The following is a 144,179-nucleotide window of genomic DNA, read 5'->3' as shown; positions in this document are numbered from 1 at the left end:
CCTTGGGTGCTGTGTGTGTCGAGTTTGCACATTCTCTCTGTGAGCATGTGGGTTTCCTCTGGGTGCTCTGGTTTTCTCCCATGTCTCAAAGATGTGCAGGTTGGTAGGTTAATTGGCATAAATTACTACTAGTTTGTAGGTGAATGGCAGAATCTGGGGGGATCTGATACGAAAGTGGGGAGAATATATAAAATAATGTGATTAATGTCAGATTTGTAAATGGGTGGTTGATGGTTGGTGTGGATAAACTGGACTGGGAGGCCTATTTCTTCGCTGTATCTCTCTATGACTCTTACCAGTTAATGACCAGAACATATTCTGTTAAACTAAGGCAATTGCTTATTCTGGGTAGTGTATTAAATGCAAGAAAATAACATCATTCAGATAATTAGTTTTTACAGGGTATTTTCCTTCTGTATTGTTTTCCATTTTCCCTAATGGATATGTGCATTCATACACCAGACATGACAGATGCATTTCCTTGAATCAGCTGATTATATGATGTGGCAGTTGACATTTTGCAGGAGTCCATTAGTTCTGGTCAATAGAACCATCAACAAATAGAAAAAGATTAAGAACAATGTAAAAGAAATGCGCCGATCCAATATTAGACTTTGTCTCCCAACTAATTACAACAATCCCTATTTATGATGCTGTGTTAATCCCATCCTTCCAAACAAATACATTTCCATCTACACAGTCATTCAAATACTTAGCTTACTGTTTTTTTCTCAATTGGATCATTTATTTTTATTTAATCAGAGGAAGCATTTAAGTCCATACTTTTAATCTGTTTGCCCATTATGGAGTGGAATTTAACAATGGGAGGCAATGGAACTGATTGACAGGTTTTAGTTTTCATTGGTAACTGCACAACCCGAATCACTACTTCAGTATAGCAACACTAAGACCACTTTGCACTACAATGGACTTTTTTTTTGTCTGGATTGTGTTTTTTCTTGAATAACTTTGTATAATATATGTTTGATTTTTCTTGTGAATATTGTGTCTCGGTGATGCTGCTGCAAGTAAGTTTTTCATTGCACCTGTTGCATATATGGACTTGTGCATGTGACAATAAACTTGACCTTGACTCTGACTATAGGAAAGCAGAGTTTTCCAGAATGCACTGCAGAGGTACCCCACACACAAGCTGTGTCCCCTTTGAACACATTCACCTTGTGGTATCCAGTCTTCATACACAAATTTAGGTACTGAATCTCTTTGGGCTACGGATCCATGGGTTGAAAGACATTTGTGCTTGATCTTGATAATTTCAGCTGTTTGCACAAGAAGCAAAGTGATAAAGACGTACAGGTAGGTTAATTTGGGTTTAAAATGGGCTGCGCGGACTCGTTGGGCCGGAAGGTCCTGTTACCACGCTGTAAATAAAATTTAAAAAAAATTAAATTTGTTTTATCAGTGGTATTGCCTGAGAGGTAAACACTGGCTAAGTTAGCGGGTGTAGCACCTTTGGTTGTCAGTAGCAGCTTTTACATCCATTTGAGAGAGCATGGAGATCACAAAAGTGTCATCTCTCCACCAAGATGTGATGGTTTGGTAACTACGGTGGAATGTCCTGAGGTTGTAAAAGGTGCTGCATAAATGTCAGATCTTTCTTTCTTTCTTCAAGTTCAAGTTCAAGCTCACCATCATGGGCGTGCATGCCCTGGGTGTAAATGGCCATGACAATAAACTTGAACTTGTAGAAAGTAAGAAAAATCTGACATTTATACGGCACCTTTTTGCAGCAGTAGCACAGTACATTACAAACATGACGAACATAAATTACATAAACATAAATTAACATAAATTTTACATAACTTACACAACAAAATAAATAAGACTAAACATAATTAGTGCAAGTTGAGGGAAATACAGTCTGAGGTAGTGTTAGGGTTTGTCAGGCTGATTCAAGAACCTGATGGCAGTGGGGAAGAAGCTGTTGTTGAACCTTGAGGTGTGGGTCTTCAGGCTCCTGTACCTCCTGCCTGATGGCAGTAATGAGAAGAGGGCATGGCCCAGATGGTGGGGGTCCTTAATGATGGATGTCACTTTCCTGAGACATCGCCTCTTGTACATGTCCTCGATGGTGGGGATACCTGTACTTGTGATGGAGCTGGCTGAGCCCACCACTCCCTGTAACCTCTTGCATTCCTGTGCATTGGAGTTCTTGGCTGTTCACTTGATTATTTGTTTGCATTCCATGGGCTACTCCGCAATGCTCCGTGCCTTGTCTAAACAACATGGTTTATGATTTTGTTTGCAGTTTGCTTGTAATGTGCCTTCTTGGCTCATGGACCTGCTTTCAATATGTTTAATGAATTGTAGTACAGCAATGGCTGTGCAATTAAAGGGGACACTGCAATGTATTATGAACTAACTGAAGCTAACTTTACAACAAGCATGGCTTCAGCAGCAAGAGATCTGGGAGAAACAGAAACATCTTTGAATGTTCATTCCGTGAAATTTATATGAAAACAGCAAAAGGAAATGACCAGAAATGCAATTTGGCTTACAGCTGCATTTCAGAATTAAATCTATCGGATTTATCTACATATTACTGTAACAATATGGTGTTTAAGAGGCATAAATCTCTGATGGAGAAATGGGTAAAAACAGTTCAAGATGCAATGAGGCAAGCCTGATTATTTGCATTGGAGAGACTGAGAAGAATGCCGGCTGGATTAAGAGATAGTGAACCCTGGATCATGTTCGAACCAGCTACTGGATTATCCATGGTGTGTGCTCATTTACTGTTTCATAGTTAACTGGATTAAGGGACTTACCAAAACCTAGCGACCCGACTGGAGACTGATGAGTGCTGACTGTATGTGTTGGGTTTAGTCAGGTTGAATGTATATTCTAATAAAGCATCCAAATTGGGAGTGAGACATGTCATGTCATATTGTTCCGGCTTAGTGCTGTATTCAGGTCAGGGCTGGACGATTTAGGATTACTGCACGTGTTCTCTGTTCTTGATCAATAGCAATGTCTGTCTGTGCAAGTCTTTTCATTTGTTTTTCTGCAAATATCTCCATGTTCACCTCAAGGTTCAACAATGGCTTCTTCCCCACCATCATCAGGTTCTTGAACCGACTCGAAGAAGCTTAACACTACCTCAGACTATATTTTTTTCTCTCTCAATCTTGCACAAGTGTCGTAATGTGTATTTTGTTGTTTATTTTGCACATGTGTATGTATAATTTATGTTAATTTAGGTTTGTGTTAACTTATGTTTGTCCTAGGTTTGTAATGTACTGTGCTGCTGCTGCAAAAAGGTAATTTTCATGACATTGATACCCTGTATATATATGGCGATGACAACAATAAACATGAACTTGAACTTGAACATTGGCTTGGATTGGGCATGGAGAACATTAAGTCCTTGTGTCTGGGTCATGCTCAGAGTGGCTGTGGTCTGGTTGGTATCATGTGTTTTAATTTTATACCTGGGCACATCTCTTCAGACACATTTCAAATGTTATTCATCCAATAAAGGCTAACAAATAGAACATCAGCTTTCAGAGCACATTATTTAAGTTTACTCTTTGAATTCACTGGTTCAATCAATAACATAGACAAAGTTGCAAGCCTTCATTTCGAATTGTTTCTCCTCATCACTGGAGCAGAACTTCGAAACTGCCATGAATGCAAGGAAAGAGTTTTGTTAATCACACCCTACATCTCCTGAAGGATTACCGAGAGACAGAAGACCCACAATGATTAGACCCCAGGTGGCACTCATCTCTTTAATCTCAGACTTCATACCGCAACCAAACCACAATTCTGTTTAATTCTTTACACAATACGTTACCGTGCCTTAGGGTGATTTTGAATTATATCTTTGTAGGATCCATTGCCCTATTGAGCACTTTTAAAATAACATATTTATGTCTTTTTAGCAAAACTTTACTTCAAATGTCAAAGATGTATTACCTTGTCATGCAAAGTAAATCTAGTGAAAATCTAGGATTGTTGACTACACTGATTGAAAATTTAAAAAACGGGTATTAATACATAGATCCATAGAAAATTTACAATTCAGGGAAAGGCCATTCAGCCCATTGAGGGGTGTGTAACAGAGGTGGGTAAATGGCGGTAATTTACAGATCAGCCATAGTCTAAATAAAAGGTGAAAGAGGAGCTAAATGATCTCCTCTTGTTCGTGTTTGAAAGTGAACAGTTCCAATATAAAAGGTGGCTATCGATATGTAGGTAGAAGGATACTGATAAATCAACAGATAGCTAAGTATAGAGGCAACTAGACAGATTGATATTGACAAATATTATCTTATCTTATCTTAAAGATAGATATTGATAAAGAGGGACAGACAGAGGAAGAGAGAATGTCAAATTTAGATGGGCATGGCCAGCAAAGTTTAAGCTCCAAGTAAGAATATGTTGATCAATGCACAAAAAGTGCTGGAGGAACTCAGCACGTCAGGCAGCATCTATGGAGGGAAATAAGTAGTTGACGTTTCGGGCCAAGACCCTTCATCAGGACTGGAAAGGAAGAGGGCAGAAGCCAGAATAAGAAGGTGGGGGGGAGGGGGAGGAGCACACCCAGGCAGGTGATAGGTGAGTTCAGGTGGTAGGCTAGTCCAGGTGAGAGGAGGAAGGTAGGTGGGGGGGGGGAACGGGGGGAAGATGTAATAAGCTGAAGGGTGATGGGTAGAAGAGGCAAAGGACTGAAGAAGAAGATATTGATTATTTCTGTAAATGTGGTATCCCTTTTTGGGATAATCTTTGGGACTAAAATCTATACATTGATTCATTTCAGCACTTGGTTCCACTGATTTTTAAAATTCCTAATGTAGCGGTTGCTACCGCGGAATGAACACAAGACACTAATCGTAGAGTTTCAGAACAGAACTGGTTTATTTTCCCGCCTTGCGCAGGCCTTCTAAGAGAACCTGTTCCCGCCCACTCAAAACGGCAATGACGTATACGCCACGTCATCAAACCTTTCCCGCGCGCGGGTTCTCCCTGTCACTCGGGGAAGACCAAGGCCCACCGCCATCTTGGGCCTCGCCGCTTCAACGACGCGCGACCCGACCGCTGAGCCGGTTCACTTGCTCGGGTGGTGAGTCGCTATACAACACCCCCCCAACCGGCGATACGGTCCCCAAGGTCCATGGGCTGTGTTAGCTGCTGTTTAGGAGGTCGGCCTCTGCGTCGCAGTACTGGAACCTTGACTGGTTGTTGTAGATCTAAATGGGCCGGTTTGAGGCGGTCTGTCGTGAAGACCTGCTCCTTGCCCCCAATGTCCAAAATAAAGCTGGACCCATTATTCCTGATGACTCGGAATGGCCCCTCATATGGTCGTTGCATCGGTGCCCAAGGTGTGCCCCTGCGAATGAAAACAAACCTACAGTCTCGTAGTTCTTTGGGCTTACAGGACGGGGCTTGACCATGCCATGAAGTGGGAATTGGGGCCAAGTTGCTGAGCCTCTCGCGCAGTCTTTGCAGGACTGCCGTGGGTTGTTCCACTTGGTCCCTAAGGGAGGGTATGAAATCCCCGGGATGACCAGGGGTGCTCCGTACACGAGGTCAGCTGACGAAGCGTGGAGGTCTTCTTTGGGGGCAGTGCGTATGTCGAGCAGGACCCAAGGTAGTTCGTCGACCCATTTAGGACCCTGCAGGCGGGCCATCAGGGCGGATTTCAGATGGATGTGGAAATGTTCTACTAACCCGTTTGATTGAGGGTGGTAGGCCGTGGTGGTGTGCAGCTGCGTCCCCAGCATGTTTGCTAATGCAGACCAGAGGCCGGAGGTAAATTGAGTGCCTCTGTCTGAAGTGATGTGGGCTGGAACACCAAAACGTGAGATCCAAGTTGTGAGCAGCACTCGGGCACAGGAATCAGTCGTGATGTCAGATAGAGGGGTTGCCTCTGGCCACCTCGTGAAGTGGTCAACGACGGTAAGCAGGTACCGGGCCCCTCTTGAAACTGGCAGAGGGCCTACGAGGTCGATGTGGATGTGGTCGAACCTTCTACGGGTAGGCTCGAACTGCTGTGGCGGGACCTTGGTGTGTCGTTGGATTTTCAATGTCTGGCAGTGCTGACAAGTCCTGGCCCACTCCCTGACCTGTTTGCGCAGGCCATGCCAGATGAACTTGCTGGCGATCAGCCGGACAGTTGATCGGATGGACGGGTGTGCCAAACCACGTATCGAATCGAAAACGCGTTTCTGCCAGGCTGCAGGAACTATAGGGCGGGGTTGACCTGTTGCGATGTCGCAAAGGAGGGTCTGCTGACCCGGACCAACTAAGAAATCTTGGAGCTGCAGGCCCGAGATTGCGGTTTTGTAGCTGGGCAGTTCGTCGTCGGCTGGCTGTGCGTCAGCCAGGGCCTTGTAGTCGATACTCAGGGACAGGCTGTGGATGGTTGGTCTGGAAAGTGCATCAGCAACGACATTGTCCTTCCCAGAGACATGTTGGACATCTGTTGTGAATTCGGAAATGTAGGACAAATGTCTCTGCTGACGAGCTGACCAGGGATCAGATGCTTTGGAGAAGGCAAAGGACAAAGGCTTATGGTCAGTGAAAGCGGTGAAAGGCCTGCCTTCCAAAAAGTACAGGAAATGCCGGACTGCCAGGTACAGCGCTAGAAGTTCCCGATCAAAAGCGCTGTATTTCAGTTCGGGTGGTCTAAGGTGCCTGCTGAAAAATGCCAAAGGTTGCCAACGGCCTTCGATTAGTTGTTCCAGTACCCCACCAACCGCAGTGTTGGATGTGTCCACCGTGAGGGCGGCTGGGACGTCTGTCCTAGGGTGTACAAGCATCATGGCGTTTGCCAGGGCGTCCTTGGCCTTAACGAAGGCAGCCGCAGCCTTGTCGTTCCAGGCGATGTCCTTGCCCTTACCAGCCATCAACGAGAACAAAGGGCGCAGGATACGGGCTGCTACAGGGATGAACCGATGGTAAAAGTTGACCATCCCCAGGAATTCCTGTAGGCCTTTGACCGTGTTGGGGCGGGCAAAATGGCGGATAGCATCCACCTTGGCAGGTAGGGGTGTTGCTCTGTTGCTGGTGATTCTGTGGCCGAGGAAATCAATAGATTCAAGCCCGAATTGGCACTTGGCTGGGTTGACCGTGAGGCCGAAATCACGGAGACTGGAATACAGTTGGCGGAGGTGGGAAAGGTGTTCTTGGCGGTTACGGCTGGTGATTAGTATGTCATCTAAGTAAGTGAACACGAAGTCCAGGTCTCGGCCTACCACGTCCATCAGCCGCTGGAACATCTGCGCGGCGTTCTTAAGGCTGAACGGCATTCGAAGGAACTCGAAGAGGCCAAATGGGGTGATAATCGCAGTTTTGGGGATGTCATCCGGGTGGACCGGGATTTGGTGGTATCCCCGAACAAGGTCCACCTTGGAGAAGATGCGGGCCCCATATAGGTTGGCTGCGAAGTCTTGGATCTGAGGGATGTGGTAGCGGTCTGGGGTGGTGGTGTCATTCAGCCTGCGATAGTCGCTGCAGGGCCTCCACCCGCCAGTGGCTTTGGGGACCATGTGCAGGGGGGAGGCCCAGGGGCTGTCTGACCTGCGAACAATCACCAGCTCCTCCATGCAACGGAACTCTTCCTTTGCCAGGCGGAGCTTGTCTGGAGGTAGTCGTCATGCTCGGGCATGAAGTGGTGGCCCTGTGGTAATGATGTGGTGTTGCACCCCGTGTTTGGGCATAGAATTCGTAAACTGAGGTGCCAAAACTGATGGGAATTGGGCTAGGAGCTTCGTGAACTTGTTGCCGGACAGGAAGATGGAGTCCAAGCGCGGGGCTGGCAGGCTGGTTTCTCCCAGGGGGTAGGTCTGGAAGGTTCTGGAGTGGACTAGCCGTTTCCCCCGCAGGTCGACTAACAGGTTGTGGGCCCGAAGGAAATCGGCTCCTAGGAGTGGTCGGGTGACGGTGGCAAGGGTGAAAGTCTAGGTGAAACGGCTGCCGCCGAATTGTAACTGAAGTGTACGGGTACCGAAAGTCCATATCGTTGTGTCGTTTGCGGCATTGAGTACCGGACCTTGTTGCCTGTTACGAGTGTCACGGCCGGTCGGGGGCAAAATACTGACCTCTGCTCCAGTATCGACGAGGAAACGCCACCCGGACTGCTTGTCCCGAATGAATAGGAGGCTTTGTCGGTGGCCAGCCGCCGTAGCTGTTGGTGGCAGCTGGCGCTGGCGCTTCCTTGACTTGCAGGGTGGGCGGCATCGACGGGCCTCCGCGCCCCACCTCTGATGATAGAAACACAGTTGGTTGCCATTGTCGTCGTCTGTGTTTCTGGGGTGTGGTCGCCCGGTTGCTGGGCCTGGTTTAGATGGGCATTGGGCTCGCGGCCTGGTGATTTGGCTGACGGATGAACCGTGCTCGCATTTGGCCTTCCACAGGACGTCTGCCGGGCAGCCACCTCACGCAAGTTGCTGAAATCAGCGTTGGCCAACAGCAGGTGAATGTCATCGGGTAGTTGTTCGAGGAAGGCCTGTTCGAACATTAGGCAGGGCTTGTGTCCCTCGGCCAATGCCAACATCTCATTCATTAGGGCGGATGGGGATCTGTCCCCCAGGCCATCGAGATGAAGCAGGCAGGTGGCGCGCTCACGATGAGAGAGGCCGAAGGTCCGAATCAGAAGGTCTTTGAAAGGCGGGTACTTATTCTCCTCCGGAGGAGACTGGATGAAGTCATTAACCTGGGCGGCTGTCTCCTGGTCCAGAGAGCTGACCGCATGGTAGTACTTTGTGGAGTCGGAGGTGATCCGCCGAAGGTGGAATTGTGCTTCGGCCTGGTGAAACCAGACGCTGGGACGAAAAGTCCAAAGGGTGGGCAGCTTGAGTGTCACTGCATTGGATGCTGTGTTGTCGTCCATTGTGCAGGTCAAAAATTCGTTTGAACCGTCGGGGTCACCAATGTAGCGGTTGCTACCGCAGAATGAACACAAGACACTAGTCGTAGAGTTTCAGAACAGAACTGGTTTATTTTCCCACCTTGCGCGGGCCTTTTAAGAGAGCATGTTCCCGCCCACTCAAAACGGCAATGACGTATACGCCACGTCATCAAACCTTTCCTGCGCGCGGGTTCTCCCTGTCGCTCAGGGAAGACGAAGGCCCACCGCCATCTTGGGCCTCGCTGCTTCAACGACGCGCGACCCGACCGCCGAGCCGGTTTGTTTGCTCGGACGGTGAGTCGCTACACTAACATAATTATCTTTCCTGTAAAAGTCAGTGGAATCATGATGCATTTCCTTTGGCGATCAGTTGGTTTTATTATGCCAGGAGTTGCAGTGAATGATCACCCATTCAGGCCAATTGCTCTCACAGAATCTGAAACCCAAATAACTTTTTTCTGTGATTGTTGACAACTGAATTATCGGAGGTTTCCTGGCAGTTATTTGGAAACTTCACCTCGCTGTTATAAGACTCTTGAACAGACCTCTTGTACGATAAAGATGAACTCTTGATCTCTCAGTCTACCTTTCGTGGCCCTTGCACTTTATTTGTCAACCTGCACTGCACTTTCTCTGTAACCGTAACACTATGTTCTGCACTCTGTTATTTGTTTTCCTTTTGTACTACCTCGATGTACTTATGTTTGGAATGATCTGTCTGGATAGCACGTAAAACAAAGCTATCTCAGTACATGTGATAATAATAAACCAATTACCAATTATTCTGTGATGTCATCCTAACCTTAGAGTGCCCCACCTCATACTCCACATATAAAGCATAGTCATTGATACAATGGAGAAAGGTTTGTGCACATCGAGCTCCCTCAAACAACACCGTGACAGGAAGAAGATAATCTGTTCCCTGAGAGATGGCCTCAAAGTCCTTAAATATTTTGATCCAGCTGGTCTAACTTTGATAAGCTTACAGTCTTGCCATCTTTGTTCAACTCTATCAAACCGGCTAAAGTTTGATGATCCCATAGTATGCTGATAATATAGCTATCATGGAGGAAAATATTAAATGACATAAACTGATGTTGATTGTTAAAATGCATTTCTTTAATATTTGTTACTGCAAACTAACAAAAACTGAAAACTTTTATAACTTAGGAGCTCCCATTCTGATGTGCTGGGCAAAATCACTCAAACTGTGCTTGGTGTACTCTTGTATTGAGTCCGTGGACTAAATCACCGTACTGAGAATCTGTCATCTTCTACCAGAATGAGCTCGTCTAAAGGGATAATATTTCAATAACATACTGGCCTGATCATAAAATAACTCAATGGAAATGTGTTACAGCCTGAGGCAGCACAGCCAGATAGTCAGCAGGCAGATGATTTCAATGATTTCAGCTCTTTTTCCCATGGATGCTTTTCACTCAGATTTCCCCTCAAGTCCTGCTTGTATATTTTTTAGCCAAGTAAACTGCGGAACCCAAACACAAATAAAAACTAATCATGGTGTATTAGTGTAAAATTGGAAGAAGGTGTCAGCAGTAACATATCACGGGATGACGAGACAGCCACAATCAATTGACCTTTGCAAGCTCATCTCCCCCATCCATACTGGCTGCCGAGCATCCTGGTTGCTAAGAAACGGGAGGTCATGGGCTTTCTGGTCCAGAACTCACAGCGCAGTCAGAAGAGATTTGATCTTCTGAAAGAAAACAGATGCTCCAAGTGAATAACATGTCGTGAAATCTCATTCCTTCAGACAAACCTTAGACTAAGGGCTACTGATCAAAGGGAGCAGATCAGCACCACAGAAAGGGCTCAAAACATATTTTGGTTCAATGAGGTTTAATGGTATAAAGGCCAGCAACATCAGCTGTGTCATGAACCGTCAGCAGTACAACAAACTGTATTTTTATATTGTCCTTTCCTTGGTAAAATATGCCTGGGTGGATTTTGACACTGAATCATGCAAGGTATTAAAAGCTTGATCGAGGGAATGTGCCCAGAAATTGAATGTAGTCCCCTGCAAAAAGTTTGTGAAATTGGCTGAAAGTACATTAAAAGCAGTGCTATGGTGTTTTGCACATGGGAGCTGTATGTTGAGCTTGCTGTTGCTAGTCACTGATTCACTGATCACTGGGAGGTGAGTCAGAGCTTAAAGGAAATCCCCTCTTGGCAGCTGTATAAAATGCAGTCATGGTGTTTGGGGAAAGTGCAGGGTGGGGAGACACAGAGGTCTGTTGAGGCCCCGCCCTATGAGATAGCTTGCACTGGTCCTGGGCTGTGAGTAACTCTCCACCTGTGTGAGGTGTGTAATGATTTAGAGGACAAAGATTACAGCGTGTGGCTCTGATGAGAGTTGCATACAATGGGAAATTTCCATGCTTATCTGATGCTATGTGCCTGTGATGCTGCTGCAAGTAAGTTTTTCATAGCTCCTGTGCATACATGTGCTTGTGCATATGACAATAAACTCAACTTTGACTTTGACTTCGATCCTCAACATTGAACACTGGCAAATGTTGTGTGCAAGTCATTGATGCTACAGTGTTGCTTCTATAATTGCCATCTCCCTGTCAAGTTCTCCTTGGTGAGCTCAAAGATTCCCTGTTCAGTGAAGGCTGTTGGTTGCTCAAAAGCTCCAATGCATGCTGTCAATGGAGGATATATGCAACATGTATCTAATGCTTGGAAACATCAGCTGAACTATGGCGGATCATATGTGGAAATGCTCAATCAATTCTCCAATTAGAACAATTCCACCCAGAAATGATCGCTGGCATGGTCCAACTTTGGGAAAATCGCCACTATGCACCAAAACTAGAAAATGCTGGAAACACTCAGCAGGTAAGGCAGCATCTGTGGAGAGAGAAACAGAGATAAAGTTTCAAGTAAAAGATCCTTTTTCAGAAATGTAGAAGTGAAAAAACAAGTTAGTTTTAAGTTGATGCGTGATTTGTGTATAGAAAACATGCACCCATTCATCCAATTTCTAGACTGTAGAGTTATAAGGAGTGTCTTAGAGAAGGAAAGAGAGATAACGAGGCAGGGGATTTAGGGAGAGAAATTCAGTGCAAAATAAAAGCACGGTAAAATTATCTGATTCATTCCAAGGCTCCTGTCGATCTCGACTTGAAATCCAAGTCATGCTGCCATACTTGAAGATATATTGAACCCTGCAGGTTAACAAAGCTCCAGCCAATAGGCTGGAACCAAAGGATTATACAAAGCAACAATGACAACCCTTCCAATGTTGTACAAGTGGTTGGAGGCTACCCCTCGTTCAGTCTGCATGGACAAACCCAATGAAATCAACTGGGAAGCTCTGAGTTTTATTAAAAAAAACCTGAGGTTAAGGAAAAGGAAGCAAAAGTGATTAAGAATAACTTTAATTCCCATAACTTTTCCCACTGCCTGCATCCTACCTTATGGAGGAAGTGAATGGACCATTTGAATTGAACCCCTCCACTTCGCATTCCCCATCTCTCTGATGAAGCAAATTCTTTGAAGTACATTTTACATTTAGTTCTGCCTCTTTGAAAGTGTCATGACTTCAGCTACATTGGCTACAAAAGTACCAAAGGTGCAGCTAAATGGCTGGAACCTCAAGGCAATTCCTCCGTGTAGGGGAACCCCACCTAGAAGGGCCCTGCTGTTGAACTCCACTCGACGGCACTGATGCAGGACGGCCAGCACAGTGGTGCAGCCAGTAGAGCTGCTGCATTATAGCTCCAGTGACCTGGGTTAAATCCTGACCTCTGGAGGCCAGGGTTCAATCCTGACTTCCCGTGTGGAGTCTGCATGTCCTCTCTGTGACCACATGGCATTCTCCTGGATGGTCCAGTTTCCTCCCACATCCCAAAGATGCACGGGTTGGCGGGATGACTGGCAGCTATGAATTGCCACTAAATTGTAGTTGAGTGGTAGAATCCTGGGGGGATGGGGGATGTGGGAGTTGATTGGAATGTGGGGAGGATAAAATGGGATCGATGTAGGATTCGTGTAAATGGGTGCTTGATGGTCGGCACAGATTTGGTGGACTGTAGAATTCCATGAACCCAGTGACTTACTGAAAATTGAACAGCAGAAGGCCAATGATTCCAAGTTCAAGGTGTCCACTGTCATGCAAGATAAAAAAAGTCGTTGGCAGGATTGTAAGCCTTTTTACTGCTGCCTTCTTTCTTACTTTAAGAACAAGGACTTGCGTGGGAAGACCATACCAGTTTAGTTGTGGACTTCCTTCGCTTTCAGTATTTAGTCACTTTCATCAATAAATCAATTGTGATTTAAAATATTTTCTCCTCTGTTTTTTGCCTGACTTTCACAGATGAATACACATGAGTGCACATGCACACATATGTGAACATGCATACATCTTTGAACACATACATTTGTGAAGATTTGTGCATTTCTGACCAAATGTATATGATTATTTTTGTACACGTGCATATATGAGAAAAAGGAATGTATGTGTAAATGTATGTGAATGTGCAAATATATATACCCATGCATATATATATATATATATATATATATATATGTGTAAACACACACATATGAGAATGTGTATAAAAATGAACTTGAACTTGTGTGCAAACATACACAAATATATATATGTGACCGTGCATGTATGTTTTAAGAGATATACATGTATATAAATTAAGGTCTACCTTCTATATTTGTGTCTTTGGTTACACCCAAAATTCACGTCCAGCCAGAGACAGAAGTGTAAAGGTCTTCCGGTCAATGAAAACCAATGATGAACGACATCTTGCAGAATGCTAAATATTTTAATTATGCATGGTATTGGCATTCCTGCAATGTTTCCTTACTATTTTTCAACAGGGCAGCTGTTTGACTGGGGAAGGCTTCACAGCTGTGGTGTGACTGGGCACCTGGTCCATTCACTCATTTGGTTCAGCAGGGACTGGAACTTTGATTGAGTTTTCTACAGACCAAGCTCAGAGCTGCACTCCATCACTGCATCCCTTCCAGCTCAGAAACCTTCATTCTTTGTTTGCATTTTGGTTTTTTTTGTGTGTGAGGTCTAGAACAAGCAGAGTTTGCTGAATTCTCAGGTTGTAGAGAATATACAGAAAGTGAATGGGCATGTTGTGCCGTGTCCATTTGTGTAGGTAAGGCCTACGAGAGAAGATTGATTTCTAAAATCAACATAATGATTAAGTGAATTTTTTCCCCAGGACTCTTCACTACAGTGTTTACATGCATCCCTGTGCAAGGGCTGGACTTGTAGCAACGCACAAATCAGGTCTAATTTATCAGGCACAAAGATGACAGGTTATCATCTAATCCCCGGAGAGCAATATTCATCAAGAAGAAATCTTAAGTAATTACAACAATTAATTGACTTGAAACAGTTTTAGGTTGAGAGGGTTTACATAATTCATTCTCCAGACAGAAAAATGAGGTGACTGTGTCACAGCACCTTATTGTGGGAAAAAAAAGCCTTAATATGCTGATGTTGTACTTAAACATGTTGCCTTTGTTTAGCTTGAATCTGGTGTCTGCTGCATAAAAAAGTATTCTTTTTTAACAAGTGCACATACAGACGCACAGACGCAAACACATACACACACACACACACACTCGCGCACAAATACACACACACACATGCACAAATGCACATACCCACCCATCCACATACCCACACATGTCCACACACATAAACATACATACACATGCACACATACTCATACGACCACAAAAACACATATCACACAAACCACATTTACCTAAACTCCCACGTACACACACAAACACACGCATGGACACACACACACACTCACACACACACACACACACACACACACACACACACACACACACACACACACACACACACACACACACACACACACACACACACACACACACAGAATACAGAGGAGATTTGAGGATGCTGCCAAGAAAAAGTTGTGGAAAATTTCAGCTATCAGGAAAACTAGGATTGTTTTCCTTAGAACAGTGAAGGCTGAGGGGAGAGTAGAATGAGATATAGAATTATATGGGGCTAGAAAGAGTCAAGGAAAACTGCATTTCACCCATAAGGGTTGGTGATGTGGAACTGAAGGGTGGAGGAGGTAGAAACCCACAACATTTAAAACGTCCTTTAATATGTACTCAAAGAGCTGTGACCTGCAGGGCTATAAACCTAGCGATGGAAGGAGGGACAAAGTTGGGCAACCCTTTGCTGACCAGCACAGAGGTGGTGGGCCAAATGGCCTTTTTCTAAATTTTGTCTAATAATCTTGTAAACAAAATTCACGAATTCTGTGATGCTATAAATCATATGTATAGACACATGCACACACATAGACATGTACACACAGACACACAAGCATGCACACAGACACATGCAAACACAAGCATGCACACAGACACATACAAACACAAGCATGCACACACTGATACGTACATACAAACCTACAAGCAAACACACACATACACACAACCAGACACATACACATGCACATATACGTGCTAGTGCAAACACACTCTTTGTGTGCAGACTAAAAGATGCATCCTGTCTCACTAAAACATAGAGTTTTCTAAAAATCAATGAGGAATGAGAAATTGAAATCACCAGAATTTGGTCTACTCCTTTCCTACTAATACTGACTGAATAAATCAAATAATTGCAGATATGTTGGATTTTCTTGAATCCGGTGCAGAAATGTTGTTGCAGACCTCACAGGGCTCTAGTAATTTTATACAAATTTACCCTGTTGGCATTGCTTGCTGTTAATATTAAAGAGCAAGCAGATACAATTGCTCTTTCAATCATAAAACTGCAATAAAGAGATTCTGTGCAAAATAATGGCTTAGTATAATTTCTTCTGCATTGGAAGAGAGCTGCTGGAGCAGAAATCTCTATTCTTAAGTCATTTCACAGTCTAGTAGTATGTTCACTGCAGTGTTAGATAAAGACCAAGGCAGATTAATCCGCAAAATTTTGATCCAATAAACAGACACAACTGTGGACTTGTTCGCTTTGCCATTTTGCTGCTTGTCATTTGATTAAAGATGAGGAATATCAACCCATGTCGATAATAATTTTAGTGCATTTTTGTATAATATTTCTGGGCCAATCTGTTGACACATTTCAGAAGTAAATCCCTGCAATCTCCCTGTTTCCACTGTCTTGACTTTCATTTTTTATTCAAGGAAGAAGAGTGTGTCTTCATCTACATTTCCCAATAATGTTTTAGTGTGTTTGCTAATGTATCTTTCATTAACCATCAGCTACTATAAAAAACACAATCTGTCTCACAAAGTGGACATTATTATCGTATTAAATCATTTCACAATATACCTGTATGACTCCACATGATGGTTTGGCCTGAACGAGCTAAAATGCCCCAGGGCAAACTCTTGGTGCAGTAATGAGATATGAGTTCTGCTTGTGATGAATATGATATTACTCGTGTCAGTGACTCTGGCCTGCACAGGAATATTTCTTCCTACAGGTTCTGAAAGGAACTCAGGCAAAGCACTATTAACCCAGTAAATGAAGCTCTAAAGATCACAGAGTGTGTCCATTAGAAGACAAGAATGTGACTAATCCAATTTTTCTTGGGTATAGTTGATGGTTCTGCAACATCTGGGGATGGCAGTCTCTGCATTTCAGATGCAGTAGTGTTATTCTTGCCGAAGACAGCAATTATTGCTCCATTTATTTCATTCCTGACCTCCACCGCGATGATTAAAATAATGTCTCTGGCAGCAGATGAGGAAAGCGAAACAAACCACACAGATTCTATTGTTTGAGGTCATTGAGTTGTTGAGGCAGTGGGATGGGGTTCGGACAGACTCACCAAGATTTACAAACCAGTGGCTTAATTTCATGTGACTGCCAAACCTTTCTGGGCTTATTGAAGGAGGAATCATTTTCAAGGTGGAATGTTTTAAGGGGTACACATTATAATTTTAAAGCCTGTGTAATATTGTTTTTACAATGATATGCTGACTGGTAAAGTCTTGGGTTATATGAAAATACTCTTTTTGACATTTATATGCATCTTGAAGAACATCTAGTAGCATAGACATTTATCCATTATTAATACACCGCTGTAATAAATGTGGTCCATTTATGAGATTTCAGAAGAGATTTTCCTATCTACAAATGCCTGGAAAATTGAAAGCTATTTTATGCTGAGTGGAAAAAAATGGAGACAAAAGCACTCAATTAACTAAAATTAAATGCAAAGTATATAGGACCATTTCTTAAAGTCAAGAGGCTAATGTACATAGGTTAGGTAAGTATAAGCCATTGAAGAAAAGTTGAAAAGGGTTAGCTATTTAAATAATGAACGGTTTTTGTAATTGTGCTTGGCATCACCAGATATTTTATTACATTTGCAAAGATAGCTCTGTAGATATGCAAGGACAGATGGGCAAATGCTAGCTAATGAAGGGTTATGCAATTAAGGCATTAAGATAAAGTCACAAAACATCAATGCAAATTATCAGAGGATTTGTAAGACATTCATAACCCCAGAAAATGCAGCAAGTCTGCACAGCATGACTGAACAGGAGCTGATCTGAGAGTACCAAGGGTTGGAGAAATAGCTGTCTAGGTCAGAGGGGAGATCAAAGAAAGGCATGGGTATACTGAGGCTATAGAAAACAAGAGATTTAGCATCAGAGTTTGAAAGATTGGGATCCAAAATCTACAAGCTCCTGGAGGTAAATGAATTGCAAAGCCAGGAAATCATTGCTGGAGAGGGTGGATAGAAATTTGAACTCTACTCTGTAAAGTAATGGAATGCTTACAATTTGAAGTAGATATGTGAAATTATTTAATGAACAGCCTTTGAAAAAGTGGTCATAAAAACAGGAAGTGCCAGAAGTAGTCAGCAGATCTGGAAGCATCTGTGGAGAAGAAAACAGAGTTAATGTTTTTGACCAATGTTTTCATCAGGATTGCAAAAACAAAATGTTTTGAATTTTATTCTCTCTTCTTGTACAAATCATTTTCAATTTAAAATGAGAATCTCAAATACTTATTGACACTGTTCACTAAATGAGCTTTCCAGGACAGCATTTCTTATGGTATCTGATTTGTTATTTAATAGTTGTGGACATGAAGCATAAGCTTTGCAATATCAGTTATTCTTCCAAATAGCTGCAATGTCTATTGGTTGCTCAAAGATCTGTAGGCCATGGAGCTCCTGTAGGATAGGGTCACCTGATTAGATAACCATGAGATACAGAGATTTCAAATCAGAAAACAGTGGAAAATGGAAAATAAGCCAATGATTAGCATAGGTTCATGGGTACAATGGGGTGTCTAGGAGTTAGATTAGCTCCTTCATGTTCTTATTCAATCACATGTCATGAATTCGGTTTGCACCACAGACATCAATGTCAATATTTTAAGAGGCAATTGTTCTAAGTGTGCCATTTCTGAAATTTGTTTAACACTACCTGTGTATATAGCACTAGGCCACTCTTACAGGGGCATTATCAGCCAAATTTTGACACCAGGCTGCTTGAAGAATTATTAAGATCTTTTGCCTGACATGAATCTATCGGTTACAGTTTTAGGCTTTTGATTAATCCCAAACCACAGCGCCTTTCTGGGACGAATAACTTTGGATTCCCATGGTAGGGAAATGCTTCCTGAACAGCCTTGTTCTAATTTTGAAGTTTTACCCCCAATTCTGTTCGCCCCCAATCAGAAGAAATGGTTTTCTTTTTGTCTACTCTGTTTTTTTCTTCAATCACCTTAAGTATTTCAATTAGATAACCCTTTCATTTTATTTATTGAAAGAATACAAACCTGTGCTCATAATTAACCCATTTAGCCCAAAGGCAATAAATCCTTCCTGATGCTGTGTCCAAAGCCTAAAGCAGCTGTCCAGAGCTCTGAAAGATGATCCAAAACTTTATACATTTGTAAGATACCTTCCAGCCATTTTTTCCAGCCCTTCTGAGATAAGGGACAACATTCTGATAGCTGTGGAAGTTATTTGCTGCACATGCTGATTGACTTTCTCTGATTCTGTGTACAGAATCCCTGTATTTCTGCTCCATCACAGTGCTTCATGTCCAATTTAGCAAATAGCCTGATTTATCTCTCTTAGGTCCAAAGAGGGTGACATCACACTTTTCCCAATTGAACTCTGCCTGCCACAGTTTTGACCAGTCATCATATGTAAGAGGCCAACCTTGCACCTTTTGTGATGACAGTAAATTGGTCAGGAGCTTGATATTAATGTACTGTGGCCCTTTGAATGCCACCTACACTGAGAACCATAGGAGAAACCTAATGATAAAATAATGGATAATGGAACAATAAACCCGTGTACTCTTAATCCAAACTTCTCAAATAATTGTAAAATTTAACTTTTTCTTTGGTGATGTCCACCCAGTATCAAGGACATCTTCAGGAAGGCAGTGCCTCAAGAAGGCAGCATCCATCACTAAGGACCCTCACCATCCGGGACATGCCCTTTTCTCGTTACTACCATCGGGGAGGAGGTATAGGAGCCTGAAGACCCACACTCAGTGATTCAGGAATAGATTCTTCCCTTCTGCCATTAGATTTCTGAACGGTCCATGAACCCATCAACACGACCTCACTATTCTTTTTTGTTGCACTATTTATTTATTTTTATGATTTATAGTAATTTTACGTCTTGCACTGTACTGCTCCCACAAAACAACATATTTCAAGTCATCCAAGTCTGTGATAATTAATCTGATTCTGGTTCTGATTCTGAACACAATAGCTTGGAAATTGGATTGCTTTCCATTCACCGTTCGATCACATTGACGCGTACTACAGAATGCAATGGAATAGCCCGCATGGAAACTTTGGATGGTGCCTATGCATGAAGGGCTAGTGGTATCAATCACAGTGCAATGCACATTTGATATCTCTGCTGTCACATTGGACTGTAGAGGTTTGAGAAAGGAACAGCACAAGACATGGGCTGGAAGGCAGACTCTGATGAGAGGTAAAGGGCCTGACCATGTGGATCTTAAAGGGATATACCTTACTTGCATCTTTGGCAGTCTGTTACAATGAATCAGATCTGATGGAACAATGGCCCTCATTATTCTGATGAAATCTTCCATAATTTTTAAGGAACTGGGCCCATTAGCATTTAGCCTGTACCCTGAGCGTCCAGCTCTGCCTTGTCCATCTCCGACAGGGCACTGGAGAAGCAGGGTGCCAGATCCCATGCCTACCCAGCACCCTTACGTCAGTTCACCCCAAGCCATCCAGCTTGGGTCCAGTTGAGAACTGCCACTCTAAGAGCTCCAGCCATGAATGAAAAGTCTGCTGGCTAGTTCAAAGTTCACTGTTGGCCCACGACTTCCAAAGTAGCACATGGTTAGTGTGTGCAGTTACGCAAAAGTCACTGTGCATGCACAAAATGTCTTGCAAGACTTGCGGTGATAAAACTAATTGCCAGGTGATGTGGGATAAGCAGGCACTACATCCCTACACAGTATCACATTAACAAATGCTTCAATATCGAGTCTAGTGACTTTGTACTAACAGAGGTTCTGCAGATAAATCACACATTTTTAAAAATGTAACTCAATCTCATGTACCCAAACCTTCATTTCTCCTACAGATACCAACCCTAAACTGCGGAAAGCCCACTATAAGGCCCTTGCACCTTATTGTCACCCTGCACTGCACTTTCTCTGTAACTGTAACACTATATACTGCATTCTGTTATTGCTTTTCCCTTTGTACTACCTCGATGACCTAATGATTTGAAATGATACGTATGGATGGCATGCGAAACAAAGTTTTTCTCTTAATCTCAGTACATGTGATAATAATAAGCCAACTACTAATTATACTCTGAGTAAATTTTATATCAACCAGCTTTACAATTAGAAAAGGACTGTTTATATATATAGTATATCTGAGATAAACAAATAGATCTAACTTACAGGTTCTGGTGTAGAAACACTCCAATATTCTTTGGATTTGTGTTTCCCTGGAAAATTTCAACCTTGTAATATCCTGACCTTCAAATGGTTAAAATCATAGTTGATTGAGGTAATTTGTTGCTTCCTCACACTGCCTGCCCACCCACCATCAGCCCTGCCAGCAATATGCTAATGTATCACATTAAACAACTTTGGCTCCCTGATGGAGATTTCCTGCTATTGACCAGACTTTGATCTAATGTGAATGAGCACCTAAGCAGCAGCAGCAGTGAGTGGTTTGCTGATTAGGGCACCTCTGAACAGTCACTGACAACCTTGAAGCTGTGCAGTTTTACAAGGGCATTGAATTGACATGGAGCAGCTTGATAAACCAAAAAAAAACCATGCATGGCACTATCGGTTACCAGTCAGTCTGTGAATTCATGAAACAGGCTGTGCAAAGCAGGGGATATGAAATATTCTCAGCAAAACAAAAGAAAGTTATTGCAGCTCGGCAACATACGGTGAAATATAATCTGTTCGTATTAATGTAATGGAATCTTAAACCAGAATTTACACAGATTTGAATTTAACACGAGACATTTCATTTTCCAGTAAGTGCATTGATTCAGGGCATAGTACCACTAAGGTTTATGGCATTGATGAGGCCATTCAGCCCATCATGTCCATGCCAACCAAGAATTAGTTACTGAGAGTCATCCCACTTGTCAGTTCTTGGTCCATATTTCTTCAGGTTACTGCATACCAAATGCTTATCCAGTTACTGCTTAAATGTAATGAATGTTTCTGCCTCCACCAAACTTTCTTTAGAGTTACAGAGTTATACAGTAGGGAAACAGGCCATTTGGCCCACCGAGTCTGTGTTGACCATCTATTTACTCTAATCCTATTTTATTCTTCCCATCTCCATCAACCCCTCCCAGATTCTACCTCTCAGCTACACACTAGAGAGGATTTACAATGGCCAATTAACCTACCAACCAGCATGCCTTTGGGACGTGGGAAGAAACTGGAGCAGCTGGGGGAAGTGCATGCAGTCACAGGGAGAACGTGCAAACTCCACATGGACAGCACCAGAGGTCAGGATTGAACCCGGGTCACTGGAGCTGTGAGGCAGTAGCTCTACTAGCCCCACCACTGTTCCACTGTCAGGCAGTGAATTCCAGACCATTGTCACTCCACAAGTGAAAAAAAGACTAAGCTTCCTTGCAAGCCTTGTATAGATTATGTGAGATCTTTGCAATTTAGTTAAAGACCTCAGACTACCTGCTGGAAGAACTCAGCAGGTTGAGCAGCATCTGTAGGGGGAAAGGAATCGTCAACATTTTGGGTCGAAACCTTTTGATCTGAAATGTCAACAATTCTTTTCTTCCCACAGATGCCGCTCAGTCTGCTGAGTTCCTCCAGCAGATTTGTTGCTCCATATTCCACAAGGGGTGGGTTTGGAAGGTGTTGATGGAGCAGCCTTGGTGAGCACTTGCATGGCATCTTGTAGATGGTACAGACTGCAACAACTGTACATTGGTGGTGCCGGGGTGAATTTTTAGGGTGCTGGATGGGATGATGATCAAATGAACTATTTCATCCTGGAGACTGTTGAGCTTCTTGAAAGTTTCCGGAGCTGCATTGATTCAGGCAACTCGAGAATATTCCATCACATTTCTGACTACCGCCTTGTAGGTGGTGAAAAGGCTTTTCAGTATTAGAAGGTAAGTCACTCACCACAAGGAACCCAGCCTCTAAACTGCTCACATTACCATGGTATTCATACGGCCAGTCCAATGGTTTTGTGTTCACTGGGGACTCACAGGTTGTTGACAGAAATGCCATTATATGTCAAAGGTAGGTTGTTAGACAAAGTGTCTTTAGAACTCTGTTAACTCTGCTTCTCTTCCCACAGATGCCACCTGACCTGCTAAGCACTTTGAGCATTTTCTGTTTTTATTTTAGGTGATTAGGTTCTCTCTTGGCTGAGGTAATCATGGCCTGACACTTCTGTGGCATGATTGTTGGAATGCACCCTCCCACATCTGAAGAAAGAGATAAGATGACCAGAAAATAACTACAGTTGCTGGCAGGGACTCTGCTGTGCAAAGGGAACTATGGTTGAAAACTCTGATCATTTTGCCACTCTGTGTGAATCCTTACTGATCATTCTACCAGCTGGTTCTTCAGAAGCGACCCAACAACAATGTGGAAGAAAGCACACCAAGGTGACCAGGAAATGCTCCACCAGTAAACATTTGCACACCCACCGTCGGTAACACTGGGATTTTCCTTTGCAGGGTCTGGATGAGCAAAGAAATCGGGTCAACATCTGTAGCAGCTGTTCCAAGACCATGAAGTCTAGAGCTGAAACATCAGAAGACAGTGACAACCTGTATCCCTGTATTAGCAAGTGGCAATCTTCATCCATAGAGTCATAGAGCAACTGTAACATCCACGTCAGCCCAACTTGTCCATGCCGACCACAGCATTTTTCCTTCCAGTCCCAGTTGCCCGCATATGGCCCATAGCCCTCCGATCCCCTCCCATCCATGTACCTATCCGATTGCCTCTTAAATTTTGCAATTTTACCTGCCTTGACCACTTCCTCAGGCAGCTCAGCCAGGTACTCACTACGCTCTGTGTGAAGAAACTACCTCTGAGGTCTCTTTTAAATTTCTCCCCTCTTATCGTGTATTTGTGCCCTCTAGTTATGGACTCCCCAACCCTGGGGAAAAGACTGTGACCATCCACCTTATCTATACCACTCATGATTTTATAAACTTCTATTAGTTCACCCCTCATTCTCCTATGCTCCAAGGAATAAAGATCCATCGTGGCCAACCTCTCCCTATAACAGGCCCTTCAATCCAGGCAGCAGCCTCATAAGTGTCTTCTGCACCCTCTCCAGCTTGACAATATCTGTCCTATAACAGGGTGCCCAAAACTGTACACCAAGTGTGGTGCACTACTCCAACACCAGTAAGATTTTAAAACAAGAAGTCACTCCAATCACTCATCTACTAAACTTATCCAGGAAATTCTGCTTTTAAAATCTTCTGTGGAGCTTTGGGAAGGAGAACATTTTTTCCAGTGAGGTGAAAGTTTGGGGTCACAGCACGGAATTTCGAGGCCAGTGTTTTGTCTATCTCACACAATCTGGGACATCGTCTCAGTTCACTCTTTATCATGAAGTAAGCAATGGTTTGTGTCCCACACTGATATGTCTGTCCTTGGCCTCCTCCATTGCCAGAGTGAAGCCATGTGTAAACTAGAAGAACAGCACCTCAGACTCCACCTGGGTGGTCTAAAACCCGACGGCATGAACACTGAATTCTCCAATTTCAGGTAACCTGCTTCCCTTCGTTCCCTTTTCTCTCTTCTTTTCTCCCTCTTCCTGACCAGCCTAGTTCCTCTTACCCACACCCAACCCCACCCCTACAGCTCCTGATCACCCTGTTTCTTTCCCCTCCTACACCTACTCCATCTGTCTCCATCACCCACATGCTCCTCCCACTGGGTCCCCTCCCCCACTGTTCCCACCTGCCCCCCCCCCCCCCCCCCCATCTTCCTTATTTGGTTCCATGCTCCACCTTCCTTCTTATCGGATTCCATCATTTGCGGCCCTTCGTTACCTCCATCTATTGCCACCCAGCCTCTGCTGCTATCTCCACCCTTTCCTCTTCCATCAGCCTATCACTCCCCTCCCCCCCCCCCCCCCCACCCCCAACCCAACACCTGGATCCACCTATTGCCAGCTCTTGCTCCACTCCTTCCCCTCACCTCTTTATACTGGATATCTCCCCTCTATCCTTTAGTCAATACCCAAAAAGTTGACTGTCCATTTCCCTCCACAGACCCCGCTGAGTTCCTCTGGCAGTTTGTTTTTTGCTCTGAAATATTTTAGCCATTTTCCTGGAGGGAAAGGTTTCCTTAAACTATTTGATATGAATTTAATGAGGAATTAACCCAATGAGGAGTCTCACATTTTTTTTCAGCAGTGGCAATATGGAATATGTTCAGTAGGTGAGGCAAAGAATTACTTTTCACCAGTAACGGACCATGACTGAGCCTGTTTATTTTACGTTTTGTTGCACGGTCTGCTTCTGTCCTTAACCCGGCCTAGTTGTTGATTAATCCATGTCAAAGAGCTGAAATAAGTTGACAGTGTCTGCCCTTGTTATCAACACCACATTTGACCTATTGTGAGAGCAGGAGCCCGAATAAGACTGAAGTCTATGGGCGTCAAGAGGTAAGCACTCTAATGATAGGAGTTATACCTTCCTCAAAGGAAGATGGTTATAGTTGTTGGAGGTCAATCACTGCAGCCTCAGAACAGTTTATTGGGTTCAACCAGCTGCTTCAGTGATCTTCCATCATAAGTTTCGAACTGGGGATGTCCACTGATGATTGTCCAATGTTCAGTTCTTTTCACAGTTCCTCAGCAAATGAAACAGGCCATGACTGCATGTGACAAGATCTACACTACATTCAGGCACAGGCTGATAAATTGCAAGTAGCATTTGTGCCACAAAGTGCCAGGCAATGACCACCTCCAACAAGAGAGTCGCATCAGCCACACTTGTCATTCAGTGACATTAGCATTGCTAAGTCCCCCACCATGCCACAGTTGTATAAAACTCTGGTTAGGCTGCAGTTGGAGTATTGTGTGCAATTCTGGTCACCCCATTACAGGAAGGATGCAGAGGCTTTGGAAAGGGTGCAGAAGATGTTTTCCAGCATGCTGCCTGGATTAGAGGGTATGACATATAAGGAGAGGTTGTTTTCTTTGGAACATCAGAGGCAGAGGGGAAACCTGATAGAAGTTTACAAAATTATGAGAGACATAGATATGGTAGACAGTCAGAATATTTTTCTCAGGATAGAAATGTCAAGTACTATAGGACATGCATTTAAGGTGAGAGGAGGAAAGTTTAAAGGAGATGTGTGGGTCAAGTATTTTATACAGAGAGTGGTGGGAACCTGGAATAGGCTGCCGGGGGATGAGTGGTAGAAGCAGATACGATAATGACGTTTAAGAGGCTTTTAGAAAGACACGTGGATATGTAGGGAATGGAGGGATATGGATCATGTGCAGGCAGAAGAAATTTAATTTAATCTGGCCTTGTGTTTAGCACAGACATGGTGGGCTGAAAGGCCTGTTTCTGTGCTGTACTGTACTGTTCTATGTTCTGTGTCCTATGTTCTATCAACATTGATCAGAAACTCAACTGGACTGGCCAGATAAACATTGTGGCTACAAGACCAGGTAAGAGGTTGGAAATCCTGCAGTGAATGACTCACCTCCTGACACTCCAAATCCTCCATATCATCCTTAAGTGTGATAGAATACTCTCCACTTGCCTGTTTGAGTGTGACTCCAACATACTCAAGTAGCTCGATGCTATCCAGGACAGAGCAGGTTGTTTGACTGGCACCCCATCTACTGTCTGAAACATTCTCTTCCTCCTTTAACAGTGCAGTGTGGCTACAAAATGGACTGCATTTATTTACTTAGACTACTCTGACAGGATCTCTCAAACCTGCAACCTCAACCATCAAGAAGGAGAAGGGCAGCGGGCGCACGGGAACACCACCACTTACAGGTTCCCCTTCAAGCCTCACATCATCTCGACTTGGAAACGTATCAACGGTATTGTCGGGTGCTTAATAGGTCTTGGGCTATCCCCTATAATTAGGACTGAGCAATGCTTGGAGACGCAAGACACTGCCGGTATTGGAATCTGGAGCAACAACCAAGATGCTGGAGGAACTCAACGGGTCAGGCAGCATCTGTGGAGCGAAATGGACAGTCAATGTTTTGGATCGAGACCCTTCATCTGGACAGAAAGGTAGCGGGGAGATAACAAGTATAAAGAGGTGAGGGGAAGGGGTGGAGCAAGAGCTGGCAGGCGATAGGTGGATCCAGGTGAGGAGGGGTGATGGGCAGATGGTGGAGATGAGAGTGGAAACAGCAACAGAGGCTGAGAGGTGATAGGTGGAGGTGACAAAGAGCTGCAGATGATGGAATCTGATTGGAGAGGAAGGTGGAGCATGGTCAGATCAACCGTACCAACTTCTTCAGGCTACCTGCTCCACCTTCTGACAGGACCTGTTGTCTGCAGTGCCTAGTTCCCTGTCACACCAGTTCTCAGAGTGTGATGCACCCCTTCAAGTAGCTACAGCCTTTGGATGCTGGACTAGAAATATACTTCCCTCTCCTCCAGCGATATTAGAAGCCGTCTAGATTGGAATTTCCACTCCATACGAGGAAACTGATCTAGCTGCCTTCTGTAAGGTTGACCCCTGATATACCTTTGACGGTGTTAACCAACAACAGATTGGAGTTCAGATCACTATATCCTCGCAGAGGTAATAAGAGTCCATGTGGATTTAACTATAGGTAGAGAGGCAGAGAGAAGATTAAACTGTTAAAGAAAGGTTATTTGCTGAAATATTAATGGAAACGGTTTGAAATGTGAGAACTTATTGGACAAAACATTCCATATTGTGGAGCATTTATACAATTGTAAGGAAGCACTTGGGACTATTTTGAACTGTTCAGGTGCTCCATTTCACTTGGTTGGGAATAATCTTGGATGTAATTGGCCATAAATGCAGGGAGGACCTAGATAAATCATAACGATGAAGTGGATGTGACTGTGAGGAAATTCATGTCAAGGTATAGAATGTAACCTCTGCTCCCTTACTTTTGGACAGCAGACACTGCCGTTAGTTCAGCTATTGCTAATTATACTTGCACTGAGCCTTTGATATATTACTGCACCCCACTGTCTTGCCCAGTTACTACCATTGCCATGTCATTACTCCTATCCTCCTTCCTCTCCCAGACATTTAGATCTTTCCTTTGATCTCCACTCCACCCATCTCCCTCCCTTTGTTCTTAATTTATTACAAAGACAGAGAGCAGAATCGATGAAGTCTGCGTCATCATGAATTCCTGCCTCTGTACCTGCTTAATACTGTTAAATCTCTAGGATTTTCCAGAACTATTGGAAGACCACCCAGCTGAGGTACCGAGGAATAAGTTCTTCCTGTCTTGTACTCATTACAGTCAATGAAATGGATTTTCAGAAATGGAGTTCAAGACACTTCGGACATTAAAGCAGGTGCAAAGTGTCTTGAACTCCAATATTTTCCAATATTGCATGTGTAGTGCTGTGTTACAATACTGTGTGTTTAATGTTGCATTATAACTGTGTGTTTGTCAGTGCATTACAATATTGTGCATTTAACAATGTGTTACAACATTACGTGTTTTGTGGTGGTATAACATTACGTGTTACCCGGCATGGTATCATTGTGTGTTTTATGGTATGCTGTAACATTGTGTGTTACCTGGTGTAGCATAACATTGTGTGTTTCCTGGTGCGGTATAACATTGTATGTATGTTTCCTGGTGTGTTATAACATTACGTGTTTCCTGGTGTAGCATAACATTGTGTGTTTCCTGGTGTGCAATAACATTGCGTGTTTCCTGGTGTAGTATAACATTGCATGTTTCCTGCTGTGGTATAACATTGTATGTATGTTTCCTGGTGTGTTATAACATTATGTGTTTCCTGGTGTAGCATAACATTGTGTGTTTCCTGGTGTGCAATAACATTGCGTGTTTCCTGGTGTAGTATAACATTGCATGTTTCCTGCTGTGGTATAACATTGTGTGTTTCATGTTGTCACATAACTTTACATGTTCAGCAACAACAACAGAGGACTTTATACCATTGACTCTACTTCTCTCTTGGCAAATGTTAAATGCCCTGCCTTGTGCTTTGCATCATTTTATGATTTTACTACATACCCAGACTTGCTTTTTTGACATTATTTGTTACATAGAATGTTTCTAATGTAAGAACATAAAGCATAAGAAATCAGAGCAGGAATTAGGCACTTGGTCCTCAGAGCCTGATCTGCCATTCAACAAGATCATGGCTGATCTTCTGCCTCCACACCATTTTCCTGCCCTACCTCCTTATCCCTGGATTCCTTTACTAACCAGAAATCTACTGAACTGTTTTTTGAATGCAGTCAACGGCTGACACTTGCAGCCCTCAGGGATAGAGAATTCTAAACATTCACACCTCTGAGTGAAGTTTCTCCTTGCTTCAGACTTAAAGGCCAGTTCTTTATGTTGAGAATGTGACACTGGTTTTATTTCAGTGAAAACACCCTCCCTGTAGCTACACTGTTGAACTTTCTAAGAGCTTTGTAAATTTGAATGAAGTAACCTCTCATTTTTCTAAATTCTAGAGAATAGCAGTTTAGCTTGCTTTAGTCTAGTTAATGATAAGCTTACTATGCCAGGAACCATTCCAGTAAATCTTCACTGCAGTCCCTCTATTACAACCTTTGTTAGGAAAAGTGACCAACATGTTACACAGTACTCCAGTTGTGGTCTCAATAAGGACCTAAATGTTTGTTGTAAAACATCCTTCCTTTTGCATTCAAATCCTCTTGCAATAAAGGCTGATCTATGGGTTACTTTCCTAGATGCCTACTGCACCTACATGTTAGCTTTCAGTGCCTTGTGTACACCTGGGTCCGTTTGAACACCAACCTTTCCCATCTTCTCACTGATTCAAAAATACTCAGTTTTTCTCTTTTCTTCTACCCATGTTTTCCCATATTGTACTCCATCTGCCATTTTCTTGTCAGCTTGTCGTTCAGCTTGTCGCATCCTCTTGAATTCTCTTTGTGTCCTTATCATGACACACATTCCCACTTAGTTTCATGTCAACACCAAGCTTAGAAAAATGACATTTGATTCCCTCTGCCAACTCACCAACAGTGAATTGTTGGGGACTGACTACTGATCCTTGAACTAACCCACTAGTCACACCCCGCTGACCTGAGGAAGACCCATTTATTTCTATTCATTGTTTTATAATCTGTTAACCAATTCTCAATCCATGCTAGTACATTGTCCCCAATTTTATGTGCATTAACCTTGTTCACTAACCCGTGTGGGATCTTATCTGAAGCTTTCTGAAAAATCGTAGTACACCACTGTCTTCCGCTCAGCTGCTCTGCTAGATACTGTATGCCCCAGGAGAACTCTTACAGATAAAACAAACATGATTTCCCTTTCATGGATCCACATTGACCCTGCTGTGTTATTTTCTATATGATTTGATATCTCATCCTTCGTCATAGATTCCAACATTCTCTACTGAGGTTGGACTAACATGTCAGTCGTCCTTATTTCCCTCTTTCCTTTCTTAAATACTGGGGTCACATTTGGTACCTTCCAAACTGCAGGAATCATTCAGGAATCTATCTGATGTTGGAAGGTGATAACCAGAATATCCACTGTCTCCATAAAAAGCTTGTTCAAAACTCTGGGTTGTAGATCATCATGTCTTTGGCATTTATAAGGTTTCAGACTATTTTTTATCAATTAACTTGCACTGGAACCCTGGTCCTCCTGTAATGCTGGGAGATTTCTTTTTGTCTTCTTCTGTGAATAAAGTAATTGCTTAATTCCTCTATCACTTCTTTTTCCTACCTGTCTGTAAAGAACCCACATTTGCTCTCATTAGTTCTTTCCATTTTACATAGCTCTAGATGTTCTTTTTGTTTCTTACGTCTCTTTTTGTTTCTTACAGTCTCTTTTTGTTTTCCTTGCTAGTTTATTCTCATTTTTTTTTAACTTTTCCCTTTATTTATCAATTTCGGTGCACTGATGTGGTGCAGTGAGCTGTATGGATGGCATGCAAAACAATGTTTTTCACTATACCTTGGTACATGTGACAATAATAAACCAATTACCAATTTCTTGGTCATCCGTTGTTGAATTTCAAAGCACTCCGAATCCCCAGGTTTACTAGTTTTCCTTAGATGTAATATTATCTTTAATCCCACCTGTAATCCATGGGTGGACACTTTTCCTACTTGCTGCAAATCATGTAGCATTTCTTTTAAGTGCCAGCATTGCATGGCCAGTTAGCATGGTTTCCTAATCTACCACACCATACTACTTTTCATCTCTCATAGTTTTCTTTGTTTAGATTGAAAACTCTGGTTTCTGATTGAATCACAACAATTTTGAATTCCAAATAAAATTTATCAAATGATCACTTTTCTTGAGGACCCTCAACAACAAGAACATTAGCTAAACTCCTCTCAATGCACAGTTTTAGATATAAAATAGCCTGCCTTCCAGTTGATTCTTCAATATACTTTTCAGGAATTCACCCCCTATGTTGTTAGTACTGGTTTGGTTTGCCCAATCTTTATGGGAATCTTAGTCAGCATGGACTAGTTGGGCCAAAGGGCCTGTTACCATGCTGTATGACTCTGAGTGTATATGTAGATTACAGCCTCCACTGATTCTCATGATCACAGTATGACCTTGTTAATAAATATAAATGTTTCTCATTTATACCATGCCCTACATCACAATTGCTCTTCAGAGGTCTCTAAGCAATTCCTACTGATATTGTATGTCTCTTGCTGCTTCTTAGCTCGACCCAAACTGATTCTGATTCTACACCACAATAGGCTGATCCAAGATCCTTCCGACTGTCCTGATGTCATCGCTTACTTTTCTACTTATCCTTGTTCTGATCCTTCCTAAATGTCAAATAACCTGGAATATTTAGTTCCCAGTCTTGGTCATCTCACAACCACCTTTCTGTAATGATGATTAGTTCATTTCCATATATGACTATTAATTCATCCACCTTGTTGTGGATGAAGTGCACATTTACATGTACTGGCTTTAAATTGACCTTTTAACATTTTCTTATACTCTGACCCCATTTGTTGCTTGCCTTTATTTTCACTGCCTATATATTTTCCTTACTACATTTCTACTTCCTGCCAGGAAGGAAATAAAAACATTATTAAAAAATGGAATAATGCTGAGGAAACAAAGAGTCAGATCTTGCTGTTAATCCTGTGGATATTTACCCTGTTTAAATGTGGGGCGTTCAGAACTGGGCAGATGTATGTTCATATCTGGAAGTCTTTTAATTACTTTGACCTAATGCCAAATTCAAGACTAATGTTACTTGCATAGTTTTCACCTTCCAGCCATTCAGGTTCCCTACCCCTGCTAAGTTAGTTTAAACCCTTCCTGAAAACACAATCATATACCCTTGCAGGGATGTAGCTCCTGGTTCTGTTGAGGTGCAGCCTGTCTGACTTGTACAGGTCTCCCCTGTCACAGGAGCAGAAATGTAAAGCCTACCCTCCTACACTATCTCTCCAGTCACTCTCCAGAACATAGAACAGTACAGCACAAGAGCAGGCCCACCAACCCACCATGTCTGTGCTGAATCTGGCTCCAAATTAAATTAATCCCTTCCGCCTGCACACAATCCATATCCCTCCATGCCCTGCATATGCATGTGCCTATCTAAAAGCCTCTTACGTACAACTATTGTATTTGTTTCCACCACCACTCCTGGCAGCACGTTCCAGGCACCTACTACTCATTGTGTAAAAAACCTACCCTGCACATCTCCTTTAAACATTCCCCCTCTCATCTTAAAACTATGCCCTCCTTATTTGATATTTTCACCCTGGGTAAAAGATACTGACTGTCTACCCTACCTATGCCTCTCATAATTTTATAAACCTGTCATTTGCTCTACCCTCCTATCTCTGTACTTGCTGGCATGTGGCACTGAGAGTAATCCTGAGATAACCACACTTGAGGTCTTGCTTTGTAAAGTCCCTACTGTCTGCTCACAGGACCTCATCCCACCTTCTACCCATGTAGCCCTCTCCAGGAAAACATTGACATGCCTGTTTGTTTGTGTACAGTTGGGCAGTAACATCAAACTGCAGAAGTAATTAAAAGAGGCACAGTGATAATTAAAGTTACTGATGCTTCTCCAGCTCAGCATTTTCTTTTCATTAGTCACGCACTTTGGAATTTCACTACAGACGCTTTTTCAGTGGTGGCTCCACATGCTTTAATCTTGGCATATATTTTTGGGATAAAGCAGCTGGTTGATGGAGGATGTGTGTGCTGCATGGCTGGTCAAAAGGGAAATAAAAGATTCACATATAAATAGAGTGGGATCCTGTGATTAACTCCCTGGGCACCATAACGGCAACGTTGGCATCAGCACTAAAATGGATCAAATCATGGGTTCTACTGGAAGTGGCTGGAAGAAGGAAAGTACGCAAGTAAAATGAGTCTTGAATTTGGAGTTGGCTAAAGAACTTAAAAGACTTCCAGATACGAACACATATCTGTCAAGTCCTGAACGTCCTGACATTTAAACAGAGTAAATATTTGCAGTTTGCTATGGATTTTCCAGCTAGATCCAATCCCTTTTTTGCTCTGCATTGTTCTATTATTTAATATATGCTTATTTTAAAAATTTCTTTCCAGTTGGGTTTCACAAAATCAGCCCCATTTAGACAATTTTTGTTTTAATGCAAATTATGTTACTCCTCAATAAAGTGTTTCAGAAAAGGATGTTGTTCCATGAATGTAACAAATTAAAGCTGTCTCTGAGAAATAGGTTCCAACTCTGATTTAAACAGAAAAATGGCAATTTCCTACAGTGTGACATTTTGCTACCTCAATAGCAAGGTGTGGTCTGAAAATGTGGTTCTTGCATCATCCCACATCCAGCTTGGGAGCTTCAGAACCAGTTCCAGCACCTGGCCAACCCTAGAATCCAAGTCACAATGATTAGGAGACCTAGCTTGCAGTTAGAAACATTTCAACACACAATGAATCCCAAAGTGCACAATGCAGTATTCAAGTGGAGTATCCAAGCACAGTCAGTTACTCAATCCTATTTTATAAAAGTCAGAAAAATATGAAAGGTTCCGATTTGAATTTGAATTCAAATAATAGATTATGAAATCAGAATGTGGCAACAGATTGTGAATTCTGGGCAAGCACATTGTAGATTTCTTCTACTTCATAATATGACTTAAATAAACAGAAGTAAGATGCCTTTGGTCGATAGCTTTTCCCTTACAACATACAAGTAAAGAGAAGTCAATGCACTGAATGATGTGACACATTGCCACCATGGAAAATCTGGCCCTACACTCTACACTATTAGCATGTCTGGTAATAATGACTTCAGGCTTAGTGGAATAAGCGCTACATTGTCAGCCGTGGCACTCTTGCCTCTAACTTCATCATGCCCAACTCTGTGATTAAATATAAAATGTAGGCTGGCTCTTCCACCGCAGTTCTGTCTGTCAGAGGTGCCAGGGTGTAAAAGATACGACAGCGTTATTTTGAAGAGCAGAGCAAATGTTACTGGACCTGGTCATTTCACATTGCCGCTGTGGATTTTGCTGTTGTGTTTCCCACGTGGTAACACAGTACACTTTGAAAGTGTTTCCTTAGTTGCAAATTAGGACCCCTGAAATCATGAGATGAATAAGATAATTGCAAGTCTTTCTCTTCTTCTGTTACCCCCTCAGAATCTGATGCAGAGGGAACTCCTGGAATAATGTTTTCTCCCACAAGAACTAAGGGTCTGATATCCTCTGTGTTATTCTTGTTTAATATGTTCACATGCAGCTACCAAGTGTGATGTTTTTACTGCTATCCTGTTTATTTTCAATGGGTTAGTGAAGGCACCAAAATGGCACAATAACCAAATTAATGCAAATATGTTAACCAGTGCAGTGGAAAAAGCAGGCAGAGGAAATCCGATCCTTATGTGAATAATTACTACATTTGGTTCTTTTTAAGACTGGAGTTGTGATATGGAAATTAGAATGATTTGCTTTTCACAAATAGATTCAGACTTCTCCAACTGTTATTTAACCCGTGGATATGTTCAGGGTGAACTTCAAACACTGTCACATTGCTTATACAGGTTATCTGACCCAAGGGATCTCCCATTCCTCTGAAAGTGGTTAGTTAGTAGAGATCGCTTGGGGATAGTTTCTCTTGGAAATGATGATAAATGCCTCAAATGATTTTAGACCATGAAAGATATAACAAATCTTTCTGCACTAATCATAGAGTCACAGAGTCATAGAGTCATGCAGCACCGAAACAAGTCCTTCGGACCAACTGGTCCATGCCGACCAAGGTGCCTATCTGAGCTAATCCCATTTGCCCATGTTTTCCCCATATCCCTCTGAACCTTTCCTATCTATGTACCTGTCCAAGTGTCTTTTAAAGGTTGTTAAAAATCAAAGCTTGGGCTTCACTGCAGCATTATTTGGGCAGGTAAGTCATAGAGTTATAGAAAGATACAGCAGGGAAGCAGGCCCTTCAGCCCATTGAGTCTGTCCTGACCAAAAACTACCCATTTACATGAATCCTATGCTAATATGGTTTTTAATTCTCCCCACATTCCTATCACCTCCCCCCCAGCTTCTATCACTCACCTACACACTAGGGGCCATTTACTGTGGCCATTTAACCTACCAACCAGCATGTCTTTAGAACTTAGACAGGCATTGTGGCCTCTCCCAAAATTATGGTTCTCTTTCCCCTGTAGAAATCAGTGGCTGCCTGTTGCTTTGCATTGCAAATCGTTCATTGCGGAGAAGGACACTGTGAAAATCAGCATGCCAAATTGGGCCCCGATCCTAATCTCTTATGTGCTGCATCATGCTGAATATTCTCCACTGCTGAAGAAATGGGGGTGAAACCATCACCTAGGAATTCCAGTGCACCCAATTTGCAGTGGGACACAGATGATCATTGTGGCTGTGGAACCACCTGTTGCAAAGCTCCTTAGCTACTCAGATGTAATTGAAATTGTGTTGCCTGGGAAGCAAAAGGTGCATTGCGTGGAAAATGTCGTCATCACATGCACATCTGGCAGGAAAGGGTGCATCAACAAGAGAGTTGCCTGGTTAATTTCAGGAGTGATGCCAAGAACTGGTAAATTGTTAAATTGGTTTACAATTGTCACATGTATCGAGGTACAGTGAAAAACTTTGTTTTGCATGCCATCCATACAGATCATTTCATCACATCAGTGTATTGAGGGAGTACAAGGGAAAACAATAACAGAATGCAGAATAAAGTGTTACAGGTCCAGAGATAGTGCAGTGCAGGCAGACAATAAGGTGCAAGGCCATAATGAGGTAGATTGTGAGGTCAAGAGTCTATCTTATCGTACTAGGGGACTGTTCAATAGTCTTATAATAGCAGAATGGAAACTGTCCTTGAGCATGGTGGTGTGTGCTTTCAGGCTTTTGTATCTTCTGCCTGATGGGAGGGAGGCAAAGCGAGATAGTCCAGGGTGGATGGGGTCTTTGATTATGTTGGCTGTTTCACTGAGGCAGTGAGAAGTGTAGATAGAAGTTACAAAATCCCAGACAAAAACCCAGAAATGATTGTCATGAGTCAATAGGATGATACCAAGCCCCACTCCAGAACTTTAAATACTCTGGAAGCTACACTGCAGCACTGAGGAAATGCTGAACAGATGGAGGTACTGTCTTTTGGAGGAGATATTAAACTAAGATACTATCTAGAATAATAAACAACCTGCTGGAGGAACTCAGTAGCTTCTGTAGGAGGAAAGGAATTATCAATGTTTCAAGTTGAAACCCTCCATCAGGACTGAGAGTGGACTGGCAAGGTGACCAGTATAGGGAGGGGAAGGGAAGTCTCTTGTGTGTCTAAGGTACTACCTACCATTTCAGAGAACTGTAAATGATTGCATGCATTATTTCAGGGAGGAGAAGGGTGTTACCACATTGTCCTCATTGATATTTATTACTTAGTCAACATTTCTGTAAGAGATTGTGGCATCAATATCACATTGGTGCTTATGGGAGCTTGCTGTGCATAGATCAGCTGCCGTTTGCCATAATACAACACATAAACCCAAGATTGCTTTGGTATAAAAGACCAGTTTTAGACTAAGTGGCTACTGTGTATTATCAGTAGCCACTGTTCTTTTATGAGTTACTCTATTCTGTAAGATTTTGTTTAGGCTGCAGCATGAAGGGACATTTTTTGGAGGCTTCTGTGGAAGCAAAAATTGGAGAGCTGAAGTGCTATTTGGTGTAGCCATGACCCATGTAAAGGCAGGTGGATCTGGCTGCATGAGGGAAGCAAACTCCCAATTACAGTCTTGCAGAAGCAAACAAGTTTAATGATGTCACTAGGTTACCAAAGGTAAGAACTTTATGTTAAAACAAATTATTGATAAATAGATATGAAGGCAAACTTTCTTGTAGGCATCAAATTATACTTTTCTCCTTGTCTCAGAAGCAATATCACGTGGAGTACTCATTTTCAATGTTCTATATTCTCCAATAGCTTACTTCTTCAAGGCCTGAAGATTGTAGCTGCCAATTAATACTCTGCGTTCCTCTTCACGGAGAAGGCATCATTTGGCTACAATGATGAGAATATAACAGAAAAGACATTTGAGAGCACATGAAGAAGAAGAAATGTCGATAACCGACCTTGACTCTTGATCTCATGGGTAAGGATGGATATGAGTAAGTCTCTTCATCTGAAGTAAGTTCACAAGATTGTACAAAATTGTTAAAAATATTCCTATAGATTTGTCAAACCCTTCACCATGTAATTTTCCTCATAAGATATCTAGTAGTTCATAAAGACAAAATGTTTTTCAAGCACAAAATTTAATAGCATTGTTTTATTTCAGTTTGCAATTTTGGATGCAGCATTCAGTGAAGCAAGGGTTTGTAATAATCTATGGCTTAATTCTCAGTCAACAATGGAGCACTATTACTGAGAGTTGGAGAACAGTATTGCGACACTCCTGTAGTTGGCAGTCCTATCTTTTGGATGAGACTTCAAGACAAAGCCCTGTTTGCTTTCTTAGGTGAATATAAAAGATCCCATACCACCCTTTTCAACATGAGGAGTATTTTGCTGTCAAATATTTATCCCTCAGCTCGAACAGATTACTTAATCAGCACGATAGTGCAGCAGTTAGCATAACGCTATTACAGTGCCAGCGACCCGGGTTTGATTCCGGCCGCTGTCTGTAAGGAGTTTGTATGTTCTCCCCGTGTCTGCGTGGGTTTCCTCTGGGTGCTCCGGTTTCCTCCCACATTCCAAAAAGAGGTACAGGTTAAGAAGTTGTGAGCATGCTGTGTTGGCATCGGAAGTGTGGCGACACTTGCGGGCTGCCCCCAGAACACTCTAAGCAAAAAGATGTATTTCACTGTGTGTTTCGATGTACATGTGACTAATAAGGATATCTTACCTTATCTTATTTCATTGTTTTATGTGGAAGTTTGTGCAAATTAGCTGCTGTGTTTTCATATTTGCTCAGATCATGTGCAGATTAACAGAGGTTCAACCAAGTTGTTAGAGCCAAAAAGGAACATTGCAGAGGTTACACAACGATGACAAGGCATGGATATGCCAACTAGCTTCCTGCAGTTGAGGTACTTCAATCTAGGTCAGCACTACCTGTATTGATGGAAGTAGGGCTACTGGACCGTGCCGATTATGCTGGCCAACTGAGCTTTATGGACAGTTTAGTACTGCAGCAGAGCCAGAGCCATTGTTGGACTGATGGAAACTGGTGGCAGGAGATTCTTGAAAAGCCCCTTTCATTCAGCAGGGAAATACACACCTTGAAGGATTGCTTCTGCTGGAGCTTGTGGTGACATGCCTTATACATTCCTAGGGCAATTTTGACTGATATCAAGTTAGCTGTCAGCCATTTTATATCTAGTTGAAAGTTAAAATGATCCTGATCTTGACAGATGACGTGGTAAAAAGGGAATAAAATTTAATCCTGCTCAATTTTAATTCTCCACACCCTACAGGGTGTGGTGTGGATGAGTAGGGTGTTGTTGATTAAAGTGAGGTTAAAGTTTCTTCCAATCTTTCATATGTTATGGCGGCCACACGAAAGCTCACTTTATTGTGCACTAATGTTCAGGTAACCATGTCAGCAAATCATAACATAACCCAGTCCAGATGAAGGGTCTTGGTCCGAAATGTTGACTGTCCATTTCCCTTCACGGATGCTGCCTGACCCGCTGAGTTCCTCCAATAGCTTGTTTTTTGCCCCAGGTTCCAGTATCTGCAATCTCTTGTATCTCCATAACATAACCTAACTTTGTTGGTTCTAAGTGGATAGCATTTGGACATTTAATTGACTACCATTCCAAAACCACTGCACAATGCTGGTTCAAAGGCTGAGTACAGCTTCAAAGCTAAGGCCCCATGGCATCTGGTGCCAGGAAGAAACTTACTGTGCTCAAAGCAGCTCTTCTACTTTTCACATCTTCTTGGCCAAGTAAGTTGCACTTTCTTGATGGTACTGTTCCATGAACCAGGGCAGAGGCTGAGTTGAAAGGATTGATTTGCTTTGAGAACTCTTATTAACCACAGAGGCTCACTATTGTTTATTGTATAGCTCTGCAGACATCATGATATTTTTAAAGGTTGTATAAGTAATCTATTTTATTATACATTTGAAACTTTATAATCATACAGCACAGAAACAGGCCCTTTGAGCCACTGTGTCCGTGCCAGGCATCAAGAACTCAATACTAAATCTAATTTTCCAGCACATAGCCTGTTGTCTTCTGTGTCATGGTGTTCCAAGTGCTCATCTGAATACTTCTTAAATATTGTGAGAGTGCTTGTCCCCCTCACTCCCACAGGCAGTCCACTCCAGATTTTAACCACCCTCTGGGTGAAAAATTTAATCTTCAAATCCCAGCTAAGTCTCTTACCCCCTTACTTTAGGTGAATTGAAATCAATCCAAAATATGGTTTAGGACCACTCAATAAAATTTCTGATTATTGAAGGCAAAGCACATCAGAGATTTGTGAGATTCCTTTCAGCCTCAAGCCTATGGTCCCTGTTATTGCTTGTAACTCTTCAGGCTCAGACTGAAGGGGTTAAATGAAGGCATCCTGATCTGGCACTCATTGCTTTGATTGCTTCTGTGGCATAATTTTTCATTGTAGAAGCCCGTGTCAGATTTGGAACATAACTGCATCAATGATGCTTGTTTACATCAGAGGCAATACATAATACTTTCTGATGCCATATTGTCCCTTAAATCCACCCTTCCAGGCTTCTGTATTTCTAGTCAAATTAATAGGCAACTGCCATTGATGCGTTAAATTGCTTCTTGTTTTGTAGAAAAGACACAACTGGTAAAGTTATTACTGTATTTATGTTCTCAGAATCATTGAAAAAAACCTTCCAATTTTAATTTTTCATATGCAAAATAAATCTAACATATTTTTTGTCCATAAAATATTGCATGCATTATTTGTAATATTAATTTAATGTATGGTTTTACACCAGACAGAATTACCTACACAAATTAGACCCTGAGGACTTACTATAACTACATTGAAAAGAAAGTATTTAACATTCGGAATTTGTCCACAACTGATAATTTATTGGAACTCATCTGTAACAAGCCCTGGCACTGATTTATAAGTTGATTTGAAAAATAAATAAAAGTGATAGAAACCTACATTTGGTTTTAATGATAGACTGTTGCAGCGTGAAAAGTAAGAATATGAAACATTGCGAGGAAATTAGATATTATGCCCTGAAGACAACTACAGCTACTAGGCCATTAATTATTATATATTTATTATTAAAAATTTCTCTTCATGAGTGACTGCAGGATGTTCATGCAACTCAAGCTGTTGAATTCTGACATGAATGAAGTGGATAGAGCTCATTTGTTTCTTGCATGCTGACAGAGCAAATCTCCAACAAAGGTTCAGCACCTATTCTGTTGGAAATACTCAATGCCAGCAAGATTATATAGAACAGGTGACTACAGCATTAACCAGTTTGATGTTCATTATTTTTAAGGGGTATTCAATCAGATTTCTCTACAGTTTAAAACAAAACATCCAGTCCTTGGAGGACCCAAATTCATCAGCTTTACTTGCACTTAAAGTCTGTGTAGTAAATGCTGCAGTGTTTTATTGCTTTAGAAGGAAATCTGGTGAACTTTGAAATGGCAATCAGCCCTCAGGAATTTTTCTATTACACTTATTTTGGTGATGGGAGGCGTCATGAAGGACATCCCATTCACACTCCATTATCCAAACTCACTAGTTACTGATGAGACCTGCAAATTCAAAAGATTTAAAGAATGGCTTTCTCACAAAATGAACTTGGCAGGTTCCATTTCAAGTCCAAGGACAGAAAAAAAGCCTTTGCCTGAAATAACCAAATAATGAATGGGCTGCCAGCACTCCCTGCTGTGGCAATTTTGAGAGGGCGACATATTATATACCACCCTATTTGTGGTTGTGATGAGCTTCAGACATCCACCATTATTTATTGCAAGGAACTAGTGTGGAAAAAAAACATAGGTCACTGATCTAACTGATGCAGTTGACATTAATAAAGGAGAGGGTGGCCTCTGTGCAACACGCCCAGTAAACAATCAGGGGAAAGATTTTTTTTAATTGCTCCAAATATTTCTAAATTTTCTTTTTTTGTTTTACAAGTTAGCCTCAGAAAGAATTATTCCATTTTTGGAAGTTTCAAATTAGCAGGAAATATTTAAAAATATGAGCTGGGGCCAGTGCATGGGACAAACCATCTCAAAACCTTTTGATAGTAGAACTTTAAAATGCATTTTGTAATTAAGTACATCAGTGGCTTTCAATGCTACCATTGTGAAGAGTAGAACATGGCCAAACAGGAAAAGGAATGTGTCGCTAGCTTCTTTAAAATAAATCTTTGTCCTTGACCAGAATCTTTTCTGACGTAATTTTAAAATCGTTAAATGCATCAATCACTATTTTCAAAAGAATTCTGCAGCCTCTTTTGGCAGGAAGGTTGGTAACCAAAGGGCTCAAATGTATTGAAATAGGTAAAGGCATCTTAAGGGCAGAACTTTGTTAAAATTCATGTAAACAGCTGATATGTGGAATCTGCTGCCTGAAAGGGTGATTGAAGCAGATTCAAAAGAAAATTTCAAAATATACCTGAAAAAGAAAAAAAATACAGATGAAATGTAACTTGGCAGTATTGGGCACTGCAAAGAGAGTGATAGATTGCAGTGGGATATAAACAGGCTAGTGGATTGGGCAGATGCATGGCAGATGAAGTTAAATATGGAGAAATATTAAGTGAAGCGTTTTGCTGAGTAGAATTTGGAGAGACTGTAGAATATTGTCTAAAGGGTGCCGGAACAGAGGGAATGTATGTGTACCAGTCACTGAAAGTGGGAGAGCAGGTGAGAAAATGGTTAATAAGATATGCACAATTCTGGGCTTTATCGATACAGGCATAGAATACAAAAGCAGAGAAATTATGCTGCTCTTTATCAGACACTGGCAGAGCCTCAACTAGAGCACTGTGTATAATTATGATGCCACATTATTGGAAAGATATGAAGCCATAAGATCCAGAAAAAAATTTATGAGAATGGTTCCCGAGATGAGACACTGCAGTTACAAGGATAGATTAGAGAAACTGGCACTATTTTCTTTGGGAAGAGAAGGATGAAGGGAGTTTTGACAGAAGTATATAAAATGATGATGGAACTTGGGAGGCTATTTCCTTTGGTGGAGGGGTTAAGTTTAGAATTCACTGACATAAACTATAAGGGAAAAAATCTAGTGACGTGAGGAAAAACCTTTTAATGCAGCATGTGGTTAGAATCTGGATTGTACTGCATGTAGATGTGGAGGTGGCAGGTTCCATTGTGGCCTTCAAGAGAGAATCAAACAATGATGAAGAAAATTTTGCAAGGCTGCATCGAAAGGGCTGGTTGGTGGAACTAGAGAGACGGTCTGGTATGGAGCTGGCATGGATATGATGGGTTGAAGAGCCTCCTTCTATACTGTACCCATTCTATAAAACTGCAGGGGCATGGGCTAAAACTATGAAAGTAAGGGTTATTGGATAGATTTTTCAATGAGTTGGTACAGGTACAATTGACTGAACAATTCTATGCACTTTACCTGTAAAATTCTTGAACTTCTGCTTTGATAAAAACAGCACCATCAGAATGAATGCTATGCTCATGAAATATTCCAGTTCATATCACAGCCAAGTATGAAACAGAGTGGCATAGCGCCTCATACTGCTACTTCACAACTCCAAAAACCTGGATCTGATCATGACCTTGAGTGCTGTCAGTGTGGAATTTGCACATTCTCACTGTGATGGACTGGTTTCTTCTAACATCCTAGTTAATAGGTTAATTGGCTATTGTACATTACCTCTGGTGGAATGGATGGCAGGAGAAAAGGTGGACGGTGAGATGTGGAAGGAAAAATGGGATTGGTGTAGATGGGTGTTTGATGGTCATCAAAATACAGTGAGTCAAAGGGTCTGATTCTGTGCTGCTTGACTCTGACAAAAAAAAATTTGGTCAAAGTCTAGCCTAAGTTTTTGAGAAATCACTTCATAATGAGTAACTAGGCTACTTACCATTTACTTCTGTAAAAAAAAACTCAGCTTTCATCTTCCAGAAATAGAATTCAAATCTGGACTAACTGGAGCAAATGGGGTGTTGTCTATAACATGAACTAATTGAACATGTCACGCTAACAGGTTTCAGGATGGTTGGTGTGGGACATAGAAATAAAAGAGCTACTCCAATGATCTTGAGGCCTCTCTGAAGTTGGAATTGAGGAACACTGAACATGGTGTATGGAAGGAGCTTTGCTCTGGTGTAGGTTAGAATCATATACAAAGAACAAGAAACTGAAATAGAGATATTCCAATTCCCTGGCATCAATATCCGTCACCTTATGGAATACAAAAGAAATGCCATCTCCTCGCAGTTACCATCGGGCAGGAGGTACAGAAGCCTGAAGTCCGGCACCACCGGGTTCAAGAACAGCTATTTCCCTTCAACCATTCGGTTCTTAAACCAACCGGCACAACCTCAATCACTAGTTTAGCAACAGTATGACTACTTTGATTACTTTGCACTAAAATGGATTTTATTTTTGTTCTAATTGTGTTCATTCTTGTAAAAATTGTGTATAATTTATGTTTATGTTTTCCTTTGAATGCTGCTTATATACTATGTGCCTGTGGTGCTGCCACAAGTAAGTTTTTCATTATACCTGTGCATACATGTACTTGTATATGTGACAATAAACTTGACTTTTTAACTTTTCAAAAAGAAATATAGGCATTGTGATTCAATGTTGGTGTAGAGATTCATTTCCAAATGCTGAAATATTATTAGAAATGAAGCTTCAATGCCTATTTCTTTTTGGAAAGTTTAGAAGTAAAAGTAAAGTTTATTTCTGGAACAGATGTGAGGATGTTGGAAGAACTTCAGCCTCAATCTAATGGCCTATTATTCATATCGATGTTGACTGGAACAAAATGTAAGACTATAGTACTTTATTGGCATCCCTAATAAGCAAATAATTTTCAGATAAACCTGAAATAATTTCAAGTTATTTGTTTTGATTAATTCTTCTTTCTTCCAAGGATGTAATTACCTTCAGTGAAATGATCCAGCAATCAACTGCAATCTAAAAACTGTGATCATCTTCAGGTGAGCAGTATGAATGTTAAGTGCAAATAACCTTTCCTCAGCTATCCAGAGGACAGTCTCTTTTGCAAAATTGATCAGTGATTCATATGTTATTTGAGGATAATGGGACAGCATAAATTTATACATTGAAATTTATACAAGAGGTTTCCTACATGGAATAAACATTTTTAAATTATGAAACTTAAAAAAGTGCTCTAAAATATCATTGGAATAGGAGTAAATATCAAATTTATTCATTTTCCTCAAGAGTCTTTGCCAAATAGCCAAGAATATTTTTGAAAAGCTAGAAATACAGTTACTGATCTTTATTACTCTTGTGTTCAATAAGGCATATTTGTGGAGCACATCCAGTGCAAATATGCACCTGAACTTTCAACCTATCACAGCAGAGGAAAACAAAATGCCTTTACATCAGTCCTGCAACTTCTATATTGTGACATTTTCCACACAAATATCTGAATTTGCCATTCCTTTGGAATACATTTTAAAATTTAAAAATAGACGTTTAAATGGAAGTTATTGGCAAATTATCAGCCTGTCAGAATGCAGGATTGCAACAGATATAATCCATTGTGTTCAATCATCCATAGCCTCAGCCCCCAACTTACGATTTGTATACTGAAAATATTTAACATGCAGCAACGTGCACATAGATATTATTTATATTATAGGTAATTGTATATTGGCCACAAAACAATATTGTATATTCATTGTTAAAGATACAGTATTTTCAAACCAATGAAACATAAACCTGTTCATATCCTGCATTAAAAATGTCTGTCATATAAACAATGATGACTAAATGGATGTCAATTCTTCCTACAAACTTGCATAAATCCAAGGAAAAATATACTAACTGCAAAAAATTAGAAATTTTTTAGCAATATGCTTTACTCAATTTCTTCTTTTTGTAATAAAAGACATCTGAACTTCAACACGCTGAAATACAAATTAATTTTAAAAATAATCGTTAAGGATTAAAAAGGCATTGTGCAAAAACAGAATGATGTAAAGGTCATAACACAAAGTTGGTTTTGGTCTGGGGTAGTCTGGGGACCAGTGCAACGTCTTTGGGCTTTCCTGGTCTTTGACTTATGCTCTTAATAAAAGGTAAACAGTAGACTCAGTTTGAGGCACTGTGTGATTAAAAAGACGTTTTGGCAAAGTATGGTAATCATGTCTTAATGTCATATTTTTTTGCAACGGAATAAATTAAGTACTTGATCTAGCTAGGGTCACTATACAAAGAAAATTTCATGACATTCCTCATCGTAACTATATAATTTAATGCTCATTTTCCAATTGCATGCCCCACTTTTGCTGTGGATTGATTTAGGAACTCAGTACAATCAAGTTGCATCAAATGTACTTGAAAGGTATATATATAATTGTACAATCATGATAAATAACAACTTTAAATACTACCATACTACAATAACTTCAATTAAATTGCACACACACATATAATTAAAAAAAACCCACACGTTTGGCCATAATTGATCTCAGTTTGTAATTTCCATTGAATAAAAAGAAAAAGCAAAACACATATTTGATTCATTTACAAAACTTAAAAACCACAGGCCACTGCTCAGAATTCAAACAAAGACCAAAGTACAGAGGGACCAAGTGAAAGAAATGTAATTCATAAATCTGGAATTTTATATGCATTATTAGTAAACAATCATTGTGATAGTTATGGAAAACATTGTCCACGCTTTGCATTGTTCCCTTTTACCACATTTGTATAGTTCGTATTTTCCCCAGGTTTGATTGATCAAATCTGTTTTATCATACAACTAGAGTCATCAGTTGCATTAATAATAGGCATACATCACAAGTGCACTTCTGCAGAATGTCCTGTCAAGGCCAACCAGTGACGGCATTGTCCAATCAAATCAGGAGAAATGAAAAGCACTGTGGGCCCTACACCATCTGTGAAGTAGGTCTCATTTGCTTTTTCTGGATTTTATTCCAAAGGTCAGAAAGTGAAGGCAGTGTAATTAAGTCCTTGTTTTTGCTGTAAACATTTAGGAAGATACCAATGAGGACCAGAAGAGCTGACCATACATAGCTTGAAGAGAAAATAAATATATAATTAGTAACGTAGCACTTCCAGTGATCTATTAGCTGAAGCTTTAATACACCATATCAATGTCAATGAGCACCAGTTTACCTGACAGCAATATTCCCGTATTATCACACCCAAAAATTACATCAAAAATGGACTCAGTTGCCTCTCTCAGAGCAGTCTTCCAACTTACTGTTTTCAACTACAACAGTAAACAAAAAGTAAGAAAGCAAAAATAAATAAGACAAGTTTCAGCCCATCATAAGTATTTCCAAAATGAATGAGTGGGATGAGGGTAAGAAAACAAAATAGAAAAAATAGCAGAGGAAGATAAGTAAATGTTAAAAATAGCGGAAAAATATTCAATGGTCAAATGCCAATGAATCCACATCAACTACTTGTGGTCTACCTCTCTCTCTGACGATCTACCACCAACTAAATCCTGAAGCTGCTGCACATACAGAACACTGCCTGTGTCTTTTTCAGTGTCTTTAGAATGATAGAGCAACATAATTCTGACTGCATAAATTAATATAAGGCTAGAGAAGGACAATATAGTAATTGTAATCGTCGTATAACATGTCAATTAAATAGGTTAGGAAGTTACAGATAAAACACTGCATTTAACTCAAGTAATAACAAAAAAATAATATACTGGATGCTGTTAACAAGGGACAAAGTACAAATCCTAAAGGGGTATAGGGCTGCTGTAAAAGCTCTTGGTCATGGATTAAGTTTGCTTGTCTTTGAGCAACAAAGTTGATTCCATGCATCAATAATTCAAGTTAACAGAACAGGTTCAGCAAGTTGGACTGTTTCCTCAACGATAAAATTGACAAAACTTTCCAGACAAATATAATGAAGAGTGTAAATACCACGAGACAAATTTTGAATTAGGAAATTAGGAGCAAGAGGTGGCTAGGTGCAACATATTCATCCTCAAGGCAAGCCTGTATAAAGTTTCTGGTGCAAGATGTTTTGAAATGGCTTTGAGGGAGAATAAATGCTTCTCTAGAGAAAAGGAACTTACTGAGAGATAGGGAAAAATTGAAAAGGCAGAACTACCAATGAAAACAACTGAACACAGGCAATGTTAGCCATCCCACTTCCTGCTCAACTGTATGTATTTGGGGTGGTTGAGCACTGTGGGAAGAACATCAGCTTTGATACCGGACTGCCTTTCTGCTTCTGAGGTTTCACATACTGCACGTCACTTTTGTACGCGAAAGGAAGTTTTACTTACTGCAAGGTAAAAGGCTTTGAAAAGAAGAGAAATGAAAGGCCAATGGTCATTGCTTTTCTCCCAGTGGTTACTGCAAAGAAACAAACACAGATGTTCACCTCTATTAAGGACATGGAACTTTTTAAGCCACTATGCAATGCTCTGAATGTTTCTCCAACAAGCTAATAAATAGCAATCTGTTTATAGTTAATTTATAATCTGACACATTCATGAATGAATAACTCTACAGATATCTTGCCAGCCTATGATTTCTTTTTCTAAAAAAAATTGTGAATGCAATTTATGACATAAGTTATAATGGCACAACCTATTTCGAACTCTCTACAGTACAGATCAGTATTAGTTAGATTGCATGAATAAAGAAACATTTAATCAAGAAAACAGGCTTGCATGATCTCCCAAAGCACTAATGAAGCATTGGCTGAAGTGTAGTCAATACTGCAAAACTAGGAACATAGCAGCCAATTTGCAGTCCACCACTAAAGATAATGTGATTAGCAGAGATACACCATTCTTATGTTATTGATTGAGAGACAAATACTGGCCATGACTTTGGGAATAACTCTCTTTACTCTTCTTCAAAAAGATGCCATGGGATCTTTTATTTCCACTTGAGATTCAGCAGGATCCTAATTAACTGTTGCAGGCGAAAGATGACACTTCTCACACTGCAATCCCCTCCTCAATATTGCATTTGAATGTCAGCTGGATTTTTCAGATCAAGCTTCAGGTGTGGGACCTGCAATCTGGAACCAAAAATGCTACCCACTGAATCACAGTGTCTGTACCAGCTTATAGCAAGGATAATATTAATGGCTTCAATAAGAAAAGTAAGGAGGAGTCGGACATTTGGCCCCTTGTGCCTACTCCACCATTCAGTAAGATCTCGGTTGACCTTCCAACTCTGCACCACTGTCCTGCATTGGCCTGACGTTCCTTGGTTCCCTTAATATCTAAAAATCTATCGATCACATTCTTGAATATGCTCAAGAGGCAGAGTCTTTGTAGCTTCTAGGATAGAGAAGTTCAGAGATTCACTGCTCCCTGGATGAAGAAATTTCTTCCCATCTGTATGACGACCTCACCTTGAGACTATGACTCCTGGTTCTACACACAGCAGCCAGAGAAACATCAACTACAAGTAAATGAGATTTTTATGCATTTCAATGAGATCACCTCTAAATCTACAAATGCTGAAGAGTATAGGCCTGGTCTACTGAATTTCTCCTTGTATTAAAGATTCACATCCCAGGAATCAACTTGGTGAACCCTCACTGCCCTCCATTTATCACAAGTACCTGCCTCCTTGAGTAGGAGGGACCAGACCTGTGCACCGTTTTCCAGATGCAATCTCACCAGGGCTCAAAATAATTAAAGCATGATATCTCTAATCTAGTCCTCAGATGCTCTTTCAATCAAGGCAAACATATCACTCACTTGCTGATTTTACACTTTAACATTTAGTGATTTGGGTATTTTTAGTGATTTAGGTACAAAGAGACCCAGGTCCTTCTAAACACTAACACCTTGTGTTATTATTTGTACCAAATTGGATGATTTTGTATATTTCCACATTATATTCCATCTGCCATCACCTTACCCATTCACTTAGCTTGTTCATATCACTCTGCATCCTCTTCACGGTGCCATCATCAGCAAACTTTAATGTATTACACTGGATGTCCTCATCCAACTCACTGATATAGATTGTGAACAGTTGGGACTCCAGTACTGATCCCTACGGCACTCCCTTCATCACAGTTTCCCAAACTGAAAAATCACCTATTTATTCCTATTCTACTCTCTGTTCATTAACTAAGCTTTAATCCATGCCAGTAAATTACCCTTAATATCATGGGCTCTAATTTTAATAATCTCTTGTGTAGCATTTATTAGAAGTTTTCTGAAAGACCAAGTACACCATACCCACCACTAAAAATTTCAACACATTTGCCAGACATGATCTTCCATTCATAAATACATATTCACTCTGCTCAATCCTATTATTTTCTAACTACATCCTTAATAATAGATGGCAGCATTAAATGTACTAACAACGTCAGGCTAACTGATCAATAGTCCCCTGCTTTCTCTCTCCCTCCTCTTTTTTAAAATAGTGGAGTATATTTGCCACCTTTCCAACCTGTGGAAATCATTCAAAGATCTATGCAATTTTGGAAGATGACAATTAGTTTATCTACCAGCTCTATTTTCACCACCTTCAAAACCCAAATGCAGGTTATTAGGTCCTAGAGATTTATTCCCTGTCAGTTGTATTAATTTCTCCAATACCAGTTACATACTAGTGCTGATTTCTTCAACATCCTTTCTATATTAAGGTGCTCAAAACTTGTCAATGTACTCTAACTGTGATCGTACCAATACGTTGTGCAACTATATTACTTCTTCCCTTAAGTATTTTATGTTCTCATTTACAAGATCCAATTATTGTTTAGGAAGTTATGCAGCGAAATTCCAAGTTGACTGTTTATCCACACCCACCGATACTTTAAATAATTTGCATTTTTGAGAAAGACATAAGAAGATAATTGTGTGAATATTTTAAAAGGAATATAAAGATATGCTGAGGGAGGGCAGGGATTCATGTTAATATAGGACATTATTAGATTAATGGAGACACAAGATGCTGGAAACTGGAGCATCAAACAACATGCTGGAAGAACTCAGGGGGTCAGGCAACACATGTGGAGGGAAATGGACAGTCAATTTTTGGGTTGAGATCCTTCATCTGGACAATTATTAGATTAATTTCTAGTACAGGATCAGACCATGACTGTTAACACTATTTCTTTTCATTCATCTCTTAAAGCTGAAGATGTATTAAGATGACCTCAGATTTACTGAAAATATAGACGTTAACTGGCTTTCTCAATACTTGATCTCCAATCTTGCATCACTTTATACAAGTTACACATGCACCTCTTTCCTTGAGATGTCTTACATTGTGCAACGTGACTTGCAGAGACCTGGAAACAGGTAATGTCTGCTCTTAGCTGGAGAAAAAGAGACATGAAGTGTAAAAACATGATTGAACTGGATGCTGTAGTAATTTATACACCAGAATTTTAATCTCTGGGATTCAAGTTTACCAAGACTAATTGGATTACTTTTTTCTTTATGTTCATTGTGAGGGTCTTTATAAATGAATGTGTGAAACTTTAATGTAGTTTTTATTCATTTAGAAAAGGAACTAAAATATAAAACTGGCAAACCCACTCAGATTCTGGTATGATAAGTAAGGAAGAAGAACAGACATTTGAGGTTGGGAATGATGCACATTGAGGAGAATTGAGGTAGCAGCTTCTGTCCGTGTTGTACCTAACTAAAAGTCAAAGTCAAGTTTATTGTCATATGCACAAGTACATGTATGCATAGGTAGAGTGAAAAACTTACTTGCAGCAGCATCACAAGCACATAGCATCAGATACACAACATTCACAAGAAAATATAAATTAAACATAAAAATTATACAAGAAAGAACACAATTAGAACAAAGAAATGTCCACTGTAGTGCAAAGTAGTCAAACTGTAGCTACATTGAGGTGCTGATTTGATTGATACTGACTGACAGTGCCTGAAATGGGAAAGAGTCCAATATCCCATGCATTCCCATCCCTCAAGTATTGAACAAAATGAAAATATTGCCTGCATCTTCTACAGACTAGTGACCTTAATGATGTCACAAGTCTCCTGCTCTTACATCAGAGGTGGTCTTTGCAATCTTCCTCTGGGAGAAGATGATCAGCAAGTCACAGCATAATGCAGGGCCTCTCAAGAGCGCAAGTAGCTGGCTGCACTCCCAGAATGGCTTTACCCTGGCTAACTGGTTGTTGGAACTACTGACTAAATTGAATGCTTGTAAATGTCATTGACATGTACAAGCATTGAAAAGTATAAAATACAGGTTAAATTTTCGAAAAATCAAAATATAAAATTAATACATTTAAGATGAATTAAATCAAATAAAAAGCTTCATACCATTCTCCTGGCAGCTGTTTCTTTTCATTTATTTCAATGTACCTGTTGTCAAAAAATGGTTCAGCAGTGGATTTCCCAGAAATGAGAAATTTAAGAAGGTCTGTGGTGTTCCATTGGACCCTGTGGGGAGTTCATTATCATAGCACAGCTGTCCTGGGCCTGGATGTTAACTACTGTTTCAGCCTGTGCTTAGGGGTCCCAAGCTTTCATTCAGTTATGTGTTTGAAAGCCAACAAATCTGAGCAGATCGACCAGCTTTTATATGGGAGATCTGCTGATGTGTTAAGCAAGCATAGCATGACGGAACGAAAATATGCCCAGCTCAGGTTTGACATGTTGAGATCTCTTAATGCAATGCATGTGACTCTTCAGTGTCCATGTGGTATAGCAAACATATCTTGATTCACAAACCAAAGAATTGGTGGATGGTGATAGCACCAAAATGTACTTCCTTGTAAGCAAGATAAAAACATGTGGGATTACCTTGAATTAAAGGATCACCACTTCCCCATCAGTTTATAAGACATTTTCACATTCTCCAACCTACGAGTGGTACAATTTCAAAATGAAAGCTTTGTGTAGGAAATGCACTGCCATATGTTACCACCTCTCCTCTCCCCATCCAACCTACTTGGGCTAACTCTAATCCCAGCTGGAACCAAATTTTGCCAGAGATCAACACTACCAATCTGAAATCTGGAACAAGGATTTAGTGTTAAGCGTATCTAAGCACAAACTACTGGAGAGAAGGTAAATGTGAGTTGCTTCTCCAAGTGTTAACAACTTGTTGTTATACTTAAATGAGTAACTTGTAATGTGGCCACGTGGGAGAAACTTAAAAAAGATAACTTTCCTCAATTCTCATTTTTCAGGCAGATATGCCTCTGAACAGATCTGCTTTCAAGCAGCTTTAGTGTCCTCCTAAGATAGTGATAATGAGAAGCAATAGTCATACACTGTGGATGCATGTGTCTGCAGTCTTTCAACTGCCAAGATTTTAGTTCAGTCTGTACTTCTATCCCTAAGCAGTAATGAACAACCAGTACTAGTTTATAACAGCCTTTGGCTGGTCAATGCTAACCTGCATTGAGAAGATCAGGGTATTGAACAGTCAGATTGATGAACAAGTATCAGTAATTGGCAACACAGTAGAGGCCACACATTCCAGGCACATAATGTTAGGCATAGTGGGGCCTGAGATGGTGAGGACTGGATTTTATTTTATACAAGGTAATTCACATTGCAAAGACAGATAAAATTATGAAATATGCAGAGTATCATTTTCCGGTCTTGCTGAAATTAAACATGGATAAAAATTCTTTATGGGTTGCCACACTTGGAAATGTTACACTTATGACAAGCCAGCATCATATCACTGCCTTAATAGCTCAAAAGATAGTAGGTTTTATTTTGCTGATTTTGACCTATTTTCCTGTTATTTTCAGTTTGCCCTGCTTAATATTGACCCAGAAAAAAAAAGTGTTGAATTTTCAGTTAGTAAGTTTTTCCTTAAGATTACACAATGCTGGCAGGTTTCAATTTTATAGTTTTAACTAATATGCAATTGTAGTAAATCTTAATAGTGGTAACCAAAATAAAGTACATATTACCTGTTACAGCAACTAGTGCACCGAAGAGCTTTATCAAGGCTAGTACAAAGGAAATTCCAAAATATCCTGTCAATGAAAACATAAATGCATATCCATATGTCTGCATTGGATGCTGCAAAACAAATGTGGAAACCAGAAATTACAGGTCATCAATGATTCTAAACTACACAGAGTAAGGATGTTTTCTACAATGTTAAACAATGCACATTAAGTAAACTGGAAGCTTGTTAAGTAGTAGTCTTTGGAAGAGTAAAATTTCAGGCAAAGTCAGTAAACCAATTAGTATTCATTCTTGCCCTTCACAATGAAATCTGAACAGCTGGCAGTCATATCTAATAAAAGCAGATTTGTAGTAAGTACTCCAACAATATTCAAAACATTACCAGTAATCAGTAATTAGTGATTATGTGGTATCAAGTCTCGATCTTTATAAGATTGAGAATAGTTGTAAATCAGAGAAAAGGAGTTTTGAAGAGTAAGAAACAAATTTAATAAAGTAAAAATATAACAGCAAGCATATTTAAGGAAGAGGAAGAAGGGAGGATAGTTCAGGTGTATTAGAGGATGTGGTGGGAGAGGGTGAGTAATAAGGAGGAAGATATTCAGTGTTCCTTTCCTGGATGAACATGAAACGATTTGTGATTTTGGTCCATGAATGTGCTAAACAATTTACATGTTGAATACATAGGGTTACCAATTAGAACTACCTCCCTTGGAGGTTAGGAATTGCAGGCATCTGGAATAATAGTAATTTTGATATTGGTTAGGTTGCTTTCCGAAACAGGTTGAGAAAATGTAGCAGTGGGTTTTGACAGGTTGTACCGAGAAGGAAGAAAGTATACTTGGTGAGCTGGAGGACAAGCTTTCTCCGCACTCTTGGCTCATATTCACTGCTGCAAAAACACTGATTCTTACAGGCCTGACCTAACTGAAGAGGTTTCTAAAGGACAGGGAACAATGGATGGTCAGAGTTAACTGTGAAAGAGAGGGTCAATAAGAGGCAAGCAGGATCACTGTGACATTAACTTAGCCAATCCACCTCCCAGAGTAACAATCAATCTGCTGGAGGAACTTAGCTAGTTGAGCAGCACCTGTGGGAAAGGAACGTCAACAATGAAAAGGCTCACTTATGATGAGCGTTTGTCGGCTCTTGGACTGTACTAACTGGAGTACAGAAGAATGAGAGGGGACCTCATAGAAACATTTGGAATGTTGAAAGGACTGGACAGAGTAGATATGGTTAAGCTGTTTCCTTTGGTGGGTGAGTCCAGGACCAGAGGGCACAATCTTAGAATTAGAGGGTACCGGTTTAAAACAGAAATGAGGAGAAATTTCTTTAGCCAGAGGGTAGTGAAATTATGGAATTCTTTGCCACGTACAGCTGTGGAGGCCCAATCATTGGGGGCGTTTAAGGAGGAGATTGATAAGTATGTAATTAGTTAAGGTATCAAGGGATATGGGGATAAGGCCGGAAATTGGGGCTAGATAGGAATAGTTTTAGTTTATCTCATGGAGCAGACTCGATGGGCCGAATGGCCTACTTCTGCTCCTTTGTCTTTTGATCTTGTGAATTCCTTTCCCCCAACAGATGCTGCTCAATCCACAGAGTTCCTCCAGCAGATTGCTTACTGCTTCCGGATTCCAGCGTCTAGTCTCTTGTATCTCCATCTCCCAGAGTACATTGACTGCCTACCATCTCCTTTGCATCTATTAAAACTGGAAGTGGTTGGGCTTGGTCAACTGTGGGAGCCTTTTAAATGATAACAATCTTTCAATTAGAATCTGCATTTTTGAAACCAACCTATCCAGTGGCATGCAAAAGTTTGGGCACCCCGCTCAAAATTTCTGTTACTGTGAGCAGCTAAGCGAGTAAAAGATGACCTGATTTCCAAAAGACATAAAGTTAAAGATGACACATTTCTTTGATATTTTAAGCAAGATTACTTTTTTATTTCCATCTTTTACAGTTTCAAAATAACAGAAAAAGAGGAGGGCCCGAAGCAAAAGTTTGGGCACCCTGCATGGTCAGTACTTAGTAACACCCCCTTTGGCGAGTATCACAGCTTGTAAACACTTTCTGTAGCCAGCTAAGAGTCTTTCAATTCTTGTTTGGGGGATTTTCGCCCATTCTTCCTTGCAAAAGGCTTCTAGTTCTGTGAGATTCTTGGGCCATCTTGCATGCACTGCTCTTTTGAGGTCTATCCATAGATTTTTGATGATGTTTAGTTCAGCTTGTGCCTTCAACCTTCAGCTTGTGCCTCTTGAGGTAGTCCATTGTGGATTTTGAGGTATGTTTAGGATTGTTATCCTGTTGTAGAAGCCACCCTCTTTTCATCTTCAGCTTTTTTACAGATGGTGTGATGTTTGCTTCCAGCATTTACCGGTATTTAATTGAATTCATTCTTCCCTCTACCAGTGAAACGTTCCCTGTGCCACTGGCTGCAACACAAGCCCAAAGCATGATCGATCCACCCCCGTGCTTAACAGTTGGAGAGGTGTTCTTTCCATGAAATTCTGCACCCTCTTTCCTCCAAACATACATACCTTTGCTCATTGCGGCCAAAAAGTTCTATTTTAACTTTATCAGTCCACAGGACTTGTTTCCAAAATGCATCAGGCTTGTTCAGATGTTCCTTTGCAAACTTCTGACGTTGAATTTTGTGGTGAGGATGCAGGAAAGGTTTTCTTCTGATGACGCTTCCATGAAGGTCATACTTGTGCAGGTGTCACTGCACAGTAGAACAGTGTACCACCACTCCAGAGTCTGCTAAATCTTCCTGAAGGTCTTTTGCAGTCAAACGGGGGTTTTGATTTGCCTTTCTTGCAATCCTATGAGCAGTCTTCTTGGAAAGTTTTCTTTGTCTTCCAGACCTCAACTTGACCTCCACCATTCCTGTTAACTGCCATTTCTTAATTACATTACAAACTGAGGAAATGGCTACCCAAAAACATTTTGCTATCTTCTTATAGCCTTCTCCTGCTTTGTGGGCATCATTTACTTTAATTTTCAGAGTGCTAGGCAGCTGCTTAGAGGAGCCCATGGCTGCTGATTGTTGGGACAAGGTTCGAGGAGTCAGGGTATTTATAAAGCTTTGAAATTTGCATCACCAGGCCTTTCCTAACGATGACTGTGAACAAGCCATAGCCGTAACAAGCTAATGAAGGTCTGAGACCTTGGTAAAAGTTATCTGAGAGCTCAAATCTCTTGGGGTGCCCAAACTTTTGCATGGTGCTCCTTTCCTTTTTTCACTCTAAAATTGTACAAAACAAAAATAATACATTAATCTTGCTTAAAATGTTGAAAAGAATATTTCATCTTTAACTTTATGACTTTTGGAAATCAGGTCATCTTCTACTCACTTAACCATTCACAGTAACAGAAATTTTGACCGGGGTGCCCAAACTTTTGCATGCCACTGTATTTCTCTCATGCCATTGCTGTTTAGCCAAAGGGAAAGTGATGTTTTCTCTTGACAAGGGTGTGCCAATTGTTTATTGGACCCGGGGAATGCTGACTGATTGATGCTGAAGTCCCCTGAATCAGTGTGGAGAAAGTCAAAGTCAAAAGCCTTATGGCTTAAAGCAATACAGAAAGCTCCTAGCATTCCTAGAGCTTGACTTGATGTCATCTTGAAACACCCAGCACAACTACCTCAGCATGATGTGATGCTGCTCCAGGTAAAATTTTTCATTGCACCTGTGTATACATGTACTTGTAGACATGACAATAAACTCGACTTTGACTCATCCAGGCATCCACACAAATTAATCCCAGAGAGGCAGAATAAATCAAACATTGTCAATGGGTAAGGATGTTAGGGTAAAGATGTGTAAGAAGCCTCCAAGTGTAATGTAGCCAACTTTCTTTTCAATCTGTAAGCTGCTCCTCACTTTCTTTGGAGTAACATAACATTCCTGCATGGGCACCCGTGATGTAACAGGGTACAACTGAACTAAACAGCTATGAAGTTCTTAATCTAAATAATTGTGCAGAACAAAAAAAAAATCCATAAAGGAAGAAACAAACTTCTCATGTAGAGCAACAAACATGAAGTTAGTTTGAACCGTTTAAAAGCTGCTGTCTATCATATTGATAATGTAAAGGCACAACTGAACAACTGTAAATATCTAGTTTGTCTGGGCAAGGTTAGCATCTGGTGATACACCAGCTCAATGAATAGGAAAAAAGATAAGGATATTTAATAAAGTCATTTTATTTTGATGAAACAGGCAAAAATTTACAAAAGATTCGATACTCAGATTCATTATTTCTAATCAGTAAATCGTTGTAAAACAAAATAGATGCACAGGTGAATTGTTGAAATGCAAAACAGGTCCCATTGAAAGTTATGGATTCAAGTGCTTCATAAAAGGAATGGAAATTGTGTACACGGAGGCCATGCACAAGCGTTTGTGGAAACTGCAACTACATTATTGGGAGTTGTGGGTGAGAGGGTGCGGAGCGAAGTTAGTACGATGGGGTGACTAATTGGGGTCAGGGAAGGGCACATTGGATGAGGGGCAGGTGAGAGGTAGAGGGGAAGCATTCTTACTGCTTCTAGATTTCAAGCAGTACAATGAAGATACTTACCTAGTGTTTGAAAAATCAAAAAGTGTAGATGCTGGAAATCTGAAATAAAAACAGAAAATGCTGTAAACACCCAGGAGATCATGCAGCATCTGCAGAAAGAGGATCAAAGTTAACTCTTCACATCGAAGACCCTTTATCAGAACTGGGAACGACAGCCAACGAGCTACAAGTTTAAATTGCAGAGGAAATGGGGTAAAATGAATAGGAGAAAGGAAGTATCTCTGATAAATGGAGACCAGGGTTGCCGTGGGGATAATCTGCAAACGAGATAATCTGGTTGGTACATTAATGGGACTGGGTAGAGAGAGGTAAAGTGAACAAAGCAGCATAAAAGATATGAAATGAGGGCACAGTCTAGAGTGAGAACACAAACAAAGGAATATAAAAGTTGCAAAATACAAAGCCTGTAGGACATCCCCAGCAGGTCTCTCTAACCTTTCAATTGGACGACCTCATTTACAGGTTATCCCCACAGCAACTCTGGCCTTATTTTATCAGAGAGATTCCCTTTGTCCTACCAATCCCTCCCCCTCCTTCTTATGACTTAAAACCAACTTGTTTTTGTCCCACATTCTGACAAAGGGTCTTTGACTTGAAACGTTAACTGTTTCTCTTTCCACAAGCTGAGTGTTTCCAGCACTTTCTGTTTTACTTACTTGATTGCTCTAAAAGAATCATAAACACAGTTGGTAGAATTGAGTGAATTGAGCTGGCCAATGCTTTGGAAAGGCAAAAAAATGTAAGGAACCTTAAGAGAGCTGGGTGTACACAGTGCGCAGACAATAATTTGAAAGGAAACTTTGGTGGAAAACCACCTGATTAACTATGTACAAATATCAATTCTTACCAAAAGCTGTAGAGATGTCTTATTAAATGACATTAATCATCATTCAACAATTGAAATCTAGAAGTGTGTGTCATGGACAACAATCACAAGTGAATGGCCATGCTGAAAATTGTACTGACAGTCTTAATGGAGCAGAATATTATCTATTCTAGGATTATTACAAAATAGTATCACACTCAATACAAAAGAATCACAACTTTATAGTGTAATTATTTATGGACTCTGGATCTCCATGGACTCTGTCTATACTTCACGCTGCATCAGTAAAACAGCCAACATAAATCAGAAAATCCCACCTACCATGGACATCTCCCCTCTCCCATCGGGCAGAAGACACAAAAGACTGAAAGCACATACTACCAGGTTCAAGGACAGCTTCCATCTCACAGTCATAAGACTATTGAATGGTCCCCTAGTATGATAAGAAGGACTCTTGACCTCACAATCTACCTTGCCATGGCCCTTGCACCTTATTGTCTGCCTGCACTACACTTTCCCTGTAACTTTAACACTTTATTCTGCCTTCTGTTGTTGTTTTCCCTTATACTACTTCAATGCCCTGATGTGATTAAATGATCTATATGGATGGCATGCAAAACAAAGTTTTTCACTGTACTTAAGTACGTGACAATGATAAACTAATTTACCTATTTTCACTAGGTCTGTATGGATGGCAGGTGAAAAGTAACAGAAGCAGGTTCTGCAAGAGTGACATGATACTGGAATGGAACAGGCTCAATGTTCCAGTCTACTTTTTATAAACAACATATTGTTAAATCAGAGTTGTGACTATACGTTTGAATATTAGTACTGTATAAATGGAAAACATGAGCACTTTGGACTTCAGCTAGGACTGAGATTTTTTTTACTACTAAGGAACTATAGCAGGTTTTGGGAATTGTAAACAATTTTTTAAATTCCCAAATTACCAGTTTTAATCTTACTGAATAAGTTTTTCCTCATCCAATTCCTTTGACATATTTGTCTGCATTATCCTTAGAGCTGTTTGAGAGAACTTTGTTTCATGAAAAAGGCATATTTAATGTCGATTTTCTATATAATTCTGTACATTAGGAAGTATGAAGAGGAATCAAAATGTCTTCCAAAAGGCATCCACGTCATTAACGAGAAAATAAAGTGTAATTTTGAACCACCAATAAACAATTGTACAGAATGTTGTCCAGTTTAAACATCTCAACTTTATGGATTTACCCAATTACTATTTACTTTTGTTTAATGTCTGCAGACTACATTTGCAATATGGATTACCAAGCACACAATCTCTTTCCCTTGAACTGCATGAGTTGAAACATTTTTAAAGTATATACAGATTCACAAACGAAAACAGGGAGCTTTCTGCAGAAAGCTCCATCATAGAGAAATGTGCAATAAAATCAAAAAATGCTGGAAATGTTCAACAGTTCATGCAGCACTAATAGAAAATGAAACAGAATTAGTGCTTGACAGATACTGCACGACCCAGCATCTGCAGTATTTTCCTTTTTGGTGGAGTTTGCTCACTGTTTGGTCTGGGTTCAAATCTACCACTCACTAAAATCTAACATTAAATGCTTAATTGCATGAACAAGTGTTGCTAACCTGAATTTAAACACTGGTGTGGATTCATAATGCATTCTACAAGAGTTCCCTTCATTGGATCAATATCACATTACCCACTGAGATAAGGAGGCAGGGACAGCTGTTACAATTCCCTGTCCGTACTACATTAGTTAATCTAAAAACAGCTTCATATCCTGCTCATATTTACTTTCTTATGGACAACGACAATGGTCAAGTGTAACTTTGATGCTTCTTTTTAAAACACACCACCCAGAATCATATATTTACTATGACCATTTTGGCAAAGTATCCGAGAACTGTAATGTCTCCAGAATCCTACCTGCCCACCAGAATAAAGGTGAGTAAATTAGAAAGACATTGAAGGGGAAAACAATGCAGCATTGGTTCATTCAAACACATCACTTTGTTCAGCCGAGTTTTATCTATAGTGTGTCAAGTGTTACCATCGGGAGTTTCTGTACACCAGTAAAAGGTAAAAAAGAACAACACAAAAACATCCCATTGAAACAAATGCTAATATCGATAATCCAGTTCATTGATTATACTGCATACAAGCAAACTAAAATATATATTTAGGATTGGAAACATGAAGTATTTTAAATGTAACACAGATAGAGCAGTTCTGCTTATTTAATCATAAATGTCCAATCGAATGAACATAAACATGGCACTTTCTTTGAACATAGGCTTAAAGGAAGATATTAAGAATATATCGTTAAACACACTTACCCTGGAACAAAAGACAAAAGCGGGGCCCAGTCCATGGGTACAAAACAAACCCATTAATATATACAGAAAACCTATTGAATAGGAATACAAAACCTAGGAAGAAGAGGAGACATATATATTAATAATCCTGGATGTGCAGCTGTTCAAAATGAAAACAGTTACTTAAACTGTTATATAAACCAGAGAACAGTGCAAGTGATAAATGTGAGGCAACAAAGGTGCCAAAAGGCAAACACCTGGAACTTTAAAAAACATATGGTTTGACCTGAACTGCTTTCTAAGCCAAACTACAATAAAATATGGTAATACTACATCAGCAAGGACTACCCAAGAAAAATAATGGTTGATCCTTTGTATAAAAGTTTGACAAATAAAATGACTCTAATCAGTAGAACACATTTGCATATAGCTGGTGGGTCACATATTGAACGATATATGCCTAGAAATTCTGGTGCGATGCAACAGTGGGGATCTAATAGCTGTTTCTGTCATTGGCCCCCCTGTGAAAACTTCAGTTGCTTCGGGGGCCTTGGGCAAATGTTATGTCGGCTGGTATAACTGTGAGGATCAGTTCTGGGAGTCGGCCAATTGGACACATGGTGTGACTTTGCTGGTGGTGGGGACAGGATGTGGCTTAAAGTCGCATAATGGAGAAGGGCATTTGGAATGTTAGAGGTCAATGGTGGTTGTGGGCTGGGGTTAGAGGAAAGAGGAGGTGGAAGGTTCAGGATCACGACCAAGACCAGCATTCGACTTGTACTTTGGGGGGTGGGGAAGAAAAATAAATAAAATTAGAATTGGGAAACACCTTACAGCCTATAGGAATCAACATCAAATTCAACTATTTCAAATAATTAGTTACTTCAGTCTTGTATCTCACATTCCAACATTCAGTCTTTCTATTTCTTCAGATTTCAATTGCTCCCTGCAATTGACATCTTTATCACCCTCTTTCAGTTATCACCACCATGATTCATTCATTCTCTCCTGGTCTCTGCCCCAACACTGACATTCACTCTTGTCCTCTCCACCTTCCTCCCTTTCTCTGCAAATTAAACTTCATTTCTTGTAATTTCTCATAATGTAGCAGGTCATTTGACCCATTGTTTCCAGAACAATTCCAGTCCCCCACGTACTAAGCTTTCATGTGACCATCAAGTTCACTCTGATTCCCTTACCATCAATTTACACTAGGGATAATCTATAGTCGCTAATTAATTATAAGTTAACTAATTAACCCTCTTTGGGACGTGGGAGGAAACTGGAGCACCCAGAGGAAACCGGAGCACCCAGAGGAAACCAACAGATACAGGTAGAATGTGTAAATGCCACACAGACAGCGCTGGTGGTCAGGACTGTAAGACACCAGCACTGCCTGCTGCACCGTTGTACCGCTATTTCTAACTTTTCCTAAAGTTGATGAAACAACATCAATCTGAAACAATAACTCTGCTTCTCTCTCCACAGATGCTGCCAGACCTGCTGAGCATTTCTTGTTTTTAGTTCACTTTTCCAGAATCTGTAACAAAAATAGCATTGCTGGTGCTTTTGATTGCCATGTTTATTGAGTGGCAGGATGTAACTTTTAAATTGGCAATAAAACAATAGCGTTTTTAGTGCCTCCAATTTAACATAGTTTTACTTTAAATATATACATGGGAAATACTCAGCAAGAAGCTTTTCTAGTAAAATTAGTGCATGTGACTGAAACCATAAAGGCCAGGGAAATAGCCAACAATTTCTTTCAGGTATTGCACCAGGTACAGTTCAGAGAAAAATACAAGCATATTTTTAATCAGGAATGCAACTTTAATAATTGGTTACAAAAGTATTAACAGTCATGATTCCATGACTCAACTGCTTTCCAAATAATGACAAAATTTCAACTTCCGTTAAAGCATCGGTGAAAATTAAGGGAACTACTTGACAAAATAGGCATTTCTTCTAGTTTCACCCATTTATAATGGAATTCCTATCCAATACTTCCAAAAAAGTATTTTCTGTGTCTGAAGAGATTCTAAACAATATTTTCTGGAACAAGGTTAGGGTTTCTCTTGCCCGCACCTTCTATCTTATTAGTCTGCATTCAACAGATCATCCTCCATAATTCCTGGCAGATAATTATGCCATTTAATGATAATGAACTTCTGTTTTCCATTAACCAACTACCACCCCCATGCCATCCCCTGAAAAAAAGAGGTTTAACCGAAACTGGAAACTCAGTTCTCAAAGCTTTATTGCATGTCGTTTGCAATTAATTGATCATCAAGTGCTGCTCCTAGTTAGGAATGGCTCTGTAAGTCAATATCTAGAAACAAAGTGTGCATGATTTCATGGTGGACCACTAGAAGAATCTTTGGTAGTAAGGCCCTGCACAGTAAAAGTTTCTTTTGTATAATAATGCGATCCGATCATACAAACAAAAAAAACTCCACCCACAAAGTAAAAAAAAACTTGCAATCAACTAAGTCATGATTCCTGACTTAGCCAGGGCTGTCAAATGATCAAGATACTTTGAATGTGTTCGAGACATTCAGGAACATAAAAACTTAAGAACAAAAACCTAAGAACCTAAGTTCAGAAGACATAAAAAAACATAAAACTAAATCACTCAAACGCTGATAAAAATGTTGCAAGTTCTTGAAAGCATTTAAAAGTGCTCCTTTAAAAAAGTCTAAATTAAAAATGAGTGACTAGAAATTCACTTGTACAACTCCAGAAAAGAAATCAGTGCTCTGTTATTGAAAATTCAGTAAAGTTGAAGTAGAGCAAAGGTACAGAACACATTACTGTGGTGCCTCAGCATCCGTATGGAAATTTGTCTCCAAGTTTTTCAGCGAGAATTTCACTCTCCCTAATATGCTTCCTCTTGCCTAATTCTCCACCAAATGGCATTACAGGAATGTCATACAAATTCACCTTTAGCTTCAGTAGTTTGATAAACAACAGTTCTTATTTACTGACAGCACAACTAACTTTCAATAACCCCTTTTGCCCAAAACAGTGTATTTAAAAGGGACAACACTCAAACAGCCTTCTTTGCCCCCAATGAAAACTGTGACCTCCTACAACCTCAAATATAACCTCACTTGTTCCTTGACTGCTTTGCTCATGGATGTCAGAGTTATGATCACTCTCAGCTTACTAGTCTCAGGGTCATTCCAAGTTGCTACCGCAGACCTCTGCCACATCTTCAAATTTACTGATAACAGCTGCATGCTCCTTGACTTAATCAACTTTCCCTTTAGCCCATCGTAGTGAGTACAGGTATTTGGCTGTGTTGCAGGCTTCCCTGACTGCAGGTAATCAGAGACAGCACTCCTGTTGTTACAAATAATTCCTTTTGGCAGCTTCCTGTCAGGAGTGCCACTCAAAGGTTTGTGGGGGTTAGTCACCAGCAGCGTTTGTGTCATCTGAATTCCCTTGATCATAGAGTCCTACAGCACAGAAATGGGCCCTTCAGCCCACCATGTCCAATGCTAACCTTTTTGGGCATCTACACTAATCCCACTTGCCCGCATTAGGACTACATCCTTCTATGCCTTGCCTATTTAAGTGTCTGTCTAAATGCTTCTTAAACATAGTAGTTGTATCTGATTCTACCACCTCCCCTGATATCAACCACTGTCTGTGCAAAATGCTTACTCCCAAGAGCCCTTTTAAATCTCCTAGCTCTCATGTTAAACTATTCCCTCCTGTTTTTAGCTACCCCCACCATGGGAAAAAGATGTTGACTATCTACCCTATCCATGCATTTTATAATCTTTTATCAGGTCACCTCAGGGCCTCCTTTGCTTCAGGGAAAGCAAGCCCAGCCTATCCAAACTCTCCGTGATTGGAGGCTTTGGAGACGGTGCAGAAGAGGTTTACCAGGACACTGCCTGGATCAGAAGGCAGTGCTATAAGGAGAGCTTAGACAAACTAGGGTTTGGAGTGGCAGAGGCTGAGGGGAGACCTGACAGAAGTTTATAAAATTATGTGAGGCATAGACAGGGTAAACAACCATTATCTCTTCTCCCAGGGTTGAAATGTCTAATACTAGAGGGCTACATATAAGCTTGGCCGGGGGGGGGGGGGAGGGGGGTGCGGTGGGAGGGGTGGAAAAGAGTTCAAAAGGAGATGTGCAGGGCAAATTTTTTTGCACAGAGAGTGGTGGGTACCTAGAATGTGCTGCCAGGAATGGTGGTGGAGGCAGATATGATGGTGGCACTTAAGAGGCTCTTAGATAGGCTCATGAATATGCAAAGAATGGAGGGATATGGACCATATGCAGGCAGAAGAGATTAGTTTAATTAGACATCATTACCTTAATTAGTTCAGCACAATATCGTCTTCTGCTGTACTGTTCTATGTTCCATGATCAAAGTTCTCCGGTCCAGGCCACACCTGGTGAATCTTCTCTGCACTTTCTCCAGCATGGTCACAAGCTGGCAACTAGAATTGCTCACAATGCTCCACCCTATCATAGAACATTGCTACAGGCTTGTCCAGATCCCTTTGTTCCCTGGGGACACTCTCTTACCCCACCCCCATTAGTGCAACATCTATTCATTCGAAAGCTTCCCTATAGCTGTAAGAGTGGTGCAGGTATTCCGGTATGTCCTTTTAAGAGTTAAAGACCAAGGTACCCCCTGTAACCACTTGATACCACCTGTAACACATCAGCAGTGCTACACTGAAAGTGGCATTCTCAGTTTTGGCAATGGCATTACACAGGGAAAACCAGCAACACAACTTTGAGAACAATATTTTGTTCTAAACTTTCATTATCATTAAGATGACTCACAATGCTGTTTTAATGCCTGGTTGAAAGTGGCATTCTCAGTTTTGGCAATGGCATTACACAGGGAAAACCAGCAACACAACTTTGAGAACAATATTCTGTTCTAAACTTTCATTATCATTAAGATGACTCACAATGCTGTTTTAATGCCTGGAGTAAGTTCTTGCCCAAGGTTTATTAAAAAAAACATAAGAATTAAAAGGATTATATTAACAAACTTAACCAGAGGATCTCAGAGGATTTCCTTTCTATTCAAAGCAAGGGAGGAACCAGAGGATCTCAGAGGATTTCCTTTCTATTCAAAGAAGGGAGAAAGAAAGACCAATTGCACCTCCATTCAACTGATTCTTCAGTGTCACAAGATAAATAGTGGGCACTTTGACCAAGTTCCCTCTCCACACATAACTCCATGAAGAGGCTAGTGTCAAAGCACAGTAGGCTACCCAACAACAAACTGACAACAGTGAATTCTGAATAGAAGTTGTAGTGCTTCATGCAGTATTGTCAGTGAATTCTCGACAATTTGCCAACAATTCCCTGCAAAACTGATCCAGTCGTTTCAGAGAACTGAAGCTCATCATAATATGTTCACATTGAACTGTGCATCAATTGTGTATCACAAACTGAATGAAAGACAATTTTTCATACAAAGGACTTGAAATAGAAGGCATTATGCAACAATTTGATTTTAAAATCCAACCACACAGGGTGCTTTAGCTTTAAAGAACACATCTTGCTCAAATTACAAATTGTCGAACATGCAGAACATTATTTCATAATCTTTCAATAATTTGAAACTGATGTACACTGTAATGCCTCTGCAAAGCTACTAAAATAACAGGACAACCAGATACTGAATGATTGAACTTACTTACCATTTCTGAATTTGAACCATTATGCAATTTCATAGCTTTCTCTTGTACATTTCCAATTGCTGCATCTGCACAGAGTGCCATTGATATAAGTGCTATTCCTGGAGGGCACAGATTTTCAAAATGATTGTAAGCTTAAGAAACATGACGTGCATCTTTTAATTTCTGTTATTAAAGGCCAAAAAAAAGACCTCTTGATTAAGTTTGCAACACAGTCTGCAATCAGAGTAGAAAGCATTAACATCTCATCTAATGTTTTACTTTTCTAAATCAAACTTTATAATGTTTCTCCTACTTAAAATTTCTATATTAACTTCTGCATTTAATACTAGATCAGCTTAAATTGCCTGCAAGTAGTAAAGCAAGATTAGCATCAGTGGCTGTGGTAATAAATGTGAACAAATAGGTTTAAAATTACATAGTATTCATATCCATTGAACAATCATGCATTTATTGACAGTAAACTCCTAAATAAACCTGTGTTCATTCATGAAAAAAAAACCAGAAAATTCTGGAGATAGTCAGCATCTCAATAAGATTCTGTGAAGAGAGAAACAGAGCTTAATGCTTCAAATCAAACCCCTCTCATTTACCTGGCTGAACTTGTTCCTACATTGAACAACTTTTCCTTCAACTCCAGTCACTTTTTCTAAATCAAAGGTGCAGTGATGGGAACACAAATGGGTCCAAGCCTTGTCTGTTTCTTTGTGGGATAAATGTAACCATCATGGTTTCTGTCCTCTGTCTTTCTCCCTCAACTCCTTTTCTAGTACAATGATGACTATGTGGATATTGTACAGAACTTGGAAATTTCATCAATCTTTACTGCAGATTTCCATCCTACTCTCACTTTCACATGGTCCATATCTGACTCCTTATTTCCTTTACTTCTGTAACTCCACCTCAGGGAGCAGGTAGGTGATCAATATCCATGACAACCCCACGATGTGGACTAAACCTGCTCCCAACCTGCTTTCTGCAAGGAATATATCCCATTCTCTCAGTTTCTCCAGTTCCTTCATATCCGCTGTTGATAGACTCTCCACATCAGTGCTTCCGAAATGTCTTTCTTCTCCCTTAACCATGGCTTTCCCTACGACACAGTTGACAGGGCTCTCAAACACACCTGGTCCATTTCCTCCACTTATGCTTTCAGCCTCTCTTCTCCCATCCAAGTGAAGGAGAGACTGACTGACAGGGCGGCACAGTGGTGTAGTTAGTAGAGTCGGATCCAGCAGCCTCACTGCTCCAGTGACCCGGGTTCAATCCTGACTTCTGATGATGTCTGTGTGGAGTTGGCACATTATCTCGGTAACCAAGTGGGTTTCCTCCAACATCCCAAAGAGGGGGACGGTTGTAAGTTGAGTAGCTGCTGTAAATTGCTCCTAGTGTGTAGGTGAGCAACAGAATCTGGGCAGAGTTGATGGGAGAATTGCTAACGTTTAAAATTAGTGGGGGAATGGGATTGCCACATGATCTGGCTTAGACTCCATGCGCTGAAATGGCCTCCTTCTATGTCCTAAGGAAATACGTGATGTGTATTATTTTGGTACAGAAATCGTCTGCTCAGCTCATTTGGTCCATGCTGACTCTAACAAAATAATCTTATCAGTGCCATTCTTCTCTCCTTACTTCCCTGTAGTCCTCCAACTTATTTAGTTCTCATATGCCCGTCAATACCCCTTTAATTCTTTTACCATTTACCCAAAATGTCGTTTACAGCAGCCAACTGATCTACAAGCATCTCCTTGGAATGTAGGAGAAAAGCAAAGCATCCGGTGGAAATCCATGCAGAACGTGCAAAATTCACATATACTGCACTGACAGGCAGGATCAAACTGGGTCCCTGGGGCTGTGAGGCCACCATGCTGCCCTTGTCCTTGGGTTCCCATTGTCCTCACCTTCCACACCACAAGACTCCACATTCAATGGATCATCCTCCATAATTTCATAATCTCTTCAATGAGGACCCAGCACTAGACATATCTTCTCCTCTCACAGCATTCTGAAGGGACTGTTCTCTCTGTGATTTGCAGGTTACCCTTACCATCACTGCCAATATCCACTCTCCTTCTCAAGGCACTTCCCTACGCAACTACAGGAGATGCAACACTTACCCTTACACTTCTTCCCTTCCCATCATCCAGGGATCTGAAAAGTCCTTCCAGGTAAGGCAGCAATTCACTTGCACTTCTTCCAATGAAGACTGGGTGACAGCCATCTGTCAGTTTAATCCCCTATTCCACTTTCACACTGATCACTTTCTTAGGTCCCCTACATTGTTCCATCAAAGCCCACATAAAGTCAGAGAATAGCAAATCATCTTCTACCTTGGCATGTTGCAGATCTCCAGACTCAGTGTTGAATTCAACAATTTCAGAAAACCAACCATGCCAGCTTGGTCATCCAGCTGCAGCATAACGTAGTTCTTCTCTCTCCACTGTTGCTAACTGATTCATTGTGCAGTTCCAGCATTCTCTTATATGTCAGATTGCCTGTAAATGGTGTGTTTTGCATCTCACAGTTCTAGCAATGTTTGTTTGTTTTTGTACCTCTATCACCTCCAGAAAGATAAACCATGATTAACAAGCACTCACACTCTCCCTTAGATGGCACACTTGGCATTTGTGTCACCTGGGTTCTGTTGGTTTCTATCCTGCTATAAATATTCCCATTGTTCTCTTCACCCCGTACATTTCGCTATAACTTAAAACATGCTTACTTTCTCATTGTTCCAGTTCTGATAAAAAAGGGCCTCAACATGAAATGTTAACTATTTCTTTTTCAGATACAGCCTGACCTGCTGAGCTATCCCCAACATTTTCTAATTTATTCTAGGTTTCCAACATTTACAGATTTTTGGTTTAAGATTTAAGGCACAACGTGAATAATGGCAAAGAAGAAAAACATCCCATCTTCTTCCTAGAAATATCGTCTGACAAAAATGAAAGCAAAAGCAAGAGATATTTTGAAGTGAGAGAAGCAGGCTTGAAGAGCAGTCTTAGAGAAAAAGGTAGAAATGCAGCAGGGAGAAGTTTAGGTGGGAAATTTCAAAGCACGGGCTTCAACGAATGAAGTAAGGCCGTCAGGACATTACACCACGATTAATAACAGAGAATGTGAACTGCAATTAAAATTCTGAAGTGGTACATTTTCATTCTGGCAGCCAGGATCCAGAGTTTCAAAGATGGGAATAGAAGAAAAAATATGCATGGAGATATATTGGCAGGGGAAGAAAAAAGGATGCATTCGGGGCTTCAGAGAATAGAGATGTTGAGAAGAGGTTGTAGTTCATAAAGACTGAGGGTCAGAGTGATTGAGGAAATGGCTGATTCTAAAATGGAAGGAGACATGGTACTCTAGAAAAGGGGATAGAGCGAAGTACAAGGAAGTGGGAAATGAAGGGCCACATGGGAAGGCACTGGTCATAAGGATACAGAACAGAATTTACAAGAAGAGTGGGCAGTGAAGTCAGGGGAGGGAGGCCATGGCATGGCTGAGGTGGAAATTGAAATCACAAAGGATAAAAAGGTTCTCATTGCAGAGGCAAAAGAAGCAGAAGGATATTTTGTAAACAAATTTACCATTTGATTTGGGAAGATTATGAACAGAGAAATAGAATTTTAAAAGAGGCAAAATGAATTGAACAACATGAGCTGCTCAAAAGGAGAGGTGTCAGAGGAGTCAGGGATATAGACTGGTTTGGTAATGAACACCATATTGGCTTTATGGTGGAACGATTGTTCCAAAGGAAAGCATAGGATGGAAGTTTCAGTAAGTGGCAAGGCATCAGAAGTCATGAGCCAAGTATAAATCAGAACCATGATGTGAATTGTTCATTGGAAGGTAGCTAGCAATGACCTTGTAAATAAACAAACATTCTGGAGGGAAATGAGAAGTGGAGAAAGTGTCTGTTGAACTTCTGGCACAGTCCAATGCAATGGTGAATTGGATGACCAAGAAAGAATAGGTCGACAAGATAAGCCCCGGGGAAAGGGTGTGTTGTTAGGATCTGCTGTTCATCCAAAAGGAAATGACTTGTGCCTGAATCCTGTATAGAATTCCAGCGGAAACCATTAGTCAGGCTCTTGACCACTGGGTGACTGCAATTCCCTAGCCCATTAGTTTAACCAGTTTCTATTGCTTCAACTGAATTTTGTCTAGAAGGCTAGTTTTACTTCATATTTATTTTACTACTGCACTTAGAAGAAAGAATTTTGCTTCTCAAGGCAAAATTGTCCAGTACAAATCAGATTTAGTTGGGATTATACGAACGCCAAGACATTTTACTCCTGCAAGGAAACTGCTGGTCATTGAAAATCCAGGTGCTTCTGTGTTATTTTGTGTGCCCGGAGATACATAAAATAGTTGCAAATGTATGTTAGGAAAGTAAATTTAGTCACTGAAGTGACTGTCAGCCACTTTATCAGCCCCAAGGCACTTGACCTCATGTATGCACTATATAAAAGTTAATACTCAGTATATCAAAACTGTTTATATAAATAATCTCCAAATTCCAAGGAGCTACCAGGAAGGTTCACAGCTAATACTGAATTGGCTTGTTTATTCTCAATCAAAAATGTGCATGTTTTTAAAAAATATTTACATCTTCTACAAGAAATTTAATTATTCAGTGACTTAATTGTACTCTAATTTTGTTTATATGATAAAAACATGTGCACGCACCACTGCTTTTAGGATGTATCGCATTCCACGTTGAATTTCACCACTAATCTACAAACTCGCTCTCAGTAGTTTGTAAATTTAAGCAGCAAAATGTCATTGTAATGGCAGATATAGTGAGAATTGGACAGTAAAAAGGAATTCAAGATGTTCCACAAATAGTACTAAATTCAAAAGATGCTAGTTTAAACATAAATGCATTAAATTAGACCCAAGTGCTTTTGTACACAAGTTCTCAATTATTAAATATCAAACTCTATAAACACAATCACAAGAGGAAAAATATATTCAGAAGTGGTATAAAGAACAGCAAGAGCCAAGTATTTAATAAGAATACTTTTCAACAGTAATGACATGCCTTACCTGCCAAATTGAAGCTTGGTGCCACTTTACTATCAGCCAAAGTGAACCAAATCAGACCAAAGCTCATACAAAGTGCAGCAGAGACATCTATAAAATTGTAGCGTTTCCCTGTTAGAATGAATTCAGATTAACAAACAGCTAAGAATGTACATTGGAGTGTTGCTTCAGATATACAAGAAAATTCTTTCTAACCATAAAACTTGCAACCATTCCTCAGACTTTGAGGATAAAATACAGAGGACAGTGGTGAATGGTGTAGGATAAATTGTGCAAGATTTTAGGAATTAGCCAATATTGAACAGTATCACAAACAAAACTGTGTGAGAGGATGATGAGTCAGTTTGAAAAATAATTGTGATTAACACTGCCCGTGAGTAATACTAACAAATCTTATCCACATCTTTGAAAATTATTTTCTTCATTAAACTTTAATTGTTTGTAAAACGTTGTTCAGATTAAAAAAGAACACAATATACACATCACTAGAAGAATTAACAGATATAATTTTGAAAAATGTTGCATCTGTCCACCCTTTGCGCAACAGAGATATTTTACTGGCGTCTTGCCAAAACTCTCCCTAACCAATACCACCAAAAAAAAATTCTCAGATCATCTGTCTCAATGTTATTTGAAGACCTTGATGCATAAATCACAACAATGACTATATCTCAAAAATATTTTATTGTCCAGGAAGTATTTTGTGATAGATGCTAGATCATTTCAAGCTCATGTTCTTTTGAACAATCAACCTTGGCAACCAGCTAGTATACTATTTCAACACATTGCCTCCCTATCTTACAGACCTTCTGATGACAGGATTTCAAACTAAAACATTAACTCAGTTTCTCTCATCAGATGCTGCTTGACCTGCTGAATATTTTGATCAATGTGTTTTTGTAACAAACTCCACCTGCTTCCAGCTCCACCAGCTTCCTCCCATATACCACTGAAATAGTCAGACAAGAACACTGTACCCCTAGGCTCATATTCCCCAAGATTCTCTTCATCAGCTCCTATAAAGTTAGTTCATCTACTGAAGCTTGTATGCTATCCTGCACTGTCCCATTCATCCAGTAGCCCCATTCTCACTTAACCACAATGGATCCTGGTACTCAATGCATCAAATATAAAAGCATTAAGGAATGCTGATGAACAGAGAGACCTAGGGGGTTCAACTCCATAGATTCCTGACAGTGGCAACACAGGTCAATGGGGTGGTGAAGAAGGCATATGGTATGCTTATCTTCATAGGTCAGGGCATGGACTATAAAAGTTGGAACGTTATGTTGCAACTTTACAAGACACTGCACTTGGCCTATTATGTGTAGTTCTGGTTGCCACATGATAGAAAGGACGGGGTTTGTACTGGATATAATGCAGAGGAGATTCACCAGGAGGTTGTCTGGATTGGAAGACTTTAATTATGGGGAAAGATTGGACTGGTTGGATTTGTTTTCCCTAGAGGGAAGGAGGCTGAGGGATGGCCTAACAGTGGTACATAAAATTATACGAGGCAATAGATAGGGTATATAGTCTGAATCTTTTTCCCATGCTAGGGATATCAAAAACAAGAAGGCATAGGTTTAAGGTGAGAGGAAGGAATTTTAAAGGGGATTTGAGGGGTAAGTTTCTTTTTTTTTTAATATTGAGAAAGTTTGATATCTGGAGCTCACTCCCAGGGGTGCTGGTAGAGTCAGATGCAATCATTACATCTAGGACACATTTAGACAGGAACTTAAATAGGCAAGACATAGAAGGATGTAGACCTAATGTGGGCAAATGGAATTCATGTTAATGGGCAAAAAGGTGGGCATGGGTGTGGCAGGCTAAAGGACCTGTGTTCTGCTGTATGACTCTATGTTATCTCTTTGTTTATACTTTTATTGCCAATGGTTGCTATTTCTGCAATCTCCTGCAGCCTCACAATCAGGTGTTCAAGCTTTGCATTTCTAAGATTCCTGCCTCTTGTATCCCTTCACTACTTTAGTTCCTTAATTCCTTCTCTTTCGAACCTAAATCTTCAACCAGCTTTTTTGGTTATTCTGTCACATTTTTATGGATTGGTTCACTGTCAGTTATTCTCAAGCCTCTGCTGAAGAATATTTCAACATTTTACATGAAGTCACCAGTAAATTCAAAATGTTATTTAAATTAGTAAAGCTCAAGGATATTGAGGATCTATCAAGGATTCACAATTCAATAAAGACTCAAGTAAGACTGAAAAGGTGATTGTTTTGATGAGTAAATTTTATTTTAAGAAGGGAGCTTATGAGAGAAACAAGTTTTAACACCAGATCAATACATGGTCAGATTAGATTGATCCATGGTCTTTTTGCAGACTTTATGTATCTATATTTACAGGATGTTTGAGACAATAATATCAGGAGAGCTGTACCAATTCTTTTAGCCAATGAAGCAAGCTTGAAAATGTGCTATATTCAAATCTGCACCATGCAACACTTGTCTATTTAACTGTCAGACTTCAAAACAAACATAAAATGAAGTTCCACTATATATTTTGTGTTTGACAACTTGTAGTGAGAGGTTGGAAAAGCCAGGAAGAGTGGTTTTGCAGTGGGTAGCTTAAATTGGCAATTAACTAAACTAATCTGACAAGTACTGACATTAATCAGTATCTTAATTCAAAGGCTTGCATGGAATTACGAAGTTCTTAAGCCACATTTAAAAGAGTGAAGTCCACTCTAATAGTGTAAATTGAAGGCATATTTGTGAGAATTGTTCCAGTCAAAAACTCAAAAGACAACATTTGAACCTGATAGTGTGATGACAAAATTATCAAGCTGATTCGAACAACATTCTGTATAATCATCCATTTAATACGGTTTTATTCACTAAGAAGGGAGATTGAAAAGGAACTGCATACAAAGTTTTATTTTGCAAAATATCTCTTTCATGACATTGCATTTTAGGAACTGTAATATTCTAGAATTTACAACTCTTGTGTACCTTGTATGAAGACTCCTCCTATCATTACAGGAATCAACTTGCAGCACTTAAAAATTACTTGAGTTGGATAATTCAGATAACCAAGCGAGGTATTTGACAAGCCCATAGTTCCCACTGTTAGAAATGCTATGAGCATATAGTTTCCAAGGGATTCTGTAAAATAAGGCATAAAGATGGCTTATTAAATCAAATTAAGTCAGTTTCTGGTGCTAAATGTGCTTTGTTTGTAACCATGGTATGTTGCCATTGTTTACCACGTTTAAATATTACAGTAAAGAAAAAGCATAACATGTGCTCCCCAAGTGATTTTGAGTTCATTTAGACTTTAATCAAAAATGCTTCAATAAAATATTCAAATTTGTAAATACATAAACAACATATCCTAAAATATTACCTTTTACTACTTTATGCTTATATTAAATTCACATTCATTGGACCACATTTAAAGGTTTTTCTGTTTCTTGTCACAATTCCTCTGTAGGTTAAATTCAATTCCAATGTACTCTTTCTAGTATACTATGTCCTTGTTATCCACTGACTTACTATCTGTGGAGCTGCATACTTGTGCAGTCGACCCTAGGCATCATTTCAAATTTGTTCCGAAGGCAGCAAAAGAGCAGGAACATGTATCTGTCTAGAAAGAGTACTTTGGAATTGAATTTAACCTACAAAGAATTTGTTATATCTGTGGAGCGATCATTGCCAGTAGCCTTAATGGTATCTGCATTTTTTTGTTATCCATTGGAAGTCCGTGCCCCTATCCCTTGTGAATAATGAGGACTTAGTGTAAATTATTTTTAACTGGTGACAGAATAGGGAATGATGTTCAAAGGGGCTGACGTATCCTTGGGACAAGCAGCCAGCAATTAGGAATGCAAACGGTACATTAGCCTTTGCAAGATCATACTTGGAATACTGTGTAGTTTTGGTCTTCTTACATAATGATTGATAAACCTGCCATGAAGATTCACTAAACTGGTTCCTGGGGTGGCAGGTTTGCCATATGATGCAAGATTGAGTAAACTAAACACGAGTTCTAGAGTTTATTAAGAATATGAGGTGATGTCATTGAAACTAACAAAATTCTTACTGGGCTTGAGGCAGGTAGGTTGTTTCTCTTGAACAAGGAGTCTAGAATCAGGGATTGCATTCTCAGAATAAGGGGTGACCATTTAGAACTGAGAAGAGCCGGAATTTCTTCACTCAGAATGGTGCGTCTTTGGAATTCTCCAACCCAGTTGCTGTGTACGGCTAGTCATCAAGTTCATTCAAAGTACAAATCGATGGACTTCTAACGTTAAGGGACTCAAGGGAAATCAGGACAGTGCAAGAAATTAGATCCGAGGTAGCAAATCAGACATGATCTTGATGAGTACAGGGAAGGCTCAAAGGACCAGATGACCAACTCCTGCTCCCATTTCTTATGTTAGGCTTAGAATTAATTGAAAACAATCTTGTGCCGAGTTGATCCAAATTGAAATATTGAGTACTAAAATTACAAAGTTGCATCAGATTTAAGCACACTCTTTTTAGTTTATATAAAATTGAGAAAAGTGAAACAAATGCTTTTTCTTCTTTGGCAGACCCTTGGTCAAGAATGGTTTGCTTCCAATTGCGTTCTCTGAGTCCCATGAGAGATCTACATACTCTGTCATAGGTGGGCAGGTGGTGCTTGAAAGCACTGGTAGGTGGTTTGAGCTGCTGTACACACTCCTTCTGCTGTTTCTGCATGCTCTCATTGGACAGGCCTGAAGAACTGTGCTTTCTCCCCGTTTGAGGAGTCTTGGCCCAGGAACTTCATTCAGGTTTCTTGAATGTCCATTCCAGTTATTTGACAAAAACCTACACTGCTGATATCCACAAAATTACACCAATTTCACAATGTTTTAAAAGAAATTAAGTACATACCTAATGCTAAACACAAAATTTAGTAGATTTTCTAATCATAAGTATTTGTAAATAAAGTTTAAAATAAAATACTATCAATTTTCCTTGGTTCCTTAGGTCGTATGTAGCTGATTAAAAAAACCCAGGAAGATCATGGTCATAGAATCATGGAGTTGTACAGCACAGAAAAGGGCCCTTCAGCCCACCACATCCACGCTGACCTTTTTGCCCATCTACACTAACCCCATTTGCCTGCACTAGGTCCTTATACTTCTACCCCTTGCCTATTTAAGTGCCTGTCCAAATGTCTCTTAAATGTCGTGATTGTATCTGACTCCACCACCTCCTCTGGCAGCGAGTTCCAGATATCAATCACACTCTGTGCAAAATAATTGCCCCTCAAATCCCCAAAACTCCTTAAACCTATTCCCTCTTGTTCCTAATATCCCTACCATAGGGAAAAGATTCTGACTATGCCTGTTATAATTGTAAATACATCTATCAGGTCACCCCTCAGCCTGCTTCACTCCAGGGAAAACAAACCTAGCCAATCCAACCTCTTGCATAACTAAAGTCCTGCAACCTGGGCAACATCCTGTTGAACCTCCTCTGCATTCTCTGCAGCGCAACTGCACCCTTCCTATAACGTAGCAATTAGAACAGCACATAATATTCCAAGTACAGTCTAACCACGTTTTGTAACTTTGCAACATAAAACAACCCTACTTTTATATTCTATGCCCTGAGTTATGAAGGCAAGCGTACCATATGCCTTCTTCATCATCCAATCTACCTGTGTTGCCACTTTCAGGAAACTATGGACTTGAACCCAAAGGTTCCTCTGTTCATCAACATTCCTTGGTGCTCAAATATTTATTGTATACGTCCTACCCTATCTGACTTCCCAAAATGTATTACCTTGCATCTGATGGGAATAAATTTTATTTACCAACACTCTGGCCAACTTTCCATCTGATCTATATCTTGCTGTAGCCTTGGACAACCTTCCTCACTATCTACAACACCACCAACTTTTGTGCCATCCGCAAACTTACTAATCATCCCTCCTACATTCACATCCAAGTCTTTGATACATATCACAAACAAGAAGGGTCCCAGCATCGATCCCTGAAGTACACCATTGATAACAGATTTCCAATCAGAAAAACATCTTTCCATCATGATCTTCTGCTTCCTATCACCAGGCCAATTTTGGATCCAATTAGCCACATTGCCTTGGATCATGGTCTGGAGCTTCCACTAGTTGTGCTTGTGTCTAAATTACAATTCTCCCAATATTGACCAAGTCAGTGCAAAAGCCTGAGGCAATTCAGGTGCAATTTCTAATCCACATCAGGTTTCTGCAGTCTACTGCGTCACATCTCAGCCTGCTTCTCCTTGCTGCAATAGGGATGTCATCAAAAAGTGCATACACAAGGAGAGAAAATTTCACCTACTTTTCCTTTCAGCATTGTCTATAGTGTAGACTTCCCTGAAGTACAGATATTTAGAGGATGCACACCTCCTTACAGAGACCTCTCCAGCAACCTCCTGAAACTGCACTTGACTGCAGCCCTAGAATATCTCTGTGGGCCTTATACACAAAGTACATTTCTCTTGTGGCCACTGTTCTTCACTAGCCTGTCCACAGTATTCTACCACTTACAGTCACTGCAACTAGCCTATCTCTCAAAACAAAATTCAGTGCAGCATCCATTCATTATCAGCACTGCTTTGCAGCTGAAAGAGCATTGCATGTATTGTGGCATGTCCCATTGAGTGTTGGCTGCAGACATTGTGCTTATGAGGCTCAATGCTGGCAGCTGTGAGAACTTGCAATAGATCAATAGAGAACACTAAGGCAAAATGGACACAGCTCTACATTACATGAGGAGACAAATCAGAAAATGCCAGAAATACCAAGTAAGTCAGGCAGCAACTGTGGAAAGAGAGAGTTTTGGATTGAAGACCCTTCATTGGAAACACAAGGAACTGGACGCATTATTTCACGAATCTTGCAAATATAGAAGATCTGTCTTTATGTGGCCTTCACAGTGCAAGGATAACCCACAATGCTGTTTCAATGCACTAAAGGGGCAGTAAAAGACTTTCTAGCCCACAATATCCTTATTTACACTAAATTCATTATTTTTATGTGATGTAAAGTAAAATCTTTAAAACCAGCACATTGCCCTACTGAAAACAGATGTCACAGGTGATAGATATTTGTTTGTCCACAAATGCAACAACAGGAAATTGGAGACACAAGAGACTGCAGATGCTGGAATCTGGAGCAACAAAAAAACTGCTGGAGGATCTCAGCGAGTTAAGCAGCATCAGTGGGGGGGAAGGGAATTGTTGTTTCATGTCAAAACCCTGCATCAGGAATTGTCATAAATTACAATCTTAATGAACAGTCAACACACACAAAATGCTGGAGGAACTCAGCAGGTCAGAAAGCACCTATGAAGGGAAATAAACAGACGACGTTTTGGGTTAAGACCCTTCATCAGGACTGTTTACTTCCCTCGTTGATGCTGCCTAACCTGCTGAGTTACTCCAGCATTTTGTGTGTGCTGCTCCAGATTCCAGCATCTGCAGAATCTCTTGTGTCTCCTTAATGAACAGTGCTAGTTTTGGTGAATACACTTGCAATTTTAACAGTACCATGGCCATAAACCCTACTTGAAACAGATTCAGACAAAAGTTTGGATGATCTCAAGCAAGGATCAAATATCTTGTGTGGCACGTAACATGTCAGCTGCTCCTCCTCCTAAATTTTTGCTACATTATTTTTCAGGAAGGCTGCAAAAGGTAAATAATTAATTCACCTTTATTTCATCATTATAATTGCTTGGCAATGGTTTCTGTATCCACCTATAATTGTTTCGACAGTAAAGCAGAGCCTTCCTGATTACCTGCCGCATCTGTATGCTAGCTTTCTGCGTTTTATGTACAAGGATCACCAAACCTTTTTGTGCTCCACCTTTTTGCAATCTTTCGCTACTGAAATAGTACTCAATTTTATCATTCTTCCTTCCAAAGCGAATGACACCTTTTCCCATAGGGCACATACATCATTTGCTAACTTTTTGCCCATTCCCTTAACCTACCAATCTCTCTCTGTAAACTGTTTGTATCCTCCTCATAGATTGCCTTCCTACCTTTTTTAGTTACCTGTAAATTTGGGTACAGTGCTTTCATTTCCTTCCAATAAATCATTAAACATATTGTAAACAGCTGCAGTACCAGCACTAATTCCTGTGGCACCCTACTAGTTACAGGTTGCCAAATTGAAATTGACATTATTCCTACTTGCTGCTTTCTGCTAGTTAGCCAATCCTATTCCATTTTCTAACCCACATTGTCACATTAAAAAGTAAACCACATTTACATTTTTGCATTAAAAAAAGTAAATCATATCATATTTACATAGGAGGCACAGTGAGTGGTGCAGGTTGCAGAGCAGCTGCCTCACAGCGCCAGAGACCCAGATTCAATTCTGACTTTGGGTTCTGTCTGTGTGCAGCTTGCACGTTCTCCCTGTGACCTTGTGGGTTTCCTCCATGTATTCCAGTTTCCTCCCACATCCCAAAGACATGTGGGTTGGTAGGTTAATTGGCTGCTGTAAATTACCCTTGCTGTTTAGGCGAAAGGTAGAATCTGGGGGATTTGAAGAAATGTGGGGAGAATTTAAAAAAAATGGGTGCTATATGGTCAGGTTTGGACTTGATAGGCCAAGGGTCCGTTTCTGTGCTGTATCTCTCTGTGCCATTTACTCTTGCTATGATCTGGAAAGCTTGGCCCAAAATGCGGATATTTATAATGTCTATTTTAACGCAAGGAGTGTTGTGAACAAGGCGGATGAGCTTACAGCTTGGATCAATACTTGGAGATATGATGTGGTGGCCCGTAACGGAGACTTGGATGGCTCCGGGGCTGGAATGGTTGATTCAAGTGCCGAGTTTTAGATGTTTCAGGAACGACAGGGAGGGAGGCAAGAGAGGTGGGGGAGTGGCACTGTTGATCAGAGATAGTGTCACGGCTGCGGAAAAGGTGGACATCGTGGAGGGATTGTCTACGGAGTCTCTGTGGGTGGAGGTTAGGAACAGGAAGGGGTCGATAACTGTGCTGGGTGTTTTTTATAGGCCGCCCAATAGTGACAGGGTTATTGAGGAGCAGATAGGAAAGCAGATCCTAGGAAGGTGTGAGAATAACAGAGTTGTTGTGATGGGGGATTTTAATTTCCCAAACATCGACTGGCATCTCCAGACAGTGAGGGGTTTAGATGGGGTAGAGTTTGTTAGGTGTGTTCAGGAAGGGTTCTTCACACAGCGTGTAGATAAACCTACAAGAGGAGAGGCTGTGCTTGATTTGATATTGGGTAATGAACCTGGTCAGGTGTCAGATCTCTCAGTGGGTGAACATTTTGGTGATAGTGATCATAATTCTATCTCCTTTACGTTAGCACTGGAGAGGGATAGGAACAGACAGGCTAGAAAGGTGTTTACTTGGAGTAAAGGGAGCTATGAGGCTCTCAGGCAGGAAAGTGGAAGATTAAATTGGGAACAGATGTTCTCTGGGAAAAGTACGGAAGATATGTGGCAAATATTCAGGGGATATTTGTGTGGAGCTCTGCACAGACATGTTCCGATGAGACAGGGGAGTCATGATAGGATACAGGAACTGTGGTGTACGAAGGCTATAATAAATCTAGTCAAAAAGAAAAGAAAAGCATACTAAAGGTACAGAGAGCTAGGTAATGTTAGGGATCTGGAGGAGTACAAGGCTAAAAGGAAGGAACTTAAGAAAGAGATTAGGAGAGCCCGAAGGGGACACGAGAAGGCCTTGGCGGGCAGGATTAAGGAAAACCCCAAGGCGCTCTACAAGTATGTGAAGAGTAAGAGGATGAAATGCGAAAGGATAGGGCCTATCAAGTGCAGCAGTGGGAAAGTGTGTATGGATCCGGAAGAAATAGCGGAGGTACTTAATGAATACTTTACGTCAGTATTCACCACAGAAAAAGATCTGGGGGATTGTAGTGGGGACTTGCAGCAGCCTGAAAAGCTTGAGCATGTAGATATTAGAAAAGAGGTGGTGCTGAAACTTTTGGAAAGCATCAAGTTAGATAAGTCGCCGGGACCAGATGAGATGTACCCCAGGTTGCTGTGGGAGGCGAGGGAGGAGATTGCGGAGCCTCTGACGATGATCTTTGTGTCGTCCATGGAGATGGGAGAGGTTCCGGAAGATTGGAGGGTTGCGGATGTTGTTCCCTTATTCAAGAAGGGGAATAGGGATAGCCCAGGAAATTATAGACCGGTGAGTCTCACCTCAGTGGTTGGTAAGCTGATGGAGAAGATCCTGAGAGGCAGGATTTATGAACATTTGGAGAGGTATAATATGATTAGGAATAGTCAGCATGGCTTTGTTAAGGGCAGGTTCTGCCTTACGAGCCTGATTGAATTTTTTGAGGATGTGACTAAGCACATCGATGAAGGGAGAGCAGTAGATGTAGTGTATGTGGATTTCAGCAAGGCGTTTGATAAGGTACCCCATGCGAGGCTTATGGAGAAGGTGAGGAGACATGGGATCCAAGGGGACATTGCAGTGTGGATCCAGAACTGGGTGGCCCACAGAAGGCAAAAAGTGGTTGTTGAAGGGTCGTATTCTGAGTGGAGGTCGGTGACCAGTGGTGTACCTCAGGGATCTGTACTGGGACCCTTACTCTTTGTGATTTTTATAAATTACCTGGATGAGGAAGTGGAGGGGTGGGTTAGTAAGTTTGCAGATGACACGAAGGTTGGGGGTGTTGTGGATAGTTTGGAGGGCTGTCAGAGGTTACAGAGGGACATAGATAGGATGCAGAGTTGGGCTGAGAAGTGGCAGATGCAGTTCAACCCAGATAAGTGTGAAGTGGTTCATTTTGGTAGGTCAAATATGTTGGCAGAATATAGTATTAATGGTAGGACTCTTGGCAGTGTGGAGGATCAGAGGGATCTTGGGGTCTGAGTCCATAGGACGCTCAAAGCGGCTGAGCAGGTTGACTGTGGTTAAGAAGGCATATGGTGTATTGTCCTTCATCAAGTGGGGAATTGAATTTAGGAGCCGTGAGGTATTGTTGCAGCTATATAGGTCCCTGGTCAGACCCCACTCGGAGTATTGTGCTCAGTTCTGGTCGCCTCACTACAGGAAAGATGTGGAAGCCATAGAGAGGGTGCAGAGCAGATTTACAAGGATGCTGCCTGGAATGCGGAGCATGCCTTATGAAAGCAGGTTGAGGGAACTCGGCCTTTTCTCCTTGGAGAGACGGAGGATGAGGGGGGACCTGATAGAGGTGTACAAGATGATGAGAGGTATTGATAGGGTAGATAGTCAGAGGCTTTTCCCCAGGGCTGAATTGGTGGCCACAAGAGGACATAGGTTTAAGGTGCTGGGGAGTTGATATACAGGAGATGTCAGGGGTAAGTTTTTTTACTCAGAGAGTGGTGAGTGCGTGGAATGGGCTGCCGGAAATGGTGGTGGAGGCTGATACGATAGGGTCTTTCAAGAGACTGTTAGATAGGTACATGGAGCTGAGTAAAATAGACGGCTATGGGTAAGCCTAGTAATTTCTAGGGTAGGGACATGCTCGGCACAGCTTTGTGGGCCGAAGGGCCTGAATTGTGCTGTAGTTTTTCTATGTTCTATGCTCTAAGCAATTGCAGCTATCAAAGGGGAATTACAGGACTGTGAGAAAGAGCAGGGAGTGTCACTGATTGTACAGGTGTACTTCTGCTCTCCAGTATGAAGCTTGGAATCTAGGACATCAGGATCCTCAAAGACTGCCTGAATACTGACTGATCTAAGTGTCAGTCTGCTATTGTAGCCCAGGAACTCAGACACTCTGACACTAACATTACCACCACGGGTGGCTGTCTTCTGATCCTGATGAAAGAACAAGGTGGACTCCAGAAAACGTTCTTCCTGAGGGGAAAACTGAAAAGGAACACTTTCTTCATGGGATGGGTTTTGCTATCAAGAAAGAGCAAGTCCGGCATATCAGGTACTCTCCCTGAGGGATATGTGAACCTCATAATCCTCAGGCTCACTCCAAGATTGATCCAGTGCACTACAGCCAAAAAGGCTTATATCCCTATTGCGGAAGCCCAGGCCTCCATCTGAGAGAGAAAACTATCCTCCAAAGCAACTTCAACATCCAGGGTCAGAAAAGATGCAATCCTTTGACAAAGCTTGATCAGCAAGGAGAGGGGAGGGAGAGCCAACTCCAGCAGGGTCCTCCTCATGATAAAATGCTTGAAGTACAGCCTTGTCATAACCAAAACACTGTATTGCAAGAGAGGTATGCATGAAACTTCACAGCAGCACCTCTGATCTATGCATGCCACCTTTTAGATTCCATCATCCTCTAAGTGAGAGACTGCACGCATGTCCTCAGCTTCCATGCTGATAGCTGTTGATGACCACTGCCAAATCCACTCTGTTATCTCCATCAGCCTGGTCATTAAACAACAGAGGCACAGAAATGATGCAGCAAGAAAATCAATACTGAAGATCTCAAGGACCCCTTAAAGAAAGTCCTTCTCTGAGAGCACCTCACAAGCTTCCATGGGAACACCTATAAAGAGACTTTAGACTTCTCTGCCACAAAGTACCAGGGTTGGTTTGATGAACATAACCAGTTGATCCAGAGCTAATAAATCACAAACACAAGGTGCGACTTGAAATCTGTTCCTTGAGATCGTGGGATCATTCATGTGCCTCAAAGGAAAAGGAGGAATTCTACACACCAAGGTCCAACAGAAAACCTGTGATCCAAAGAACAGATGGTGGGTGGAAAGGACGTGGAAGGTTCAGTAATTTATTGGTAACTATGATGTGCACAGATTTTTCAGCACTGTCAGGAACATCTAGAGACCAAACACTGAAGGCCCCCTGCTCCATCCCAACTAACAGCCAAGAATTTATCAAGAACAGAGAGGCAGTGGACACTTGCAGGAAGGAACAGCTGGAGGCCCTCCTCTGCTGTAACTCTGTCCTTGACATGTGCCACCACAAACTGTCCAGTCCCTCCTCACCACCACTCCTGACTGACAAGAAGTCAAAAAGACAACATGCCAACTGAAAAATAACAAGGTCTTGGGAGCATTTGATATTCTTGTTGAAGTTCTAAAACTTGGTGAGATGAACTTCCACCATTTCACAACCTCAGCTTCCACATCTGGGGAAAGAAAGACATGCCAGGGACCTCATAGACATCTTCAAGAAAGGAGAAAAATGAGAGAAATCTCTCCTTGCTGCCTGTCACAGGGAAAGTAATTGCCAGTGTTGTTCTCAACCACCTTGGAGAGATTTCAAATAATTTCAGCACTTCAACAACATTTCCGGTGAACCCTCTCTCTTTCCCAGTTCAGATGAATTTAACTGAAAGTTAACTGTTTCTCTTTCCTCAGATACTGCCTGACCTGCTGAGTGTTTCCAGTATATTCTGCTTTTATTTCAGATTTCCTGCACCTGCAGTTTTTTTATTTACATTTTTGGTGAAAGTCTGTTTATTCTAAAAATTATTGATACAGAAATTACCATTGGAAAATACACTTTCTCATTATCCCAAATGTACAAATAACCAGTAGCTAGTGTATCACAAGACATTCATAAAAGATATCCAATGCATTATATTAGGACACCATCCAATTACTGAACTTGTGGCACACCTTACAGAATGGCAACAGCACAGAAAAACATCATTCTTTCAAATCCGTGCTAGAATTAAAAATGCTTGATTGAAAATGTTTTGAACTGTCATATGAACTGTCACGTTACACAGAAAGCCAAACTGGTTTAAAACTCTCAGCTACCTGGTTCTAAATGAGTATTGTTTACTTTTTATGTTTGATGTGAAATTGCAACAGGGGATTGCCATAACAATAACATAACTACCGATCAATTACCTCCTCCTCTTGTCCTGCGTGAGCTGAAGCTCGACCAGTCCAAACATGGAATAGAAAGCAAACTGCACCAGAGTTAGGTACCAGCCGAAGGGTTTGAAGCCTTCCAGTGAGAAAATGAGCTCCTGGGAATCAAGAGAAGGAATGTTAAGTGCAAATGCAATAGCGTGCAATGCAATGTAATAGAGTGCAATGCAACAAGCACAATCCGCACGGGCCTGTGACAACACGGGATAGGCTTGTGTTGAAGAGCATGCGGGATTTGTCTATAAAACTTGTCAATGACCTGCAGGTATCCATACACGAGATAGAAGACGAAGACCCCGGCCACACAGACGAGGAACTGCACAGGCCTGGAGTAGTCGCTCAGTTTGAAGCCGATCACCCGCAGCTCCTCCGCCGACTTGATGTGCGGGGACATGGAGTCGGGCTTGTCGGGGACACTGATGGAGATGTACTTCCTGGAGCCGTTCATCTCTGCCATCCAGTCGGCCTCGCCGCCAGCCGCAGGCCTCAGGCTCGGAGCTGCCTGCAAACAAACCGCAAGGGAGTCCAGTCAAGCCAAGAGCCTTCCGTCGCTTCACCACCGCATCATAAGTGCATCCATCAGCCGTCCTGAGCACTGACAACACTAGTTGTTATTGTTGTTGCCGGTTCCCCGCCACCTGCCAACTGTCATGGCCAAGGATACGCCGCCGGCACACCGCGCATGCGCCGCTGACCGTCCTCCTGCTGGCCCGGCTGGAAAATCCAGGGTGCCACGCCGCTGCGCCTGCGCACAACCGGCTGCCGGCAACGCTTGCGACTGGACATTGAGTCCGGCGGTCGAGAAGGTGATAGCGCATGCGTGCCGGGTTGAGTCCCTCCCTCCCCTCGACCGAAAAAGCATCGGTGCGCTTGCGCGTTGCCGTCGTCGGGCCAGTCTGGGGATGAGTAAACGTAGCTGCAGAAGGATTTAGTGACACGTGTCCCTGAGCGCAAGGCGTCTTCATTGGTCTGGCTGGTAAAGTGGAGAACACTTTTAAGTGTGTTAAAGTGTGGTGTATTTCATGCTTAGAGACCATTCAGGGATAGAATGGGTCGCAGAGAGTGACTGTCAGTGCACCGGGGCCCAGAGCAGAGAGGAGATACGGGAGATGCTGGAGTCTGCAGCAACACGCAAGGTGCTGGAGGAACCCAGCGGGTCAGGCAGCATCTGTGGAAAGAAATGGACAGTAGACACTTCAGGTCAACACCCTTCATCTGGACTGAAAGAGTAGAGAGAGACAGCCAGTATAAAGGAGTGAGGGCTGGCAAGTGATAGGTGGATCCAGGTGAGGAGGGGTGATAGGCAGATGGCGGAGGGAGGGGTGGAGATAGTGACAGAAGCTGGAAGATGATAAGTGGCAGCAACAAGGGGCTGCACGTACAACAAATAAACTTCGGCTCAGAGTTGATGAGCTGGAGTCGCAGCTACAAACACTGCGCAGCATAAGGGAGGGAGAGAGTTATGTAGACACAGTGCATCAGGTGACACTCACCCCCCCTTAGGGTAGGTACATCTGAGGTTCAGGAGGCAGATAGAATGGTGACTGTCAGGGGAGGGAAGAGGAAAAAGAAGTCAGGCAGGCAGACAGGACAGACAACCCCGCAGGCTGTTCCCCTCAGTAACAAGTTTTCTGCCTTGGAAGCTGTTGAGGGGGATGACCTGCAGGGGCCTAGCTGCAGTTATCAGGTCTCTGGCACTGGGACTGGTACTGCTGCTCAGAAGAGAAGGGTGGGAAAGAGACATGCGATAGTGATAGGGGACTCAATAGTCAGGGAAACAGACAGGAGGTTCTGTGGCAGTGTGCATGAATCCCGGATGGTATGTTGCCTCCCAGGTGCCAGGGTCCGGGATGTCACTGATTGGGTCCACAGAATTCTTGAGTGGGAGGGAGAGCAGCCAGAAGTTGTGGTCTATATTGGCACCAACAACATAGGTAGGAAGGGGGATGAGGTCCTGAAGAGTGAGTTCAGGGAGCTAGGCAGAAAATTGAGGAACAGGACCTCAAGGGTAGCAATCTCGGGATTGCTGCCAGTGCCACGTGATAGTGAAGGTAGGAATAGGAGGAGGTGGCAGATAAATGCATGGCTGAGAAGCTGGTGCAGGAGGGAGGGCTTTAGATTTCTGGATCATTGGGATCTCTTCTCGGGAAGGTGGGACCTGTACAGAGAGGACGGGTTACACCCGAACCAGAAGGGGGCCAATATCCTTGCGGCGAGATTTGCTAGGGTGGTTCAGGAGGGTTTAAACTAGTTTGTGAGGGGGAAGGGAACCGGGGTAGTAGGTCAGAGGAAGAAGGGAATGGGGAAAAGTTAGATCAAACAGGTAGAGGGGGAAGGAGAAGCAGAATACAGGCTATAAAAGTAGTAAGGTAGATGGACTCAAGTGTGTTTACTTAAATGCAAGAAGTGTCAGGAATATGGGGGATGAACTAAGGGCTTGGATAAGTATGGGGGACTATGATATCGTGGCTATTACTGAGACATGGCTGACGTCAGGAGAGGAGTGGATATTGAATATTCCTGGTTTTCGGTGTTTTAAGAGGGATAGGGAGGGGGGAGAAGAGGAGGAGGGGTGGCGATACTGGTCAGGGACACTTACGGCTGTGGAAAAGATGGATGTTGTAGAAGGATCATCTCTAGAGTCCGTATGGGTGGAATTAAGGAACAAGAAAGGAGCAGTTACTGTACTAGGAGTATTCTATAGGCCCCCCGGTAGCAGTAGAGATATAGAGGAGCAGATTGGCAGGCAGTGTTTGGAGAGAAGCAGAAATAACAGGGTTGTTATAATGGGAGACTTCAACTTCCCAAATATAGACTGGAACCTGCTTAGTGCCAAAGGTTTAGATGGGACGGAATTTGTTAAGTGTGTCCAGGAGGGATTCCTGACGCAGTATGTTGACAGGCCGACTAGAGGGAATGCCATGTTAGATCTAGTTTTAGGAAGTGAACCGGGACAGGTGAAGGATCTATTGGTGGGTGAGCATTTGGGGGACAGTGACCATTGCTCCATAACCTTTAAAATTGTCATGGACAGGGACAGGTGCAGAGAGGACAAGAGGTTTTTCAATTGGGGAAGGGCTAACTACGAGGCTATAAGGAGAGAACTTGGGAGTGTAAATTGGGATGTCCTTTTTGAAGGAAAATGTACCATGGAGATGTGGTCGATGTTCAGGGATCTTATGCAGGATGTTAGGGATAAATATGTCCCGGTGAGGCAGAGAAGGAATGGCAGGGTGAAGGAACCATGGGTGACGAGAGAGGTGGAACGACTTGTTAGGGAGAAGAAGGTAGCATACGTGAGGTATAAGCAGCAAGGTTCAGACAGGGCCCGTGAGGAATATAGGGTAGCGAGGAAGGAACTTAAGAAAGGGCTGAGGAGAGCTAGAAGGGGACATGAAAAGGCGTTGGCTAGTAGGGTTAAGGAAAATCCCAAGGCCTTTTTCAAGTACGTGAAGGGTAGGAGGATGGCTAGGGTGAAGGTAGGTCCGATTAAGGACAAAGGTGGGAGAATTTGCCTGGAGGCAGCGGAAGTGGGAGAAGTTCTGAATGAGTACTTCTCTTCGGTATTCACCAGGGAGAGGGGTCTTGATGATGCGGAAGGGAGTGCTGGTAGGGGTAAAGTTCTCGAGGTTGTTGATATCAAGAGAGGATGTGTTGAAGTTGTTAAATAATATTAAGACAGATAAATCTCCGGGGCCTGACGGGATTTTCCCCAGGCTGCTTCGAGAGGCTAGGGAGGAGATTGCTGAACTGCTGGTAAGGATCTTTGAGTCCTTGTTGTCTACGGGGGTGGTGCCGGAGGATTGGAGGGTTGCGAATGTTGTCCCCTTGTTCAAAAAAGGTAATAAGGATAGGCCAGGGAATTATAGACCGGTGAGTCTCACGTCTGTGGTGGGTAAGCTGTTAGAAAAGATTCTAAGGGATAGGATTTATGAACACCTTGAGAATCATGGACTGATTAGGGACAGCCAGCATGGCTTTGTGAAGGGAAGATCTTGCCTTACAAGCCTGATAGAGTTCTTTGAGGAGGTGACCAGGAAGATTGATGAGGGCAGTGCGGTGGATGTGGTTTACATGGATTTTAGTAAGGTGTTTGATAAGGTTCCTCATGGTAGGCTTCTTCAGAAGGTCAGAGGCCACAGGATCCAAGGAAGCTTGGCTGTGTGGATTAGGAATTGGCTTGCATGTAAAAAGCAGAGGGTCGTGGTGGAAGGAGTGCCCTCGGATTGGAAGGCAGTCACTAGTGGTGTCCCGCAGGGATCGGTTCTGGGACCTCTACTTTTTGTGATATTTATAGATGACTTAGATGAGGGGGTGGAGGGCTGGGTTAGTAAGTTTGCGGACGACACTAAGATCGGCGGTGTTGTGGATAGTGTGGAGGGCTGTCGGAGCTTACGGAGGGATATTGATAGGATGCAGAGCTGGGCTGACAAGTGGCAGATGGAGTTCAATCCGGAGAAGTGTGAGGTGGTACACTTTGGAAGGACAAACTCCAGGGCAGAGTACTGGGTGAATGGCAAGGTACTTGGCAGTGTGGAGGAGCAGAGGGATCTGGGGGTTCATATTCACAGTTCATTGAAAGTTGCCTCACAGGTGGAAAGAGCAGTTAAGAAGGCCAATGGGATGTTGGCTTTCATAAATCGCGGGATTGAGTTTAAGAGCCGTGAGGTGATGATGCAGCTTTACAAAACTCTAGTTAGGCCACACTTAGAGTACTGTGTTCAGTTCTGGTCGCCTCATTATAGGAAGGATGTGGAGGCGTTGGAGAGGGTGCAGAGGAGATTTACCAGGATGCTGCCTGGATTGGAGAGTATTGAATATGAGGAGAGGCTTAAGGTGCTAGGGCTTTATTCACTGGAAAGGAGGAGGATGAGAGGAGACATGATAGAGGTATATAAAATATTGAGAGGAATAGATAGAGTAGACAGTCAGCGCCTCCTTCCCAGGGCACCAATGCTCAAGACGAGAGGGCATGGCTTTAAGGTTATGGGTGGGAGGTTCAGGGGAGATGTCAGAGGGAGGTTTTTCACTCAGAGAGTGGTTGGTGCATGGAGTGCACTGCCTGGGGTGGTGGTGGAGGCAGATACATTGAACAGGTTCAAGAGCTTGTTGGATAGGCATATGGAGGAATGTGAGACAGAGGGATATGCGGGAGGAAGGGGTTAGGTAGTGTGAGGGTGGTCTGATGGACAGCACAACATGTGCCCCGAAGGGCCTGTTTTGTGCTGTATGGTTCTATGGTTCCTGCTGGAGGAACTCAGCAGGTCGAGCAGTATCTGTGTGGAGGAATGGAATTGTCGATGTTTTAGGTCGAAACCCTGCATCAGGACCCGATGCTGGGCAGATGGAGCGGGTGTAGGAGGGGAAAGAAACAGGATGATGGGGGGGGGGGGGGGGGTTGGGTGGGTGAAGGAGGAACTGAATAGATCAGGAAGAGAGAATATGGAAAAGGGGAGCAGTTTACCTTAAATTGGAGAATTCAATGTTCATGCCGTTGGGCCCAGGTGGAATATGAGGTGCTGTTTCTCTTTGCATTTAGCCTGACCCTGGCAGTGGAGGAGGCCAAGGACAGATGGGTAGATCGAGGATGATCACTGAGCGCTGTGGGACTCAATTTTATGGGGGTGAGTCGGGCAGGAAATTGTTCACTGGGAGCTGGGTGGTCTGGACTTCACTGTATGTGTCAGGCAGAAGTATCCCCAAGTTTGTGGAGTGAAAACAGGGTGCTAGTTTGTGTTTGGTTGGTGTGGATGCAATGGACCGAATGGTCTGCTGTGCTTTAAATTTCTGTACCATTAATTAAAATCGCCCCACCAGGAAAAGGTGGCTTACCCCTCCTTCACTCAGTGATGCTGGAAAATAGAATCACCTTCCTGATGTAGCAAAAAAAAAACCCAAACTGCAGGAGGAACTCAGTGGGTCAGGCAGCATCTGTAGATGGGGGAAGGAATTATTCATGTCTTGTTGTATGTGCAGCCTCTTGTTCCCGCCACCTATCACCTTCCAGCTTCTGTCACTGTCTCCACCCTTCCCTCCTCCACCTGCATTAAGACTGAGAGAGGAGAGGGAAGATAGCCAATAGAAAGAGTAGAGGGAAAGAGATGAGACAGGGGCCATTAGATGATAGGTGGACAGGGGAGGGGTGAATAATGACGGGGAAGGATGACAGGCTGATGGAGCAAGATGGGGGAGTGGGAGGGGTGGAGTTGGGAGAAAGAGGCAGTTGGGTGGATAGGTGGAAGCCTCTCTACTTCATTTCCAGCAGCCGCCAGAGACATTTGTTTCCCTGAGGTCTGCAGGGCATATCCATCAGTTGCTTGGTGCTGCCAAACATGAGAACCACTTTCCCAGCGCTCCCAGATCCCTAATGGTCAGAAATAAAATTGAAATCATTGGTGATCAAACATATGATATTCAGCAAGGCCATTTGTACAATTTTAAAGTCAAATTCCAGTTTATTGTTATATGCACAAGTACAACTTACTTGCAGCAGCATCACATAGCATAACATCATGTAAACAGCATTCACAAGAAAAACGTAAACAAATTATACACAATTTTTACAAAAAAAGAACACAATTAGAACAAAAAAAACTCCATTTTCAAGGAAATTTGCAATAACCTGTGCAAATATGTGGAGATTTAACTCATTTGCAGTTTCATAGACTCATTAAAAAAAATTCCAACAGAGAAGGTGTTAAAGTCGACCCGCGCTTCTGTAATGAATCAGATAACAGCAGAACCAAAGAACTTATGATAAGTGCTTTGTTAGCTTTCGCTAGCAGGAGTGGGGGAATACAGAGAGAGAGTAAGCCATGTAACCCTAACTCTATACTGAAACCCACTCAAAGAATACTCTGTTACAGTGTATTTTTATACTCATATTTGTGGGAAAGCTAGGTGGGAAATTACACTTACACAGGCAATTGTTTACATAAAGTTTCTAGCATAACAAGATATGTCTAAAAAACTGCTTCTTTCCCACTTGCACCTGACATTAAAACTAGGCAGAACTAAATCACACCATACGTGAGATCATTCTTTACCTTAGGAACCCATTTACAGAGAAGCATACTAAGAAGCATATTATTAACCCTTACATTGCCCGTCATTAACCCTTGTATTCCCAGCTATCTTTTACATTCCCTCCTCGTATCATTTCACGATAACCACTTACAGCAAAGTTAATCATGATAACCACTTACAGTGAAGTTAACATAAGACAGGAACGTTGCACCTATGTTAAGGATCGAGGTAGATACATACTGAGGTAGATAAGTATTATCATGCCATTCCCATCTAGCTACACAGTCTGAACCCTTTCTCGTCTGCATGAATGTCTTAATTTCAAGGATGCCCAGAACAAATCCCAAAGTACTTCTAGATACTATAATTGTCCATTCTCGTCACTTATAAGTCTCAACAGAGATCTTGCTTGTCCTTCATCGCATCATGCTGTCCTTTCCCAGGGCCAATCCTCTTATAATCGGAGTGATGTATTCACCATGATTGTCCTTTAACTTTTACTGCCATGGATGTTGTCCTTCTCTTTCCTCTGAGCATTACGAACCTGTGAATGTAGAATCTCAAGAACTTTGGTTAGCTTTTGTGCATAACTAATCATTCTTTCACTAAGGGCATATATAGTTAAGTAACATTAGTAAAATTATATCTGCTACACAAACTTGTCCAGCAGGGGTGGTCCATAACTGTGTGTCAGGATCTCTAGTGCACCCCTGCTGTTTCCATAGTTCAATTTGATTTGCAGGGGCGTCCCCCTGAAGTCTCACTACACTCCCCATGTCAGGCAGGGCCATTCTATTCAAGAGTTGTTTGTTTCCATCTGAATAAATGGTAAGGGGTCCCTGGATAGCAGTGGCCTTCACGATTATATCTGTGTTGGCATTTCCCAGGGAAATGGGATCTTGGTCTTTAGTGTGTGCATCACACTTAATTATTGCTAGGTGGGACGGTTGGGACAGGGATGCCAGGAGGTTTGAAATAAACAAAGCATTCTTAATAGGAGTGTCTGATGAAGTCAAAAATCCACGATGCTGCCATAGTGCACCAAAGTCATGGGCAACCCCAAAGGCATATCGCAAGTCTGTGTAAATGTTAAGGGAAATACCATTTCCTTTGATGCAGGCACGTGTTAAAGCAAAAAGCTCAGCTTGTTGTGCGGAGGGAGGATGCTGAAAGGCTGCGGCTTCTATTACTGTATCAGTTCCCTGTACGACTGAATAACCAGATCGTCGCCGGCCTTGGTCATCTATAAAGGATGAGCCATCCACAAACCAGGTTACGGCTCCATCAATCGGACAGTCCTTTAAATCCTCACGAGCTGAAGTTAGGAGATGATTTCTCTGTAGAAAATCATGATCAGGCTCCGAGATCTCTGAAGGTAGAGGAACTGCAAAGAAGGCATGCTGTAAATCGATTACCGTAAATACCGTAGATGTTGTAGGAACGGGACTCAATATACTAGCTGGATTTGGTACAACAGGATGCACTGGCATCACAACGTCATTGATAGCACGTAAATCTTGCACTAGGCGCCACTCAGAGCGTCCAGGCTTCGGAACTGGGAAAATCGGTGTATTGCAGGGAGAGCGACAGGGTACGAGAAGACCTTGACGTACCAATGAATCCACCAGCTCCCTTATGCCTTCACGTGCTTCCGGCTTTAAAGGGTATTGTGGTATTGACGGTAGCTGGATGTTGGGTTTTACTCAAATGTGTACCGGTGCACAAGTGGTTTTTCCTACCTCGTATGGAGACGCAGACCAGACCTTGTCAGGAATTTCCGTCTCATCTTGTGACCGATGGTGTTACAATATGCCGAAAACTTCCTGAGCTGTCGTCCAATATGTCAACACACCTTGAGGGAACTCCTGCTTAGTAGTCAAATTAGGATCAGCAAGATTCACCAAGCATTGTGTCAAAACACCGAGTTCCTTAGCCGTATGTCCCTTATTAACAGTAAGTGTAACATGTGGATGGATTAATCCCGTTTGCTTCCACATCATCTCTGGCACTTCTGCAATCAGGGCTGTTCCCCGCAGTCCCTCAACTTTCCCTGTCAAGCATACATTAACCGTGTGTCCTTCATATGCCTGGTAGAAATGCTCCTTCTCCCAATCGTGACCAGTGGGATCATAGCACAGGGTGACATGAAGGTTAGGCAGGTGAGAAAAGAGCGGCGCCGGGGGAAGATCTACTGACCACCATTGGGGAGGGCTGACTGCCATTAGGACTCGTGGCTGTACAGAAGGTGAACTCACATAGAGCTCCCTATCGGTGCACAATATTTCCACTCCAAGTCCCTTGAGCAAGTTCCTTTCAGCCAAATTGAAACCCAGATATGCTGTAATAGTGAAAGGTAGCATATGGGTAGCATAATCATAAGTCACTTGTAAATGTGCTGTAGTTGGATAGTCTCTGAGGTTACCTTCCAGTCCAGACATTTGAACAATACAAGTAGCTACAGGGAATCCATATTCTTCCATGAGTTCCTGATCCAGGGTGGATAAGGTTGTCCCTGTATCAATCAAAAATGGAAGAGAGACTCCCTGCAAATTCATCATCACAATGGGCTCTTCACTCCTCCCTTTTGCTATGAGTGGCAGAGCCCTTCCTTCCCTCGTACCTGCCGTCTGTATTCTCCTGGTAATTAAAGGGACAATCCCATCGCCAGTGTCCCTCTCTACCACAATTAAAGCAGACATCCCTGCGTGGTAGTGGCGGTCCATTGAAAACATTAGGGCGACTCTGAGATCCCTGACCCCGCCCCCATGGCCTTCTCCTTCCTTGCTGATAGGACCTTTGGAGGAGAATCTGTGCTGGTCCTTCTGGAGGACCACCACTGCTAGGGAACGAACAATTATCCCAGTTATCTGACATTGGTGCACATAGGGGGAACTCATACCTCACAGGGGTTTGGTTGAGGGCCCAGTTTCCTCTTCATTGTTGGGCCAAAAAGCCAGCACTGCCCTGCGGGATTGTTCCCTTGTATTATCACACCAGTCCAAATTAGTCTTTACTAATGATGCTGTTTTCTCTGGGAGGCACTGCATTAAAATCGCATTAAACTGGGCGGATGGCTGTCCATTATTGTATGCCTGATCTCCAGCATATGTATGATATGCTGTAGTAAAACGTTCCCAAAATTCCTGGGCTGTCTCTTTAAGGGTAGGTTTACATTGCAGAACCTTACTCATATCAATTGGTTGTTTTAAACTCTCCGAGAGAGCTGTTAACATAATAGTAACTTGTTGATTCAGATTACCATTTTTCTGATTTAAATCTTCATATGTATCAATCGGATTTCCCCCTCTTGCAGGAAGCAGCATTGCTGTCTTCCACTTAATATTCTCTTCAGGATTCAGTATAGCATGACAGAGGGAAAAGAGATCTCGGGGTTGTGCCCCATACATGGTCTGGGTAGATCGTATATAATTTACGAATCCAACAGGATCTTTGTTTCTATCTGGGGCATGATGAGCAATTAATAACATCTCTTGAGGTTTCCATGGTGTATAAATCTCCATAGTGTCTTCCTGGCCATGAGCACCTGCTCGGGGATTGGGGACTACTCGAACAGAGTGCATTGTTACCTCAGGGATTTTCTTTCTCGTTTGTCTGGGGGCTACTTTCACACCGTCAGCTATCGTTTGTATTGCTTGCTCCTCCCTGATGGGAGCCTGGGCTTGAGGCAATGGCTCTGCCCGTGCCGGCAGTACTGGAGCTTGGTCCCTGAGGGGCATACGGGGGGGGGGGGGTGGTCTCGCCCATAAGGAATCTTCCAATTCCTCATCCTCATCATTCTGCAAGAATAGGGTCGCCATGCCTGACAGTGGGTCCCCGGGATCATTATCAGTCTTATTACCTTTGGCCATTTTGTTAATCAATTGATGCTGTGCTTTGTTATCTCTACGCTCCTTTTTTTTGCTTGTCATACCATTCACACTCAGCCTTTAAAACCTCCTAGTCTTTGGGTGCACCATCCTTTGTACTTAACTCAATCCCTCTTCGACATGCATTATCCCTCCTCAGTACATAATGTTGTTCATTAACTATTCAAAACTTAACTTATTAGAACTCAATTCTCAAAAAATCTTACATAATATGAAGGACAAAAATGACCCAAAAACAACACCATACATTAAAGTATCACTTTAAAAAACATAAATTTCTACCACAAACTGAAAAGCATTCTTAAAATTAAAGAGCGAACTTAACATGAAATTATAAGATAGCATGAAATAAGATAAGACGGAAATTAGAACCTTAAAAAGAAATTAAATTAAATATCTCCCTTGACGTCCTTTAAACAGATGACTTAATGCGCACCTTATGCCACCGATCGGCCACTCTTCATTTAACAATTGTCAATATTGTTTTTGATGTTCTGGGTGCAAATAACAGATGTATTGCACTGGGGTACCCCCATCACTTCAAGTCTGTCCCATTCTGATTTACGTCTGATGTCCAAATCACAATTTATCCTGGCCTCACTGCCTCAGATCGAATTCAGACTATATTTCCAAATGAACACTACTTCAAAACGAACTCTGTTTCCCAAACGAACTCCGTAGTACTACTTTATTTTTCCAAACGAACTTACTTATTCCATACGAACTCTAAGTACTTAGATCTCTGCCCCTGTATCACTGTGGCCCAGTGTTACACAAAACGAACTCTTTTTCTTTCACCATACAACTATCTCTTAAAAAATAACATGCTCCTGCCTGTGAAGCTCTTTGTTCTCTGCCGGTTCTTTGGGATTTCGACAGGGGAACCAGATCAACCTCGGATGAGGGACCACAATGTTCCCAGAGGTCAATGTAGGAGTCAGACACAAGGGGTCTGAAGGCGCCTTTTTCTCCCGTTGACCTTCCGGACGCTGTCCGCCACTTACTCAGTCCGGAGGTGTCCAGGTCCCTGTGAAATCCTGCCGACTAACGCCAATGTTAAAGTCGACCCGTGCTTCTGTAATAAATCAGACAACAGCAGAACCAAAGAACTTATGATAAATGCTTTATTAGCTTTCGCTGGCAGGAGTGGGGGAATACAGAGAGAGAGTAAACCATGTAACCCTAACTCTATACTGAAACCCACTCAAAGATGACTCGGTTACAGTGTATTTTTATACTCATTTTTGTGGGAAAGCTAGGTGGGAAATTACACTTACACAGGCAATTGTTTACATAAAGTTTCTAGCATAACAAGATATGTCTAAAAAACTACTTCTTTCCCACTTGCACCTGGCATTAAAACTAGACAACACTAAATCACACCATACGTGAGATCGTTCTTTACCTTGGGAACCCATTTACAATGAGAAGCATACTGAGAAGCATACTAAGAAGCATATTATTAACCCTTACGTTGCCAGTCGTTAACCCTTGCATTCCCAGCTATCTTTTACAAAGGAGAACATTTAGCCCATTGTGCCTGTACTGGTGTAAGAAGGCAACCCGACTTAATCCCACTCTCTGAAATTATGTCTGTAGACCACAGGTCACGACTCTTCAAGTATACATCTAGGACTCTTTAAATGTGATGAAGGTCTTTTCCTCTAGTATCCTTTCTGGAAGTGTTTTCGATATCCCTACCACAGTATTAAAATATCTCCCCTCTAATCCTTATAATTTTTTAAATGAATAATCCCTGGAATTTGACGCAGGTGCTATAGGAAATAGTGTTTCCTATCTACTCTATCTAGCTCCCTCGTAATTTTGTGCACTTGATTTAAGTCTCTCCTTCAGCCTCTATGCTAAAGAAAACAACTCTAGCTTGTTAACTCTTAACTCTAGCTGACCAATCTTTCGTCAGCTAAAATTTTCCAAGCCTGGCACCAATCCCAAATCTCCCCCACACCCTCACTTATCTCCTGTAATATAACCAGAACTGCAGGTAAAGATTGAGTGTTTTGCATTGAGATACTCATGTTCTGAGTCCATGAAGCCTTTCCACCAGCAGAAGGCATATGTCAGGAGTGTTTTGGAATGCTGTGCACATACCTAAATGGGGTGCAGCTATAACCACTCATCATGCTTGATTAACATTCTATCACCACACTAAACAGTAATTCTCTTAACAACCAGCACAATGTGGCTGTGGTATATACTGTCTTAACTTTGAAAGAGCCACACAGACTGGAGCTGTAGATGTAAAAGGTCTTGATCAGCATGATGAGCAGGAATTTTGAAAGAATCTCTCTTGGCCGAATCCTAAAAGTTCCTCATTGAACTCAAATATTTTGAGATTTTGTACTCTTTAAGCACAAAGATAACAGCAGATGATTAAACACAGTTTCAACATTTTGGGTGTGGGCAAATAGCTCCATATATTTACAATGGGAGGACACCTCAACTGACAAGAACACCTTTGCAAATTCAAATACCTTTGTTCGGAATCAAGACACCCAGAACAACCTTTTAGCTTTGCAGACAATGGTGTTTACTCAAGCAGCTATCCTTGTCCTAGGATGATGCTTGGTTATCATTTGTATTAACTAGCTGCTAGCCCACAACTCCTGAAGGATATCACCCAGCCAACAACCCTTAACACCAACAAGATGCAGTGCAGCTGCTTACTAAGGCTTTTAACAGCATTTCCCAGACTCTTGGCCTCTACCACCTACACAGTCAAGGGGCACAGACACTTGCGAACACTGTCTGCAAGTTCTCCTCCAAGTTGCCCATGATCCAGACTTGGAAATATTGTAATTTTTTCATCTGACTTGTTGCATTATGTCTTGGTATGACATTTCCAACATGCAAGAATGTAAGAGGCTGCAGAGACCAGTGGACACAGCCTAGTCCATCATGGGCACAGCCCTCCCCACCATTAAAAGCATCTACATCAAGCACTGCCTCAAGAAGGTGGCATCTATCATGAAGGATCCCCACCATCTGGGCCACGTTCTCTTCTCGCTGCTACCGTTGGGCAGGAGGTACAGAAGTCTGAAGTCCCACACCACCAGGTTCAAGAACAGCTACTTCCCTACAACCATCAGGTCCTTGAACCAACTTGCACAACCCTAATCCTACCTCAGCAACGGGACAGTAGGGATCCCCTCTTTCACTACCGTGGACTTGTTTCTAATTGTGTTTTTGCACTCATATCTTATTTGCACACTTTCTTCACTTGTATAATTTATGTACAATTTATGTATGATTTATGTTCTGTGTGTTCTCTGAATTTATGTGCCTGTGATGCTGCTGCAAGCAGGTTTGTCATTGTACGTACCTCACAGTCCTTGGGCATATGGCTACAAACTTGACTTCAACATTGTTGCATCAATTTCTTGGAACAGCACTGTGGGAATATCTTGACCACCCAATGTGGAGTGCTTCAAGAAGGAAGCTCATCACCATCAAGGACCATTGGAGATGGGCAGTTAGTGCTACCCTTTTAAACATTCCCATACCTTGTGAATAAATTAAAAATAAATAACTTCTATTAAATTTTTGAGAGCTGATTTTCCAATGGCACATTAATGGAACTGAATCTGCCTGCCAGGACTGTATACCAGTAAACTACAGTTTGATATTTGTATGAATCTTTCAGTATAATACTGTCAGCCTGGATTTACATATTCAGAATCTGGGTTGGTCTAGACCACATAATCTGTTTACAGTAGAGGTATAAGCACTATTAACAGCCAAATTGACGGACAGCAGCTATTCATTTCTGACAAAATATAGCTCTTCTGATAAGCTTAGATGACCTACAAACATATTTTACATTAAAAAAAATAGACTGGTCTTCCTCTGTTTTATAGAAGTGAAGTTTTACTTAAATTTGCTCAAGTTGCTTGATGACTTTAAGAAATTACTCATATTGCTATGGAAATGGAAAAAAAAGAATGATTGATTGAATGAACACAAATGGAAATATGTGATTGGTGTTTTTTTTTAGATACAGATTTCTGAGAAAAGCTTTTGCAAGACTATAAATATGATTGTATCACAGAAGGTATAATCAATTCCTGGAAACTTGAGTTTCCCTCCAACCCAAGAGGAACAAGTAACTGAATTCTTGATCAGCATTCCTAGAATTCCAGGACCTTTGCCAACAATGTTTGGATTGTATTTCCGTTCCGAATTTTGGGTGGATTTGGGTTCAATGGGGGAATAACTTTTCTGGTCTGGAAATTTCTCCTGATACCTCCAAATTTCTCTTGTGAAGTGGATGGTTAAAGGTGAGATGTGGTTTGTTGCAAGAGGATGCATCAGATCGGGAATTCTGATAGATGGGAAATGCAGCTGAAAAGTGGCAGATGCAAATTCCACCTCAACTTCCATTTCCCAATTTGTGCTCTCCCTAACCTGAGAATTTCAAGTACCAAATCTTTCATAACACTACAAACAGAAATGTTACAGTAGCTGGTCAGGAAGTTAGCTGCCCGCTGATGCACCTATTCTGAAGGTGATATTTTATTAGTTATATGAAGAAGCTGCTTAATCATTAGTCTGCACATACCATGCCAGTGGCACGGCTTTTCTGTTTAAATTGCCAACACAAATTTATTTGTTTTAATCAATCTCCATTGACATTTGACTCAGAAAACTTCCTCCAGGCTTTTCATGCTTTTGGAAGATACATGGAAAAATAGTTTCTCTTCACCTCAATAAAAGTACAAAGTATTCAAATCAGCATCACTTAAATATGTTTACATGCAGTGTGTCAGACAGACGTGTATAGCCAGAGAGTATATGACAGTAATTAACGGACAAGAAGAAGATAAGAATGGATGGATTGGATGTCAGTGCTCTCAGCTTTTAAAATCCTAAGCTTTGGAGTTCTGGAAAGCTCCTAAACCTGTCTACTTCTGCACTTCTCTTTCCTCCTTACAGAAGCTGCTTAAAATATCTCCCTGGCCTGGGCATCTGCTCGAATAGTTCCTCCAGCGGCTCAAAGTGAGATTTTGCTTGGAGTGGAACCTGATACACAGAGTCTTGTTATATCAAGGAAGCTATATAAATACAAGTTGGTGTTTCAGGGATTGTAGAAATATTAATGCACTTGCAAAGGTTATGCATGATGGAAAACCACCTTTTAAGACCATGATTTCCTATCATGAGCTAAGAGGATCCATACAAACAAATTCAGATGCATGGTAATGAAAGCAAGCAGGACATTTTGAGATTTAAATAAGAGCAGAAAATACAGGAAATACTCAACAGGTCAGGCAGCATCTGTGGGAAGAGAAACAATTAACGTTTCAGGTCATCAAATTCAGGTCATTAAATTTCACGTCATATAAATCAGTGAAAATAAATCTGATTCTGAGGTCTGCGATCTTTCGTCAGAACTCTTATTGAGAGCTGTCATCTGAGAAAGGTCCAATGGCAGAGGCTTTTGATCATATGACAGATTTCAGCAAACATGCAGCTGCCTTTAACCAAGAAGTGGTGCTTGTCTTTCGAACGGGTTCCTGATACCATGGCAACAGTATGATGCACCTTGAGGCAGGGAGTCAAAAAATAGAATCTCACCACTGTAAAATATATATGCAATATAAATTTAACACATCAGTATGTGCAAAGTGATCTTTTTGTGATAACTTATGTGAGTCATGAATTTTATTACCTTGTGACCTTTCAAGTGGTAAACTTAACAACTTTGTGATGCATGCCAATACTAGTATTTAGGAGGTGCATATGCATGCATAAATTATTAGTAAATCTCTTCAGGGATTACCCAGTAAAAATGAGCCAACTTGTGGATTCTGTGTCCTCAAACTCTCACAAAAGTGTGGCTGTCAGTAAACTTATAGCAGCAATAAAATGCAAGTACCTTTTAAAAGAAAAATGATCAGATTGAAGTAATTGCAGTAATTCAAATAAGGGCAATGTAATTTTAGTTATTTATTTGATTTCAGAACAAGAGACAGAAATGGGTCTATTGTAATCTTAAAGATACAACTGTGACATGGAATATAAATCATTCTGCCAGCCATCCCATTATGTTATGCAGAGAATACCTTATGGCATTTTCTCTGGGCTAGGTGTGATTACTTCCTTACTAAACATGTTATGTTGTGTCTGAGGAGACTCTTGTATTTATCTGCCTTAATATCAGGTGGATTCACTCTCATGATTACATCCTTAAATAGCTTTGACAATACCATGCAGATAACTCCATCTTTTTCTTGTCTGATATGTGTCTGTTAGACCATGGGCTTGCATTCTTCACAGTGCCTGCAGCACCATTTCTGCACTTTATGACACTTTAATGGTTTGGTTAGAACTTTCCATTTATATAGATAATATTGTTAATAACTCATTTTATATGAAATCTTTTGTATCCTCAATCCTTTTTACAATCATGTCACAGTTTTGATTGATTATGTGATGGATAAGGTGAGAGTACTTCAGCAACTAAAGAATTAATTTATTATTTCCACTCGACGCAGTCTGGGTGAAAATCCCTTAGAGAATGAGATTCTGTATTCATATTTATTCTGAATATTGACCCTCTATTACCTTGCACAGATTTTTACCAGAATATTCATCTTATAGTTGTGATGGATCCCTGTAATTTATCCACCTCTATTCTTAGGATTCAAAATCCTAGGGAAAATCAAAACGATTATTTATTGATCAATTTTGTATTAAGGTAAAATAATAACACAAGGTCATTTCTTTCAGTGTTAGATCTTGTTACGCATTTTTGCTTACACTTTTCTCTTTCATAGACATTCTTATTGGTTCTTTTTCCTGCCATTCTGTCCTTACGGTAAACTTATATTTCAGAAGTTTTCTTTTCAGAAAATACCAATTCAAAAGAAAGTATTTTATTTATATTGCAATAATTGTCCCAAAGAGGCACATTTCCAGTCTCCTCTCTAGAGGGTGCTACTTGCTTTCCTGTGGAAATTTTTGGATGCCTGTTGGCACATATTTCAGTTGCCATCTTCACTTGCACGTTTTCTTCTTCTTAATGCAGAACAGAAGCGGTTGATGTGAACTTGTTTGTCATTTCTCCAGGCGCTGTCTAGTCTTGCCCATTTCAAGTGAGACACTTATTCATTTTGGTTAAAGAAACCCAACCCGCTCTTGTGCCACACTCTTTGAAAATAAACACAGCTAACTGCAGTGGGTTTTCTTTCTGTTTCCTTCTTTTTGTTCATGTAATATATCACCCCAGAACAGCTTGTTCTTGACAGCTCTGCATTAAGCTGTATCTAAAAAAATAGTTTTAATTGTCCTGGGGAAGATTTGCCAGATCCAAAAAGTTAGTTTAGCGCTAATTTGAAGGAAGGAGAAGCTTCTCAATCTGTTTGTGGACTTGCTTTTGACACCATATTCCACAGTTTTCCTGAAGGTGAATGATGAATGAGTAAATGTAACTAACAAGGCCAATCATTTATGTGAGCATTTCAGATAACATTAGAAAGCAAGAAAGGGTAACTTAGATTGATTATGCATATCAGCTGAACCCCTACAATTTTTGCTTTCTCACAATCGTGGATTATCTCTTCCAGTGCATAAGAAACAAATTAGCATTAACTGATTGGACACACCTGACATAGAGTTAAGTTTGTAAACCATAAATTTATGTCCATTTAATTTTAGTATTAGAAAATCAGTGTCTATGAGTCCATAATGCCCTGATTAGCAAGCCCCATGCCTGACTGAGCAATCATCCTTTAAATCTGGACCAAATTCATAGAGGATCGGAGCCTATTGTTAATGACAGTTTATTTTTTGGAAGATTGATGCAGAGCAGGTTACAGTACAACATTTTTGAAACAGGAAAATGCAAAGAGCTGAAGGTTTTGTGTTCAGAATCCGAGTAAAGTTAGGGTTAAAGAAGGAATGACCACGCCCTTGGGAAGTGTAACCACTGACGTAACACAGAAAAAGAGCAGCTAATTCACGCATAGTAAGCTCCCATAATGATTACTGCAAAGTAATAGAAGGTCATTGATTATGATCAGTTAATTTTTTTTTGTGATGTTGTTTGAAGGATAATTCCTCTCTTCTCTGAAATGGTGCCAAAGGATCTTTCATCTCCACCTGAGACGGATACGGGCTTAGTTGATCTTCTCCGAAAGCTGGCACAGTATCAACTTCATTCTGTACTATCAGAGAAACGATAGTGACGAGAAAACATATATTTATTTTATTCCATTCTTTTTATGAACATCAGTGTGTCACAAAATGCTTCACAAGTGATGAAGTACCCAGGAAGTGCAGTCACTCTCACAGAAAAGTTAACATGTAGGCTGGTTTGTACACAGCAAGCTCCCACAGACATCATTGAAATAAATAAGATGATCTGTTTTTATCTTGTATATTGAGAGATAAATGTTGGCCAGGGCACTGGAGGAACCCCTGTGGTTTTCTTCAAATTACACTCTGGGATGCCTGTCTCCACCCAAAAAGGAGGATGAAACTCGAATTAGCAACTTGTCTGAAAGACAGTATCTCCAACAATGCAGCACACACAGAATGAAGTGCCAAAATACGGGCTGGAGTGCTCAAGTCTTTAGAACAGTGCAATCACCCAATGCTCCCACATAAAGGAATGAAGAATAACGTGAAACATTTGTGAATTTGGATCTGTCTAAGTGGATATGATATCCTGACCTTTTGAATAAGGTCAGAGGGGTGGGAATTTGTCCAAGATCACATACACTGAAGTCGGTGGAATCAGTTTTAGAAGTGGAGTACAATGCACTGTAAAATTGCAAACAGGACAAATTTCTTTTGGTGCTGTGGCTAACATTCCTCCCTTAACTAATACAAAGGGTCAGATTAATTGGCCATCTGACAACTGGATGTTTATGGATTTTCTACTCAACTGGAATAACTGGTTTTACCCTTCAAGTTAACCATAACTGCACTTCAGAATGTAATTCATTGCAAGTGATGTACTTTGAATCATTTTAAAAATGTGAAAAGCATAGATTCTTTCTGAGACAAAAGAACACAAGTTTCTTTTAATTTTTTTCATCTATCACTTTGGCACAGAAAGCCAGGGTAATTATAAGCAGCCAAGCAGGAATAATTGGTTTCCTTAAGCCATTGTCACTTGGGCTGTTTGATTGGCAGATCAAGTAGACCACATGAGTTATTTTGTTTGCCATCAGCTTCATAAGGTGACTCTCTCACAAAGATCGAACAAAATTCCTCTTTAATTCTAGCACAAAACCTTGAGTGACATTAATAAATATAAAAACAAAACGGCTGGAAAATACTCAGCAGTTCAGGCCTGTGGAAAGGGAAACAAAGTTAACGTTTCAGGTCGAAGACCCTTCATCAGAATTGGAAGGAGACAGACAAAGCTTGTTAAGGTGCAGGGAGGGTGGGTAGGGTGGATGTCTCTGATAGGGTAAAACTGGGGAATCTTCACTTGAATGACATTAGCCTTGGAATTCTGTTGCAACCACAGAGCATGTTCTATGTTTATCTAAGTGACCGCGATTTCTTTATTTTCAATGCAATGATCTTGATATGTTTAATTCACTTTTGTGTTTTGCGCTTCTCTCCCACTCTGGAGAATTGGCACAGAAATCAATTCTGAGACTCAGTAGTGAGAGATTGCTTCATACTTAGAGCTGTCATCAAATGAGGTCCTGAACTAAGGTTCATCTGCTTGTCTCAGGTGAATGTAAAGAATCCATTAGCACTATTTTGGAGAAGAACACCCCTGATATGCTGGCTAATTTCTTCCTTGATCAACAGGTGATCTGATCAATATTCCACTGCTGTTTGAGAAGCCTGTTGTTTGGAGATTAGCCACTGTCTTTTCTATATTGCAAGAGTGAACACATTTCAAAAGTACTTAATTTTCTATAGAGTGTTTGTGGATGCCCTAAAGTTATGAAAAGTGCTGTATTAATTATGGGTTTTCAGAATTAGAGTTCATAGAGGTAATCTGTACCAATGACAGAATGAATGCAACTCCAACAACACCCAAGAATCACAATACCATCCAGAACAAAGTAGCTCATTCACCACTTTAAACGCTACAACACCCCCTCCATCACTGTACTGGCAAACCATTGTTAAAGTGTGTACCATCTACAAAATGCATTGCAGTAGTTTGCCAAGGCAATCTGATAGCTCAAATCCATGACCTTGCCCACACCAAGAGGAACAAGAGCTGCAGAAAAATGGGACAGCCATCACCTGCAGATTCCCTTCCTTGTCACACAGAACTTGCAGGTATAGAAAAAAATAAATTACATAATCACTGCTAATTTCTACTTCAGGGCATTGGGAATTTTTAATGTTATATTTTCAGCAATATTGTTATATGGTTACATACTATTTATACAGTTATATAAGACAGTGCATCACATTGCCCTAGATTTATTTGAATGATCCCATTCTCAGGTCTTAGAAAATGCCTTATTAATTTTAAACAAATAAACTGTTGTGCCTTAGCTGCACATGAAAATCAGATATGTTATTAATTCAGCAAATAATGACATATGCAAAACATAAAACAATTTTCAGAAAGGAAGGAAGAAAACACTTAAGTGTTTTAATAGTTTAATTTCAATGACATTTGACTTTTGTGAAGGTTGAAATTGAATTATGACATTACTGTAACTGGTTTGTCAGTAATCATTCACTGTCTGTCACACAAGCTTGCAACTTGAAGTTATTATAAAATTACATATAGTTTAATAATATCCTTACAATACTTTTAAGCATGCTTCTCAAGTCAAAGGGGTTATCCGTCTTGTAAATCCATTATTTCATTGTACGTCTTGATAGCATAGGATTGCTCCTAGCCATGTTTAACCATTAAATAGTGTGTTATTATTTCACATAAATCAAACAGAGATGTGTGAATTCATAAATTTTGCATTTGCACAGCCTGTATTTTAAACTTCCAATCACTAAGTGCTCACTTCTTAGGAAATACTGGATATACATTTCAAGATGGAGTGTCAAAAAATAGTAATTGTAATTTATGAACCTTTTCTACCTCTTTCTTCCTAATTAATGAAACAGGGGGAGAAAAGGGAGATTCTGTTGATAGAGTTGGACTTGATATTTCTCAACATGGGGTTTTGCAGGAATAAAAGAGTTTGTGAGGGTAAGGCAGAATTGGGGAATGTTACACATTATCAGACAAATGAACATCTAGGGATAGGGAGTATTAAAAGGGAAGTAAAGTACTTTCTCGACAGGTTGTCTCAGAGAACTGCTTAAAATATTAAATTTGCAGTTAATTGTTTCATATAGGGTAACCTCTTTATGAGGTCCCCAAATAATCTGCTCAGATAAGAAGCCTCTTTAATTGCTATATTGGCATCAACACCAGCACAGGGTTCAACCATGCTCTAAGCTCCTCAGTCAGCATCAACCGCCTGCAAGTCTTCACTGTTTGTTATAGGAACAGCAGACTGCATAAATTAACCAATCATAGGGACATACCACCCCTTGGCCCCCTGAGTCTACACTATCCATCAACCATCCATTTTAAAATCATGGAAAATGAAAATTACAGAAATGTATGATGCAGTTTGAATAGTTCTAATGATTGGTCTCAGCCTGAACCATTGACTCTATTTCTGTCTCCACAGATACTAACTAGCCTACTTAGTAGTTCCAGCACATTTTATTTTAATCATATTGATTATGTTGTTGTCCTAGAGTCCTCTATTGTGACAGTTCCCTTTCAAAAAAAAGTTGATTTTACTTAACTGAAGTTCTGTGCTGTTAATTTAGAATAACTTACTGTCTTTTATTTGTTTCAGGGATGTGGATGTCACTGGCAAGGCCAACATTACTTGCCCATCGCTGTTGACCTTCAGCCATTGTATTCCTTCTGGTGATATTTAGGCCTGGTTTGAGAAATCTCTAACATGTAACACAATTTTTCTTAGTGTTATTAGTTGTAAGCAAGTAAAATCATGGAACTTCCAATCTTGTGGTGCTGTGGGTTTACCTGTACCACACTGACTGTCCTGCTTCAAGAAGGTATCAAGATGACTCAAGGGCAGTTAGAAATGGCATTAAGTGTTGGCTGTGTTAGTGACACCCACTTGAGAGAATATAAAAATTATTGTAAAACAGTGTCCAAAAGTTTCTCTTCTTTTTATCTGGATATATCATCTACTGGAAATAAGTTTCCAATGCCTATTTTCAGGTTGTATCAGTCATGAAGACAGCCATTAGGCTCAGCAAGCAAGGAAGGTAATCCAATTATGATACCTATGTTATTGTTCCTACATTCTTAAGGGACCAATGCCTCTGTTGTCATTAAGATCATAGCCAGCTTTAAAGGAGAAATATCTCCGCAAATCCATGTTTGTCATATGGAGCTACAATATTACACTGAGATAAGACTGATAAACAAGAGTTTTGGGAGTGTCTAGTTGGTTCTAATTTCAGTTGAGGGAATCTACTGTGCTCAGTCAATAATGTCATGTAGTCATCTGTCACATATAAAGTCCCTCATATAAGCAAGCCAGCATCTTCAGGGACCAATGTAAAGCCTTGCCAATTACAGCAAATAATAGCCAAGTTAGTCCACCTTGCAGCTAAAATAATGTAAGCTTGTCGTTTTCCATTGGTTAATAAATATTGCACTTGACTGAGCAGGTCCAAGTAAAAGTAAGCACGTTCTGTTGTGACATTGTGAGATGTGTGTTGCGTCTATTTCATGACTTACTCCCTTGCAGGCTTTGCAATTCTGTAAATGTGTGTTGTAATGCTGGGTTCTCTTTTTCCCTTCTAGTGGCAGATGGTTTGTGGGCAATGGTGGCACATCACCGATGAAGGAGTATCAGTGTAAGGAATATCTTGAATGGTAATTGCAGCAATCTTCTTGAAAAAAATCAGAATAAATCTTGCCAGATCTCCATGACATCATAGACAATATTGGCTTGAGCCACAGTTCTGCTTTCTCAGTTGTTGCATTTAGCTCATTAATGTTAGCCATTGCATTTGCTGTGTTAAAATAATTAAAACAGTGCACATCTATAAAGTGAGCAAAATCCTCTCCTATGATCAGTGGCATTCTCTTTCAAGGGATTATTTAAACCTACCAGATTGCCCAAGCACATGGATTTGATATTGGGAATGTGAGTATTAGATATGAACTTGTCTCAGATGGACATTCCACTGTAATCCAATCTCTTCTGTCAATGTGCATGGAAGGCCTTAAAATTGGACTCAGCCCAATACATCTCTGACACATCCCTCCCCACCATCGGAAGTATCTACATGAGACGTTGCCTGAGGAAGGCTACATCTATCATCAAACATCCCCACCATCCGACCATGCCATCTTCTTGCAGCCACCATCAAGCAGGAGGTACAGAAGCCTGAAGTCCCACCCCACCAGTTTCAAGAATAGCTACTTCCCTTCAACCATTTGGTTCTTGAACCAACCTGCATAACCCTAATCACTACCTCAGTAAATCAACACTATGACCACTTTACACTCAATGGACTTTGTTTTTTTGTTTTCTGTTCTTTCTTGTATAAAATTTGTATAATTTATGTTTAATTTATATTTTTCTTGTGAATGTGCCTCTGATGCTATGTGCCTGTGATGCTGCTGCAAGTAAGTTTTTATTGCACCCGTGCATACATGTACTTGTGCACATGACAATAAACTCAACTGATTTTGAATTTGAATTGTGTGTTTTACATGTCTGATTGTCAATGTGAAGATGAGTATACATTATTTATGTCTCAGTGGTTGGGCATCCCCTATTACACTTTACCTCCTCCCTACCAGCTTCAGTGGTTCCAGTCCATGTGCTGTGAAGGCTTCTGTGTTTGTGGCATTGTGGTGTGAGAAAGTATTTCTATCCATCTGTTAACTCCTGGTTTTGGGCTGTTAGCTGAGGTGGTTTCCTCTGGTGACATGGAGCTCTATCCTGGAACTTGGATGATTCAAACTGCATCATGAAAAGATACAACCATATGACTGAAAACTGGAAGTCCAAGACATTTCTTTTGTCCAGCACAGTAGGTTGTATTGGGTTTCTTGTCAAGAAAGAGCTGGCACGCATCAGCTGCAGGCACTCAGTAAATTTTCATGCTAAGGGGTGAAATACATTCATAGCAAACAGTATGCAATTAACATAAGCATTGAGCAAATATGTAATGCTGAGGTATTGCACATTAAGTTCATAAACACTTTGTGAAAGTGTTCTAGCAATATCTCAGTTATAAAATTCGCATCCTTATTTTCAAATCCCTCTATGTTCTTGACGTTCACTAGCTCCGTAATCTCTTCCAGCTGCAAGCAAGGTATCAGTGTTTCTACTTGTTTCTGTCTCCTGCTTTAAGAAGCTTCTTAAAACCTATTGTCTTGATCAAGCCTATGACTGATCGTCATAATATGTAAACACATGGAAATTTTTTTCTTGTAATTTTTCAGTGAAACACTTAGAGGCATTTTATCACGTTAAAGGCACTTATATGCATGAAAGTTGTTACTGTCCTGTTTGTGAAACAATCTGGTTTGAATACCACATGAAATGACCATGGACTGGTCCATGAAACCATCATATTGCCCATGTTAGGCAAGAGTATACTTGGTAATTATGCCATTTCTTTATCTGTTTGTTCTGTAGGTGGAAGAAGAGGATTGCAAGCAAATGGATTCACAGTTCAGGTGCTGGAATAGCCTATACACCACTATTCATACATATAGAGCCATGTGTTGATGCCTGCTGATATCCAAGGAGATCTGAATGCAGAGATAGTGATTTATCAGAAGTCAGCAGTGACATTGTGGTACGTGCAGCCTGACCTTACAACAACTGGGAGTATTAGAACAGTTACTCATGCTGTGGGAGGGGGGTTTGCTGCCACAAATTTTTATGACACTGAGTTATTTCAAACTAAAGCAAGAAAGTACCAGCCTCAACTTGAACTATAACTGTACTAATTGCCAAAAGCAATTACTTAATTACTGGACAGCCTCTACATGAAAGGTCATTCCTTTGGTCCAGAATGATGACCAACTGACACGCGCATGTCCAAACTAGAAGTGAATTACAACGAACCACAGACTGTTACCAAACTATTTGGTGAACTAAGCTGTGGAACAGGTCATATAGCTACCTCAATTATTACCACTTATTGTATCATGAAATCCTTTTATTCTTTGATTCCAGGAGACAAATGTATCTTCTTCAAGTATTAATCCACAAGTAAATGTATGTATTGTATCCAAGAGTATGAATTAATACTAGCCTATAGATTCAATCTTCAGCCGAGGATTTAATCACACAACCCAGGCTGATACCACTGCATGGTACCGAGGGTGTGTTCATGTGTTCTCCCTTTCATATACGATGTGAAGTTGAAACCCTGTCTTCCTCTTCAGATGGATGCAAAAGTTCTCATGTCCTTATTTCTAACACAAAAGTACTCTATTGTCTTGGTCAACAACTCAACCATCAATGAACACTACCAAAAATATTGGTCATTCATCTTATTGGTCTTTGTTGAATATTGCTGTGTGAAAGTTGGCTGTGTGTTTGTCTATAACACCAGCCAAGTTGGGATTGTTTTTTCTTGGGAACAAAGGAGGGTGAAGGAAAATTTAACGTACATAAAATAATGGGAGGCCTGGAATTAGATGAACCGGAAGGACCTGTGCATGACTGAGGCAGAAACCCTCATCAGATTTATTAAGTGCTTGGTTGAGCCCTTAATTTGGTATATTGTGGGGAAGAGGGATTAGAGTCAAGATCTAATTTTTGGCTGAAGTTCTAGCATAGGCAATTTGAGACAAATTATGTCCCACTAGAGGGTAAACCTCTATGATTGTAAGAAAAGAAGTATAACTACAAATAGTTAACAAATGGCTGTGACAATCTGAGGGAATGACCAACTTCTGTAAAATTGGTAATAAAAACAGACAGGCAGCATCTGTGGAAAGAAAAACTGTTAACGCTTCAGGTCTGGGACCCCTCATCAGAACTGAGAAAGAGAGAAAAAAGTTAGTCTAGGTACCAGAGAAAGGCAATGGGTAGAATAAAGGGAATTTCTCTGATAGGGTGAAATAATATGACAGGAAAGCGGCAGTGAAACTCCTTTGTCTGTGGAATGTGTTACTAATGTTGCAAAGTCTGGGTAATGTTGTAGAATCTGGCCCACTGGCACATGTACCTGATTAAAGTTTATAAGATTATGAGAGGCATAGATATGGTATACAGTGAGAATCTGTTTCCTAGGATAGAAATGTCAAGTACTAGATGACATGCATTAAGGTGAGTGGGAGAAAGTTTAAAGAAAATGTGTGGGCAATGTGTCCAGGAGGGATTCCTGACGCAGTATGTTGACAGGCCGACTAGAGGGAATGCCATGTTAGATCTAGTTTAGGAAATGAACCGGGACAGGTGAAGGATCTATTGGTGGGTGAGCATTTGGGGGACAGTGACCATTGCTCCATAACCTTTAAAATTGTCATGGACAGGGACAGGTGCAGAGAGGACAAGAGGATTTTTAATTGGGGAAGGGCGAACTATGAGGCTATAAGGAGAGAACTTGGGAGTGTAAATTGGGATGTCCTTTTTGAAGGAAAATGTACCATGGAGATGTGGTCGATGTTCAGGGATCTTATGCAGGATGTTAGGGATGAATATGTCCCGGTGAGGCAGAGAAGGAATGACAGGGTGAAGGAACCATGGGTGACGAGAGAGGTGGAACGACTTGTTAGGGAGAAGAAGGTAGCATACGTGAGGTATAAGCAGCAAGGTTCAGACAGGGCCCGTGAGGAATATAGGGTAGCGAGGAAGGAACTTAAGAAAGGGCTGAGGAGAGCTAGAATGGGACATGAAAAGGCGTTGGCTAGTAGGGTTAAGGAAAATCCCAAGGCCTTTTTCAAGTACGTGAAGGGTAGGAGGATGGCTAGGGTAAAGGTAGGTCCGATTAAGGACAAGGGTGGGAGAATTTGCCTGGAGGCGGCGGAAGTGGGAGAAGTTCTGAATGAGTACTTCTCTTCGGTATTCACCAGGGAGAGGGGTCTTGATGATGTGGAAGGGAGTGCTGGTAGGGGTAATGTTCTCGAGGTTGTTGATATCAAGAGAGAGGATGTGTTGAAGTTGTTAAATAATATTAAGACAGATAAATCTCCGGGGCCTGACGGGATTTTCCCCAGGCTGCTTCGAGAGGCTAGGGAGGAAATTGTTGAACTGCTGGTAAGGATCTTTGAGTCCTCGTTGTCCACGGGGATGGTGCCAGAGGATTGGAGGGTTGCGAATGTTGTCCCCTTGTTCAAAAAAGGTAATAGGGATAGGCCAGTGAATTATAGACTGGTGAGTCTCACGTCTGTGGTGGGTAAGCTGTTAGAAAGGATTCTAAGGGATAGGATTTATGAACACCTAGAGAATCATGGACTGATTAGGGACAGCCAGCATGGCTTTGTAAAGGGAAGATCTTGCCTCATAAGCATGATAGAGTTCTTTGAGGAGGTGACCAGGAAGATTGATGAGGGCAGTGCGGTGGATGTTGTTTACATGGATTTTAGTAAGGTGTTTGATAAGGTTCCTCATGGTAGGCTTCTTCAGAAGGTCAGAGGCCACAGGATCCAAGGAAGCTTGGCTGTGTGGATTAGGAATTGGGTTGCATGTAGAAAGCAGAGGGTCGTGGTGGAAGCAGTGCCCTCGGATTGGAAGGCAGTGACTAGTGGTGTCCCGCAGGGATCGGTTCTGGGACCTCTACTTTTTGTGATATTTATAGATGACTTAGATGAGGGGGTGGAGGGCTGGGTTAGTAAGTTTGCGGACGACACTAAGATCGGCGGTGTTGTGGATAGTGTGGAGGGCTGTCGGAGCTTACAGAGGGATATTGATAGGATGCAGAGCTGGGCTGACAAGTGGCAGATGGAGTTCAATCCGGAGAAGTGTGAGGTGGTACACTTTGGAAGGACAAACTCCAGGGCAGAGTACTGGGTGAATGGCAAGGTACTTGGCAGTGTGGAGGAGCAGAGGGATCTGGGGGTTCATATTCACAGTTCATTGAAAGTTGCCTCACAGGTGGAAAGAGCAGTTAAGAAGGCCAATGGGATGTTGGCTTTCATAAATCGCGGGATTGAGTTTAAGAGCCGCAAGGTGATGATGCAGCTTTACAAAACTCTAGTTAGGCCACACTTAGAGTACTGTGTTCAGTTCTGGTCGCCTCATTATAGGAAGGATGTGGAGACATTGGAGAGGGTGCAGAGGAGATTTACCAGGATGCTGCCTGGATTAGAGAGTATTGAATATGAGGAGAGGCTTAAGGTGCTAGGGCTTTATTCACTGGAAAGGAGGAGGATGGGAGGAGACATGATAAAGGTATATAAAATATTGAGAGGAATAGATAGAGTAGACAGTCAGCGCCTCCTTCCAGGGCACCAATGCTCAAGACGAGAGGGCGTGGCTTTAAGGTTATGGGTGGGAGGTTCAGGGGAGATGTCAGGGGTAGGTTTTTCACTCAGAGAGTGGTTGGTGCATGGAATGCACTGCCTGGGGTGGTGGTGGAGGCAGATACATTGAACAGGTTCAAGAGCTTGTTGGATAGGCATATGGAGGAGTGTGGGATGGGGGGATATGCAGGATGAAAGGGTTAGGTAGTGTGAGGGTGGTTTGATGGACGGCACAACATGATGGGCCGAAGGGCCTGTTTTGTGCTGTATGGTTCTATGGTTCTATGGTTAAGTTTATTTCCACAGAGAGTGGATGGTGCTTCGACAAAGCGATCACCAAATCTGTGTTTGATTTCTCCAAAGAAGAGGAGACCACACTGTGAGCACTGAATGCAGTACACTAGATTGGAAGAAGTACCAGTGAATAGCTGTCTTACTTTGAAAGACAGTTTGGGTTCCTCAAGGCTGGGAAGGGAAGAGGTGAAAGGACAGGTATTGCAGTGTTATCCTAGGTGTCTTGTATAATTGGTACTTATTTCTCTCCTTTCTTAGCAAGACGCCTGGACATCATGACAGTCGGTAGAACTCACCATAATTGATGCATGTGCATTGCCACCATCCTCATTATGACAGCAAGGCCACTACAGCATGATCATACAACCCTGAGCGATGGTTCCATCAGCTGCAAATGTGGCGCCTCAGCAGCTGCTCTCATCAGCAGAGATGTTAAATAGAGGGTTTGTCTGTTATCTCAGTGGACATAAAGATCCTTTGGCCACTATTTCAAAGAACAGCAGCGGAGTGCATCAAGTGACATCTCTTGAAAAACATTATGATATTGCTGTGTGTGGGAGCTTGCTGTGTGCATATGGACATCTACCTTACATTAGTGGTTACACTTCGGAATGAGCTTTGGGACACCCCAAGGTAGGAAAGGTGAAGGTACAAGTGTAGACCTTTGGATATTCCCTTTAAAGTGACACATTGGTTGTGTTCCACAATGGAAATTTACCGTGGCAGCCGGATTTGGAAAGATTGGATTGCATTATTGTTGCTTTTCCACTTAAGTTGCCTTTTGAAAAGTCATATAAATGCTATTTTTTTTAATTGCAAGCCTTTTGATGAAGTAATCTGAAATTGAAGGTACGATCAAAACTGTTGCAAGGGTGGAACTTCTTTCAGCTTCACAATTAGCAAGGGAGCCATAAACCGTGTATGTTTCGAACCTCTTCAGATGGGAAGGGCTAGATTTGGAGCAATTTCTCCACAGCAAACAAATATTAATGCAGCTTTTACAGCCATGGAGCAGAGATAAAAAATTTAAAAAGTAATTACTGAAGTCAAAGTTATAATTTATTATGTTAAGTGACTAAGGAGATCATTGCACAATTTAATGGAGTGTCTGTTTAATTTGCCCTTCTATATCTTGCATTTTTCATTGGCATCCTTCAGGCAATATTGGTTCTCAGCTGACGTGGAGCTGACAGGGAATAATTCCTTCTTGTATACATAATTTCTTCTAGCTTGCAGCATCAACGCTTTCAAATTGTGTTGTAGCTCACGTAAGTTTATTCCAAGCCTAGTTTACTCACTGAGAACCTCTGATTCTCTGGATATGTGTGCTAAACAACTTGGTTCTTGAACTAAAACAAGTTAATCATAAAATGTCCTCAAAATGTCCTCAATCTCCATTGGTTTTACCAGTTTAAATCCTTGAGACTGGAAGGCTGTCATTAACAACAACGTTAGTAGTGGACGGAGAATGTACAGTTTGATTAATAATGTATCCTTGGATGCCGTTATATTTGCATTAAAATGCATGTCAAGTTGTCTCGAAGCCAAACAGAACGTATCTGAAATCTCCCAGTGTTTTGCAATGCAAATACAAGATAGTTCACTGTCCTTTTTTTTAATTAAAAGTCAAGTTTCATTGTCTTGGCTTTCACCAAACCAAATCTAAAGAAAATGATACTGGTCTCTAATGAATGCTACTGTTATGAGCAGGCATCATTCATTGCACAGAGAAGGTGTAAACACATTGGAAATGAACAAGTTCAGGTTTTGCCACACCCAACTTCGGGAAGAAGCCATACCAAAATAATGTGGTGTCTTGGATATGATAAGTAGAGAGTGTGTTAGAATCACCTATACTGGAGCTTAGGAGCATGATGTGTAATCTCATTTGGACATGATATTTAGAGACTGATTGAGAGGGTACTGAGAGACTGCTTTCTCTCAAAGAACAAGGGAGCACAGTCTTAAGATTAGAGCTCACCAATTTACCGGTGAGGTAATGAAAAAGTTCTTCATAGTAAATCTTTGCAATTCTCCGCCACAGGGAGTGTGGATGTTCTGTTAGTGGAGAATATTTAAGGTCATAATCAAAAGATTTTTGGATACTAAGGCTATGGGGATCAATTGGTAAAGTGGACTTGAGGCACTGGATCAGCCATGACCTTAATGAATGGAAATTCAGTTTCATTGACCCCACTGCTTCTATTCTTTATGTCCTGAGAGTGACATCAAAAGTGCTATATGAAAACAAACATTTTAATGTATTATGAACATGAAAGATGAATTCATTGATTATATTTTTATCCTCCATTCACATATCCATTTGAAGTGCAAAGAGATAATACAAGTTGAGCAAGAACGGCTCCCTTCGAAGATGATTCTGGTTCCTGGAGGAAAGCTTCCTCTAAGGCCTGGGTGTAACTAAACTCTAAACTAATGAATGCCACCAGAGAATGCCAGTGTAATAATGCCACTCTCCACACTGGCAAATACCCCAACTGCCATTTACCTATACACACAGATCCTGGACAGTGGAAAATTCTTCCTGATTGCTAGCACTAAATGGATGTATGGTATGACATATTCATTCTCATTTTTCCCAACACCACACAACACTACCAGTCAGGTTATTTCTGAATACAGTGGAGAAACATAATGATCAATAGCAGTTCTTAAAATAATTCTTCAGTTAAAATATCATCCTGTAGGATTTGAATTTTTTTCAAAAGATTCCCATGAATCTAAACTGTAAAATTTGTAAATTGTAACATTACTTGTTTCCAATCAAGTACTTCCTCCATATTAAACCATTTCTAATTAGAATGTTAAAGGCATTTTGCATCACCACAACTTAATTAAAAAAATAGAAATTATTTAGAGTGTTCTCTTCCAAAAGTTAATCCTATCTTGACTTATTTATATTGACAAGTGGAATTGACTATCAGGAGGGGTGAAACACAACTGGAGGCTGATGTTGCAGCACAGATCCTCCCCAGGATACGTACGCCTGACTTATGTATAACCTGTTCATACGAGCAAAAGTTTGGGAGACCATCGGGATAGATTTGCCAGCTGCTGAGGGGGTGTAGGCATCCTCTGCTGTGTTGGAACCCAGTTCATGTCAATACCTGAACGGTTGAGTTAAACACCTTGGTTTAGCTACACATTGCCCTTGGTCAGACTATGTTTTTATTTAATCATATTGCAGGGTGGCCACATTTCAAATTTGCGAACTGTTCAGGTTATGACAGTTCTCAGGAACAGAACCCTGTCATAACCTGGGAAGGACCTGTACCTGTTTAGTAATGGTAACCATTTAATGTCAGGAATCAGAATCTCCTCCCATTTACTCTTTAAACCATGCACAGGTAGCTGGGCTACCCCTTATAAAGCACCTATTCCATAAGGATCTGCCATGGTTACCACTCACTCAGGCTCAGGTCAATAACTGAGTGGTGTGAATGGAGTGGGGAGTTGAACCTATATTGCACTATCAGTTAATAAGAGATTATTTTTGAACATAGGGGACAATCTAAGTAGTCAATGGCAGTTCTTAAGAATATTCTTCAGTTAAAATATGTTATTCTAGAGGATCTAAATTATTTTTTTCAAAAAAATCCCATGAATCTAAAGAGTTAAATTTTTAATTGTGAACATAACTTGTTTACAATAAAATACTTCCTCTGTATCAAACAATCTCTAATTAAAGTATTATAGGTGTTATAAAAAACTAGAAATTATTAAGTGTTTTCCTTCTCATTCATCCATCTGTCATTTCTGTATAATATTATAGAACATTATAATTATCTGTACCTTCTTTTGGTAGGGAATATGCATTGAGAAAAATGTTTATACTTAAGGGTGCAGTGAGCAATAAAGAAACTTTGACTTGTGAAGGGTTTGGGAATTTGAAAGTGTTGAAGCAGTGTTTTTTTTCTGGGTAAATTATTTAAACAGACTCGGTACTGATAAAACTGTCTGAGGGATCCTTCTAACTATAACCAGCTTATGGGCTTGTTTTACTGATTGAATCCAGACTTCATGAAACATTAATTATGTAATGAGGAGATGGAGAGGGATAAAAGTTATATTGCATTAAGACTGAATCATTTACATGTTTAAATTAAAACTATAACTATCAATTGCTACATCAATTAATCACATTTTGGCTTTTGCATTGAGATATCATATGATAAATTATTGTTCCACTATTAGTGAGAGCATAAAAAAGCTTTCCTTCAATAGAAGAAAAACAAATAGGATTTTAATTTGCATATAGGTGCACTAAATACATGAGTACAAGATCTCTAATATCATGAATTAACTGATGATTTGGCTTCAGGAAGGATTTTAAGAGGGAGAATTAGAAGATAGAACGCAAAGAACATCCCTTGCCAAGGTATCTACAAAGAAATATTGACACAATGTTGCCTTTGGTATGAGCAGCTGCATGCATGGGTCGGAAGAGCATCCAAGTGGAGTTTCCAAGAATTGATGGAAGGCAGTGATTTGCTCCACATTTTTTTAAATGTTAATTTTCTGTATTGTCCAATGACTACTATATTTAATTATTTTCTGTTTCTGTTTCAACTGTCTAACTGAATACCATACTGAAACATAAATGTTCTGTGGTTTTGCAAAGCCACTTACGCAGTATTTTGTTATCTGAAAATATCCTCTGAAATAATAAATCCTAAACAGGAAAAACGATAGTGGAAATGGGTCTAAAATGTAATTAATTTTCTGACTATTAATTTGAGAGGAAGAATTCTAATCAGTTGCAGATTTCTTCCTCTTCACTTAGCGTGACCATAACCAATTACTAAGCTAAACTTTCTGCTTTACTCTCACTTCCTGCCTCTGAATGATGACTTTAGAGGGCAGTTTCTATTGGAGAAAAGTTAGACAGGCTGCTCAAGCACTGTTATGTTTTGCAAACTAGCTCCTCTTAAGTATCAGGGCTGGAAGAATGCACATTGTAAAATATATTTGGCATGGCATTGGAGATCTGTGTACGTTCACAAACAGGACTTACTTAAAATGCTTTCCTAACTGAATATTATTATCCAAATAACAGTTATTCTGTACATATTCTCTTTTGAACATTTTCTCCCCCTTGTTTTCTTTGGCACAGAGCAATAGCTACTGTATATTTCTTGATTCTTTTTTTCTAAAAATCTGTGAGGTTCACACTCTCCAGAAACATCTTTGAAACCGCATTTTGCATCATTGTGAAATAGTCTGGGCTTCCCAGTAACATATGCTGTGCAATATGACTTGAATGTGAAGTTAGTAGCAAGTGGTGTGAGACCATTTTTGGCTTTGCACCAGCTACTATAACTGTAAGCAGTATGCAGCGAATGTCAAAACCATTTTCAAACGGTTCTGAGAGCTTTTAAGTTTCATTAAGCTTTCTGCCAACTTTAAAATGAACGATTGCTGATTCTTTGTTAAAAGCCATTTTGTATTGACACTGACTAAGCTTCCTTTTATTTGGTCAAGAGAAAAAGATGATAACAATAAGATTTAGATTCTGCCAACGCTATCATAGTTTAACGAATTGGCAACCTCAGGCAAAGTGTCTTTTAATATTTCTGTGAATCTCCTTCTTCTGAGGGAGTCCATCTGGACTGGGGTTCAGGATGCATCACAGAGTACAGTCATTATATTCAGTAGATTAGTGCAATGTTTATACTCTAAACAAGCCTCCTCCCATCTTATTTCAACTAAATCAAATATTATATCCTTCTGTATCTTTCTCCCTTATGTTTTTTTCCAGCCATCCTTTAAATGCATCTGTACTTTCACTTCAACCCCATCATAGAAACATAGAAAAACTACAGCACAGTTCAGGCCCTTCGGCCCACAAAGCTGTGCCAAACATGTTCCTACCCTAGAGCTTACTAGGCTTACCCATAGCCCTCTATTTTTCTCAGCTCCATGTATCTATCCAACAGTCTCTTAAAAGACCCTATCGTATTCGCCTCCACCACCGTTGCTGGCAGCCCATTCCATACACTCACCACTCTCTGAGTAAAAAATTTACCCCTGACATCTCCCCTATACCTACTCCCCAGCACCTTAGACCTATGTCCTCTTGTGGCCACCATTTCAGCCCTGGGGAAAAGCCTCTGACTATCTACCTGGTCAATACCTCTCATCATCTTATATACCTCTATCAGGTCCCCCCTCATCCTCCGTCACTCCAAGGAGAAAAGGCCGAGTTCCCTCAACCTACTTTCATAAGGCATGCTCTGCATTCCAGGCAGCATCCTAGTAAATCTCCTCTGCACCCTTTCTATGGCTTCCATATCCTTCCTGTAGTGAGGTGACCAGAACTGAGCACAGTACTCCAAGTGGAGTCTGACCAGGGACCAATATAGCTGCAAAAATACCTCTCAGCTCCTAAATTCAATTCCCCGATTGATGGAGGACAATACACCATATGCCTTCTTAACCACAGGGTCAACCTGCGCAGCCGCTTTGAGCTTCCTATGGACTCGGACCCCAAGATCCCTCTGATCCTTCACACTGCCAAGAGTCCTACCATCAAGACTATATTCTGCCATCATATTTGACCTACCAAAATGAACCACTTCACACTTATCTGGGTTGAACTGCATTTGCCACTTCTCAGCCCAACTCTGCATCCTATCTATGTCCCTCTGTAACCTCTGACAGCCCTCCAAACTATCCACAACACCACCAACCTTTGTGTCATGCGCAAAATTACTAACCCACCCCTCCACTTCCTCATCCAGGTCGTTTATAAAAATCACCAAGAGCAAGGGTCCCAGTACAGACCCCTGATGTACACCACTGGTCACCGACCTCCATGCAGAATATGACCCTTCACCAACCACTCTTTGCCTTCTGTGGGCCAGCCAGTTCTGAAGTTGTATCTCACGACTCTAAGTAACAAAGTTGCTCCCACTTATTGGATTTGTCAATGTCTACTTCACCTTTTTATCCCCCAGTTTTGGACTTACTACTGAGCAGAAAAAGACTTCTCTACACCCAGAAACACAAAAGACTGCAGATGCTGGAATCTGAAGCAACAAAAAACCTGCTGGAGGAACTCAGCGGGCTGAGTAGCATCTGTGGGAGGAAAAGAATTATCGCTGTTTCAGGTCAAAATCTTGCATCAGAACTGAAATGTTGACAGTTCTTTTCCTCGTGCAGATGCTGTCAACCTGCTGAGTTCCTCCGGGAGATTGTTTGTTGTTTCTCCACATCCACCCTATTCAACCCCTTCATAATTTTCTGCACATCTATCTGGCTGCCTCTTAGCCTTCCTTTCCTCACCTCTTGACCACAAATCCACTTTCTCTTGTTGCACACTTGAAAATGTTGAACTGACTTTTCTTTTCCCTTTCTAAATCTAATCATTTCCCTTCCTAAAATGATATCCACCCTCCATAAGTGCTTCCCCTCAAACTCTCCTTTTTCTCCTTGCTGCCTTTTGCGACGTATGATATGTTCAGCCAATTCATCATCCCCCATCACTGCTCCATTTTAGCCCACTCCATATGGATCATGCCAGCTTGGTCTACTATGACTGTAAGCACATCTTGATCAATGGTGGGCTGTTCCCCTCTCCCTCCACAGTCACCCAAAGGCTCTATCATTGACCTTTTCCTTCTCAACAGTACTATTCATATGCCGGAGCTCAAATTCCACTTGAATGCTGATGGCATTCAGCTCTGCTTTTATCCCACCACCCTTACCTTCACCAGATCCACCTGCACTTGCTTCACATCAAGTAATGGATGAGCTAGATATTTTCCAAATGTAAAGTTGGGAGAACTCAAGCTATTCTGTTTTGTTGCTATAGAAAATTGGTCATTCCTATCATTGAAGTTGTACCTGTTATTGGTTGCTTGCCTAACCAAACCCTGTAGTATACATCTTCAATCTGATATTTCCTTTATTCTTTTGTGGATGTGGGGATTGCTGGCAAGACCTGCATTAATTGTCCACCCTAATTACTTCAAATCCCATAACCTGCCCACCACCACATCTATTGATTTCCAGCTCCAGTATCACCCATCACTGACCTTCTGTTACCAACTTCATAGCTTTATTTTTCCAGTATTTTCTGTGTTGGCATTCTGCATGCTATACAGTGTAAACAGTAAGACATTGTCAATATTTCTTATCCAACATCTGTCAAAGGTTCAGATCTTGTTCCCTAGCCTAGGGGCCAGCAGTTGGCCAATTCTAACCTCAATTTAACCAAAGATATCCTATTGAAATACTCAGCAATGAGAAAGTATATTTTACTGATAGGGGTTAAAACACAAGGGAACACAATGACATATGACAGAGCAAGGAGCAGAAAGCAATCCCATTGGTAGAAGAAAGGAAAATAGGTCTGCTTTGAGGTCATTGTTGTGCTCTTCAGCACTGACACCTACCTTGCCTAGTTCTCTGTGAGTCTTAGGGCAGATCAGATTCAGATTCAGATTCAGATTCAGATTAGTTTATTATCATACACAGCAGGGTGCAATGAAATTCCTTGCTTGCATGAAGCTCACAATCATTTACAGGGCCATAATAAATGCAACAATAAATACACTGATAAGTGCAAAAACAACAGAATGGTGCAAAGTATAGTCGTGCAGACTGAGGTAGTGCATAAAGAAATGCTGAAATGACAATAACAGAAAAGGTAGAGTTAAGGATCCGAATGTGGCAGCACCACTGGGAAGGGGATGTGAGAGAAGTGAATGGTTCAGAAGTCTGACAGCAGTGGGGAAGAAGCTGTTCTTGAGTCTGGTTGTCTGGGCTTTCAAGCTTTCATTAGTTTGTTCTTTATTTATTTATTTGCTCAATGTCAGCAAAACTAAAGAGCTGATTTTTGACTTCAGGAAGGGGAAGTAGGGCGAACATGTGCCAGCCTACATTGGCAGATAAGCAGAGGAGAGAGTCAGCAGCTTTAAATTCCTGGGTGTTAGTATATCGGATGACCTGTCCTGGACCCAGCACATAAATGCAATCACAAGGAAGGCATGCTAGCGTCTTTACTTTCTTGGGAGGTTAAGGAGGTTCGACTTGTCACCAAACACTCTAACAAACTTCTACAAATGTACTGTTGAAAGTAACCTGACTGGTTGTATCATGGTTTGGTAGGCAATTTGAATGCACAGGAAAGTAAGGGGCTGCAGAGAGTAGGAGACTCTGCTCAATACAGCACGGGCACATCCCTCCCCACCATTAGTACTATCTACAGGAGACACTGCCTTAAGAAGGCAACATCTATCATCAAAGATCCCCACCATCTGGGCCATGCCATCTTTCTGCAGCTACTATTGGGCAGGAGGTATAGAAGCCTGAAGTCCCACACCACCAGGTTCAATAACAGTTACTTCCCTTCAACCATTTGGTTCTTGAACCAACCGGCAAAACCTTAATCACTACAATTTATCAACACTATGACCACTTTGATCACTTTGCACTAAAATTGATTTTTTTTTGGAGCAATGAACACAAAAAGCTGGAAGAACTCAGCAGGTCAGGCAGCATCCATGGAGGGAAATGAAAGTCAATGTTTTAGGCCGAGACCCTTCATTGGGACTGGAAAGGAAGAGGGCAGAAGCCAGAATGAAAAGGTGGGGGGAGGGGGAGAGCACAAGCTGGCAGGTGATAAGTGAGTTCAGGATAGAGGGGGGAGGTAGGTAGGTGAGGGAGGGGGTGGAAGGGAACGATGTGAGAAGCTGGCAGGTGATAGGTGAAAGAGGCAAAGGACTGAAGAAGAAGGAATATGATCGGAGAGGACAGTAGGCCGTGGAATAAAGGGAAGGAGGTGGGCAGTTCGTGAGGACCGGGGAGGGGAAAGAGAAGGGGTGAAGGGGCCATGGGAATGAGGGAAAACAAAGGAGGGAGGAGGGAAAACAGAGAAGAGCGGTTGGCGGAAGTTAGAGAAATTGATGTTGATAGTTGGAGACTACAAAGACGGAATATGAGGTGTTGCTCCTCCAACCTGCGTCTGGCCTCAACATGGCAGTAGAGGAGGCCATAGACAGACATGTCAGTGTGGGAATGAGAAGTGGAATTAAAATGGCCGGCCACTGGGAGATCCTGGCTATTTGTGGTGGACGGAGTGAAGGTGCTTGACAAAGCAGTCACCCAATCTGCATTGGGTCTCACCGATGTAGAGGAGGCCGCACTGGGAGCACCAGATGCAATAAATGACACCCATGGATTCACATGTGAAGCACCAGCTCACCTGGAAGGACTATTTAGGGCCCTGAATAGTGGTGAGAGAGGAGGTGTTGGGGCAGGTATGAAACTTTGCACGGTATCTACTGACACCTTTTATAAACCCACTGACTCCTGCAGTTACCTTGACTACACCTCTTCCCACCCTGTCACTTGCAAGGATGCTATTCTCTTCTCTTAGTTCCTCTGCCTCCACTGCATCTGTTCCCATGATGAGGCTTTCCATTCCAGCACATCCAAGATGTCCTCTTTTTTCAGTAAACGAGGTTTCCCTCCATTACTATCAATGCCGCCCTCATCTACATCTCCTCCATTTCCCGCATGTCTGCCCTCACTCCCATCCCCCGTCTGGACATAACAGGGTCAGGGTTCCCCTTGTCCTCACCTACCACCCCACGAGCCTCCACATCCAACACATCATTCTCCACAACTTCCGCCTCCTCCAACGGGATCCCAACACCAGTCACATCTTCCCCTCCCCCCTCCGCTTTCCGCAGGGATCGTTCTCTCCGTGACTCTTTTGTCTGCTTGTTCCCTCCCCACCAATCACCCTCCAGGCACTTATCCCTGCAACGTGCAAAGTGTTACACCTGCCCCTACATTTCCCCCCTCACCACCATTTAGGGCTCTAAACAGTCCTTCCAGGTGAGGTGGTGCATCACATGTGAATCCATGGGTGTCATTTGTTGCATCCGGTGCTCCTGGTGCAGCCTCCTCTACATCGGTGAGACCTGACGCAGATTGGGTGACTGCTTTGTCGAGGACCTTCGCTCCGGCCACCACAACAGCCAGGATTCCCAGTCCCACACTGACATGTCTGTCCATGGCCTCCTCGACAGCCACACTGAGGCCAGACGCAGGTTGGAGGAGCAACACCTCATATTCCATCTTGGGAGTCTCCAACCTGACGGCATCAACATCAATTTCTCTAACTTCCGGTAACCCCTCCCCTCTGTTTTCCTTCCCCCTCCCCCTTTGTTTCCCTCATTCCTGTGGCCCCTTCACCCCTTCTCTTACCCCTCCCCGGTCCTTAGGAACTGCCCACTTCCTTCCCTTTATTCCATGGCCTACAGTCCTCTCCAATCAGATTCCTTCTTCTTCAGCCCTTTGCCTCTTTCACCTATCACCTCCCTGCTTCTCATACCATTTCCTTTCACCATTCCCCCACCACCTACCTACCTTCCCCCTCTCACCTGGACTCACCTATCTACCTGCCAGCTTGCGCTCCTCCCACTTCCCCTACGTTTTTATTCAGGCTTCTGCCCTCTTCCTTTCCAGTCCTGATGACGGGTCTCAGCCCGAAGCGTCGACTGTTCATTTCCCTCCATAGATGCTGCCTGACCTGCTGAGTTCCTCCAGCATTTCGTGTTCATTGCTCCAGATTTCCAGCATCTGCAGTCTCTCTTGTGTCTCCATTCTCTTTGTTTTTTTTGTTCTAATTGTGTTCTTTATTGTAAAAATTGTGTATAATTTATGTTTAATTTATGTTTTTCTTGTGAATGCTGCTGATCCGATGCTATGTGCCTGTGATGTTGCTGCAAGTAAGTTTTTCATTGCACCTGTGCATACACGTACTTGTGCATATGACAATAAACTCGACTTTGGCTTTGACTTATTTCCTCTTTATTTTACTCAACAGTTTCCTTGGTTCTGTGCTTTGGATGTCTCCTCATACAGAATTACTCAGCGTCTTCCAGCCTTGTAACCAACACGTGACCTGCCTGTGGTTAGCTGTTGCTCGATGTTGCTGGGCCATCTCAGGTGTTGCTGTATCCCTCAGAGGAACTTTTCCCCACAAAAATAATGCTTTTAAGAAAATAGTTATTTTAGATGTGCTTTAAAAATGTGGGCCTGGAGGTTTTTCAAACCTCTGCATATGGAACCAATGGTATGCCCAGGTAAATTCCCAAGAACCTGATGCAAACCAGGATACCACGAATTACCTTGGGATTCTCCTGGTCTCCTGAGATTTTGAAAACGAGGAAGCCATCTGTGAAACTTCAGGACCTAGCCACCCTTTTGAAAATGGGGCTGGGTTGATGGGAAGGAGGGACATAGGAGAAGTGAGGCAGGGGGCAGTGATATAGAAAGTAGTTCAAACATTAATGAACTCAGCTGGATTTGATTTTCTCAAGCTTATAAATGATGAACCTTTTTGTGATGGACAACTCTTATTCAGTGCATTGAAAAGATTTCTAACTTGGTACATTCTCCTGAAATGTCGCCTAGTAATACAAATGTCCCAAGGCCTACATAACTCATATGTATCTGGACTGTGTTGGGTGGAGAAAGCCTTGCATTTATAGAGTGTATTTCGCAAGATCAGATTATTCTAAAGCACCTTCCAGTCACTTAATGTCATGAATGCAATTTGCAAACAACACACTCCTACAGATGCTAACATGACAATGATCAGATATTCTGCTTTAAGATGATAGATGTTACCTAAAACACTAGGGTAATTTCCTAACCTCCGTCATGAAAGTGATGCCAATTTTTTTTCCATCTACAATTCATCTATCCTCCCTCAGTACTGCACCAGAATATCAGAATAGAAGTCACCCACATTCCTCAGACTCGTTGGTGAGAACGCTACCATCCCAGCCACAAATGACATTGCAGAGAGGTGTTCCATAGGTGCAGTGTGGCATAGTTGTTATTTTCATCGACAATGTGGAGATAAGCTGTATCAAAGGAAATAAGTGATAACATCCAGTCAATATTGTAATTGTATGTTCAGCTCAAAACATACAATAGGGTATGTGATAGTGGGACTCAGCTTTGTTCCCCTGGGGAGTGGTATGAACTTGATGAGCAAGTGGCCTCCTTCTGTGTCATTATAAGCCAAAATGATGACTCATATTAATCACCTCTCCCCCCTTTTTCCTGTAATACAAACAGAAAATACTGAAAATACTCAACAAGTCAGGCAGCATCTGGGGAGAGGGAAACTAAGCTGATATTTCAGGTTGATGACCTTTTATTAGATCATTGATCTGCAATGTTAACTCTGGTTTTCTTCCTGAAAATGCCAATGAAAGGTGATTGACCTGAAACAGTAACTCTCTCTCTGCAGATGCTGCCTGACCTGCTGAGTATTTCCAGCAGTTTTTGTCCTAATTTCACCTTTTCCTGTGTTAAACCCCATCTTTGGAGCAATACCTAGTCAAGGGATATCTAGTATGCTTAATAAAATCTGTAGGATGGGGTTTAAGTATTGTGACTCACCCATGCCCCAAGTATTGCACAACTTAATATAGTTAGTCCCAATACAATTAAAACCATGGCCACTAATGAAAGAGTTGGATGCTGGCTTTCCTTTACCCTCTAGTACCTCGTTTAATGTGATTTAGGACACATTCTAATGAAACTGCACTGTTACCCATATGAGAACCTGTGTTCCTTTCATGGGTTTTGCCTGACTTTCTCAATTCTGCCGGGAGGCTGACTAATTAACACTTCAGTGAGAGAAGGCTGCTTGCAAATGATTAATATGCTGCATTTCACAGTCAATAGATTAATAAAAGAAGGACATCTTGCGTTTATAAAACCCCTTTCATTGCCTCGGGTAGGAAACACTTAACCCAATTTGTCTGCAACAAGCTTTCACAAATAGCATGGTGATAACGACCAGATAATCTGTTTTTGTGATGTTATCAGGGATAAATATTGGTCGGGATGAATATTTCAAGTCATTTTTATTACCTTGCTCTTTAGAAGACCTTGTTCCACATGAGTAAGGCTACATTGGGACCAGAAACGTGTTCCAGACGTGGGTAAGATCATGGTGGTTAAGTGAGAGTGACAATAGTGCTGCTGTCAACTGTGGTTGAGCTGGTAGTCCTCGTGACTGTGATTCAGAAAATTGGTATTGTCACTTGAACCGAGGTACAATGAAAAACTTGTCTTCTTTACCGTTCATACAGGTCAATTCATTACACAGCGCATTAAGGTAGTACAGGGTAAAAACAATAACAGAATAACAGCTACAGAGGAAGTACCATGCAGGTAGACAATAAGGTGCAAGGTCATAACAAGGTAGTTTGTGAGGTCAAGAGTCCATCTCATCATATAAGGGAACCATTCAATATTCTTATCACAGTGGGTTAGAAGCTGTCCTTGAGCCTGGTGGTATGTGCCCTCAGGCTCCTGTATCTTCTGCTTGATGGCAGAGGAGAGAAGAGAGATGGGTGGGGTCTTTGATTATGTTGGCTGCTTCACCAAGGCAGCGAGAGGTATAGACAGAGTCCACAGAAGGGAGGCTGGTTTCCATGTTGTGCTGGGCTGTGTCCACAACTCTCTGCAGATACTTGCAGTCCTGGGCAGAGCAGTTGCCATACCAAGCCGTGATGTATCCAGATAGGATACTTTCTATGGTGCATCGATAAAAGTTGGTGAGTGTCAAAGGGGATATCCCAAATTTCTTTGGCCTCCTGAGGAAGTAGAGGCGTTGGTGAGCTTTCTTGGTTTCTATATGGTTGGATCGGGACAGGCTATTGGTGATATTCACTCTGAGGAACTTGAAGTTCTCAATCCTCTCAACCTCAGAACCATTGATGTAGACAGGTGCATGTACACCGCCCCCTTTCCTGAAGTCAATGACGAGCTCTTTTGTTTAAGTCCTGATCCTGTGACTTCACACAAGCATAATCTTTCACTCTAGGGCAGTACTGCACTGTTGGAGGTGCCATCCTTTGGATATTAAATCAAGACCCCTTCTGCTCACTCTGGTAATTCATAAAAGATCCACGGCACTCTTTCAAAGGGGAATTGTCCTGAGTGTCCTGGCCAACACTGCTCCTTAACTTATTACTGACTTAAAACAGAAATTCTGGGTTTCTCTATTTCTGTATGTGGAAGCTTTCTTTGTAAATATGCTGCTATGTTTCCTACACCACAACAGTACAGGCTGTAAACAGCTTTGGGATGACGTGAAAGAAGCCATATGCTTGTAAGTCCTTCTTTAATTTTATCACACTGCAACATTGCACTATTAAAATTTTAAATTAATATCAAGAATAAATAATTTTAAAGGACAAAGCTACTGCTGAGCTTTCTGTTTAAACATCCACTCTTAGACATGCTATCTCTTGTGAATATAATGTCTGCACTAAGATATCTAATGTGTCAAGGCAATTCAACATTTTGTCTGTCTCTTCCACATTTCCCAGATGAAATCCCATGACAGTGGCTTCTTCCATGCTCTTAACTTATGGAGTGCCATGCAAGGAGTTATCAATCAAATAATTTGTTACCACGCTTCTGATTCTTATTTATCCCAGGCCTTTCATAGAGAGAAACAGTCTCTTTAGCCACTCAGTCCGTGCCGACCATCAACCACCCATTTACAATGATCTTACATTAATCACGTTTTTTTATCTATGCACGTTCTCATCAACTTCCCCAAGATTCTACCACTTACCTACATGCTTGGGGCAATTTACAGTAGCTGATTAACCTACTGAACCACATGTCTTTAGAGTGTTGGAGGAAACTAAAGCATCTGGAAGAAAATCATGGGGTCACAGGAAGAACATGCAAACTCCACATAGACAACATCAGAGTTCAGTATTGAGCTTGTGTCTCTGGCGCTGTAAGGCAATGGCTCTACTAGCAACACCATAGTGCTGCCCACATCAAATGTCACATCGCTCTGTCAAATTTCATTGGAATTTATTAGATAGCTAATCATCCATAATCTCTCTTTGGGGTCCTCTCCAAACTTTCTTGACACAGCAATAGTTAGTTTACTGGAAAGTCATTCCTCCTGGCATCATACCTCATTATTTTGTCCTTTATCCTCTCCTTTCCCTCGGTGGTATCATTGGCAGCCTTGAGATCAGCTTCCACATGCTTGCTGAAGACAATTGGGTTCTCCTTTCCACTGCCTCTCCTCTCCACAACTGTTGCTATGTGCTAGAATATTAGTCCCACCATCCAATATTTTCCCAATGTATATTTCCATGTTTTCCCTTTTCTCATCCCAGGTCCAAACCTGCAACATTCTCTCCTTTCTAATTCATACCTTGTGAATTTCTGAAGAAATCCTGCAGTTGCAGAATGTCCTCCAGTGTCGTTTCAACGAACTAACATTTAACCACTTTTAATATCCAGAGGCAATGGTTTAGTAAATGTTCCTGTTGAACTACTTCGATTAGACAGCCATGTTTTGATAAGCATTAACAAAATGTAAACCCAGCCAGCATTTCCCATTGGTCCCAGCCTACAATGAAGCATTAGTAAAGAACATCAACAGTATTAGCAGCAAGTTGAGCCCAGTCCTCGAGTATTTATGAATTTCTTTGGCCTTTGGTACTGTCAGGGTGCAGAACATAACAAATGAAATTTCTGTGCTTAGAAAGGGCATAAAAAGTAGTCCTTTATTCACACTGCCATCAAGATGGGCAGGTGAATCACTAGACTATCAACTTTGAGCAGTTTACCAAGTTCCCAGTAGAGATAAGATGGCAGTAGACCAAGATGGAAACGATATGGAAGGTCATGGAAAGGATACTGTGCTAAGTATACCTTTATTAGAACAACAATACTTAGATCTTTCCTGCAAATATGGTCTTACAAAATCCAAACTGAAGGAAATGTGTTGTAGGCTATACCAAAATCGCAATCCTGAAGTTTCATGGTTATCCGAGCACAAGAGGAACTATACCTTTGAGCTGCCACTTTCTTGAATTCTGTCCCGTTAGATCTGGCATCAATCTAATTAGTAAATTAAAAAATTTCTCTCGTGCAGTACCTATTCATGTTCTTAGAATGTCCTAAATCATTTTATAGTCAATGACGACTGTTTTGAGATGTGGTCATTGTTGTAATGTACAAAATGTGGTGGCAAATTTCCAGAAACAGCAAAATGCTAATAATCAGATAATATAGTACCATTAAGCAGGAGCTAAAAATTGGTGAGGAAACCAGGGGTAATTCACTCATCTCCTTTGAAATAGATTTATGGGATCCTTTATGGCCCATGAAAGGACCTTGTTTTAACACTTCATCCAAAAGACATCATTTTTAATAGTGCAGCACTCACTCACTCATTGCTGCATTCACTCAATGCCGCACTCACTTATTACTGCACCCACTCCTCCTGCACTGCAGTATCAGTCTAGCTTTTAGTGCTCATGTCTCTGGGGTACAACTTGCTTTGCCAACTTCTTTGCATATTTATTGGTGAACTCACATCTTGCCTGTGCCCATCTGGTGACCAGTGTTAGGAACTGAAAATGCAAGCACGAGAACAAAGACAAGGATCACCACAACTCTTTTACAATGCCCCGTTTGTTTTCTCCAGCCACCTGGCTAAATAAACAACAGAAAACCAGCTGCCAGAACAGGTAACTGAGAGTTACCAGCTGATAGGACTGGCGCTTAAATTCCAGACACTTCACCTCTTTATTTCAGAACAGTTCTCTGCTCTCTGACCCACAGTCATTCCTGTTTGAGCAGCACCCTAATTTTGAAATTCACTACCTTTTCAAATCTCTTTGAGCTTTTGCTTCACTCTGTCTCAGTAAGTTCTCCCAACCTGATAAACCTTTGAGACAGCTGCGTCTTCCCATTCTAGCTCCTTGTGCACCTATAATATCCAATGGACCACCATTGGGAGGGCAGCACAGTGGTGCAACTAGTAGATTCACTTCCTCATAATGCAAGAGGCCCAGGTTCAATCCTGACCTCAGGTGCTGTCTGTGTGGATTTTTCACATTCTCACTGTGAACGTGTGGGATTCCTCTATGTGTTCTGGTTTCCTCCCATCTTCCAAAGATGTGCAGGTGGTAGGTTAATTGGCCACTGTAAATTGCCCTTAGTGTGTAGGTGAGTGGTAGGATCTGTGGGAGTTGATAAGAATATTAGGAGAATAAAAGTAGGATTTGTGTAAATGGGTGGTTAATGGTCAGTGTGGACGCTGGGCTGAAGGGCCTGTGTCCATGCAGTATTTCTCTGTGACTCTATTTGTCAGCCTTGTGCTCAGGAATTTCCTTCTAAGTTTCTCCACCTTGATAACCCTCTTTCCTCTAAAATACTCTATAACATAATTGCAGGCACGGTAGTGTAGCAGTTAGCATAACGCTATTACAGCACCAGCGACCCGGGTTCAATTCCGGCCACTGTCTGTAAGGAATTTATACGTTCTCCCCGTGTGTCTGTGTGGGTTTCTTCCGGGTCTTTGGGTTTCTTCCCACATTCCAAAGACGTACAGGTTAGGAAGTTATGGGCATGCTATGTTGGCACCAGAAGCGTGGCGACACTTGCGGGCTGCCCCCAGAGCACTCTACGCAAAAATGCATTTCACTGTTTCGATGTACATGTGACTAATAAAGATATCTTATCTTAACATCTGCCTGTTTTTCCAAGCTTTTGTGCTTCTCTCCTTTATTCACAATACTTGGCTTGGTTCCTGTATCTTGTGAAGAACCTTAGGGTGTTCAGTCCATTAAGAGTCCCATATCCAAGCTGCATGCTTGAATTGCTGGCTATCTGCTCTCTGCATGGATCCTGACTGTTTGGTTATACATTACCAGCATCAGTTTTTGCTGGAGATTTGTAGCATTTGTGGTTTTTTTAACTCATTCCATGAATTCATTTCAACTACATAAATACAAATGAGCTAACACCATCATCGCTCATCTGCACTTTGCAACTCGTGCCACGTTGGGTTTGCTTCCTGCTTTTGAGATTTGGTAGCCAGCTAAGTGAGATCTCAGTCCTTGAACTAATCTAATTGCTGTAAGTGTCTTTGTGAAACAGTATATTTCATCCAAGAAAGATGCAATAAAGTACATTATCTTTGATTGGTCAAAGAGTGACTGAAAAGGACTATAGAATGTCCTCTTCACGTTTGGCTGCCTTCAGATCATAGAAGAGAGAACATAGAACAGTACAGCCCAGGAACAGGCCTATTGGCCCACAATATGTGTCAACCATGATGCCAATTCAAACTAATCCCACCTGCCCGCAGATGGTTGGTATCCCTCCATTCCATGTCTGTTCCTGTTGCTAAAAGCCTCTTAAACGTTGTTATCGTATCTGCTTCCACCACTTCCCCTGGCAGTGTGTTCCAAGCAATTGTGTAAAAAACTTGCCTTGTAAATCACCTTTAAATTTCTCCCCCCTCACCTTAAAGCTATGCACTTAAGTATCTGTAATTCCCACCCTGGATAAGAAGGCTCTGATTATCTACCCTATCTATGCCTTTCATAATTTTATATACTTCTATCAGGTTGTCCCTCATCTCCACATTACTTTTGCTTCATGCAAACCATAATACTAACCAAATGGTATGCAATAGAGCTAATTTCATCACAGTCCAGTATCAAACAAGGCTGTGTCGATATCCCATTCAGACTTAGTACAAAGTTCATGGTTTACCAGACAGCACTGATTCCTGTTCCCCTTTCAGACCTGGACCACATAGAGCAGGCATCCCAAGCCACAGGAAAGGTACCATCAATGCTGTCTCCACAAAATCTTCCAAATTCACTGGAAGGAGAAGCAAACCAATGTCAGATGTTCTAGACCAACATCTCCAACAATGAGGCCATGATTACATTCATTCAGCTCCATTGGGTTGGCTATGTTGTTCACATGTCCAACAACAGACTCCCAAAACAAGTGCTCTATTCTGACCTCTGTCACGCGAAGACATTACCAGGTGAACAGAGATCCTCCTCTCCCGCTGACTGTTGGGAATCTCTGGCTCGTGACTGCTGGAAGTGGAGTAGATATTGAAAACCTTGAGTCCATTTCTTGGGAGCACACAGAAGCTCTGTGTAAATGGTGGAAAGAGTGTACCAGATCACAAACTAACCAGCCACCCTAACCATCAGTCACCTTCTGCCCCACATTGTTCCCACATTGGCTTCATTAGCCATTTCCCTTTATCCTAAGGGAATGCCTAAGAAGAGTATCTTTGATTGGCCAACCATCAAAGGAGTGGCAGAACAGTAAAACCAATGAATATTATTTTAGATGATGCTTAGATGCCATAAAAATAACACCTCAGATTCAGATTAGTTTATTGTCATATACACCAGGGTGCAATGAAAATCCTTGCTCACATGAAGCTCACAGAGTAAACAGTACACATGATAATAATAAATACAACAATAAATATAGAAATGAGCACAAAACAACAGAACGGTGCAAAGATTGGAGTGCAATCTGAAGTAGTGCAAAAAAGAAATTTTAAAGTGACAATAACAGAATAACAGAGAGAGTTAGAATTAAGAGTCTGAGAACGTGGCAGCACCACTGGGAAGGGGGTGTGAAAGAGGTGATTGGTTCAGATGACTGACAGCAGTGGAGAAGAAGCTGTTCTTAAGTCTGGTCGTCTGAGTTTTTACGCTCCTGTATCTTCTCCCAGAAGGTAGAAGAGAGATAAAGAAGTGGCCAGGGTGGCAGGCATCTTTGACGATACTATTAGCCTTCCAGAAGCAACACACCGTGAAGGTGGATGGGATGGAAGGAAGTGACGAGCCTGTGACGGACTGGACAGTGTTTACCACTCTCTGCAGGTTCTGTCGGTCCAGAGCAGAGCAGCTGCCATACCAGGCTGAAGTGCAACCCGTCAGGATACTTTCTATAGTTCATCTGTAGAAGTTTGAGAGAATCCTTGTGGACAACCTGAATCTTTTCAGACGCCTAAGAAAGTACACATGCTGATATGTTTTCTTGATCACTGCATCAGCATGAGGTTGCTGGTGATATGGATGCCAAGGAATATAGAGGAAAGGAATTGCTGATCACACATTACATTTGTGTTCATAATCTTCTTTACTATGGTCAACACAACAACTATTATGTTGGGTTTAGGTGGTTGAACCAGACAATTGCATCAGGGAAGGCAGAGTGTATTACCTCCTTCATTCGGACATGTTAGGCATTGGTTTTCATGATTTGTTCTGGGTGATGATGATCAAGCATTGCAGAGCTTTTAATTTTCCTCTTGTATCCATGTCTCCCATGGTTGGTGTGTGCACAGTTTGGGTCCATCACAAAGTATTTGCTGAGTCTTCTTGTGATCTCCGGCAGCCAGCTGGATAAATGTCCTGAACGTCTATCAAAAATGCATGATGGAATCTGCCTTCAAAAACCCTGAAGAACTGGAACTGGAATGGGGTGGGTTTCCCTGAATGATAAGTCTCAGCAGAAAAAGGAAAATGTTACCAGGTCAATGAATCTCAGTGGGTGACATCAGTGGCTCATTATTTCAAGTCACGACCTTCAAATCCGAGGAAAGGAAAGGCTTACGCTTCACGGCTAATGAAGTGCTTTTTGAATGCAGTAATGCAAGGAACGCAGCAGCTGATTTGCACAGCAAGATCCCACAATTCAGGTCTGAGACCATTCACTAGAACGCTCTTTCATGAATCCAAGTTGATTTTGTCTAATCCTGTCTCTCTTCTCCAAGTGCTCTGCTCTTACACCTTTGGCCATTTTGCCAATCACCTTGGACCTGTAACATTAACTCTGTTTCTCTTTTACAAATGCTGCCTGACCTGCTGAGTATTTCCAACATTTTATGATTTTATTTCAGATTTCCAGCATCTGGAGTTTTATTTCCCTCAGGTTCTAGGCTAATACTCCTGTGCAAAGCCAGGGATGTGCTGAACAGTTAGAGGTACTATCTTTTGAATGAAATAGTAAACCAAGAACCTGCTGCTCATCAAATGGGCCTAATAGATCCCATGGGACTACTTTGAAGATGAGCTGGTATCCTGACCAATATGTATCTATCAACCATTCTTAAGAGAGAAAAGACTTGCATTTATAAACATCATTCACACCCTCTTGAGGTCCAAAATCTGTTTTTACATCCCAGACATTAAAAATCTCTTTAATCAAAGACCCCTCCCACCCCAGTCATTCAATTGGGCAGAAGATACAAAAGCTTGAGAACATGTACCACCAGGCTTAAGGACAACTTCTATACTACTGTCAAACAGACCTCTTATAGAATAAGATGAACTCTTGATCTCTCATTTTACCTTGTCATGGCCCGTGAACCTTATTCGTTGACCTGTACTGCACTTTCTCTGTAACTGTTAGACTGTATTCTGCATTCTGTTATTGTTTTCCTTTTGTACTACCTCGATGTACTTATGTATGGAATGATCTGTCTGGATGGCATGCAAACAAAGTTTTCACTGTATTTCAGTACATGTGACAATAATAAAGCAATTGCCAATTACACAAGTCTTCCAATTGTTGCTTTCTTCCTGTGTGTCTGTTACTTGTACAATTATATAATGGTTAAATTAATAGGATTAATTACTTAGCAATATGGTCTCATCGTGGTGCTGGTATTCTTTCAAAGCAGACAGGCAACTGTTTGGGCACTTTATGTTGTTTCCAGTGCAGAATGCAATGGAATGGAGTAATTAGCAGCAACATGGTACACAAGACTGCAGCCTTTATTTCACAGAAGATATGTGTCTGCTTACAGAAAGAGCTTTCTCCCATGCTTTGAATGCAAGATTATACTATTAGGGGAAAGCTCCAAGTGCAATGAAAGTTAAGACGAATCAAGTACACACTGCTAACTGACCATCACTACCTGCAGTGACAGTAATAGTGTTTTAACCAAAAGCAGCAGAACAATAACAAAACCACTAAAAGAATACAATTTCTATAATGGCATTGCAGAAGATGATGTTGAGGCTGAGATCTAATTTCAGTTTTCAGCTGATGGTTATATACTGTGAAAAACTCCATTTTCATGGTTTATGATGCAATTTGAATTCTTTTTATCAGCTTGCTGCCTTGTAATAGATGCCAGGTATTCACTATTCTCTCGGTAACCATTGGCTTCATTTGTGCCAGTGATCAGTTCAGCCAGGAGATTTACAGTCAGTTGCTAACAGTACCATCAAAAGTTACTAGCAAGATCTTTAAATTGCTCCTTGGCAAACTGTGTGTAAACAGATGCAGTTTGAGTCTCATTTGATTTCAATCCCCAGAACTTGCTTTGATTCTGTTATCTTAAGGATGTCATTCCGGAGAAAGGAATTATGCAACACTCTGACATTGACATTGTCATTTACAATCTGTGAAATTTCTGTGCCGGCTTTTATGGAGTTCAAAAGTGGTGCAGGAATTTGGGACAGGCTGTGCAAATGTGGCCCGTTAACATAAATATTTTAACATTTTCATTATGCTATTGAAACCTGGGTGGAAACATAAAAGGAAAATGGAAATAAAGTAGAAATAGAATTTTAAAGTGGCATGCAGTGATTCTCAGCCTGCTTACATTTTCATGTTTTTTTTTGAAAAATTAGATACTAAATTGTCTGGTTTATTGAGGGAAAGTGAGATTGGGTAATTCAGTGTTCATCAAGTTTTCAGTTCTAAGACCTGTGTTCAAAGCCAGTCTAAACCGATGGGTAAAATAAATGCTTTTCTTTTCATTGACAGACAAGAATTATAGTTATAGGCATTCAGTACACATGGGGCCTGGTTCCTAATGCTTAAGACAAACTGACCTCTAATTAGTAGAAGCTGGAATTATTATTGCACTCAAGAGGCTACAAGACAATCTAGCATCAGAGATGTTTAATGGGTGAAGACATACTGGGGTTAAAGCTGGATTAAAATGAAGTCTTCACTAATTAGTTTCTGATATTAAATACCATGAATGAAGCTGTAAATCTAGTTGCTTTATATGAGTCACTAATGTTTTATGGAGTTCCTGAAAATCAAAAAAAAACTGCAGATACTGCAAAAACTGCAGAAATCTGATTATCAACTCAGTTTTACTTTGTCCACTAACACCATTCCCTACAGCTGGTGGAGACACAAGTGACTATAGATGCCGGAAATGTGGAGCAACACACAAAGGAGCTGTAGGAACTCAGCGAATCAGGCAGCATCTGTTGAGGGAAATGAATAGTCGACGTGCTGATGTCTGCATTTCACAGCTTTTGCATTCTCCTTTGTTTTCTTTTTCTCTAACTTCCCTCATTAACCTATCAAAGAGATGGCTTCATCCACAGCTCATTGCCATGGCAACCCCAGCCTTGCCCTATCAGAGAAATTTGTTTGGTCCTATCCATTCCTCCCCAACCCTCTCTGCAATTTAAAACTAAGTTATTTTCTCTTTTACCCAGTTCTTGGGTTAGGGTCTTGGACTTGAAGCAGTAACTTTGTTTCTTTTTCAATAGATGCTGTCTGACCTGCTGAGTGTTTCCTGGAGTTTTAGTTTTCATATTATTAAATAGTTCCCTCTGCTCAAGTCAAGTGTCATGTGCACAAGTACAGTGAGGTACAGGTACAATGAAAAACTTGTTTGCAGCAGCATCACAGGCACGTAGATTCAGACAGCAACACACAGGACATAAGTTATACATAAATTATACACGACTGTATTCCTTGCCCCTGTCGATAAAAGGAAATATCCTTTATTCCTTCTTAATGAATATTCTCCAATTAATTCCATTGATAGGACAGAGCAAAGAATGTTCAAAGTGCCACTGATTTCTGCCAACCAAGTCATCCTCAATCCCAAGGGGCTCTGTAAAAGTTAAGTGTGAGTGCTCTAACTGGTGAAATATGCCACTCAGTGAAACCAATCAACTTCGATGAGGAGAGAACGCCACCTGAAAATTTTTAAAGAGTTATTAAAAAAAAGAAAGAAAAACAAAGTGTTCAAAATATTCCCTCTGGCAAGACCAGAGTTGGGGAAAATGTTGCAAGTTAGTTCATTTACAGCCACAAGTCACTCTGTATATGTATATCAGTACTACATGCTCTGAGTCAGAAGTGTGGGCTTATGAAATAAGCACAAGAATTTTGGCTGATAGTCCAATACTATACAGGTCCTCCCCAGGTAATGAACATATGGCTTACAGACACTCATACATACGAAAGAGCTCCCATAATATTATTAAATTCAAAAGTTGAATGAAAGGTGTATGGCATGCTTGCCTTCATTGGTCGGGGCATTGAATATAAGAATAAGGAAGTCGTGTTGCAGCTGTATAAAACTTTGGTCAGGCTGCACTGTGTGCTAGTCTGTTTGCCCTATTACAGGAAGGATGTAGAGGCTTTGGAAAGGCTACAAAAGAGATTTGCCAGAATGCTGCCTGAATTAGGGGATATGAGTTATGAAGAGAGGTTGGACAAACTTGGGTTGTTTTTCCTGGAGCATTGGAGGCTGAGGGGAGACCTGATCAAAGTTTATTAAATTATGAGAGGAATTTATGGGGTAGACAGTCAGAATCTTTTTACCAGGGTAGAAATGTCAAATACTAGAGGACATGCATTTAAAGTAAGAGGGGGAAAGTTTAAAGGAGATGTGTGGGGCAAGGTTTTTACGCAGAGTGTGGTGGGTGCCTGGAATAGGCTACCAGGGGTAGTGGTGGAAGCAGATACAATTAGTGGTGTTTAAGAGGCTGTTAGATTGACACGTGAATATGCAGGGAATGGAAAGATATGGATCATGTGCAGGCAGAAGAGATTTAGTTTATTTTGGCATCATGTTCAGTACAGACACTGTGGGTTGAAGGTCTGTTTCTGTGCTGTCCTGTTCCATGTGTTCTATGTTCTAAAAGTCCTACAAATGGCAGAACTAGTTTCTTCTCTCTCTCCACTTTTACTAATTGTTCTTTCTTATCAGTCTGATGTGCTTTTGATGCCACTCATTGCAATGCATGTGGAGGTATGGTTTCATATCGAGTGAATTTTGTGTATTTTCTGACATGGACAAAAATTGACTTCTGGATTTCTGTAAAAACGAACTTGGTCATTACCTGGGGAGGACTTGTACTGAGAGAGTGCTATACTGTCAGAGGTGGTGTCTTTCAGATGAGTTACTAATCCAATTCTCCATGGCAGGGCAAGCTGTCACTCATCCATTATACACAGATATCTCACTAATATCTTAAACACGTGCCATTGGTTCATCAGGCCTTCTCCTAGTAATGGAGACACAAGAGACTGCAGATGCTGGAATCTGATGCAGGGTTTTGACCTGAAATGTTGACAATTCCTTTCCCCCACTGATGCTGTTCAATCCACTGAATTCCACCAGCAAATTGTTTGTTTCTCCTTGTAAAATCTGCTTTGTTCAAGGCTCTTTAGGTTTTAGACATGAGTCACATGACAATGATGTTCTTGAATTTCTCTCAATGGTACTGATCAAGATGAATATTTGAGATGTTGCAGCGATATGCTGTGTGTGTTGAGCATTTGCTTGCTACACTATTATACATAGGATAAAAAAGTACTTTCCACACTGCGAACTTGGTGTTATTTCAAGTCTACGCAAGAAACATTCGTTCAAAAATCACTGACTATAAAATTTATGTAACCCAGTACTTCTCATCCAGAAGTACTGCATTAGTTGCCCTAGATCAAAATAGTTCAACAGAACTACACACATTCAAAGCCAAAGCCAATGTCAAAGTCAGAGTCAAAGTCGAGTTTATTATCATGTGCACAAGTACATGTAGCTACATGTGTAATGAAAACCTTACTTGCCGCAGCATCACAGGCACATAGCATCAGATAAGCAGCATTCACAAGAAAAACATGAACATAAATTATGCACAATTTTTACAAGAAAGAACACAATTGGAACAAAAAGAAACAAAGTCTAATGTAGTGCAAAGTGATCAAAGTGGTCATAGTGTTGCTAAACTGAGTATAATTAGGGCTGTGCCGGTTGGTTCCAGAGCCAAATGGTTGAAGGCAAGTAGCTATTCTTGAACCTGGTGGTGTGGGACTTCAGGCTTCTGTTCCTCCTGAGGCTGATGGGAGCTGTGAAAAGGTGGCATAGCCCGGATTGTGGGAATCTCTGATGATAGATGTTGCCTTCTTGAGGCAGCTCCTTATGTCGATATTTCCAATGGTGGGGAGGGATGTGCCCATGATGTAGTGAACTGAGTCCACTACTCTCTGCAGCTTCTTACATTCCTGCGCATTTGAGTTGCTGTACCAGACCAAGATGCAACTAGTCAGGATACTTCCAACAGTACATTTGTAGAAGTTTGTTAGAGTGTTGAGTGACATGCCGAACCTCCTTAACCCTCTAAGATATTAAATTATTAAGAAGTGATGTGCTTTTTCTCAAAGTACATTCATCTAGGAATAAAAAAATGCAGACCATTTTCATTGCAACAGCATCAAACACAAGTGGTCCTTCTGCATTGTTTTAATATTATTTATATTATTGCACTATTTGGCAACAAAATATTAAAATTTGTCAGACTCTATTTAATGAAGGAAATGCCAATTGAAAGCTTTGATTCATGAAACTGATAAATCTCACAGTGATGAATTAGGAGTATGTATATTACCCAACCCAGGTGTAAATTGAGAATAGATCTGTGTGACCCTGGCAGTGAATGGGCTGGTGAACCACAGCCAGGTATGATTAGCATGAAGGCTATATTGGCAGTGAATATCTATTAACATCATCAAGTCAGAGACTAGAAATAAAGGCTCCATGATGTATGTGTAATAGATTACTTTTATTCAGAGTCTCCACATCCATTCCAGGTAATATCAGTAACCTAGATAAATATGAAAGTGTAATTAATATCTATTGTTAATTGTTAATCATTACCTTTTCTTAATCTTGAACCTAAACCAGGGTCATGTAGATGTAGAGTCATAGAATCAAACAGACAAAAGAACACAAGAAAATAGAAGCAGAAGTAGGCCAGTCGGCCCCTCAAGCCTGTCTCGCCATTCAATATGATCATGGCTGATCTATGTTGTCCTCAACTTTTCTTTGACAGTTCCCCATAACCCTCAATTTCTTGATCTTTCAAATATTCATCTAAATATCTCACAATGTGGCATGTTTAAGAGGATATTGCTAGGACTCGAGGGACTGAGTTATGGAGAGAGGTTGAGCAGGTCGGGACTTTATTCATTGGAGCCTAGGGGAATGAGGGGTGATCTTATGGGGGTGTATAAAATCATGAGGGGCATAGATAGGGTCAATGCACAGTCTTTTTCCAAGGATTGGGGAATCCAGAACTAGAGGGCATAGGTTTAAGGTGAGAGGGGAGAGATTTAATCAGAACCTGAAGGGCAAGTTTTTCACCCAGAGAGTGGTCAAAATGTAGAATGAGCTGCCAGAGGAAGTGGTTGAAGCAGGTAGATTAACAACATTTAAAAGGCACTTGGATAGGAAAGTTTCAGAGGGATATGGGCCAAGTGCTGGCAAATGGGACTAGCTTAGATAGGAATCTTGGTCGGCATGGACCAGTTGGGCTGAAGGGCCTGTTTCCATGCTGTATGATTCTATGACTCTATAGTGTATAAAGTCACTCTCTAAAAAGGATTATCCATTATCCCTATAGGCCTGTAAATTATTTTTTTCCTCTTATATGCATTTCCTTTTATGAAGATACTGTTGATTTTGTTAAACGCGTTTGCTCAACATGCTTACCTTTGCTCGTACATGTGGCTGAAGAAAAGGAAAGCAAAGTGAGAAATGTAAATAAGTGGATCTCTCCATGATCCTATATCTAGGGTAAATGCAGCTCATGATGTCCTCAATTGAAAATTGCAAGACAACCCTTATGAAACATTAGGATTTGCATGGTTATAATCTTTACCAAATAACTCACATAAGATGCAATGCCGCACTCACATACAGCAGTTTACCCAGAGGAATTTACAGCAATGTACTCAGTCATTGGTGTATTCTCATGCATGGCTTCCAGTCTTCTAGTTTGCAGTGTTTACTGGATAGTTGTAAATTGCCCACTGTTCCATCGTTACATTATCACCCTCCCCAGAGCTCTGTAATTCAGTCTGATTCTCTTTCCACCCATTAGTAGTCAGCCATTACTGTTTCTCTAGATTAGACAAAGCAATTGCTATATTACATGCACTTTCAATCTAATTAAGGC

General features: G+C 41.3%; 1 protein-coding gene and 1 long non-coding RNA gene across 2 annotated transcripts; one reads left to right on the top strand and one right to left on the bottom strand.

Annotated features, from left to right (window-relative positions):
* Positions 1 to 45,733: 45,733 nt before the first annotated feature.
* Positions 45,734 to 86,164, bottom strand: slc35b3 (solute carrier family 35 member B3). The gene is given in 10 exon segments (XM_052022977.1): positions 45,734 to 46,313; positions 47,554 to 47,623; positions 53,163 to 53,274; positions 60,911 to 61,003; positions 66,569 to 66,666; positions 71,612 to 71,719; positions 74,579 to 74,718; positions 74,720 to 74,731; positions 85,414 to 85,535; positions 85,697 to 86,164. Coding segments are annotated over 10 exon segments (1,101 nt in total). The 5' UTR covers positions 85,895 to 86,164; the 3' UTR covers positions 45,734 to 46,165.
* Positions 86,165 to 86,348: 184 nt separating this feature from the next.
* On the top strand, positions 86,349 to 109,978 carry LOC127574190 (uncharacterized). The gene is made up of 3 exons (XR_007956887.1): positions 86,349 to 86,413; positions 108,562 to 108,608; positions 109,153 to 109,978. It is a non-coding gene; the product is annotated as an uncharacterized LOC127574190 (long non-coding RNA).
* Positions 109,979 to 144,179: the final 34,201 nt, after the last annotated feature.

The sequence above is a fragment of the Pristis pectinata genome, chromosome 9 (genome assembly GCF_009764475.1).
Source record: "Pristis pectinata isolate sPriPec2 chromosome 9, sPriPec2.1.pri, whole genome shotgun sequence".
NCBI classification, from domain to species: Eukaryota; Metazoa; Chordata; class Chondrichthyes; order Rhinopristiformes; family Pristidae; genus Pristis; species Pristis pectinata.
The sequence above is the reverse complement of the archived record's forward strand: the minus strand, read 5'-3'. Positions and strand labels throughout refer to the sequence as shown.